Source organism: Erythrolamprus reginae, chromosome 1, assembly GCF_031021105.1.
Source record: "Erythrolamprus reginae isolate rEryReg1 chromosome 1, rEryReg1.hap1, whole genome shotgun sequence".
NCBI classification, from domain to species: Eukaryota; Metazoa; Chordata; class Lepidosauria; order Squamata; family Dipsadidae; genus Erythrolamprus; species Erythrolamprus reginae.
This window is the reverse complement of record NC_091950.1, coordinates 43723296-43867474: the sequence shown is the minus strand read 5'-3', so window position 1 is coordinate 43867474 and position 144179 is coordinate 43723296. Positions and strand designations below refer to the sequence as shown.

The following is a 144179-nucleotide window of genomic DNA, read 5'->3' as shown; positions in this document are numbered from 1 at the left end:
CTTTAATTCTGCATGTTAAATTTAAATTTACCGACAAAGAAATAGAGACTAGTATCTTTTTCAAGCTATTTAGCTCTCCTCAGCTAGCCATACCTTTCTGAAATTCAAACCTAGGCTACGTACATATTGGGTAGATGATTTAACCTCTAAGCCACGAGCTCTCCTCATTTTGTCAGCTATATCAGGAGAGAGATTAAGTGTTTTTTTATTAGGGCTTTAATTCTGCAAATACCGTAATACTTACTTCTACTTATGGTATATTGTGCGGAACTTTCTTTCCAAATACACTGATGTTGAGAACAGAGCAATATGTGAAAAGCTAACAGTTATCTTAACAAGATATTAATATTGCACTTTGTTTTTTAACAACTAGCAAAGATGTGATTTTTTTCTCCTAATAAAAGAGGTAATAAAAGAGGTGATTTCCCTGAGCACCACTTTTTTCAATCATTTCCACCTCCATTTCAAACATTGGCCACATGTGTCGACACTGGACTATAGTAAGAAGGATCCAGAAGTCAATACAAATATTTATGCTCTTAAGGTTAAGTAATTTATGCTCTTAAGGTTTCAACTGCTTATCCTAAGTTGCAATCACACTGACATCTATTAACAATTAAAACAATCAGTGCCAGTTAATGATGATAGCCATGCAAACTAAAAAGATAAACAATCAATTCAATACTGGAACAAAATTTTATATATATATTTTTTACAATAAAAGGTGTGATAATAATTTCTAACCTTCTCCTTTTGGAGATTTAGATTGGACAACAAAAAGTATTCAGGAAGACAATAGTAATCGACTTCCATACTGTTGAAAGAAAAATAGATGTAGTCACTATAAATTAAGTTCATCTGGAAAATATATTTATCTTGACTATGGTAGATTAATTTTATGATTTATGTACTACATGTTTTGAAATGGAACACACTCAAATACTTTGAGAAGACACAAAAATAGTTCTAGCATACATCAAGCAGTAGGAAATTAAAATAAACTAGATTTAACTATGAGCACTATATATGTGTATATATAAACAATTGTTGAGGGATTTGCTCTTTATACCCAGCCATAAATATATAAATACATAAACAGTCCTAGCTTACAGAAGTCAGCCAGCCTGGAACTCTGAAATACAATTATCATATGGGAAAGATTATTTCTTTCAGTGATTCCAAATATGCCATAAAATTAGAGATGAAGAGATGAATCAAATCCAAGCAAACACCAACTATGTATTGTAGAAGAAATATAGATGTATTGTACATAGAAATGTATTGTACATAGAAATATAGAAGACTGACGGCAGAAAAAGACCTCATGATCCATTTTGTCTGCCCTTATACTATTTTCTGTATTTTATCTTAGGATGGATATATGTTTATCCCAGGCATGTTTAAATTCAGTTACTGTGGATTTATCAACCACGTCTGCTGGAAGTTTGTTCCAAGGATCTACTACTCTTTCAGTAAAATAATATTTTCTCATGTTGCTTTTGATCTTTCCCCCAACTAACTTCAGATTGTGTCCCTTTGTTCTTGTGTTCACTTTCCTATTAAAAACATTTCCCTCCTGAACCTTATTTAACCCTTTAACATATTTAAATGTTTCGATCATGTCCCCCCTTTTCCTTCTGTCCTACAGACTATACAGATTGAGTTCATTAAGTCTTTCCTGATAAGTTTTATGCTTAAGACCTTCCACCATTCTTGTAGCCCGTCTTTGGATCCATTCAATTTTGTCAATATCTTTTTGTAGGTGAGGTCTCCAGAACTGAACACAGTATTCCAAATGTGGTCTCACCAGCACTCTACATAAGGGGATCACAATCTCCCTCTTCCTGCTTGTTATAACTCTAGCTATGCATCCAAGCATCCTATTTGCTTTTCCTACCGCCTGACCACACTGCTCACCCATTTTGAGATTGTCAGAAACCCCTAAATCCTTCTCTTCTGAAGATTTGCTAACACAGAACTGCCAATACAATACTCAGATTGAGGATTCTTTTCCCCCAAATGCATTATTTTACATTTGGAAACTTTAAACTGCAGTTTCCATTGCTTTGACCATTTATATAAATACATAAACAGTCCTAGCTTACAGAAGTCAATCAGCCTGGAACTCTGAAATACAATTATCTTATGGGAAAGATTATTTCTTTCAGTGATTCCAAATTTGCCATAAAATTAGAGATGAAGAGATGTATCAAATCCAAGCTAACACCAACTACGTATCTGAACACACCTCATACGGCAGTGCTTCTAACAGATATCATTAGGAAATTCTTAAAATGTGTGGATTTCAACTCCCAGAACACCCCCAGTGTGCTAGCTAGGGAATTCTGGGAATTGAAATTCACTTTTTGTAGAGTTGCCAAGGTTGAGAAACGCTTCTATATAGAAAGGATTTGGGGGAGGCAAAAAACCCTCTTTACTTTCTCTAAAGGTAAAGAGGGTTTTTTTTGCTTGCCTTTATCATAGCAAAGGAAAAGCACTGGTATCATAACAGTAAGTAATTCTACCTTCTACCACATCGTTCCCAGTGACTAGTAAGGGTTGGTCTTCTCTAGGTCCCATCAGCTAAACAGTGTCGGCTGGCGGGTCCGCGGGCGAGGGCCTTCTCTGTGGTTGCCCCGACTTTCTGGAACCAGTTACATCCTGAGATCCGGACTACCCCCACCCTATTGGTCTTCCAGGAAGCAGTAAAGAACTGGCTTTCCCGATCAGCCTCGGCCCATTGATCTTATGGGGGTAACCAGCGAGATTCGGCCATTAATGGTATCCAGGGGTTAACTGTATTGTAAATTGTTTTTAAACTATTTTTAGAGGTTTTTGTACTATTACTTATGTTTTATATTTTTACTGTGAGCCGCCTAGAGTCTCTAGGAAGTTGGGCGGCTTAGAAATTGAATGAATGATTAAATAAATAAATAAATAAATAAATAAATAAATAAATAAATCAATAAACAAACAAACAAACAAACAAATAAATATAAATGAAAACAGCTGCAAACAATAAGCTCTCTAATAGCCAGTTCTGGCTATCCATCGTAAAGATGCCAGGCAACCAAATCAGAACCAGCACACATCCGTGTAAGTGGGAACACCTATAATTTTGTATCTTGCTATGAGAAATCTCTTCACTCGAGGAACCACAAATCAGAACGTCTTCATCCAGTATCAAATAATACTATTAAATGATGCACGTTGAGAATTGGGCAGCAGGAGAAAAAAGGTGTATTGAAAAATGGGAAAATGGGAACAGCAAAAAATGATCTACTGCTCTAATTACAAATTAGTTATAACTTAAGAGCAGTTGGCACACAACATTAACAATTGTTAATGAAGAACCAGAACTTTTTGTCTCCCTTGATCAGGGATCCCCAAACTTGGCAAGTTTAAGGCTTGTGCAGTTCAATTCCCAGAATTCGCCAGCCAGTTGAAGACCAAAAGCCTTAAACTTGCCAAGTTTGAAGACCTCCACCCTTGATTCACGAAGCAATAAAAGAGGAGAATAGGATAGGATAGGATAGAATTTTATTGGCCACATATGATTGGACACACAAGGAATTTGTCTTGGTGCATATGCTCTCAGCGTACATAAAAGAAAAAGATAAATTTGTCAAGAATCATGAGGTACAACACTTAATGATTGTCATAGGGGTCAAGTAAGCCATGAAGAAACAATAAATATTAATAAAAATCTTAGGATACGAGCAACAAGTTACAGTCATACAGTCCTAAGTGGGAGGAAAAAGATGATAGGGATGATGAGAAAAAACTAATAGAAATAGAAATGCAGATTTAGTAAAAAGTCTGACAGTGTTGTTACTTGTTTAGTAGAGTGATGGTTTGATTGCTTATTTGTGCCAGGAACATCATTAAGTTTTGTATCTTGCGATCCTTGATGATTTTATCTTTTGTTTTATGTACAATGAGAGCATAAGCACCAAGACAAATTCCTTGTTAGTCCAATCACACTTGGCCAATAAAATTCTATTCTATCCTATTCTAAAACTAGTAGGTAGAGAAAGGAATGAATGAAAGTCCAATGGAACAGGAAGGGCACCCATAGTTATTATAACAAAGATTAGGAGAAGGGCAGATCTCATGTCAGACAGATATATTTAACAGAAACATTCATTTTCCATCTATAACAGTGGTTCTCAACCTGGGGTTCGGGACCCTTTTGGGGGTCAAATGACCATTACACAGGGGGCACCTAAAACCATGGGAAAATACTAATATTTTTGCAATCCGACCAATCAGGGGTTTACAATGGGGGTGTCCCTCTGACCTTGCTGCCAATCGGCTTAAAGCTCTGTTGGGAGAATTGGGGCTAGACTTATGGTTGTGGGTCACCACATGAGGAACTGTATTAGAAACGTTGAGAACCACTGATCTATAACAACACAAATGGGCATCTGAAAATAAATATTTCCCTCTCACTCCTTTCTGAACCAGGACTTATTCTTCTTCGGAGGCTATTTCTTATGGTACAAAGTAGCCCCTTCCCCAGACTTGGCATGACAAACCAGAGAAAGAGCTCAGATACAATTTTAAGGAAAAAGAGGAATCGGAGACAGTTGTCGGAGGATTGACCAGCTGCAAATACGGAGGCCACAGAATTAAGATGGGACAAAATTAACTTTCTGTGTAAGACCTAAAGAGTTGCAGAAGTTTACAAGTCAGTGCCTCTTGACACAAGAGCTGTCCTAATCAGTAGCAGTGTTCCCTCTAATTTTTTGGGGGGGTGGGCGGAAAAGTATAGTGTCTGAGCGGCAGTCCCTTTGGGACTGGGCGGCACAGAAATAATTAATAAATAAATAAACAAACAAACAAACAAATAAAAAACCCACCCTGTTTTGCCTCAGAGAATTTCAAAATAAAATACTGTACTGTGTGTCTATAACAGTGAGCTCATAAGAGGGCAACTCTATCAATATCAAAATGCCACTTAAATAGTTGAGCTAGTTTCAAACTAGATTTTGATTTTCTTTCTCTCTTCCTTACTCCCATTCTTTTTCTTTCTCTTTTCCTTCCTCTCTTTTTTCTATCTGTTTCTCTCTCTTCCTCTCTTCCTCTCTCTCCTTCCCTCTCACTCTTTCCCTCTCGGCTTCTGGGCAGGTTTGGAAAACTCTGAGTTGATGATGATTTTTAAGTGAGCGATTGCTCACTGCTCAGCTTAGAGGGAACTATGATCAGTAGTACATAAATTTAATTTAATTGACTTCTGTGCTGCCCAATCCCAATGGGACTCAGGGTGGCTTACAACAATAAACAGCACATACAATAAACCAGTGTTTCCCAACCTTGGCAACTTGAAGAGATCTGGGCTTCAACTCCCAGAATTCCCCAGCCAGCGAATAGATAAACAAGTCAAATAATTAGTAATAAGAACAGGAAAACCCATAATAAACTCTAAAGTCGCATATATAAAGAAACAGTTGCAAATTGGCTTCTAACAAGTGTCCTAAGCTATTTTGTCATTGCACTGCTTTGCTTTTAAGCTAAGCAAATTCTGCACCAGATCCAGAAGGAGGGAAGGAGATGAGTTGTGGTTCTCCCACGGCACCCACGTGCTAGTCTCCAAAGCCCCCGAAGGCAGGATAAGAAGCAATGGGTGGAAACTAAACAAGGAGAGAAGCGACCAGAACTAAGGAGAGGGGCGGCATACAAATCTAATTTATTATTATTGTTGTTGTTGTCCTCGGAGAGGGGCGGCATACAATTATTATTATTATTATTATTATTATTATTATTATTATTATTATTATTATTCCACCCATCTTGTGGTCCAGGTGACTTTTTAACCTCCATCAATCTGATTAGAACTGAGATGAATGTGTGACCCTCTAAGGCAGGAGTAGGGAACTGTTCTATGATATGTGGACTTCAACTCCCAGTATTCCTGAACTAACATGATTGGCTCAGAAATTCTGGGAGTTGAAGTCCACAAGTCATAGAAGAGGCAATGTTCCCTGCCTTAGAGGGTCACACATTCATCTCAGTTCTAATTAGATTGATGGAGGTTAAAAAGTCACCTGGACCACAAGATGGGCGGCAAATACATTAGATAGATGATAAGACAGACAGACAGAGCAATGAGTGCAAGAAATGACAGTCAGAACAATTGATCAGTGGAACGTCCTGCCACCAGAAGTTGGGAATGATCCAACACTGGGAATTCTTAAGAAGGCGTTGGATAACCATTTGTCTAAAGCGGTGTAGGGCTTCCTGCCTAAGCAGGGGGTTGGACTAGAAGATCTCCAAGGATCCCTTCCAATTATGTTACTAGTGATTTAGAATCTACTGCTCTCGGGAGCAACATCGCGGCCGGTCGTACCAGAGGCGACATCGGACTACGGCTCCCCCATCCCCTCCAAAGCCCGGCCCCGATTCCCGCTACCTCCCCACAACACACACACACAGGCTCGCACCGTCTAGGGAGACGAACTGCCCGACCGCCGAGGAGCCTCCGCCGCTGTTCTCCACGAACTGCACCTCGGAGACGATGATGTTGTCTTCCAGCACCGAACCGCATCCGGTGCAGACGGCATCGCCCCGGGCTGAGTCCACCTCGATGTCGGAGCCGCCGCAGGCAGCGCACACCCGCCCCCCGGACATCTTGACCGGCGAGGCGGCGGCGGCGGTGTCCGGCAAGCAAGCAAGGCTGGAGCAACTTCCCTGTGCAAGCGGCCCAAGCCGCTCCGCCTGACTCAAGCACACACTGCCGGCGCTTTTCCTCGCGCTGTTCCTCCTCCACGCAGGCCTGGCTCAGCCGCCCATTCGCTGCCGGAGAAGGAGGAGCCGCGGCGCCCAAAACCCGCCCTTTCTCGCGAGGCCTGCCTACCTACGGCAAGCCTCCACTTTCCGCGGCAGTGTATCCCGGTCCGCCCCTTGGGTGGTTTTTGTGGGGATACTACGACGCTGGACGTTGCAATTCACAGGCGTTTCTGCTGCTATTACTTGCTCCTTAAGCCTTTAGAATACCATGTCCCGTCACCCCGCCGCTGGGTGATTTGGCAGCAGGAGGCTGAATTGTGGAGAGGTTCAATTGTGATTTTTGCTTTTGGTGATGGCCGACGAATTTCCTCATTTACAGTAAAATAGAATAGAATAGGCGGACCGGGATACACTGCCGCGGAAAGTGGAGGCTTGCCGTAGGTAGGCAGGCCTCGCGAGAAAGGCCAAATGTAATTGGACACACAAGGAATTTGTCTTTGGTTCATATGCTCTCAGTGTACATAAAATAAAATATACATGTGTCAAGAATCGTGGTACAACACTTAATGATTGTCAAAGGGCAGTGTTTCCCAACCTTGGCCACTTCAAGATATTTGGACTTCAACTCCCAGAATTCCCCAGCCAGCAAATGCTGGCTGGGGAATTCTGGGAATTGAAGTCCAGATATCTTGAAGTGGCCAAGGTTGGGAAACACTGTCATAGGGTCAAATAAGCAAAGAAGAAACAAGCGATATTAGGATACAAGCTACAGTCATACAGTCCTAAATGGAAGGAAATGGGTGATAGGAATGATGAGTAGATCCTAGAGTAGTAGATCCTTTGAACAAACTTCCAGCAGACGTGGTTGGTAAATCCACAGTAACTGAATTTAAACATGACTGGGATAAACATATCCATCCTAAGATAAAATACAGGAAATAATATAAGGGCAGACTAGATGGACCATGAGGTCTTTTTCTGCCGTCAATCTTCTATGTTTCTGTGAGAACAAACTAGTAGAAATACTAGAAGTTATTATTAAATTATTATTATTAATCATTATTATTAGAAGTGCAGATTTAGTAAAAAGTTTGACAGTGTTGAGGGAATTATTTGTTTAGTAGAGTGATGGCGTTCGGGGGGGAAACTGTTCTTGTGTTTAGTTGTCTTGGTGTGTAGTGCTGTGTAGCAACGTTTTGAGGGTAGGAGTTGAAACAGTTTATATCCAGGATGTGAGGGGTCAGTAAATATTTTCCCCGCCCTCTTTTTGACTCGTGCAGTATACAGGTCCTCAATGGAAGGCAGGTTGGCAGCAATTGTTTTTTCTGCAGTTCTGATTCTCCTCTGAAGTCTGTGTCGGTCCTATTGGGTTGCAGCACCAAACCAGACAGTTATAGAGGTGCAGATGACAGACTCAATGATTCCTCTGTAGACTTATTATTACTATAGGGTCAGTTCAGTAAAGCCAGAACACATAACCCTGAGTAGGTAAAAGATCAGGTTCTTTAATCAATGATCACATGAACTTGTATATAGAGAAGACTTAAGATATGGATTCATTCATTCATTCATTCATTAAATTTGTATGCCGATCATTCCCCAGGGGGGTAGTTTACAACATCATCATTCCTTTCCTGAAACATTATTTTTCCATTTTAAATATTCAAACACTTTTATCACCTTTATGTTTCTTGTTCTTAAAGAATAAGAACAATAAGAATGATACGTGGGGTCTTCAAATTGTCTATTTAACAGCAGGAAAACTAACAGCTATGCAGACTAAACCTCTATTCCATACAGAACAACATTGCATATACATATATGCATATAATAATAGCCTACAACTTAAAATTTTTGTATGAGTAGATATTTACACATGAAAATTCTCAATTACTAATATCTAGAATGCTTAGGCAAGTCACTGTTTTCTTAATTTGTATTTCTCTTCTTCTTCCCTTTGAAATACAGACAGCCCTCGTTTAGCAATTGCCTTGTTTAATGACCACTTCTTGTTACAGTGATGATGAAAAAGTAATATGACCAGTCCTCGCATTTGCAACCTTCAAAAGTCTGTAAAGCAAAAGAGATCTGAAATGAGATCATAAGCACACTTATAGTCTCACCTAGCAACCATTTCATTTAACCACTGAATTGCTGGTCGCAATTGTGGTCACTAAATGAGAACCACATATAGGTTGAACAATTCCCATCGAGATTTTAGGATCCTGAGCCATGGTGGCGCAGTGGTTAGAATGCAATATTGCAGTCTAATTCTTCTGCCTACCAGCTACCTGCAGTTTGACTGTTCAAGTCTCACCAGTTCAAGGTTGACTCAGCCTTCCATCCCGTCAAGGTCAGTAAAATGAGGAGCCAGATTCCTGGGGGTCAATATGCTGTAAACTGCTTAAAGAGTGCTGTAAAACACTATGATGTGGTACATAAGTCTAAGTGTTGTAAGTCTATGCTGTAACAATCTGTAAAACTGCTTAGAGCTCTAAAGCACTAAATGCTATTGCTATTATTATAAGATCAAGAACACACTCAGAATAGTTGAAAAATTTTGATAAATGGCAAGTATGGTTTTGCTAATATTTGTTCAACAATTGCAGTTACAGTAGACATAATTCATTTGTTATTAGGGCATTTTTTGTATTTGGCTACAAAATTTTAGCTACAAGGTTGGGAAACACTGTCATAGGGGTCAAATAAGCAAAGAAGAAACAATCAATATTAGGATACAAGCAACAAGTTACAGTCATACAGTCTTAAATGGGAGGAAATGGATGATAGGAATTATGAGTAGATCCTAGATCCTAGAGTAGTAGATCCTTGGAACAAACTTCAAACAGACGTGGTTGGTAAATCCTCAGTAACTGAATTTAAACATGCCTGGGATAAACATATATCCATCCTAAGATAAAATACAGGAAATAGTATAAGGTCAGACTAGATGGACCATGAGGTCTTTTTCTGCCGTCAATATTCTATGTTTCTATGAGAAAAAACTAGTAGAAATACTAGAAGTGCAGACTTAGTAAAAGGTTTGACAGTGTTGAGGGAATTATTTGTTTAGTAGAGTGATGGCATTCAGGGAAAAACTGTTCTTGTGTTTAGTTGTCTTAGTGTGCAGTGCTGTGTAGCGACATTTTGAGGGTAGGAGTTGAAACAGTTTATGTCCAGGATGTGAGGGATCAGTAAATATTTCCCCTGCCCTCTTTTTGACTCGTGCAGTTATACAGGTCCTCAATGGAAGGCAGGTTGGCAGCAATTGTTTTTTCTGCAGTTCTGATTATCCTCTGAAGTCTGTCGGTCTTGTTGGGTTGCAGAACCAAACCAGACAGTTATAGAGATGCAGGTGACAGACTCAATTATTTCTTGTAGAACTATTATTACTATAGGGTCAGTTCAGTAAAGCCAGAACACAGAGCCCTGAGTAGGTAAAAGATCATGTTCTTTAATCAATGATCACATGAACTTGTATACTGTATAGAGAAGACTTAATTACAGCATGAATTACAGAACATAGGCAATATTATTTAACAATATTGTTCAGTCAAATTCCAGATAACCTTTAGATTCTCTGTACCAGAGTCAAATTTTCTATGATTTATGTTAACGCTAACATTTTCTTATTTACTGATAATACACACATGCATGTTTAGGGCCTTTATTGACATTAAAGTTGCCTGTATTAACCCACTTCATACTGTATACCTACACTCAACATAGCGTTTGTATAACGTAATTTGTAAACCTGACCAGTGTAAAAGTATTATTGTACTGTAAACCAAGAACATAAAACACACTACCCTACAGTGCATGATAGCTGATAGCAATACAGAATATTTCTTTAATTTATCCCAAATCAGTTTATTCAGAAATTCATTCAGAAATCCAGTAATTATAGCTGCATAATAGTCATTCTACATTCCCTGACAATATTACATGCTACTTCTAATAAGGCCACTTTCTCAAACAGGAAAATGTAAACATTCTATTTGAGGCCAAGAGTAGTAGGCAGAGAAAAAAAACCACAATTCTCTGACTTTTATTGACTTACTCCTAAGGCAGCAAACACAGGAGCTGGGAAAGAGATAACCCTGAGGATTCTACGTGTGCCTGGCTGGAGAATTCTAGGAGTTGAAGTCCACAAGTCTAAAAGTTGCCAAGTTTGAAGACCTCTCATTTAAAGCATCAAAAATCAATACAGTTATATTCTGGTAATAAATTGCTAACTAACTAAGGAAATTGAATTGTGTCTTCCCTGTCTTCAGCAGCTGCTTGAAGAAAAAAAGCAAGCAATTACTTCTGCATATTCTCAGGAATTAGCTTCCTCATTCTTTTTTTAATCTCACTTAACAGAGTAATAACAGACTTTTTTTCACATTTTCAAATTTGCCCTTAATGTGGGGGACATTTTTGAAGCGTGTGCAAGTGAGAACTCCTTGCAACTGGTAACAAAAAGTGGTCACTCCAGGCTATTAAGATAGCACATGTTCAGTAATGATAGGATGCAAACAGCAGAGGGAGCTACATCCTTACTCTTTATGTTACTCAGCACTTCTGTAAACAAAATCAACTTTTGAACTGTTGATAAATTCATTTAGAATTTAGAAGAGTAAGTAAACGTCAGACATCATCTTGTGCTTCAGAAGCAGATTCTGGGCAGGAGTGGGCTGCTGGGGGTTTGCAGGAGTTTGGTAGAACCTCTAGCTAAGATTTTGTTTGTTTGTTTGTTTGTTTGGTTGGTTGGTTGGTTGGTTGGTTGGTTGGTTGGTTGGTTGGTTGGTTGGTTGGTTGGTTGGTTGGTTGGTTGGTTGGCTGGCTGGCTGGCTGGCTGGCTGGCTGGCTGGCTGGCTGGCTGGCTGGCTGGTTGGTTAGTTAGTTAGTTAGTTAGTCCAATACACAATAATACACAATAAAGGTAATAGAGGACACCATCGAGGAAATAGAATTAGAGAAAGAATAGAACAGAGAATATAGGATAAAATAAATCGATGAGAGAATAGAAGAAAGATATAAGGATAGAAGAGAAGATATATGAGATACAGGAGGGACAATAGGACAGGGGATGGGAGGCACACTAGTGCACTTATGCACGCCCCTTACTAACCTCTTAGTAATCTGGAGAGGTCAACTGTGGACAGTCTAAAGGTGAAATATTGGGGGTTAGGGGGAGATACTACTGAGTCCGGTAATGAGTTCCATGCTTTGACAACTGTATTACTAAAGTCGTATTTTTTACAGTCAAGTTTGGAGCGGTTAATATTGAGCTTGAATCTGTTATGTGCTCTTGTGTTGTGGTGGTTGAAGCTGAAGTAGTCATTGACAGGCAGGACATTGCAGCATTCTGTGCAGTTCAGAGAACTCCCAAATCCCACTCTTGGCTGACCCTGCCCCACACACCACACCCCTCCCAGGATAAGGAAGAGGATATACTGTCAAGAAAACTAGAAGGGAAGGATGATTCGGGCTACTATAAAATATGGGAGAACTTTTATAATTGGTTAAATGAAAGAAAGAAAGGATAAAAGAAAATAAACTATATAGAAAGACAGTTCAAAAGATTAGAATCCAAGTTTGTAGAAAAGTACGCAAATATGTCAATATGCAAAGCAATACGTTAACAAAAACAAGGAGAAAATGCATATATCTCCGATCGAAGTTATGAATGAGAAGAGGATGTAAATATCCCAAATGTATGTTTTATTTATGTTTGGTTTTTTCCTTCTTTTCCGCTGTTTTTTTTCTTTTTTTGTTTTGTTTTTCATTTTGCTAGTATCCATTATGTCTCTACAAATTTATTTAAAGTTTAATGTCATTGTTGTTTTGTGTTTTGTTTTTGTTTTTAAAATTCAATTAAAAAAAGAAATAAGGAAGAGGAAAATTGGGATGGGGTGAATCCTCATTTCCTCTCCCACAACTGCCTTCCCAATGTCCCTTTGAAAACTCCAAAAAGAGTGAGAGAACAGAACTGCAGCTCCAAGCTCCAAGAAATAGCAAAGTTTTTTAAAAGGTAAAGTTTTCTCTTACCCAGGCCAGTCTGACTCTAGAGGGCAGTGCTCATCTTTGTTTCCTACTCTGGAGAGCCATTGTTGTCTGAAGACAGCTGCTCTTCTTTTTTATGTAACAGTCCCAATTTATTTATTTTTTTGAAAGGACATGAATAGGACAATTGTATGATTGGTTAGAAATTGCAACAGAGCGAGCAAGCAGTCAATATTGAGCAGGGTAAGTTTTGCTTGCCATCTTCCATGGTGGGGACGGAGATCTAAATTTTGAAATACAGTGGTACCTCTACTTAAAAACTTAATTCGTTCCATGATCAGGTTCTTAAGTAGAAAAGTTTGTAAGTAGAAGCAATTTTTCCCATAGGAATCAATGTAAAAGCAAATAATGTGTGCAAACCCATTAGGAAAGAAATAAAAGCTCGGAATTTGGGTGGGAGGAGGAGGAGGAAGAAGAGGAGGAGGACAGTCGCTGCCGAAGGAAGAAGGTGAGAAGGGGAATCAAAAAAATCCAAAACTTTAAGGCTTAAAAAGAAAGAGGGACTCTGAGGCAGTGAGGAGCAGCACACGCCTCCCATACACCAGGTAGAAGGCTGCCTCCCATTCACTGTGCCAGAGAGAGAAACCCAGGCAGGTGAGAGGGGGGGACCTCCTGCTCCTTTGACTGAAAGGCGGCTGCTGCTTCTCTCGCTCACTTGCTTTATAGCCGGCACCTTTCCTTCACTGTGATGGTGTCAGTGACTCCTTGGTTTGGCTGAAGCCGAAAGGCTCCTCTGGCAGTCCAGAAAAGCCCAAGATAACCAGGATTAAAAGGAGAATGGCAGGAAACTAGCCAGGCCTTCATGCAGCTCTCAAATTTCCTGGGAAATTTTTCCGGGCTCGGGTTCTCAAGTAGAAAATGATTCTTAAGAAGAGGCAAAAAATCTTGAACACCCGGTGCCAAAAAGGGGTGTGTTGGTGTGCTAGCATGTGTGCACGTGACCACACCCCTTCCCTCTCCCCCTTGTATGTGGGCCCCCCGCATGCTGCTCCTGTGCATGCGCATAATCCTCTCAGTCCCCGCACATGCCCACAGGCCTCACTGAAGCCTGGAACACTGAAAAAAACAGCCAAACCGAACGTTTGTAAAAACGGCCTTCCGGTTTGCCTGTTGTGCTGTTTTCTGTACTCCGGAGGTTCAGGAAAGCTTCCTGAAGCCCTGGAGTGTAAAAAACAGCACAATGGGCAAACCGGAAGTATGTTTTCTACACTTCCAGTTTGCCCATTGATCGGGGGGGGTTGCACTCCGGGGCTTCAGGAGAGCTTCCCTGAAACATCCAGAGGGCGAAACAGCCTTCCCCAATGTCAAAAATCAGCTGGCCAGCATGCAGTTGCACATTGGAGCTGATGTAGGGCAACGTCTCACATGCCCTCCTATAGGGCTGCCACAGGTTCGCCATCACAGTTCTAGAGATACTGTGGATTATAAGGTGTCTAGGACATCATTCTTAGAATTTAGACTGTTCAGTTTTGTGTGATATACATTGGTACCTTTACTTAAGAACTTAATTCATTCCGTGACCAGGTTCTTAAGTAGAGACGTTCTTAAGTAGAAGCAATTTTCCCCATAGGAATCAATGTAAAAGCAAATAATGTGTGCAAACCCATTAGGAAAGAAATAAAAGCTCGGAATTTGGGTGGGAGGAGGAGGAGGAAGAAGAGGAGGAGGACAGTCGCTGCCGAAGGAAGAAGGTGAGGAAAATCAAAAAAATCCAAAACTTTAAGGCTTTAAAAAAAAATAGGGACTCTGAGGCGGCGAGGAGGAGCACACGCCTCCCATACACTGCACCAGAGACAGAAACCCAGAGGGAATGGCAAGAAACTGGCTGGGCCTTCGTGCCACTCTCAAATTTCCTGGGAAATTTTTCTGGGCTCGGGTTCTTAAGTAGAAAATGGTTCTTAAGTAGAGGCAAAAAAATCTTGAACACCCAGTTCTTATCTAGAAAAGTTCTTCAGTAGAGATACCACTGTAAGTAGATTGGAGGAATGTGGAGCAGGGATAGAATTTTATTTAATTGTGGCTCTGGAAAGGGGGGGAAGAGAGAGAAAGCATCTCATATTCATTTAAATCAGGAAGAAAATAATCATAGAAAGGTGTTATTTCTTTAAAAAATGCTAGCCGTAGGACTATGAATCTCAGTATTTCTTTGTGTATAAAAAGTGGATCATCAAACAAACGGCCCCCAGTTCTCATTTACACCGCAAATAACTAGGTTCCAATGATCATACAGTACTTTGGACCAGGGGTGGGTTCCTCTCGGTTCTGACTGGATGGCCTGAACCAGTAGCGACCTACTGCTGATGTCACGATGGCATCAGATCCACTTCGGTCAGTGCCAGTCCATGGGCACAATCTTTTGGGGGGAATTTTTTCCATTTTTTTTTATGTTTGGAAGTTTTTTCCTTTGCTCCTTCCCCCCCCCCCCCCCCAGATTTACTTTATTCCTTCTCACAAAGCACAACTGATCAGCTCCTCAGTTGTGTTTCGGGCTGATTATAACTACTGAGCATGCGCAGAAACAGAATTGCACAAGATTTTGCACACATGTGCAAAATGTCACGATGCAAATTGGTGGTGAGGGTAAGTGGAACTCCCTGCTTTGGACAGATTATGGGAAGACCCAGCTTTGTGGAGAAGGCTCTAATGTTGATAAAGGTCGAAAGGAAGGGATGAAGAGGGCAACTAAGAACATAAGAAGAGCCATGCTGAATCAGGCCAAACCCCATCGAATCCAGCATTCTGTGTCACACAGTGGCCCACCAATTGTCCATGGGGATCTTGAGTAGAAAGAGAAGGCAAGACCCTCCCTTTCCTTTCACTCCCAACAAATGGTACTCAAGGGAATCCTGCCTGCCTCAACCAACATAGAGGCGGCACATGGACATCCGTTTCAATAACCACTGATACACTTGTCATCCAGGAATCTGTCTAATCCTGCCTTGAAGCTATCCAGACTGACAGCTGTCACGACCTCTTCTGGAAGTGAATTCCATAAACCAAATATTTCCCTTTATTTGTCCTCACTTTTTTACCTATGAGCTTTAGGAAGTGCCCCCTTGTCCTAGTATTGTGTGATAGAGAAAATAATTTTTCTCTATGCACCTTTTCTATCCCATGCATGATTTTATACACTTTGATCAAGTCACCCCTTAAACACTGTCTAGCAGTACGATGGAGGGATTCAGTTACAGCGATAATAGATACCCCTTTAGATAACCATAACTTTGACTCTGAATTAGCCTGCTGGGCCACAGCTCGGCTTAGGATGGAACTTTGGTTCCAGTGCTGTGGGCGCCACCATCTTGAATTTTGCTTCTGCACATGCGCAGAATCTTTTTTTATTATTGTTGCTGGGGCGCCTGCACACAGCGCAGCCCTGAACAAACCAGCAGCAAAAGGATCCAGGACCCAGTCCTGATGACCGATTGGCATGAAGAATATATGGTCACTACAAGTCATAATTACTTTTATTAATAAGCTTGTGCTAAGTCAACCCAGCTTGTGTTTAAGGAGGTTTTTTTGCTTAGTCTTAATTTTGTTCACATTAAGAGCAGTTGGTGGTGAAACAAAGTAGGAGGAGAATGAAAGAATAGCAGTGATACACCTGTTCACTAATCCCAAAGCCTCTTCATGTTGAGCTGTATGCAGTCAGCTGTAGTGACAGGTCTCATTGCCAAGCTGTGTGGGTGTTGGCTCTGGGGAAGAGCAACATGGTTTTTCCCCACTTCAGGAACAAAAGGCAAGGAAAGGCCCTTACATTGTTTTATCTGTGTCCCTTCTCACATCTAGCAGTCTCCAAAATTTAAAATCATATGAAATTGACAGATACAGGATGACGCTAGGGTGGGAAGAATCACAGTAGGAGGGGGGCAGATTCTACCATGATTATACAAGCTATCTGGGGTTTTTTGGGGGGATGGGGTGGGTGGGAGGACTGAAACTGACCAGCTGCTGGAAACAAGAGCTCTTATTGGGATGGGGGAGTGCCTGCAAATGACAAATACAGAAAAACCAGCAAATAAACAACTCTGCTATTTAACATCTCTCATTTGTCCCTAGACAACGGAATGAGGAAAAGCAGAAGTTCTGCATCCCAAAATCCTATTCATAATACAGAAGAGGCATTGGCGGGAATCAAATTTTTTAAACTACCAGTTCTGTGGGCACAGCTTGGTGGGCATGGCAGGGGAAGGATACTACAAAAACTCCATTCCCTCCCCACTCCAGGGGAAGGTTACTGCAAAATCCCCATTTCCTCCCAATCAGCTGGAGCTCAGGAGGCAGAGAATAGATGGGGTAGGACCAGTCAGGAGTATTTAGCAGTTCTCTGAACTATTCAAAATTTCCACTACTGTTGTAATCATAGGTTCTTAGGCACTGAACATTGGGATAGAATATTGCTGAAGGGTGATGTTATAGCCTAATGGGTGCTGTATAAACCTTATTCTTCCTCTATGGAAAGGCAGCAAAGTCCAGGCTGAGTAAGCAAGCTGCAGAATCCATGACCACGTGGGAAATAATTAACTTGATATACAGCATGAAGATAACATATAGCTAACTTCCATATAAGGAAGTATATGCTACTACCAGTTCTCCAGAACTCATCAGAACCTTCTGAACTCCATCTCTGAGAAGAGCACATCAAATTCCTGTCCTTCCCCAAATAAAATAGTGGTTCCATGATGTCCTCTGTTTGGAAGCAGGGGTTTCTATGGGGAAGATTTCAAAAAGGTGAAAAGGAGAGCTGCAACTGTGTGATTAATAGTCCACCTTTATATGCATATTGTGCAACACATGAGCAAGGAAAGTGGAGCTTTAAGCATAAAATAGAATAGAATAGAATTCTTTATTGGCCAAGTGTGATTGGACACATAAGGAATTTGTCTTGGGGCAGATGCTCTCAGTGTACATAAAAGAAAATATAGAATTGTCAAGAATCGTGTGGTACAACACTTAATGATTGTCATAGGGGTCAAATAAGCAATGAAAAAATCAATATTAATAAAATCTTAGGATACAAGCAACAAGTTACAATCATACAGTTCTAAGTGGGAGGAAAAAGGTGATAGGAATGATGAGAAAAACCTAGTAGAAATAGAAGTGCAGACTTAGTAAAAAGTTTGACAGTGTTGAGGGAATTATTTGTTTAGTAGAGTGATGGCGTCCGGGAAAAAACTGTCCTTGTGTCTAGTTGTCTTGGTGTGCAGTGCTCTATAGCGACGTTTTGAGGGGAGGAGTTGAAACAGTTTATGTCCAGGATGCGAGGGATCAGTAAATATTTTCCCCACCCTCTTTTTGACTCGTGCAGTATACAGGTCCTCAATGGAAGGCAGGTTGGCAGCAATTGTTTTTTCTGCAAGATAGGCCACCATCTTGACTTTGAGCACAGGCCACCTGCCCTTACACCAACTTGAGCTCCTGGTTAGACATTTGGAGATAACTTTTTATCCATCTATTTATTTACTCACCAATTCTACATCTCACCTAAGCATCTGAATGTTTACACTAAAAAAAATATAATAGGAAAGCATAAATAAGAAATTTCACACAAAATTTAAGCGATTGTGGTTAAAATATTATGAATTAACAAGTTGAAAAGTGCAAAAATCCATGGAGAGGGGCGGCGTATAAATCCAATTAATAAACAAATAAAAGGCTTATAGAACAGGCAGTTGCTAAAAGTAAAGTAGCTGACCAGTGATTGGGGCAGAGTGTGCCTGTGTCTGCCAACATGTTGTCTAATAATAAGTTACTTTTGTGGGTTAACATTAACTTAAGAGGAAAATGATAGTGTAAGCTGATGCACTTAATAGTCTGGGAACGAGACGAAAATATTGCATGCCAGGTTATGATTCTAGACTGTTGAAATGCAAGCAAGGAAAGATCTTAGATTCAATCCTAATCAGGCGTCTGAATCTTCCAGACAGCAAACCATTTTCATAGGGGTGCACCAAAGATTCCACAATCTGGGAGGGTCTGGCAAGCACAGCCCTGCCCTCTGTCACGTATGTGAGTGCAATTGTATCAGTGCATGCCGAAATGGAGTTCTGGTCTTGACCTTATAGAATCCCTTTTGAAGGGTGCAAAAAAGTTTCTCCAGCCAAAATAGGAAAAGCATCAGCAGAGTCTGAAAGTATGAAAGAAAGAATGTCTGGTATATTTATGATAAGTCCCAGAGACCTGCTTGGGTGTTTAAAATTCCAGTTCTGTTCTGAAGATGAATAACAGCAATGATTGGGGAGGAGCTGCCTTGGTCTGCTTTGTAAAAAATTAGCCATTTTGCAAAGTGGTAAAATTATTCCAAACACAGATATTATATACTGTATGTCCCGTCAACTAAACAATGCCGTTTGGCGGGACCCAGGAGAAGAGCCTTCTCTGTGGTGGCCCCGGCCCTCTGGAACCAACTCCCCCCACAGAATTGCCCCCACCCTTCTTGCCTTTTGCAAGCTTCTTAAAACCCACCTCTGTCGTCAGGCATGGGGGAATTAAGATATTCTTTTCCCCTAGGCTTCCACAATTTATGTATGGTACGTTTGTATGTATGACTGGTTTTAAAATAAGGGGTTTTAGCTTCTTTAGTATTGCATTGTTGTTTTTACTACTGTTGTTAGCCACCCCGAGTCTACGGAGAGGGGCGGCATACAAATCCAATAAAATGAAATGAAATTAAATGTATGTGTGTACTTTATAATGTAATGCAGTGATGACGAACCTATGGCACGGGTGCCACAGGTGGCATGTGGAACCATATTCAATTTTCAATTCAATTTATTAGATTTGTATGCCGCCCCTCTCCAAAGACTCGGGGTGGCTCACAACGATAAAAACAATATTATAATGGCACAAATCTAATATTAAAAATAACTAAAAACCCTATCATAATTAAAAATCAAACAGCACATACATACCAAACATAAATTATAATGAGCCTGGGGGAAAGATCTCTCAAATCCCCCATGCCTGGCGGTATAGGTGGGTCTTAAGTAGTTTACGGAAGACAAGGAGGGTTGGAGCAGTTCTAATCTCCGGGGGGAGTTGATTCCAGAGGGCCGGGGCCGCCAGACGACATTGTTTAATCAATGGGACGCGGGGAAGGCCAACTCTGTGGGACCTTATTGGCCGCTGGGATTCGTGCAGTAGCAGGCAGTTCCGGAGGTACTCTGGTCCAATGCCATGTAGGGCTTTAAAGGTCATAACCAACACTTTGAATTGTGACTGGAAATTGATCGGCAGTTTCTGCTGGCACGTGAACCATTGCCCTAGCTCAACTCCAACATGCATGTATGTGCTGGCCAGCTGATTTTTGGTTTGCACAGAGGCTCTGGGAGGGAATTTTTGGGTTCCAGATAGCCCCTAGGCATTTTCAATCTCACCAGGCTCCAGGGAAGCCTTTGGAGGCCAGGGAGGATGAAACATGTGTCTACTAGGCCCGCCAGAAGTTGGGAAACTGGCCTTTTCCAGCCTCCAGAGAGCCTCCAGGGATGGGGGAAACTGTTTTTGCCCTCCCCGGGCATTGAATTGTGGATGTGGGCACTCACACATGCGCAATAGAGCACACCCACACACTTTGGGCACCTGTGGAAAAAAGGGTTTGCCATCACTGATATAATGTATAACATATACATGTAATATATATTTTCCCTCTGGGATCAGTTCCCCCCGGAGATTCGCACTGCCCCTACCCTCCTTGTCTGAAGACTCACTTATGCTGTCAGGCCTGGGGCTACTAGATCTTTGCCCCCTACCCAATGAATGTGTTGAGAAAATGTGGAGTGAATGGAATGATTGTTTTTCTTTATGGGTTTTTCTTTGGGGGGGTGGGGTTGTAGATTTTTAATTGATTACATTATACATTGTATATTGCATATGTTGTGAGCCGCTCTGAGTCCTTAGAGAGGGGTGGCATAGAAATCCAATTAATAAATAAATACGGGCAGTCTTCTCATTTTTTTCTCTAGTGTGCTGTACAAGCAGTGAAGGGCTACCAAAATTTTCACTACCACACTGTGGGCATGGCTTACGCAGGATGCCCTGCATTTTCTTTCCACATCTTTCAATGCTCTGGAGTGGAGCTCCATTTTCGCTACCCCACTGCATTCCCCCCCCCCATCTGGGCAGCAGCCCACCGCTGTGTACAAGCATCAAATATTGAATGGAGGTATTAGTGAAGTTTAAATTTCTGCATTTAATGTCTAAATCCCATATTACTTTATGTCTGGTGTGTTGTGTGTGTGTGTGAGAGAGAGAAATTTAACTGGGTTGGCTGATTCCATATTTTAAACTCTCTATGCACAGTACTGGTAATTAGATTTTAAAATGGCACCGGACCAGATTATCTCCGGGACCGCCTTCTGCCGCACGAATCCCAGTGACCGATTAGGTCCCACAGAGTGGGCCTTCTCCGGGTCCCGTCAACTAAACGATGTCATTTGGCGGGACCCAGAGGAAGAGCCTTCTCTGTGGCAGCCCCGGCCCTCTGGAACCAACTCCCCCCAGAGATCAGAATTGCCCTCACCCTCCTTGCCTTTCGTAAGCTCCTTAAAACCCACCTCTGCCGTCAGGCATGGGGGAACTGAGATATTCTTTCCCCCTAGGCCTCTAGAATTTATACATGGTATGTCTGTATGTATGTCTGGTTTTATAATAAGGATTTTTTAGTTGTTTTAGTATTGGATTGCTACATGCTGTTTTTATCACTGTTGTTAGCCGCCCCGAGTCCACAGAGAGGGGCGGCATACAAATCCAATAATAAATAAATAAATAAACAAACAAATAAATAAATATAAAAAATAAAAATAAATAAAATAAAATCATACATACATACATAGATACATAGATACATAGATACATAGATACATAGATACATACAAAATGCCACTTTTTGGTCTATCAATTCATTCTAAACCAGAACATTGAAGACCAGTGCAAGGCACAAAATATGCAAAGAAGGATGGGCCCATGCTTTTATATTTTTATTGCTTTTATTGTAATATATATTATAATGTTATCAAAAGTTGTTCTTTTCTTTTATGACTCCTGAACAAAGCAGAAGGAGAGTCCTATAATAAGCTTGTGAAAAGAATTTTACTCCTGACTCATTTTCTCCTGTTAGAAAGATGATTCATTCTCAGATGGAACCAGGCCTCAGCAAGTTACATGCTCCTACAAGAATGTTATAAACCCATGTTAGGAGCTAAAACCTCACTTCCCTGGAGATAACATAGCTTTGTCCCTGTGCAAAGCTTTAGTTTAGTTGAAGAACTTTGATAAACAGCCACTCTTGCCTCTCTCTATATATACAACCTCATTTTTATTATAAATTTTAAGCTTCTCTTTTTCCACTTTGGTCCATATTCCAAGCTGCCTTACTGCCTAGTAAACTTTAAATGATTTGGCAGAGGCAAGAAAACTAAATTTTGCCAATTTCCTGATGATTTCAGGAGCAAGTCATGGTTAGCAAATCTTCCACAACTGCTTGCCGTGCATGTTATAAACATCATTTTCTAAGAGGTTGTAGATTAAATGCATTTGTACATATACAATGAGGCGGGCATTATTCTTTATCCCCAAATGTTACTAATAACCTAACTAAGCGAGGATGAGTGTTTCATTCCATAGATTCCATCCTTGACTGACTTTGAACAGATTGCGTGACTGAAACACTTTGCCTAAATTTTGGACTTTCTTACATCTTCCTCAACTATTTCTTCTTGCACCATCTTGTTTGTTCTTCACTCTCTTGCACAATTTTCATTAATGTCAGTCAAGTTATTGATGAACTATAAATGTGCATCATTTTTTTGCTCTGGAATAAACAGGGTTGCTTTCATTTATTTAATATTTTAATCATTGAATTCATTAGGGTAGATTCACTGCTTGAAGGGGCAATATACCAGTGAAGGGCTACCAATTATTTACTACCACACTGTGGGTGTGGCTTATGAAGGATGCCCTGCATTTTCTTTCAACATCTTTCATGCAAATTGGGTGCTTTGGGGTGGAGCTCCATTTTTTGCTACCCCGCTGCGTTTCCCCCACCCCGCTCCCCACCCCCGTCCCGCAGCAGCCCATCCCTGCAATATACCCTCGCCTTCTGCAAGAACTTGAAAAGCCATTTGTGTCAACAGGCCTGGGGACATCAGATGTTAGTCCTTTGGCTGATGAATGTAATATATGCAGTGATGGGCTCCTACAGGAACGGTCAGGAACGCAGTTCCGGTACCAAAATTTGGAGCTCCACTCCAGAGCACCCAATTTGCACTGAAATTTATTTTATTATTTGTTTTGTCCAATACACAATAATACACAATGAGGGTTATAGAGAATATAATGAGGTAGAATGTATTAAAGGGAGAATAGAGGAGAAAATAAAGGAGTAAAATATAACTATGACAGAATAGCAGAAAAAGATATAGGGATAGAAGAGAAGATATATGAGATATGGGAGAGACTATAGGACATGGGATGGTAGGCACTCTGGTGCACTTATATACGCCCCTTACTAAACTCTTAGGAACTTGGTGAGGTCAACCATGGATAGTCTAGGGGTAAAGTGTTGGAGGTTAGGGGATGATACAAAATGCATAAGCCACGCCAACAGTGTGGTAGTAAAAATTTTGGTAGTCCATCACTGAATATATGTTTGATTGTTTGAATGGGAATACCAAAAGTTTTTATTTTACACAATCTATTACTCCAAACGACACTGTTTCCGTAGTTTCTCTGGGCATACAGAGATATAGATCAACATGCGAACCTTTTGAGCCATTCATGTGTAACTTGGATTTCATGCACAATATATCATATCACGCACCTATGTATTTTGGAGTTGTGCTACTTTAATCGCATCTTTAACATTGGGTCTGCAACAAATTTTTGTGTTTGATTTAATCTCTGAGATGAATAATTCTCGATCTCATTGTCCACTGTGTTGATCAAAGATTCTCTACTTATTTTCTTAGGTTCCATAATTAGCAGCTGTAGATCATTGTAGAGCTATGCCATTGGGGGGATGTGCATTAGCTTTGGTATTTCCCATCTGTTGTAGGATAGGTTTTTTGCAGTTAAAGCACAACATATACTATCACTTTTGGTCCTGATTTTTCACCTCCATCTCTGCATTGCCCAGCGGTGCCTTGAGAACCTGTTCAAGGCTAATCATGGTGTAAAAGGCCGAGGAAAATGCCTGGAACTGTTTGGCTGAGTTTGTACAATATACTGAGCTACAAAGTATCCTATTGCATTATATTTAGCAGGTTGTGCAAGCTCAACCTGTATTTTTGGCTTTTAGTTCACTGCATTGTAAAGGCCCAGAAAATTAGGCTGAGTAAATCATGATTACCGTAAGTTAACCATGCTCTTATATGTATGTACACTCCCCATCTCCTGATAGGATCATTTATTTCACACAAAAAGAAGTAATAGGCAAACAGTGGTAGATCATAGAAAGCAGCCAAAATATTTTTTTGCTCTGCTATTTTCTGTAGCAGATGCCAATTGAAAAAAATCATTTCTTGGAGGCATCAGTATTGCTTGCTTATTTTAGTAATTTTTCACCTATGCAGTTTTTTGTAAGGATTCACACATCATCTAGTCCCAATTTCTTAGATCAGCTCTTAAAGGCAAATTAGACAGCTTGAATCCCTGAATCAGATACATTGCCTTCCTTGGTATAAAGCCCTTCCTAGCTCTGGCAAATAATCATCTGTTCCTTTGATATCATAAAGCAAGGAGTCCCGAAGGTACTTTTTTTCAAGACACAATGGGACTTATTTTGTTTTATCTCAAAGACATTTTGCTTCTCATAATTTACAAACTTAGTATACACCGGCATAGTTCCCTCTAAGCTGAGCAGTGAGCAATCGCTCACTTAAAAATCATCATCAACTCAGACTTTTCCAAACCTGCCCAGAAGCCGAGAGGGAAAGAGTGAGAGGGAAGGAGAGAGAGAGGAAGAGAGGAAGAGAGAGAAACAGATAGAAAAAAGAGAGGAAAGAAAAGAGAAAGAAAAAGAATGGGAGTAAGGAAGAGAGAAAGAAAATCAAAATCTAGTTTGAAACTAGCTCAACTATTTAAGTGGCATTTTGATATTGATAGAGTTGCCCTATTATGAGCTCACTGTTATAGACACACAGTACAGTATTTTATTTTGAAATTCTCTGAGGCAAAACAGGGTGGGGTGTTTGTTTGTTTGTTTGTTTGTTTGTTTTATTCATTCATTCATTCATTCATTCATTCATTTATTATTTCTGTGCCGCCCAGTCCCGAAGGGACTGCCGCTCAGACATTATACTTTTCCGCCCACCCCCAAAAAAAATTAGAGGGAACACTGTTAACACAGGTATAGGTTTAAACTGCTTTATTAGTCATAATTAATTGATGAATGAATAGAAATACTTTCAGATATTCAAATTACAAATACTTAAAGTTAGTTTACATTCCCAGCATTTTTTGGGTGAATACTTATAGCAGTTAAACTGGTACAAACCAAACCTGTTTTTATAGTATTTGTCCCCATGAGGATTTTTCATTTACTATTTTGGGCAGCATTGTGACATTTAATAATATTAAACTGGCAATATTTCTCAGGCATAAGTAATGGATAAAATCAAAAGTTAGTTAGAAAGCTACCAAGAGATTTAATATATGATCATTGTATCCCTCATACTAGCATGTACTACTGGGGATTTTCAATATAATCTCCTTCAGTTGTAGGCCGTGAAACCTCCAGAGATTGGTGACTGCCACTGCTTTGAACAGCCCTGCTAGAGCCTGTGGTTATTTCCTGTGACAACACTGAAGAGACACTTCCTTCGAGGTTCTCCCCATTTTCCTTCTCATCCTCTGTGCTTCCAATTGGTAAAAGTGTATGAGGGACAAACTTGTTGCGTTGAGATCCAATAATGCCAATCCTGTTGAAGGAGAAAAGGCAGGAATGTTAAATACACTCAAGATATGCAATCTTAAACTCACTGGAGGAAAGCAACTGTAAATCTTCGGGACCGCCTTCTGCCGCACGAATCCCAGCGACCGGTTAGGTCCCACAGAGTCGGCCTTCTTCGGGTCTCGTCGACTAAACAATGTCGTCTGGCGGGACCCAGGGGAAGAGCCTTCTCTGTAGTGGCTCCAACCCTCTGGAACCAGCTCCCCCCTGAGATTAGGATTGCCCCCACCCTCCTTGCCTTTCGTAAACTCCTTAAAACCCACCTCTGCCATCAGGCATGGGGGAACTAAAACATCTCCCCCTTGCCCATGTTGTTTTGCTGTTTGATTGATTGTGTGCTTGTTTTTTATATATATATTGGGATTGTTTTATGAATTTCTTAACTTAAAATTGTAATTGGATTGGTGGGCATTGGATTTGTCACTATGTACTGTTTTTTGCTATTGTTGAGAGCCGCCCCGAGTCTGCGGAGAGGGGCGGCATATAAATCCAATAAATCTAATCTAATCTAATCTAAATGTAGTGAAGTATATGAAAATAAAGCAAGTTAATTAGGTAGCAGAGAGGCTATAATCTTCTCATCACTCAAATAGGATTGGCAAAACTTCATAAGATCTATTGCATCACAACTGAAAACTGGATTGAATAAATAAAAATATAGCCACTACATACGATGGTGTAGTTGATAAGAACATTAGAATATGACAAGGAAGGTAAATTTGTACTTAGACACAAATTCAGAGATTTAAGCCCATTTACATCTTTTGGAATATCTCACACGAAATGCTACAAAGATAAAAGGAAAAGGGGGATGGGAAAAAACACATAAGTTGTCCTGAGCTTCTTAAAGAAAGGCTGGCATAAAAAATAGTGACATATGGTTGACTTTCCGGCTCTTTCCACACGCTTTTAGGAAAATTCATCAAAATGAGAGATATGTCACAAAAGCCAAGTTGTTCAATAGACTCTGAACATTTCTAGCCAACATATTTTTGATATTGAATATATTTACCTGTTAGTATTTCTCGCAAATGAAGTATCAGCATGAGGTTTGTTACTTTTTTCTTACTTTTCCTACCTCTATCATTTGTTCAAGATGGATTTAAAATGGGGTAAAGATTCTGGGGATTCCAGATAAATAGGAGAAAGGGGTTTTGCAAACTCCCCCTTTTTTTAAGTAACCAAGAACTTATTGGTCTACCATGTTTTAAGCATAAATCTAAAAATGTAACATATAAAAGGAATGCATCTGAAACCTATTTGAAGCTGTTTCATTTGGATGTGCCTATTGGGATTGTCTAGCCCAGTGATGGCGAACCTATGGCGCAGATGCCACAGGTGACACATGGAAACATATCTGCTGACACGCGAGCTGTTGCCCTAGCTCAGCTCCAACGTGCATGTGTGTGCTGGCCAGCTGATTTTTGGTTCGCACAGAGGCTCTGGGAGGGCATTTTTGGGTTCCAGAGAGCCTCCAGGCAGATGGGGGGATGGCATTTTCACTCTCCCCAGGCTCCAGGGAAGCCTTTGGAGGCTATGGAGAACGAAACACGAGTTTACTAGGACCACCAGAAGTTGGGAAACAGGCCTTTTCCAGCCTCCAGAGAGCCTCCAGGGGTGGGGAAAACTGTATGTCACCTGGAAACAAATGACATACTGTAGGTAGCTATATAAATATGCTAAATAAAATTAAATAAACAGGTTGATATTACATAATGTGTGATACTGAAGTTATTTCTTACTTGGTGGGTGACACAATAGAAAACAAGTCTGGTAACTCTTGTGGGATATAAGGTGTGACAGTTTTGCTGGGACGAAGATAATGGTCCTGAAACAGATATTGAGCACTATCTTTAGCCAGAGGCAGCAAAGTACTAAGCACTGGTGATCGCTGATCCATGACACTTCTTATGGCAGGCTGCTTAACATCTGTTCTCCTTTAAGAACAAAAAATAACATCAGGAAAAACTAAGAACAGGAGTTGTCAAAAAAAAAAAAGGTAAATATTTTTTCCTGTAAGATTAATGGAGCCAGGCATAGTAACATTGTCACAGTCAACTAATAAGAGCAAAGCATACTTTTTCTATCCTGGAACAAATTGTCATATATATTTCAACATACTTCAGTGTGAATTTGGAAAAACTGGGTGTGGCAAGCATATAGTAATTAGCAGACATGATATCTCCCTCCAATCCTTGGTGTACTTTTACAACTTTGAAGAAAATATAAGTTAAAGAAATGATATTTAAGCAAATTGGCCTAAAACAAGCACATGTTTTGACAAACAAATAAATAAATGTTTAAAAATAAATAAAATCCAGTCTAAAATATAGAGAGGCAATCTGCAGCCTATTCCACCATTTTGAAATATTTTACTTATGTGAGCAAGTACACATGTATGAAACTCTATCTATCTATCTATCTATCTATCTATCTATCTATCTATCTATCTATCTATCTATCTATCTTGTCATATTACACAATATATAAGTATAAACGTGATTAGAATACTGTACATGAAATGAATACTAATAAAAGGGAATATTAGGACAGGGATGGTAGGCATGCCGGTGCGCTTGTGCACACTCGTTACAGACTTCTTAGGAATGGGGTGAGGTCAACAGTAGCTAGTTTAAGGTTAAAATTTGGGGGGTTTGGGGATGAAGCCACAGTCAGGTAGTGGATTCCTGGCATTGACCACTCTGTTTCTGAAGTTGCTGAAGAACTGGGCGGAAACTCTCCGCCAATGCCAGCTAAACCAGGCTTCCTTGCAAGCCGGAAACCAGCAGGGAGCAGCGGATGAGGGGAGAAGCTTTGTCCCCTGCGTTATTGGCAGCATCTCCGCAACCCCCCCCCCCCCCTTTGTAACTTTGGAGTAGCCCAGGGGCAGCTTGGGGATTTTGGCAGACTCTAGGAAACCCATAGGGAGGTTTGTGGAAGAATTAAAGAAGAAGAAACGCAAAAAGAACCATTTGCAAGTTGCGGAGTCTGTTTGTTTCCCCCGTCTGAGCCTGCCTGTTCTCCCTTCATTGGAGGAAATTAGTTCAGTATTCTTCAGGCCCTGTTGGAAAGTCCATATCAGGGTGGTGTCTTTTTTCTGATAATTCACTTCCCTATAGACTACCCTCTCAAGCCACCTAGGGTTGCAGTTATAATACGAATTTTATCATCTTGTCTTAATTATCCTGCTTTATCATCTGGTTTTAATTTACAGATTGGTTCTATGGGGGGGGGGGGATGCATGTGTATGTGTGTCTGGAAAGAGTGTCAGGATGGATTGGGAGTGACTGAGTTTCAGGGAGAATGAGTGAGCCGGAGGCAAAGAATGGAGCCCCCTCTGCTTAATGTGTAAACAGAAGCAAATAGGGACCCAGATATAACCCTCTGTTTGGGGTGTGGGGAAACCTGACCTGCCCGGAAGGAGGTGGACTATAGATGTGGGGGAGGAGATCTCTAGAGTGTTTGAAAGCCAGAGTAACTGGGAAATATGGCGAGCAAGATGTAGGCCGCTCTCGGGGATCTAGGACTTGCTATTTCAAAGCAATTACTTGTTCCGGCAATAAGGACGGCAAAATGCTCACATTTTTCTGCACTTATTGCATCAACTGATTCGCGCCCAGCTGTTTAGGGTGACTCATTCCCTCCTTAATGTAAGGGGAACAGAGGAGCCACTGCGGGGTAGAGCTGAGGAGTTTGTTCAGTTTCTGACAGATAAAATCACTCAGATTTGGATGGACCTGGACTCTGATCAGGCAATTCTGACCGGAATGACAGGGGTAGGTTTGACTCCTATTATATGGGATGAATTTGAGCCTGTGACTCCTGAGGAAGTAGACAAGGCTGTGGGAGCGATGAGTTCCTCCATTGTTTGTTGGACCCATGCCCCTCCTGGCTGGTTTGGACATGAGGCTGGTTTCAGGCTTTAGTTAACGCGTCCTTTAAAGGAGGCGGTGGTGAGACCCCCTCCTCAAGAAGCTTTCCCTGGATCCAGCAGAATTAAAGAACTTCCGTCGAGTCTCCAACCTTCCCTTTGTGGGAAAGGTTGTAGAGAAAGTGGTGGCACTTCAACTCCTACGGTTATTGGATGAAATGAATTCTCTGGACCCTTGTCAATCTGGCTTCAGACCTGGCTATTGCATGGAAACTGCGTTGGTCACGCTGATGGATGATCTCTGGTGAGCACAAGATGGGGGTCATTCCTTTCAGCGTTTTTTGATACCATTGACCATGGTATCCGTCTGGGATGACTAAGAGAGCTAGGGTTGGGAGGCAGTATGCTGCGGTGGTTTTCCTTCTATCTCTGTGGTCATTCACAGTTGGTGTTGGCAGGAGGATAGAGGTCGACACCCAGACCCCTTGTTTGTGGGGTGCCTCAGGTCTCGGTTCTCTCTCCCTTCCTATTTAATATCTACATGAAACCATTGGGTGAGGTCATCCGACATTTTGGGGTGAGGTATCAGCAATATGCTGATGATACCCAATTGTATATCTCCATCCCAAATCAGTTCAGTAAAGCAGTGGATGTGATGTGCCAGTGCCTAGAAGCTGTGAGGATCTGGATGGGTGTCAACAGGTCAGACTTAACCCAGACAAGACCGAGTGGTTGTGGGTGCTGCCTCCTAAAGACTATATTGACTGTCCATCCTTGGCTCTGGGGGAGAGAGAAATTGTCCCCCTCCAAACAGATTCACAATTTGGGTGTCGTCCTAGACCCACAGCTAAGATTAGACCAACATCCAACAGCTGTGGCTAAGGGGATCTTTGCACAGGTTTGTCTGGTGTAGCAATTGCGACCCTACTTGGATCAGGGGGTTCTCCACAGTCACTAATGCCCTTATCACCTCACGGCTGGATTATTGCAACGTACTCTACATGGGGTTACCCCTGAAGAGCGTTCGGAGACTACAACTGTTCCAGAACGCAGTCGTGCAAGGGCTGTGGGTGCACCTAGGTACACTCACATCACACCAATCCTCCGCGAGCTGCACTGGCTCCCTATTTGTCTATTTTATGATGTTTTTAAATGTATTTTGTATCCTGTTGTAAGCTGCACAGAGTCCTTCGGGAGTTGGGCAGCATAGAAATACAATCAATCAGTAAGTAAGTAAGTAAGTAAGTAAGTAAGTAAGTAAGTAAGTAAGTAAGTAAGTAAGTAAATAAGTCGTATTTTCTGCAATCGAGGTTGGAGAGTTAGGTTCGTATCTATTGTGTGCTTGTGTATTGTTGTGGTTGAAGCTGAAGTAGTCATTGGCAAGACATTGTAGCAGATAATTTTATGAACTATGCTTAGGTCATACCAAAGGCTATTATAAACTTTCCCTATTAAAATTGACAAAATGGTAGGTTCGATCAGAGAGAAAGAAAATGTAAGACTTACTTGCGAAATGCAAATGTGGCTTTCACCAATTGTTTGGTAATATCTGTTTTCATTTGCTTGCTAGATTTGGTTCTTTCTCTTAAAGCAGAATTGAATATGTTTGACCGGAGCAATCTACCAACTTCTTGCTGAATTTCCTTGAGATTTTTCTGTCTGAATGTCACAAAAGCTACGTAGGATGCAAAGTTGTACAAACACTAAAAGAAAACAGGAATATAACTTTTTCTACTTAAAGTCTATTTACAAATAAAAATTACAATTATACTGAATGAACATAGAGAGAATTGCATTTTTAGTCTCTTCAGCTTATAGAAACTAATAAAAAGGAGAGGGGCGGCATACAAATCTAAATAATAATAATAATAATAATTATTATTATTATTATTATTATTATTTTTCAGTTTAGGACATGTTGGTCATAAACAACTTTTGTTTTTCATTGATTTTCTGGTGGACATATTACAGCTCAAAACCTGGTCCATTTGATTTTTCTTCTCCCTTTATAAACACACAAAATTTAGATACAATTTTTTATCTCAGGATAAATGTTAGCCCCTACTTACCTCAAAGAATTCCCTATCTTTCCGAGATGATGATATTTTCTTTCTAAAACAAGGAAAAGAAGTAGCAAAGTATTAAGCATATCAATTTTCTGTAATCATCTTGTACAAGAGTATATTACACAAGTGCTTCTTTTACAAATCTTCAAGACAGCAATTAGAATCAGAATTTCCATCATTAAGCAATGCAGTTGTAAAGCATGATGTCACATGATTGCACTACTTAGCAATGGAAATTTTGGCACTCCTAGCTGCCACCATTAGGTCAATCATTGTCAGTTACTAAGTGAGGGCATCATGCCACCAATTGTGACTTTCTGCTAGCTTCCCCATTGATTTTTCTTGAAGGATGCTGGCAAAGAAGGTAGCAAATGGCAGGATGCTGCAGTGACCAGTTGTTACTATCTCTCATTCAGCACAGTAGTGGATTCCCACCAGTACGGTTAAGGACGCCACAACTGTAGCAAAAATTGAGCTGCATGCGCAACTTTGGATGTCTTGTGGGTGCGCATGGGTGTCCCAGAGTGGTTTTGCTTATGTGCATGCGCAGGAAGCAAACTCTCGTGAGGGGACTCATGCACCTGTGAGATTTCAGCAATTTTTTTGCTTCTGCACATGCACAGAAGCAAAATACCGTAATCACTAAAATCTCATGCACATCTCCCCTCGCGAGATTTTTTTTCCTGTGCATGAGCAGAAGCAAAACCACACTGGGACACCCGTGCGCACCCACAAAACACCCAAAGCTGCATGTACAGCGCACCAGTAGCAGTGATAGCACAATCTCCCCGATTCAGCATCATCATAAGTTCGAAGGATCATTCAAAAGAAGGACTACCTGTAATACGGTATCTACTGCATTGTTACATTTGCAAGTAAGAGAAACTTTTGATAGTCATATGCAAATATAAACATCCCTTTGTTCCCTGTTCAATATGTTCATATCTGGAGTGCACTGAAACAAAGATTTTCCTTGGGGAGAGGAGAGAAATTATTCTAAAATATTGTTTCTCTCTTAATATTTTCATAAATTGTTTCTGTGCTTCACAGACTGTACATTTTCCTTTACCCATCAGACATCTATGGAGGTTCTCAATAATCCAGGTCATGGTTGTCCAAAAGGAGCTGACTAAAAGGCAACTGGACTGTCTTGGGGGTTTTTCCCTTAATAATGTTTCGCTTCTCATCCAAGAGAAGTGAAGAAGCTTCTTGGATGAGAAGTGAAATATTTTCAAGGAAAAAAGTCAGGGAAGTCCAATTGCCTTTTGAACAGCACCTTTGTGTTACCCATCAGACCATTACAAAGATCTCTTACTTCCTCAGGGGATTTATTTCAAGTCACCCTTCCCTTTGAACTTTTCCCTTTCTGTAACTATGTGGTGGGAGTGGATTGGGGTGGGGAAATAATTAAATCCTTGAAATCCATTCTTCAAAGCTAGACTTTCCAGCTGGGTCACTAAACAACCTTACTCATGTAGCTTCTTGCATGGATAGCACTGGGATGGGTTTCTACCTAAAATTAACAGCCGAGTCAGCATGGTTCTTTCGGCCTAATCAAGAAAAGGAAGAACACTCCCCAACCGCAAGCAATGAGGCTGGCTTAATCCAAGGTTGCTGAATGTGCACTTGGGGAATATTTCCAGGTAAAAGGTGCAGCATTCATTTTGTATATTTACACATAACTAACTATACAATGTACGGAGGGGATAGAATGGGATCTGGTTTTAAAAATAAATTGCACTGAATGCTCTGGCAACATGAGACCCTGATTGGATGAGACCCTGATTAGAACAAAATTATTGGGAAGAGAGGTTGCTGAAAGGAACAGGTTCAGTGCCCTTCACTCGCTGACAACGCTCAACGCTATTTCCCATTCAGTTCCCTTCATTATAACCACAAAACCAGTGCAAAGTTTCTCACATCTTGATGTGAGAAAATGTGTTTAATATTGTTGTTTAAAATCCAACTCCTTCATTGTTTCTGACAGCTGAAATTATTCTCTATGAAGCTTTCAACACCACACCTAGTTTGGCTTGGCAAATCTGTGTGGTGCCTCTCACTAATAATCATGCAGATTTCTCATTCTAGACCCGTTCACACACGTAGCACAAACAATAGTGCAGTGAGATCATGAAATCTTAAGGTGACAAAATTAAATAGCACTGCTGCAGTCTCTTATGCTAAATACACATTCACATTCACATAGCCTCCCTGCAGATAAAAACACCACTGAAGAATCCTAGCATGATTTCCTCAGGGTCCCTTAGAGATACAAACTTCATTTCAACTCTCAGAATTCCCCAGAGGGCATTGCCATTGCTAAGAATTCTAAAAATTAAACTCCACATATTTGAGAGAACAGAATGGGGATCCTAACATACTAGGGATGAACCGGGTTAAAATCTTCCTTACTACTGTGATATGATTTTATTGTATCCTACTAAGAGGTGTTTGTTTATCTTTCTATGTCTATTCTTCTCCTAACTACCACCTCTTAAAAATCTGAAATGGAACTGTTCATTCTGCCATCTCATCTTGCAGTTTGTGTCCAGCAAGCAACTTGGACTTCTAAAATGGGTCTTCTAACTCTTATTCTGTCCCTTGGCAATTCAACAAGCCAGGATCAGCAAAGCTGTTGACCATAAATTTCTTACAGCAGTCTAGACATAAGGATAGAAAAGATCCGTACATATTTAGTTAACATATAGATGAGAAATGAGCAACCAGCTATCTAGGTTATGCCCATATCACTCTAAGTATGCCCATATCACTCCAACACTCCGCAGTCTGCATTGGTTGCCGATCAGTTTCCGGTCACAATTCAAAGTGTTGGTTATGACCTATAAAGCCCTTCATGGCACCGGACCAGAATATCTCCGGGACTGCCTTCTGCCGCACGAATCCCAGCGACTGGTTCGGTCCCACAGAGTTGGCCTTCTCCGGGTCCCGTCGACTAAACAATGTCATCTGGCAGGACCCAGGGGAAGAGCCTTCTCTGTGGCAGCTCCGACCCTCTGGAACCAGCTCCCCCCTGAGATTAGGATTGCCCCCACCCTCCTTGCCTTTCACAAACTCCTTAAAACCCACCTCTGCTGTCAGGCATGGGGGAACTGAAACATCTCCCCCTTGCCCATGTTGTTTTGGTGTTAGATTGATTGTAGGCGTGTTTTAATATTCTGGGGTTGTTTTTATGAATTTTTAGCTTAAAATTGTAATTGGATTGGTGGATATTGGATTTGTTATTATGTATTGTTTTTATCTTGTTGTGAGCCGCCCCGAGTTTTCGGAGAGGGGCGGCATATAAATCCAATAAATCTAATCTAATCTAATCTAATCTAGGTTATACACAAACCTGAAAGTCAGACCACAGAGGCTTCTTTAACCATGATTACTAAAAACAACACAGATTATATCACTTCATGTGGGAAACACATGAATACTGCAGTTTTAAAATCTAAAATCAGCAAATCATGGGTAAAATAACTAAGAAAATCCTCAAAATTCCAAAAATGTAGCCATACTCATATGTGTAATGTGATTTTAACCCAATAGGTAGTCCTCACTGTGTAAAAAAATGTAAGGTTGCCCATCCTAGTCTTTAAGAAAAAATAACAGAAGGTGCAGGTAAGAAAATGGGTAGAATTTCTTTTAAATAAAGGAAAAATACTCATGAATGAAGGTCAATTTATTCATGTCCTAGGATAAAAGTAAATTTCTGGTCCTGGTGACCAACCCAAATTCAATCTCACAAGAAAAATACTGCTCAGGACACCTGCGTAATATTTAATTTGCTCAGCTATTCCTATAGTCTGCCCTTGAATCTTACTCTCTTATCATTTTGTCTTGGAGGGTATTTTTGCTGCTTTCCCATGCGGTCCTCTACTGCTTTCTTTGGTCTTTCTGCTAATCATTGGCCTTGCTGACAATATTTGATTTGTGCCCCAGGCTTACAATGGCTCAGAGGGTATCTTGCCTGCCAGACTTCATTACAGAAGGGAAATATATTAGAAAGGAGCTTAGTTCAGGGAATGCTTTCATTTTTATCTTCCTTTAGTAAAAATGAAGCAACTATTAGTACTTTCAAGATTAACCCATCTATAAGTTTTCATGGACAGGAATCAACTTCAAGATAGTCACTAAGGATTATCCTGAGTAATGTGTTATATATATATATGAACCAATCTAGGAGGAGGAAGGAGGGTGAACTATAAATGGTGAAATTTATGAAAAATAATATGTAGAATAGATAGGCAATGATAATTTTCTCATTAATTGTGACCTTTCACAAAATTCTTACTGAAAGATAACTTAGATGTTAGTGGTAATACATATCATGTTATTGTTTAAAATAGCACTTCATGCCTTGAATAATTCAGGTTGGGTTAATTATTCCCCAGATATTCATAAAAGTTAAGGAAACTAATGAAAGAGCCTTTTCCCAGTACCAAGCCCCAATGCTAGTCCACACCCTTGAGCAGGTGGAAAATTGTCCTAACTTGATTTGCTATTTGCAATCTCTCCTCTGTCTTTCCTCCAAGGTAATGATTTCATAAATGCTGAAGCAGCTTTTGAATGGTATGAAGAAAAAGGAGGAGGTTATTTAAGGAAGTCTAAAGTATGCATTTTATTCATGGGTTGGGACCAGGTGAAAGCAATTTTAAGGGGATAAACCCACATTTATGCTGTAAGTAAGTGCAAATGAGGATATAGCTCTAAACACATTGTTGCTGGTAGTATGCAGAATCAGATTCAGTGGGATGGGTGGCCAGGTAAATTTGCTAAAGCTTTTTGTTTAGGATTTTATTTATTTTTGCTAAACAGGTAATCTTCAACTTACAACCACAATTGACCCCCAAATTAATGTTGCTAAGTGAGAAATTTGTTAAGTGAGTTTTGCCCCATTTTATGACTTTTCTTGCCACAATAGTTTAGTTACACAATGGTTAACTGTTAAGTGAATCTGCGTTCCCCATTGACTTTGCTTGTTAGAAGGTTATAAAAAGTAATCACTTGGCCTGGGACACTGCAACTGTCATAAGGGGGGCTCAGTAGTCAGGCATCCAAATGTAAATCACATGACCATGGGGAAGCTGCAGTTGGCAAAAGAATGAAAAATTGTCATAAGTAACTTTTCAGTGCAGTAATGACTTGGAATGGTCACTAAGTGAAATATTGTAAGTCAAAGACTACCTGTAATAGAACTGCAATATTGCGCAAGACCAGTAGATTGGGAAGCAGCACCTAGCCAACTTTGATTAATCTCAAAAAAATCAGTTGAATTGGACCTGTTTAGTACTTCAATGGGAAACCAACAGGAGACGAATATAACAGCAAATCACTCCCATATTCCAGCCAAGAGAATTGTATGGAAATCCATAAAATTATCATAAGTTAAATGTGACTTAAAAGAGACTTTTGTTTTTTCAGTCCAATACATATGAAAGTGTGAACAACCTACACAATTATAACTTTTTTTCCCAAGTGGAAGGCGCTGACTACTGTAAATGTTTTTACAATCTGATAGCAAAATGCTGCTAATAAACATGCCTGCACCTCTTCAGATCATTACAATGCATTTATGATAAATAGGCTTCCTGGAAGTTTCCCTCAGATCCTGACAGAAAAATCAGTGTTAAAGATTTTGGAGCTATATTATGAAACACAAGACAGGAACCAAACTGAAAAGTTAGCCTACTAACTGGAAAGCTCATTACCTACTGATCATCAGAAACTTATATTTCAAAGAATAATGGCAAGGTTAGGCTTCAACTAATTGAAGCCCAATGATTTTAAGAAAATCATTGCTGTATTGGTTGGTCCATTAAAAAACAAATATACCGTATTTTCCGGCGTATAAGACGACTGGGTGTATAAGACGACCCCCTAACTTTTCCAGTTAAAATATAGAATTTGAGATATACTCGCCGTATAAGACTACCTCTCTTCTGATGCACACCAAATAGCAGTTTGCGGCGCTGGTGAGGGAGCTTCGCGCCCAGGAGAGTCTCCCTTACGCAGCCTGGTGCCAGCTTTCTCTTTCCACGGCGGCGGCGGCAGGCTCCGGAGGGAACTCGGGTGGTGGCAAGAAGACGGGATTCCGGGTGCCGAGCGCCACCTGCCCGCCGTTCCAGCGCCTCGGCCTGCTCGCCCGGCCTCTTGCCCGGCGGGGAGAGCAAAGGCGGCGGCGGGAGTAGCGGAGGCGAGGCGGAGAAGAAAGAAGCGGCGGATAGCTGGCGAGGCACTGGCTAGAGGGCTGGACCCCGCCGCTTTGCCGCCGCTCCCGCCACCGGCTTTGCTGGGGTCGAGCGCCACGCCTGGCGGCAGGAACTGCGGGGGGTAGCCGGCGTACGCTCCGGCTAATGAGCCCTTGCGGCAGCTATCCACCGCTTCTTTCTTCTCCGCCTCGCCTCCACTACTCCCGCCGCCACCTTTGCTCTCCCCGCCGGGCAAGAGGCAAAGGCGGCGGCGGGAGTAGCGGAGGCGAGACGGAGAAGAAAGAAGCGGCGGATAGCTGCGGCAAGGGCTCGTTACGCCAGCTACCCCCCGCAGTTCCTGCCGCCGGGCGTGCCGCTCAACCCCAGCAAAGCCGGCGGCGGGAGCAGCGGCAAAGCAGCGGTGTCCAGCCCTCTAGCCGGTGCCTCGCCAGCTATCCGCCGCTTCTTTCTTCTCTGCCTCGCCTCCGCTACTCCCGCCGCCACCTTTGCTCTCCCCACCAGGCAAGAGGCCGGGCGAGCAGGCCAAGGCGCTGGAACGGCGGGCAGGTGGCGCTCGGCACCCGGAATCCCGTCTTCTCGCCACCGCCCGAGCTCCCTCCGGAGCCTGCCGCTGCCGCCGCGCTTCCTCCGCCGGCCGAGGAGTCCTTCTTATACACGCCGGTAGTAATGGGATACTGATCACACATTCTACAGCCTATATGATCAGTATCCGGCGAATTTCCTATACTGTGGAATCAGTATCCGGCGTATAAGACGACCCCCCACTTTGGAAAAGATTTTCAGGGGTTAAAAAGTCATCTTATACGCCGGAAAATACGGTACTCTAGCTGGGTTCTACGTTTACAATTTATCTGAAAATGTCTGATCAAATAACTTTGTTTTAATACTGCAAACTTTTTGGGGGGTGGGGTATGTTTGTTGCTGCTGGATTTGGGGCTATTTGGATTGGGGCTACCACTCAGGAAACAACCTACATTTGTCACCCCAAGAAACTTTTTTTAGACAAAAATGATGCCAAAGTCAAACTGTTGGACTTACGGTCAAATAATAACTTTTAACTTCAGTGATCCTATCGTTAAGTCCATTTGTTTACATATTTACAATTGAAATAAAGATTTAAAGCAGACAAAAAGAGTTATGGGTTTGATTTTGTGAATAATGAATTGGAAATCCTATTGTGTGATAGTCATGAATGTGTTACTGCATGATTCATTGGGCAAGGATTTTTGCACATAATTTTATGTTTCAACAATGGGGAAATATGTGAATGAAAGGTTTAACACTTACATTAAAGTGTAACTTAAAATAAAAAAAATTATAAGATGATGTATTGTTGGTATGTAATATCAGATAGGTTGTCAAGAATATATAAAGGTATTTCAAATGAATGTTGGAAGTGTAAAAGTAAAGAAGGGACCTTATATTACTCATAGTGGACATGTGAAAAAGCAAATAAATATAGGAGTAGGATTCAAATCTTAATACAGAAGATTCTCAAAGTGAATATAACGATAAAACTAGAAACTTTTCTTTGGGGTTTAGTGGAAAAAGACTCAGGAGGAAAATGGAACTTTAATGTTCTATATGTTAATGGCAGCAAGATTACTTTATTCATAAAAATGGAACGACGTTTTGATTCTCATCATGGATCAATGGCTGCAGAGGTTGATGGAGTTAGCAGAGATGGCCAAACTGACTGCTTTAATTAAAGACAAAAATACAACTACTTTTCCTTCTACTTAGAAACTGCTTCTGGACTTTGAGCTCGAGGTGGGAAAAAATGAAACTTTGGCTTTTAGTTTTACCAATTAGATCAGTTTCTTGTTATAGAAATGGCTTGCTTATACTCAGGGGCAGATTCTCATTACCTATGCTACTGGTGCACTGCATGCACAGCTTCTGTTCTCCTGCCTGCGCATGTATCCCCATGTGTTTTTGCTTCTGCACATGCACAGGAAGCAAAATCTCATGAGAGGATGCACATGTGTGTGATAATTCGATGAATTTTTTGCTTCTACACATGCGCAGAAGCAAAAAATCACCAAAATCTCACATCTGTGCATGTCCCCTTGTGAGATTTTGCTTCCTGAGCATGCGCAGAAGCAAAAACATGCTGAGACGCACATACACGCATGCAGAAGAATAGAAGCTGCACACGCATTGCAAGTTTTGTTACTGGTGTGCCATCCTCATCCATACCAGTAGCATCCCAATACTGTTTATACTATTATGTAAAAGTAAAACATGTCTGATGTCATGTTATTCTAGTGCACCAAAAGGAGTTGAAAGTCAATGCTTTTTCTTTCTTTTTCCTCCTTTTCTCACACTTTTCCCTTCCCTTTTCCCTCCCCTACCTTTTCTATTATTTCTTTGTATTTTTCTATCTTATACCATGTCACACCAACACTCCGCAGTCTGCATTGGTTGCCAATCAATTTCCGGTCACAATTCAAAGTGTTGGTTATGACCTATAAAGCCCTTCATGGCATCGGACCAGAATATCTCCGGGACCGCCTTCTGCCACACGAATCCCAGCGACTGATTAGGTCCCACAGAGTGGGCCTTCTCCGGGTCCCGTCAACTAAACAATGTCGTTTGGCGGGCCCCAGGGGAAGAGCCTTCTCTGTGGCGGCCCCGAGTCTCTGGAATCAGCTTCCCCCAGAGATTAGAACTGCCCCTACCCTCCTCGCCTTTCGCAAACTCCTTAAAACCCACCTTTGTCGTCAGGCATGGGGGAACTGAGATATCTCCCCCGGGCCTATACAATTTATGTATGGTATGTTTGTATGTATGTTTGTTTAATAATGGGTTTTTTTAATATTTTATATTGTAAATTATTAGATTTGTTATAAACTGTTTTTATTGTGTTGTGAGCCGCCCCGAGTCTACGGAAAGGGGCAGCATACAAATCTAATTAATAATAATAATTATTATTATTATTATTATTATTATTATTATTATTATTATTAAATAATAAACTACATTTATTTCAACCCACATTGATTGGCTCTGTATACTTCCTAGTAAGGGTTCCAAAAATTGGGACTTCACTTCTTAGTTAACAAAACTGCCTACTGTTATTTTGTCTCTTTCCCATCCTTACTTTCACTCAGAAAACACGATAGTTTACCAGCCTTCAATTCTCAATTACCTATAACCCTTTATGCATAGCGTATATGATTTGACACCACATTTACATCATAATATGACATCACATATAGAACCACAGTATTTCAGAAGGTATATCCAGAGAAACAGTTCAGCATGCAATTACCCATACACATTCATGGACTCTGGTGGTGGAGGTTGATTTATAACCCTGTGCATTGTCTCCCCACTTTCTTTCCACACAAAAAATAGTCATGAAGAAAAAACAGAATAGGTGCATGTCTTCTGATGGGCAGTATGAGAAAGCATCAATTTGGAATCACTCAGATGAAATATTTTCTGGGCCCAACCATTTCCTTACTTTCCACAAGCCATGTGATGCTGATCAGACATTCCCAATCCAAGGATAAGGATACAGTACATTTCAGCGAGGTGCTTTTTGGTCACTGCTAGCTTTATTTGGTTTTCCTTCATTTCTTTTCTTTCTAGGATGCTGGGCTTTCTGTTGACAAATATATATATATAAATTAAAGGATTTTTAAATTTTATTTCTGTTCTGGGGAACATTTTCTTGAAAGTATCTATACAAAGCTGAATATGTATTAATAGATAGGTCTGACAGAATAAGCATAAGGTGAGTTGAGCTACCGATTATCATTTTTGACACCTTTTCTCTTCATCTCTTCCTGATATTTTGTTCTTTCCCTTCACATGACACAGACTGTAGAGGAAGCGTTATATTGCTCTGAACCGATCATTTGCAGACACTTTTTCAAATCAAATAAAGACATAGAGTCAGATGTGGTCTAGGCTGTTCAACCCACATTTAGGGCATTTTCAACCTTCTAATCCCAATTAGAAAATCATTACTATGTACTATTTGCTATTTCCCCAGGTCATAAAGCAATATCACTGGAGCCAATTTGCTGAGAAAAATGTATCTTAGCCTCTTCTCTGACTTCAGCAGGTATTTCAGATTCACAAAGGGCTAGAAACTTGTTTTTCAAGATGAGTTTCTCAGGGTAGAATTAACTAATTTACACTTAGAAAGTCCTTGCTCCCACAAATTGATTACATTTTTACTTTGAGTTAAATCTAAATCTACATCTTTGCTACAGAATTTGGAATCTTTGACACTGAAAAATATGTACAGATCTGTAAAATAGGATAAGGACATTGTATTCTGAGCAGCCTGGTCTCCAAATGCTAGACATTATTTTGATGAAGAAAGCTCTTTGCACAGTCTAGTAAAGATCAAACCGGCAAATCCTCTGAGTGCACAAACCTTAAAGAAAGAGAACACCTTAGTACCAAGAGTTTACCATACAATATTATGTACATACTGTAGTTATGGGAGTCTGCTTAGGAAAACATAAAAGTAAGTTACTCACCCCATAAAAGACTTGGGTTTCATCTCCAGGGTTATTTTCTCCAGATAAAAAGAAATATAGTACAACAAAGCCATGAGGAAATCATCCAACTGCTTACACCTAGAACAAAATTAAAAAGCAACATATTGCGAAAGAGATTTTTACTTGGAACAGGGTACAGTACTAGGATTTGGAAATAATTTTTGCTTTGTCTTAACTAAAGATTGAAATCCAACCTTCAAAGATCTTCCAAAAGTTGGTATCAAATTAAAATTATAAATAAGAGATTTTTAAAATATAAATTTGAATTTGTCTTTTCAATTTATCAGTCATAAGCAGGTAACTATGTATTGGATAGGCCCAGGGATGGGCCATGCCGCATACGTGGAAGCAAAACCCCCAAGAAATCTTGCGTCAGGCTCGTGCGCGCACCAGGTGTGTGCGCACTCCCGGCCTATTCCGGGAGTGCCGGAAATGGTGGCCTGGGTTGAATAAGCCTCCTAGCTGATAGAATAGAGGCAATAATATGCTAGCTTGCAAAATAATATCTAAATTAAATATCCTAGCATGCATATAATAACCTAAATACATTTGGGGATAAAACTGACTGTGTTCCCTTTTCAGCATACTGCCTATTCTCATCACTAGCAGTACTGTATGTCGTAGAATAGAGTGGAGTGGAGTAGAGTAGAGTAGAGTAGAATAGATTAGAATAGAATAGAATAGAATTTTATTGGCCAAGTGTGATTGAACACACAAGAAATTTGTCTTGGTGCACATGCTCTCAGCGTACATAAAAGAAAAAGATACATTTGTCAAGAATCATGTGGTACAACACTTAATGATTGTCATAGGGGTCAAATAAGCAATGAAGAAACAATCAGTATTAATAAAAATCTTAGGATACAAGCAACAATTTACAGTCATACAGTCCTAAGTGTGAGGGAAAGGATGATAGGAATGATGAGAAAAACTAGTAGAATAGAAGTGCAGATCCAGTAAAAAGTCTGACAGTGTTGAGGGAATTATTTGTTTAGTAGAGTGATGGCGTTCGGGGAAAAACTGTTCTTGTGTCTAGTTGTCTTGGTGTGCAGTGCTCTGTAGCGACATTTTGAGGGTAGGATTTGAAACAGTTTATGTCCAGGATGCGAGGGGTCAGTAAATATTTTCCCCGCCCTCTTTTTGACTCGTGCAGTATACAGGTCCTCAATGGAAGGCAGGTTGACAGCAATTGTTTTTTGGCAATGATTGAGGCTAGTATTCTCATTTACTTAAAAAGTTATACAAAATATACCAATGTCATAATGAGCAGCAGCAGGCTACATCTATAGCTCACTTGGTGATGTCCATAACCTATAGATAGCTACAACCCAGAATGCAAGAATAAAATTGTAAAAGGAATAGTGAAATTAAGAGCTCTTGTTTACATTGTGGCAACCATGGCACAAAGATATCCTGTTAACCATTGTTAAATTTATCTGTAGCCTTTGATTAGAAACATAGAAACATAGAAGACTGACGGCAGAAAAAGACCTCATGGTCCATCTAGTCTGCCCTTATACTATTTCCTGTATTTTATCTTACAATGGATATATGTTTATCCCAGGCATGTTTAAATTCAGTTACTGTGGAGTTACCAACCACATCTGCTAGAAGTTTGTTCCAAGGATCTACTACTCTTTCAGTAAAATAATATTTTCTCATGTTGCTTTTGATCTTTCCCCCAACTAACTTCAGATTGTGTCCCCTTGTTCTTGTGTTCACTTTCCTATTAAAAACAGTTCCCTCCTGAACTTTATTTAACCCTTTAAGATATTTAAATGTTTCGATCATGTCCCCTCTTTTCCTTCTGTCCTCCAGACTATACAGATTGAGTTCATTAAGTCTTTCCTGATACGTTTTATGCTTAAGACCTTCCACCATTCTTGTAGCCCGTCTTTGGACCCGTTCAATTTTGTCAATATCTTTTTGTAGGTGAGGTCTCCAGAACCGAACACAGTATTCCAAATGTGGTCTCACCAGCGCTCTATATAAGAGGATCACAATCTCCCTATTCCTGCTTGTTATACCTCTAGCTATACAGATTCATCCTGAGTCCACTGTGGAGGCAGCTTTCATTTGCCTTTTGCTAGTCCAGTGTTAAAGAAGTGCTTTCCCTCTTCTCCCAAAATAATCTTTGACATCTCTGTTGCAATATGGTTGATGATACTATTAAAGTCAGGGATCTATTCATCTCCCATTGGATGTTTTGGGCTTCTGAAGGCAATCACCTTAACTCTGGCTCTGAATACTGCCTTCTGGAGCTGGTCTGCTTTTAGGGATAGGAGAGTCCAATTCTTTGAGAATACACTCTCCCCCCTCCCACCATATCTAAATTCTATGGAACACTCAATACAATCAATTACATAGTAAAGAAAGAAATATTTCTCTATACTTCTTCTGCCACAATTGACAGATCTGACAACAGGTCCCCAGGCTGCCAGGGCAAGAGAAGTTAGGGACAAGCTGACTTTATTATTATTATTATTATTATTTATTAGACTTGTATGCCGCCTCTCTCCGGGGACTTTCCCATCAAGTCAATTATCATGTAGAATTGAAATGTGCAATTTTGTGCCTATTGGAAGAACTGGGTTCCCACTGTCAGCATCTCTTCAGCCAGCCTGAAAGATTGCTCACACCTGCTGTACAGGGGGAGCACACCCCAGAGCTCATTTAAACCTGAATTTAGCATTCTTATGGAAAATATCGATATTTAATAATAGCTTTAAAAATAGCTGATGGGTGCAGTAATTGCAAGAAAGAGGAATCTTCCCATTGTAACTGCCCTATCCCACCATTCTAAAACTGTTTTTAATCATATATTCAGTCCTCTCTGAAACAGCCCTTGTTCAAAAGTAGAATCCAAACACTTAACAGCTGCGAAAAGAGCCATGTAATGAAGTGAACTTTCTTGTTCTACTGTGCCACCCCAATAAGGTCTGTTGACTCATTTCAGAGGATCTGACATGCATGCTGGGTGGATGAATACTTTGGATATTGCCCACTGGTTCATATACAAGTGCTGCATCTGATCAGTGGATAGGTTAGAGCTTCTTAGTAAAATGCCTCCCCCACAGTGTGGATTGGGAGTGCCCAGTAAAACAGAGATAATGACAATTCTCCTGCCTGTATATTTAAAACTTGCTTGTATTTAAGAAGAACTAAAGATAATAATGTCAGTATTCATTGGTCCAGGAGGCAGCAGAAAGGTGAGATGGAAGAAGCCTTTCTTTTACATCACACCACAACTGTCTGAGAGGCCAGTGTTTAGATTTTAAAAAATATTTTGAAACACCTTCAAAGGTCTCTCTCTTGCAGAGAGTTTCCAGTGAGGCAAGGTACAGTTTCCGGGTCCATGCAGATTGCAGTGGCACTAAAGCCAAAAAGCAGTGGCATGTGAAATCCAATCTGCCAGAATTCTCTCTGGAACAAAGAGAGATCTGAAGATTGCTCATATGTGTTCCTCAACAGCTGATCTTTGTGAACACAGAGCAGAAATTGATGCTTCTGCAGACATTTGCCATCAGCTGAGAGTCACGAGTTCCATCATGCTCTGAGCTATAAATGCAGCTTTTCATGGACTTAAGGTTTCATCATATCTCATCTTTTTAATCACTTTGGAATTTATTTTTTGTACAGCTCCTTTGAGATTGATAAACCTTCAGAACTGCAAGTCTACAAGTTGCTGGGTGAGTTTTTCTTCAATCTGTTTCAAAAGAAAGGAAACTAAATCTTATCAGCTTTGTAAGATGTTTTTTGTAACTGGCAATAAAGAGTTTAAAGAGTTCAAATGCTAACTAAGCCTTTGTGAAACTGATTTAAGGAAAGACTCAGAAATTAAATTAGATCTTCTCCTGTGGGGAAAGTCTGTTTTGTTTACATTTTGCAAACAAGACTTTGAAGATCTATTACTAAAGCACATGACAGCAACTTTAAAGGAAATGTTTGATTTGTGAGCATATTAAATGCTTCAGCTTTTCAACTCTCTCCTGGAACTTAAAATTGCTACTGAAGATGAACAAATTCCTTTGAACACAATCAGAATGGTCTTTCAGATGGACTTAAAAATTATAAGAGATCAAAATACAGGATTTGCAAGTGGAACTGGATGAATATTTAAAAATCCAAAAGAACATACAAATAGTGTACTTTAAGGGATGTGGACTATCCTTTTATATTAGAATATGAGATGTACTTGAATTACTTAATAGAAATTATGAATGGGTTTGGATAAATATGATGAGCTTCAGGAGAAAAGTCAAAAAGAATATAAAAAATAGGAGTTAGAATATATCTGTAGGACTTAAGAATGGCTGGGAGGAAAAAGGAAAAAGCTACAAAATTGGTTTATTATATAATAATGAGTTGCTATCTTTGATGATGTTTAATTGCTATCTGAAGTGTTCCTCTTATCAATATTCAATAATGTAATGGATTAGTTTAACATTTATGCTATCCATTTTTGAATATTTAAATAATGTTTAAATTGCGGAGAAGGGTGTGGCCAAGCACTGTGGCAACACGGAGCTCCCTGCACTCTGCTGGGGAACCCTGATATCTGTGTTACCTGGGGACTGGGTTCAATGAGAACCGGGTCAAAACCACCCTGCAGGGGTAGTGAAGAAGGAAGACACCATTGGTGATCTGGGAGGGGACAACAACCTCCCCAGGAGCCGATAAACAGCTCCTGACCGGTGGCACTAGAAAACGGCTTGCTACAAGTTGTCCAAGCCGCAGCAACCACAAACTGATCAATTCGAATTTTTGATGGGAAGTCACCTGGAATGAAAATTAAGAAAAGTGCTGGAGGCATGAGTTGGAGAGCATAAATTAAACTGGTGAGCCACTCTCATTGCTGACAATGAATTTGTTTAAACTTTTCTTCTTTTTGGAAATCCGGCTGGCTGAGAAATGAGCATTAGCCATGGCAACTTCCTTCAGGAGACCCTCCTCCTCCTCCTCATTATTATTATTATTATTATTATTATTATTATTATTATTAATTAGATTTGTATGCCGCCCCTCTCTGCAGACGCGGGGCGGCATACAAATCCTCCTCCCCCTTCTACTCTCATGGCCCCTTGGCCAGTTGTGGCAGGGCTGGGAAAGTGTGCATGCACAGAGAGATACTTAAACGAGTGGCCGGCTGTTCCGTGCGCATCTTTGCTCTGCTTTGGCACTTGTTTTATGGTCCCCTTGTGTGTGTGCACCCTCCCAGCATTGCTACAGCCAGCCAGGGGTCACAAGACGAGGGGGAGGAAGAGGAGGGTCACCAGATCCTTAGTGCAGGAGCAAAGCAGCTCTGTACATGCCTTTGCACCACATTTGCCCCTAAGGCAGCATTCGCCTACTGTTGCTTTAGGTTGGCATTCACATCCTCTGCACTTGGGCTGAAGAACTACAGGGGGGATAGTGGGGGACAGCAAGGTGATGGTCAGAGCCTTAGTACAGGAGTGGAGTGACCCTGTACCTGTCTTCGCACCACATTTGCACGTAAGAAAGTCTTTGCTTCCTGCCGCTTCAGGCTGGAATTTACACCCTCTGCGCTCGAGCTGAAGAACTGTGGGGGAGATGGGGACACAGCAAGGTGATGGCCAGAGCTGTAGTGCAGGAATGAAGCGTCCCTGTACCTGCCTTCATATCACATTTGTGCGTAAGGCAGTCTTAGCTTCCTGCTACTTTAGGCTGCAACTCGCACCCTCCAAAGAGCTGCCAACAGCGTGTGACAACACGGCAAGGCAATGACCAGAGCCTTAGTGCCAGAGAGAAGCCACGTCCTGTTAAGACCCCTTTGCTGTAATTTGGTGCTTGCTTGAGGAGGATCTCCCTGTGCATGAACACCCTCCCTGTCCTGCCATAGTCAGCCAGGAGGTCGTGAGAAGAGAAGGAGGGAGAGGAGGAGGGGGGTCACCCAAAGGGAAGCATCTGTTGCAGCTGGCGCTTGTTCCTGAGCCAGCCCGGATTTCCAAAAACAAGAAATTTCCAAAAACTGGACTCCCAACATCTCTAGGCAGTTTCTTGTCTTGAGATCCTAGGAGCTTCCTGGTTTGCAAAATAACACCTGGAGATGAAAATGGAGATTAACTCCTGAAGACATTTTGAGGGATGTTGGAGAAAGATGAAGAACAAAGCTAAGGAAGAGCCACAGTGATGCAGTCGTTAGAATGCAATACTGCAGGCTATTTCTGCTGACTGCCAGCTGACTTTGGCAGATTGAATTTTCATCATGCTCAAGGTTAAGTCAGTCTTCCATCCTTCCGAGGTGGGTAAAATGAGGACCCAGACTGTTGGGGGCAATATGCTGACTCTGTAAACTGCTTAGAGAGGGCTATAAAAGCACTGTGGAGCAGTATATACTGTAAGTGCTATTGCTAGTGCTAAGCATCACTAAAAGTTTCTTGTCAAAATAAGAGAAACAAAATAATTATTTTTCTACTCTTATCATGCTTATAGGTAGCCAACAACTGGCTCTGTTCAAGATAACCCACTTCTTACTGAGTAAAGAAAGACCAGAGAAATATCTGCAGCACCACTGTGAGCAATGTTCAAGGCATTGGTTGGATAAAATTGCTTACATCCAGTCTGAGATGTACCCTGACAAAGCAAGTCTGTGGCATTGAGAGATAAATTCTGGGTATATTATCTGGGAAATGTTTAATTCTACTGATCCTAAAAAAGTTGAGAGGATCTTTGATGCTATAAATATTGCCATCTGATTATTAAATCTATATGCCTCCTGACTGGTCCAGGCCTTGTGGGAGATTATGTATGGTTGGATCATGCATTGGTGAATTAATTTGCTTTAACTTACAGCTTCTTGATTTGCTCTTAAACGAAAACACACAAGCTTCTAAACATTTAACAGAAATATTCAATATGTACCTCATAACTAGGGAGAAAGAACAAACGTGAATGGATTCATCTTCATGTGCCAGAAATAAAGCAGCATCTGAAAATATTCACGAAAGAAAAGTATAATGAGGCAGTCTGCGTAATCCAACCTTTCCAGAAATTTGGAATCATCGACTAAGGCCCTCTACTTTGCAAGAAGCAGAAATTTGGGAGTACTTACCAAGGCCCTCCATGTTATAAGAAACCCAATTTAATGCTAAGAGTACCATGGACCTGATTTTCTTGCACAGACACTGTTTACCCGCCTTCTTTAAAATCAATAAAAATAATTAAATGGGATGGAAAGCTGCATCCTTTATAGAAAAATCCAGATACATGAACAAAGATGAAAAAAGTCATCTTATTTCATTATTAGAGTAATTTAATTTAATTTAATTTAATTTATTTGACTTCTATGCCACCCAAGGGCGGCTTACAACAGTAAAAAACAATACAATGGTACAATAATAAAAAAGTTGAACAACAATAATAAATAAAACCCCATGATCCTAACAAACCCAATTATAACCCACCCACCCACCCACCAGGCATCTCTGCTGTTAAAGTTCACGGCCCCTAGGCCTGTCAACAAAGCCAGGTTTTAACAGCTTTTCAAAAAGCCAGCAGAGTGGGAGCAGTGCGAACATAGGGGGAGGGAGTTGGTTCTATACACCAGTGTTTCCCAACCTTGGCAACTTGAAGATAATTGGACTTCAACTCCCAGAATTCCCCAGCCAGCAAATGCTGGCTGGGGAATTCTGGGAGTTGAAGTCCAAATATCTTCAAGTTGCCAAGGTTGGGAAACACTGCTATAGACTAATACAGAACGATCTCTGATCTATAGGGAAGAGATTGGTATCCTCTCCAAACATCCCCAAAACCTGTACCTGGGATGAACCTCGTCTCCTCCAGATAGGTCAAATTACTCATATCATCATATCCAGCCACCAGGGCAATTAAAATCTTACAGAAATCTGTCTTATATAATTTCTTTACTACAGTACAGTATATCCAACTCTTCCTTCATAACAACTCAGGACAGCCTACCTACACTGCAAAAATAAGCTCTGAAAAACCATAGCTATGACACTTCACAGCTCCTAAAGATTTGTATGAACTGCAGTAAGTCAGCTCACTAAAATAGTAACATCTTTTTCCCCCAAAAATCACATGGAAGCTTGAAAAAAAAATAATCTGCTTTAATAAATAAAGATTCTGTTTCAATGATTTTCAAAGCATTTCTGAATTATTTTCCAAGGTAAACAGTCCTAGAAATATCTACTACTGCACTCCCAAATCAATAAAAAACCTTTACAAGTAAATTGCAATTTGAACTAGGTTTAAGGCTGAACTTCTATCCTTTGGACCAAGCTAGTTTTATTATAAATGCCTATTTCTGGTACACATAATGAAAAGTACAATTCTTTCTTTAAAAGAAAAAGGAAAAAATCTAATGAATCTAATTTTTTTTTTTTAAATGAAATACATCAATATGGAATATAAAGGCAGTGTTTTCCCTAACATTTTGAAATGTACAATTCTGGAAGAACTGCCATATATGATTTTTTGAGAATTAAAATGAATTTTCATTAAGAAAAATCAGAAAAGTTAAATTAAAATTAAATTAAAAGTTAACAATTCAATTTTACCGATTGCTCACAGTAGAAAAATGACAATGCATTTAAGGAAAGCATTCTCATTAAGGAATGTTCATATTCTATTTATTAATCCCAGGCTTCCCATGAATCTGCTTTATGAAAGCATATGAAATTTTTAAAAAAATGAAACTTAGAAGATACTGAGAGGTCTGTGAATAGGCAGATAAAGCAGAATGTAACACAGACTAGTTTTATCCTCTGGTACTCTTGTGCTCTTTAATCATAATTATTTGCAGGGCTGGCATCTTTCAGTTGAACACCTGTTCTCTACACCTTCGGCACTACACAAAATGGGCAACTATCTTTTTAAACAGAGGATATCATTTCTACAGAAGTAATATAAACAAATAAGAAATATTTCAAACCATTTCAAATATGGCAACAAAATGAGTGGAATCTGGATAGTTTCAAGAAGAAGAAGAAATAAAAATATCCTCAACTTAGGTTCGACTTCTGAGGTGTATATGGTATCCATGGAGTTTTCTTAGCAACTGTAGTACAGTGGTACCTCTACTTAAGAACGCCTCTACTTAAGGACTTTTCTCGATTTTTTTTGCCTCTTCTTAAGAACCATTTTCTACTTATGAACCCGGGCCTAGAAAAGTTTTCCAGGAAATTTGAGAGCATCACGAAGGCCCGGCCAGTTTCCTGCCATTCTCTCTTTAATCCTGGCCATCTCGGGCTTTTCTGGTGTGCCAGAGGAGCCTTTCGGTGGCGCTTAAGGAGGCTTTGGCAGTCCAGAGCGAACAAAGCATTTTCCTTTTTCTGGGTGTTTGCAGAGGGAATAAACCTCTGCCAGTGCCCAGAGAAAAGAAATGCTCCCTTCACTCTGGGCAGTGACTGTCCTCCTTGTCTTCTTCCTCCTCCTCCTCCCACCCAAATCCCAAGCTTTTATTTCTTTCCTAATGGCTTTGTATGCATTATTTGCTTTTACATTGATTCCTATGGGAAAAATTGCTTCTACTTACAAACTTTCCTACTTAAGAACCTGGTCACAGAACGAATTTAGTTCTTAAGTACAGGTACCACTGTATATACTAGTGGTTTGTCATTGCCTTTGTTCAGAATGCTTTTTCAACTTGTTAGTTCAGTTTATGGTCTTGGAATTTCTAAATAGTTTCCATCCAAATTCAAACTGGCTTGGCCTGGTTTGTTTCCAAGATTAATCCAGTTTCCAAGCCCATTCATTCAATGTAAGCATCTTCCCTTACTCACACTTAACATCTTCTAGAGTTATGAGTTCAGACAGTGCTCTCTTGATTGGCCGAGGGAATTTGTCTTCTCCCGAAGAAACAGTCAAGGTAAACAGATTTCGAAAATAATGAGGACCTGATCTACAGTTAAAAAAAATTAACGCTTTGTTGTACCTATTTAAAGGCAAAACACACACAACAGTTCTACATAATTCAGGTACATAAAAAACCTGAGGTAGTATTAGAATAGATTACAAAAGGTGAAGAAAGTCTGAAGTTAGTTTCTCTGTTTCAATTCATAACCTAGATCTATGCAAAACATGCTTATGGTGTGCAATAATGTATGGCCCAATTGTATTTAGTTTAGAATTCTTTGAATCAATGAAAATGGAGTAAAACAAAGTTACTGGTCATTAGCATAAAAAGGAAAGATAGGTAAATCTTGAACCACTAAAAATCATACAAAAATTTTTCCTGCTTCTTTATCTACCCAACAGTGTCTTTTTCTAGATTTAGTTTACTCCAGATGTGGGTAATGTTTTTCAAAATCACATATTGTTTTTCTGCTTTCCTTCAGAGAAGCTTATGCCACCTATTTTGCCTCTTAATCTCCTTTCGCCCCCCCCCCCCTAAAAAATCTGAAGAAATTGCATCTTTGCGTGCATGTAAGAACGAGATAAATGGGTGGATGCTTTTGGATGCTTTCCAAAGGCCAAAACATGGGTTTAAAATATCAGAGGTATTCACTCTAAGGAGCTATGATCAATAATCAACTCAAAGATTGCAATTGTTAGAAGTAGTTTATATACAGTATGTTAAGGCACGTGATCAATAGCAATCCAACATCAAGGTTTTTTCACTTTGTGACTCAATTCAGCAGAATTTCTCTGGCAGTAAAGTGCTAAAGAATACTACAATGGATAACATCCATGTACATACTATTTATATGAAACGGAGATGCTATTGCTCTCCTTTTGAGAAATGGATGCAAGCTAGCTAAGTAGCAAGCTAGCAAATTCATGACTGAGAAGAAACACATACTGCATACAGTATCCCATAACATTGTAATGCCTTAGGCAAAAACTTCAACAGCTTCAGATTCCATCACCCAGCCCTCAAATGATAGAAATATAATAGTTGACCATAATTCTCTTCCCTTTAATAATATACCTAAAGGCAGCCTTTGAATTCACAATCAAAGTTACAAGCAAGTTTTATTTATTAGCTAACATAACATTTTAATCACTATAAATCCACTCAGAGAAAGTCACATAGATCACATAGATCATCGCATATATCAAGATTATTTGTCCAAATTGCATCTGCTACAACTTGGACCAGCTTAAGATACAGAAAGCTGAATTCACCTGCTATCTATTTGAGATATCAGAAATATTTTCCATATATTTCTATGCTAAGCAATAATCATCCCCAAAACTACAATATTCTGCACCAACATCACCAGGAAGTCCTTGTTCAGTATTTGAACCCAGAACCTCTCACATCTTAAATAAGATTCACCCACTGCCAAACCCACAATTCACTGCTAGATAGCCAAACTTTTGTTGCTTTTGAAATATCACCTTTCTAGTGGCTTTGCTCCAAGTTCCTGAAATTGGATAGATTTGCCTTTCTTATTTTTCTCCTTACTATCCTTAGGTTCTTCCTTAAGCTGGGCACTGCAATATAAAAAAGTCAAATAATTATGAACAGAAAATTCATATGAATACAGTAATGCATGCCACTAAAAATGAAATTAGTAGATTGTTTTGCATATTAGTATCTCATATGGATTGGACTGAGAACTCAGAACTCCAAATCAGCATCAGAATCTCTATTGTGGCTAGAGTTAAGAGGAGCAGTAGTGGGTACTAGACAATGAAACTGGATGCTATTATGTATTATGGGGAAATAATTGTTTGACTGATTTAAAATACCCTGTGCCACTACTACTAGTTTTCTTACCAACAGCATGTCTGAGGATAAGTATATAATCCTACCCAAACTGAGCAAATATGAGCCTTGACTTACAATAGTACATACAGTACATTCAATAGATAATACAAGAGTTTATGAGAATAGAAATTCAAATTGGAAAAGGCTGGGTTAAAATATTTCTATTGCTTTCAGCCAGGGGAAAATAATTTATAGAAATATTGATGATTGATACTTCAGAATTGCTCATTGTTGATTTACATTTTCACTGATTTACATTGTTTGTAAATTAGTAGTATAAAACTTGGTAAATTAAAAAGTAAAGGTGAAAGTCAGAGAGGCAACTGAATCCTTACCATGAAAATTCGAGTGTTCTGCTATCTTCTTTCCAGTACCACAAGCCAGGGTTAATTATGGTCAACTGAAAATATTTAAAATAGACCATCGTTTAGAAATCAGTTAAACTCAGTAGGTGACATATTAAATTTGCAGCCAGGTACTCAAATCAATTCAGTTGTTTGCTGTGTAGGCTATTTAATTAATTTATATTCCATCTTCATTATTTATCAGGTATTATTACTTATAAGTTGGTTCAGGAAATCACCTGAAGTGCCAAACTTTATAGGAGCAAGCTACCTATGTGCTAATTAGAGAAAGTCTGTCTGTCTGCACTTCAGGAGGGTATGGATAGCACAGTACAATATTCTTCTGAATTTTATTCAGATTATGCAACTATAATGTCCCCTAATTTAGCTTCCAAAAACAGGGGGGAGGGTATATTTGGAGGACAAACATCTCACTGCCAAATGCTCTTTGAGTTATACAAATTTATACAGTACCAAACAGGTAGGGTTTTCAGTATCTTTAAAATCCTGTTCTGCAAACTATCCGGAATTGGAACAAAGTAGTAATGAGAAAGTAGGTCATTTTATAAAATGTTTTATAAATTTATAAATTCAACTCCTACCCTCAAAACGTCGCTACAGAGCACTGCACACCAAGACAACTAGACACAAGAACAGTTTCTTCCCCAACGCCATCACTCTACTAAACAAATAATTCCCTCAACACTGTCAAACTATTTACTAAGTCTGTACTACTACTACTAGTAGTAGTAGTAGTAGCAGTAGCAGTAGTAGTAGTAGTTCCCCCATCATTATCACCCATTTCCTCCCACTTATGACTGTATGACTGTAACTTGTTGCTTGTATCCTTAAGATTTTTATTAATATTGTTTCCTCATTGCTTATTTGACCTGTATGACAATCATTAAGTGTTGTACCTCATGATTCTTGACAAATGTATCTTTTTCTTTATGTACACTGAGAGCATATGGTGGCTCTGTTAAAAAGTGCTATTGCTAACATGTTGTAAGCTGCCCTGAGTCTAAGGAGAAGGGTGGCATAAAAATCGAATAAAATAAATAAATATGCACCAAGACAAATTCCTTGTGTGTGCAATCACCCTTGGCCAATAAAGAATTCTATTCTATTCTATTCTATTCTGGCTTATTTGGAGGGGGGGGGGGCAAACACCAACCAGCCTGGAGGTAACTCTTAAAATTTCTGTTTAAAGGAAAATTTCAATAGATCTTGTCTCAAAGATGCTTTTTCAAACTAGTTTTTGTTTGCCTTTTGGAAAAACCCCTTTGAGACAACGATCACCTGGATGACTAAGAATCTCCATAATCAATGGGATCTTATGAGAGCTATATATTATAGCTTTGATACAAGGCCCCCTTCGCCAACGAACTCCAACAGACTCCTTTTCAAAAATCCTGGGACAATGAGAGTCCTTTCCCGGAAACCTTTCTCGTCCCAAAGCTTCCTCCAAAGACGTGCGGGTCCGAGCAGCCACGTTCAAAGCCTTGCTTACCGGCAAGTAAACTCCTTTGGGCAGCTCCAAAAACTGTAGCTGGGACATGCTGCGGCCGGGAGTTGTTTACCGGAGTATCCTGGCGACTGCTCGCGCGCACTTCTCTCTCTCTCTCTCTCTCTCTCTCTCTCTCTCTCTCTCTCAGCGCGTGCGAGCCGCCCCCGCTGCCCCCCCTCACTGCCCCCCTTCCGAACCGCTCGGCTCCCCTCGCGCTGCGGAAGAGGAAAACCGCCGGGGCCTTTGGGTGGCATTTTGAAGTGTTTTAAAACGGGGGTGGGGGAGTGTAGGCCGGAGAAGAGAGGTCTCGGAAAGAGTAAGAGGCAGAAAAATAATGACGAAAATGGCGGAGGCTCGTTGCGCTTCCCTTTCAATTACAATTAAATTAAATTAAATTGAGATTAAATTTCAATGTACACGTTTTGATAAATAATGAAATAAAATATAAATAAATAAATAGTGATTTTTCCTTCCCCTTCCCCACGCCCCCCTATATACACACTCGTCTGTAAGAGAGAACTTAATAATAATAATAATAACAATAACAACAACAACAACAATAATAATAGAGTTGGAAGGGACCTTGGCGGTCTTCTAATCCAGCCCCCTGCTTAGGCAGGAAACCCTACACTACTTCAGACAGATGGTTATCCAACATCATCTTAAAAACTTTCAGTGTTGGAGCATTCACAACTTCTGGAGGCAAGCTGTTCCACTGATCAACCGTTCTGACTGTCAGGAAATGTCTCCTTAGTTCTCAGTTATTTCTCTCCTTGTTTAGTTTCCACCCATTGCTTCTTAGTAAGTGACTGAATCATCTCTGCTGTAGATTCTGAACTTCAGGAGTGGCATGTTTTAATTCTGGGAAAGCATGAGGTAACTATAATAATAGTTGGACTCCCAGAATGCCCAGGCAGTTATTCTGACAGCTGAGATCCAATAGTTTGGAAAGCTACTGTTTCAACAGATCCTGCACTATTCAGCAACAAGCTTAATTGAGAAGAGAAAGTATAAAGGACAGTTGGAAAGAACAGGATACACTTGACAGCTGACTTATTTCAAAATAAATTTATCTTTAAGTACTTGTAATTTGTGGATTGTGTTGTATTTTGAAGTGTTGTTTTCACTTTGCCTTCAATGTGTAGGTTTTTCTCTTCCTTTTGTAAACCTTATATAGAAATGTGATGCTCACTGCTTTAGAAATTTAACAAATATAGATTTGATGCCAAATATTATTCTTAGATGTGCCAGGCACATATCAGTATTTACAGAGGATTGTGTAGACTTGAATAGTAGCTATAAGATAAAAAAGCAAGTAGTTGTCTAAAAAGTAATGAACTAAGAAAGAATATGCCTACTGTTATCATATGCTAAAAAAAAAAATACAGGTAAAGGAAGGGAGTGCTGGTGTTGTGCAGCCAGCCACCCAACTTGGGCTTTTTTTAAAATAAAGAAAAATCTGATTCTGACATCCTGGACAGCCTGGAATCAAAATGGACAGGTTAGAAAGCATAGAATTTATTTATTTATCAAATGTATTTATTAAATTGCAGGCATTATTCTGATAACAGAGAGAAATCCCTGACAAGAAGTACAGTACCTTGAGGCCACCAAATTAATTACCCCAACAATATTCCAGGCCCTCAATGAATTTTCATGTTTTTTTAATGTTATTAGGATTTAGTTACAAAATCATACAGATTTATCAAACATATTCTCTTACCAGTTAATGTTAAAGCAGTTGAATAACAAGCATTATTATAAAAATGTATACAATATGTATTTTCTTCATAATCATGAACCTTAAATGTACCTTGCTACACATGCTTAGGGTTAGAAGAAATGCATGTTGCTTCAGTCAGAAGGCAAAATGACTTTAGAGTTTGCCTATTTCTATTCCTAAATTTAAGTCATCTTCTTAAGGTACATCACCATGCAGTATCTGTAAAATTTGCTCAAGCTTTCATTTATTTATTTATTTATTTATTTATTAGATTTGTATGCCGCCCCTCTCCGTAGACTCATTGCTCCTTTATTTTGGTTCTTTGACCTTTCCTGAGAAGAGCACAGTGTTCTTTTGTGCAAATGCTATTGCTATTGCCAAAGATATTCTGGCGGTTTGGCAGCAACAATGCATATTTATTAAGAACAGGCAGAGAAACTGATAGGGAAACAAGTTAAGCCTTTGTAATTGCAATGAAAGCAAAATCCAAATAGAAATGTTCCTTAATCTGCTTCTGTTTGTTAAGGCTACAATATCATGCCAACTCACTAGATCAATAATAAATTGAATTAAAATGTGCTCCCAATTAAATCAATATCCAACTAGATACCTCTTGCACATACTTCCGAAAAGCTACATTTAAGAAAATTGTTGACTTTGAGGCAATATAAATTTGGTATTTAGTAGCCAAGTATAGTTTAACCTGTCAAAATTGAATTCCCTTTTTAAACTAGTCCGACTTGGAGACTACCAATCCTCAATAGAAAACTTCCGTTTTTAAATTTGCTTTATAAATATGGTTGTTTTCAAGTATCCCTGACAATAAATTGCAAAATTTATAAAGTTCAACTCCTAAGAGCAGTTCCACAATAGCATCATCCAAAAAGGTAAGTGGCTTTCTTTCACATGGTGTCTTCATGCTGAGGATAGATGTGTGTTTGGAGTGGTTTTGCTTGGATTTTTGCACTGAGATATGAGGAGTAGAAGGTTTGGAATCTGTCCTAAATAGTACCTACAGATTATTTTATTTATAATTTATACAGCTTTATCTCCTTTTCTAATGCTTCAAACATTTTTGCTATCATTTTCTAACATGTTTCTGGGTTCCTCAGTTGCAACTGAGAAATATATTTCATCGATATTAATATAATACAAACACAAAGAAACAACCTAGCACTAAGAAGAAATTTCCTGTGAAAACAATTAACTTGCCTTCAGAAGTTATAGGATCACTGGAGGCTTTTAAGAAAAGACTGGACAGCCAGTTGTCTGAAATAGTATAGTGCAGTGATGGCGAACCTGTGGCACGGGTGCGACAGGCGGCACACAGAGTCATATCTGGTGATACACGAGCTGTTACCCTAGCTCAGTTCCAATGTGCATGTGTGTGCCGGCCAGCTGATTTTTGGCTCACCCAGAGTCTCTGGGAGGGCATTTTCAGCTTCCAGAGAGTCTCCCCAGGCTCTAGAGAAGCCTCTGGAGCCTGGGGAGGGCAAAAAATGGGCCTACCAGCATAGTTCCCTCTAAGCTGAACAGTGAGCAATGGCTCACTTAAAAATCATCATCAACTCAGAGTTTTTCAAACCTGCCCAGAAGCCGAGAGGGAAAGAGTGAGAGGGAAAGAGTGCCGCCCAGTTCCGAAGGGACTGCCGCTCAGACACTATACTTTTCCGCCCACCCCAAAAAAAATTAGAGGGAACACTGCCTACCAGACCCATCAGAGGTTGGGAAATGGCTTTTTCAGGCCTCCAAAGGGCCTCCAGGAGGGGTGGGAAAGGCCTTTTGCACCGTCCCCAGGCATTGAATTATGGGTATGGGCACTCACAAATTCATGATAGCACACACACACACACACACGCTTTCAGCGTCCGAGGAAAATAAGGTTTGCCATCACTGGTATAGCGTCTCCTGCTTCTGCAGGGAATTGCAGATCCTTTCCAAGTCTGTTATTCTGTTGTCCATTATTAAACTGATTGCCCATTATTAAAATATAGAAAAGTCTAGCAGAATATTAAATATCCAACACATTCTTGCTATGACAGTTTGAAATTGGCAGCTTTTAATTAACAAAATAAAATGGTATGCTATATGGGCATTAAGAATTTAGACTATATATGATATATCATATGTATGTATGTTTATATATACATATACATTACAGAGAGAGATCTTTTTCCCTACTTGTTTTAACACATCACCGCACCCAGATGCTAAAAGATGACCAGTTCCACTTGTCAGCAAAGAAGATACAAAAAGTTATTTTGAATTTCTGGCTTAGCTATAAACCAGCTATTATGAAAATTAAAAGAAATACTGTAATTTTTTGGGGACTATAAGACACACCAGTGTATAAGACACACCAAGATTTTGAAGAGGTAACTAAGAAAATAAAAGGGTTTTGCCCTCCCCCAGCCCCCAGGAGCATTCTGCATACCTCCCAAACCCTCTGGGCATCCATTTTTGTGTGGAGCGGGGCTTCGGGAGGCCCAAAATAGCTGTATTTTGTGTATAAGGTGCACCAACATTTCCACCCTATTTTGAGGGCGGGGCGTGTCTTATAGTACTCCAAAAAATACAGTGCCTGGTTAACGTTAGTTTCAGTAGGGATGTATTAATAAGTGAAACAGAGAAATAATTCTTAAAATTAGCTCTTCTGTTACCTGTGATTTACCTTTCACCAAATAATCACCACTACTATATGTGCTATTCTGTCTAAGATGGACAAGCTTCCATTGTGAAATATAGCCACACTTTGTCTCTTTAACCACATGGTGACTGTCCTTACACCTCTTCATTTGAATTAAATAGATGCCCATGGAGCTATCTCAATTTTGGATAAGAGAAGGTAAGTCCTAACTTCCCAATTACCTCTTGGATGGATTGTGAAGTGTGAGGCTTAGCATCAAGTTGCAGTGAAAATTCAGTGTCTTCAGTGTCGAGTTGATCCTGGCTGTCAATTTCAGAAAAATCCATGTAAATAACATCACTGCATGCCAAAAAGATGTGTTTTTTCCTGCCAAAGCCTGGGTTTCATCTCCCCTACACTCCACAGGTGAACATTTGTAATGCTATTCATTGTTGGATCATAATGATAAACTCATGTTTCACTGCCTGAAACAGTATTTTTTTTGAATAAATTATTTGCCTTGTTCTTCTACCATAATTCCCTGAAAATAAGACCCTGTCTTATATTTTTTTGAACCCTAAAATAAGCAATTGGCCTTATTGCCATGTACTCAAAAGCCTGATTGGGCTTATAATCAGGGAATGTCTTATTTTTTTGCTGGGATAGAGTGACATGACACAATTAAACAGGGTTGTTTAAATTTGGCTTTTAGTATGTCTAATGGATTTTAGATTTTTAATTGGTCCAGTTTAACTTTGATTTCTACTATGTTACGTCTTTATATTTATTTCTATGTTGTAAGCCACCCTGAGTCTTCGGAGAAGGACGGCCTAGAAACTGAAATAATAAATAATAAATAAATAAATTGTTGGAAAATTTCAACTCTTGAACTTTCATCTCTGTTATTCACATGCAAGAAGCCCATCTTGCACAAAATGTCCTGTAGTGAAGACATCAATGACATGATCCGTATGTTTTTGTGAACCCAGTTATAGTTATTGTCAGAAATCAATTTATCTCTTTTAGATAATACAAAAAAAAGAGAAGCAAAACATATAAGTAACATGGAAAACAAATCATAGTCTAACTTAACTTATTTGCTCTAGTAGGCTTTCATCAGGTATAATTTTTTTTACATATTTAAGTGTCCACAATGTACTTAGCAAGAGTTTTTTCTATTTTCTAACCAGTGGTAGAGTAAATTCCAACAATCATAAAATTGTGATTCTTCTTTGCCTTTCATTTCAAGGGTCAATTTAGACATTTCTGCGCATTGAGTTATTTTTTCTAATAGTAACTCGGAAGAATACATTGATCTTGTACTCGCCTATATTTTATTATGTGTTTTTGATGTATTGTGTTTTGTATTGTTTTTTTCTTTCTGTATTATAATTGTAAATAAAACTTTTTTAAAAAATGTTTTTGTGAAAAGGCAAGCTTGAAAGCAGTTTTCTTTTGAGTAGTCCATCAGTTGTTATTAACCACCTCACCAACCTGTTTCATGCAAAATGTCCTTGACACTGGTGATCTACATTATTTTTGATCAAACAAATACGTTCTTATCTGTTTACTTTCATTTATTGGTTAAATGATGCACAGAATTCTCATAGCAGTTTCCATTAACTGAAGTGAAAGAACACATGCTAAGACATTAGTACATCTGTTGTAGACTTGTAAGATTCAACCTTTGTACATATTCAGCTAAACAAAATTATATCTGCCTATCAACAGACATTGGAAAGGGTGGGCTTCAAAAATTTAGCAATGGAATCTCTGCCTGGTTGATGGGTGGATGTGGCCATGGTGGGTGTGGCCCCGGCAGCCTCCTGCACCACAACTGGGTGGGGTATTTATGCCCTCTCCGGGCTCCAAAGGTCTTCCTCACACCTCCAGGAGGGCAAAAACAGCCTTCCCAGCCTCTGGAAGCCCGCTGAGGCTGTTTCTGGCCTTCCCACACTTTGGTAGGCTCATTTTCCACCCTTCCTGAGCCTCCAGGTACACCCTGCATTTACCTGCATCCAAAATGGGCCGTGTGGGGACTCCTAGAAGGGGTGGTGGGTGGGGCGGGGCCAGCCAGTAGTGAGATTTTGGGGTTCTCTGAACTGCACAGAATCTTAGTTAAAGGTTCTCCTGAACCCTTGTGAACCCCCAGCAGTTTACCCCAGGAAATGATAGGAATAGAGGGACCATCTATTTATCTATCTATCTATCTATCTATCTATCTATCTATCTATCTATCTATCTATCTATCTATCTATCTATTAAATTTGTATGCTGCCCCTCTCCGTAGACTCTATATCTTTATATATATGGTTAATAAGATGATGTCAGTTCTGGCTTTCCAGAGAACATTCATTCAGAACTACCTTTATACTGAATTGCACCCTGCTAAATTAATTCCCAGTAAAGCAGCTGCCATTTATTTATTTCTGTGCTGGCTGACTACCTGCCAAATGCTGTCTTCTGTTCTCTAAAAAGCAGTCCCTAGCCTTAGGAATGTAACCTAAGAATTTTCCCTTGCTAAATTCATTCTGAGTTACTGCTCTGTACTTTTCCATTTGATCAAAAAAAATCTGCTATGCCCTTTGCTTTTTGGCTTGGAAGAATATTCTCATAATTTGACTAAGGATGCAAGCCTACGGGTTTACTGTTCTGTGGTCAAATACATAATTTGGAATGTTGACAGGTTATGACAACAAACGAACAAACTCAGAATAGCAACTACAATAGTTAAAACAAAGCTTTGCCTGTTTTTTAAGTATGTCACACATGAAAGCATATTTTATGTTCTCTTCAAATCATTTCTCTCATTACTATCTTGCAATAGATATCCAGAGGTTTTAAATTTAAAGAAGCCAACAGTATAGCATAGCCATTTCACACTATAGAGATATTGCTTTGCACGATTAACAAGACCAGCCCTCTTCAATCCTGCAGGCATGGGAAGGGCTTTACAGAATTTTTGAGTTTAATGGTGAATGACAATTTTGTTTTGTCTCAAAGTCTTTAGCTCAATCATCTCAGAACTTTAGAAATACTGGAATAGCCAGCTGGCCTTTATTATTTTCTTTGTACAAGGTTTGCCATCCATTATTATGTTGCTGGGATTTGTTTTGTGACTAGTCTATCACGAAATAACCTTTAATCATAAACATGCCATTTGAAGACATTGCTGAAATAGACTCTGTTCAAGCAAATTACTCAGCATTGTGTACCTAATTGCAATTTTGACTTTTGAAAACTCCTCCTGTTTGTCATATGCTGAGTACTTTGGGCCTTTCTAATCGTTATTAATCCTTGATCATCACACTTTACATAATTGAAAGTACACATTTTGTAGAGGAAGAACTAAAAATAAAAGTAAATTAATCAAGATTACAAAAAAAAACCACCAATATCACTTTAAATTAGTACTAGAGTTGGAAGGGACCTTGTAGGTCATCTAGTCCAACCCCCAACCCCCAAGCAGGATTTCAGACAATGGCCATCCAACCTTCTCTTGAAAGTCTCAAGTGTTAAGAGCTCTCACAACCTCCACAGGCAAGCTGTTCCACTGGTTGATCACTCTCGCTGTCAGAAAGTTTCTCCTTATTTCCAGGTTCCAATCTTTCTTTGGTTAGTGTCCATCCACTATTCCTTGTCTGGCCTTCCAGTGCCTTGGAAAACTGTCTGATCCCCTCCTCTCTGTGGCAGCCCCTCAGGTATTGGAACACTGATATCATGTCTCCCCTGGTCCTTCTCTTCATCAGACTGGCTATGCCCAGATGAGATTTTATCTCTAATCTAGTTTTATTTCATTATCTCACTGCCTATCATTTTAACTGTTTAAATGCACAGCATTTGCTGTAGAAATTTTATGAGAATTACTCTACAGATAGGATTCTAATATTTGCATAAAACATGTATTCAACCACCCGCAAATGCTTATTATAAGATTATAATACTATTTATTTATTTATTTATTTATTTATTTAAACAGAGTCAAGTGAGGACTCACTGTGCTGTTTACAAAAAGGTTTTCCAAATCTCAACCACAAGATCAAGATAGGAAAGGCACCCAAGAGCAGGATTCTGACTTTCTCAACTATGTGTTATGTATAAAAGAAGAGCACAAATGATTTCCTATTTTAGAAAATGTATATGGCCACTTGTCTTTAACAGCTAATTCTGGGCAGCTAACTAACAATATGTATCAATAAAAAGCCAATAAAAATGGTGCAGAATAATTAAGAATATTCTTTATACTTTATTCATACACCTGAGGAATCAAATCTTCAATCTACCAGAAGCCCAAGAATATCATGAGAATATTCACTCAAGCCTTTTCATATCAAGACAATTTAGAATTGTGCCCAGGTGACTTAACTGGATTTTGAATATAGTGGAAACAGTTTACCTGGTGTCCTGAACATTTCTAGAATCTGATTGACAAATTTGCATGACACGTAGTAATAGCGATCTTAAGATACTGAAACACATCATCCAGTTTATTTGCTTTAGTATGTTTCAGTCTCAGATATTTTATTTCAGTATTCACGAGGTTTTGAGCTGGTCAGAAAAGGTTTTAAAAAACAGTAACATTTAGTGGCATGCAAATATGATCAAGCTGGAGCTAGCAGCAATTTTCAGGCATGCATACAATTAGTTTCCTATTAATAGGGTGGACTCTGATTGCTTTTTGCAAACAGTTTAACAAACCTGTTTATCCAAGAATATGTTACATAGCCTCCTTGCTAGAACTGATCTGATCTATGCATACACACCCTAGCATACAATAGTGCCACTTTGTATAAGAATTCAGTGCAATTGGTTTTTTCCCCCCAAAGGAAACAATCTAGGTAATAAACATATCTGCTCATGAAGTAGAAATAGGAAGTATTGTAAAGAAGTTTGCAAAAGATGGCTATAAGTCAGGTACTTTCTTACTACTAGCAGATTATGGATCAACATTCCTGTGTGATTCTTTGTAGAGAGGAAACAGCTGGCTTATCACAATAAACTGTAATATCTTGAATATGCCACAATTGTCTTATGATTTAGCAAAATATGTTGCTCAAGCCACAGGTCTCTTTTTTCTTGCAGCTCTGCATGGAAGTGAACAGAGTTTTACAAAAAAAAATTATGAAGAAAGAATCCTGCTTATTTAATACACATTAGTGAAAATACACCTTACTAGCTTTGTTGCTCCAAAGATAAGGTAACACATGAGGTTGCTGTGATGGGGGGGGGGGGGGGGGAACCATGCAGAATTGGTTGAATTTTGGAACTCTCTAATGTAAAACACACCCCAAAAGCATTTTAATCTTTGTAATTATAAAACTGCCAATGGTGGCTAAAAGTATAGTAATACCTTGCCATTAATACACATTTGATTTGTTACTGTAAATACACTATGTAGTACACAGGGCAGAGGTGTGCAAATAGCTTGTCAGGGGTATAAATGGCTGTGACTACTAAATACATATTCTGTGACAAGCTTGAAGTTAGCCCTGTGTATCATATATTAGCCAACCCCACATGGCTGTTAGAATTGGGCACTTTTGAACAGTAATAATAAGGCCAGTAATAATTTGTATGGTGGTTTTTAAGAGAATAATTCTTTTTCGATATTATGCTATCGCCTTGGGAGTCTCAATACAATTTAATAAAAACAAGTGAAAATGCCAAATTCTAGCCAAGACAAAGTACTGTATACCTATTGCACCTGAAGAACCAATTTGAAGTAATGGTTAAGGCCCCATGTTACAAACTGGGAGGCCATGAGTTCTAGTACTACCATTGGTATGAAGTCAGCTAGATGATCATGGGCCAGGCACTCTCAAACCAAGGTAATGGCAAGCCACTTCTAAAATCTTGCCAAGAAAACTGAAGGGGACTTGACCCAGCAGTTGCCAAGAATTAACAACTTAAAGGAACACACACACACACACACAAAACCTGCACCTGAAGATTCAAATATGCTGTTCATAGAAAAGGACATTGACCTGCCAAACGTTGCTGATACATGTACAATTTATCCCTGTGTTTCCACTAAAAGAAACTGCATAAACATTATTTGTAAACGGTACAAAAAGAGTGAGGACTTAAACAAACTTGTATTATGTACAAAATTGGGAAACTTTCTCTAAAATGTTCGTTTTGCATCAGTTTAAATTCTCTGTGGAAAACTATTTTGCTACTTCCAAGTAATTTTACAGTATGAGGTCTAGCCCTTAAATTATCTTAACACAGCAATACCTGCTACATATTTATCCTACAGGTTTAAGTGAGACCTTCCTGCATTATTACAGAGGCTCACTGATCTAAATTTCTAAAAATATATTTCTTTTGATTTTTTTTATAAGATAACTAAATTCAAGGAAAGAGATTTTTTTTTGTACATTTAATAGTGTTGAAGATGCTTTTCTCAGTCATGGGCCACTTGAAACAGAAACAAAAACTTGCTTTTATTAATATTTCCTTATTCATATCCATATTAAATGGCAAATCTATAAATTGTTTATAATAGACCTGAATCAGCAAAGCTACAAAAGCTTTTAGCATACATGTTAAAATATATTCTGAAAATGTTGTGCTTTAAATGAACTTTACTATTCTATGTGAATGAATGCATTTTAACCTGGGTACTGAATGGGAGGTGTCAAAATGCACTGAACCAGAAACTCAGCAAGATTTATTTACGGAACAGTCAGCCCACAAAAAAACTATGACTAACACTAACTAAATATAGGCTAGACTTAGCTAATCCTTTTTTTGCCAGTCTAAACATACTATACATCTATAACTAGTTATTAGTTTAATTATTATAGATATTAATTATATAGAGAAAAGAACTGTGCATGTTTCTGTAATATACTCTGCATACATTTATATTGTTCCAAATTATCCACATATGCATGCAAATAAACCTAAGCGATGATTTGAAAAAAGTATTGGAAATGATTTGTGATACCCCAAATATTTTAAGATCTTTATTTATTTTCTCTCTATCATACACTGTCTTTCACTAATCAAATCACTCAGATGCTTTAGGTATTTTAGAAAAAATATTAATTGCCAAGTTTTAAAAGATTGCTTGCATGATCAAGTGTTAAGTTGATTAACCCAAGTTCAGTCACCTATTTTCAATAGAAAATCGATAAGTTAATCATGGAAAGGAGACTTGCAACTCTCCATGAATTCCTAATAGCTCCAAGTAGCTTGTTTGACCAAATGCTGTGGGAGTCATAGCTCAGCATCTAAGGAGTTGAAGTTTCTTATTCAACTTGGGCTATCCTAGCAGAATATTAATAACCTGAATAGATTGTTAAATATGGGTTGACCTCAATAAACAGCATTTTGATTTTCTGATTTGATGATAATCAAAACTATCACACCAAAAGTCTCAATGGACACCAATTGTTAATAGTTCCCAAACTGCAGCCCCGGGCACATTTTCTCATGAATTATATCCAAGCATGCATATATTTTTCAATGGTTTCTTAGGTATATGCAAAATTTAGAATACTTGACTATATTTCAAAGATCTTAATGCCTCAGCTATATACCATGTGTCAGAATTTTCCTGTAAAATGTTATCCATTTAGCTTGTCTTTTATCAAGCCACTCAGATCCACTTTCTAAAGCTCAGCTTAAGTTTTTGTCCTATATAATTGGTAACTATTATGCTGACACTAGCTGTTCAACTGGTTATGGCAGCAAAATTAATTAGCCAAAGTTCTGTATCTTAATGAATCTAGTTAGTCTCTTTTGAAGCTTTTTAAAAAAACTTTAAAGCAAGTGATATTTGGATTATTATAGGATTTAGCAAGCTAGTGCATAATTTTAATTAAAGCAAAGCAAGATTTAATTGCTTCCAATAGACAAAGATGGCACCTGTCAGAATAAATCTGCTAACTAACAAGTTGTATCAGACTGAGCATGGCAATGTAATGCTAAACCCCCCTCTGCCTACCAAATTTTTGCTTGGTAGTAAACTTATCTGTCACTATTATCAAACAGTGCATTCTGAGAACTAATTCAAAGCCCCATGAAAATATTCTACCTTCAATATCTTTTAACGCTATATGATAAAATATTTAACCCATTGACCATTATAGCTCTTACTGTCCAGTAAAAGCAACCTGTATCCTCCTATTAAACACTTACATAGAAAGAAAAACAACTTTGCATGCTTCAAGTAACTTTTATTACCAAAATTTCAAAATAATCTGACCAAAAAGTTGCCAAAAAATAACATAAGGCTTTTTTTAATGTTTAACATTTTCCATTCTTCTGAAATGTTCTTCCCTCAATTGTAATGCTCAAGTAGATATTTACAACAGTGAACATAAAACCAAACATCCACCAACTAGCATAGATATCTTAATACTAAGACAAACATTATCCGCAACAAAATGAGCTGGCAATGCTTTCCAATATAGAGAGCAAGATAATGCCTCCTCCCTTACACACCCACAGTCTCCATGGGGAAAGAGTAGAGCAGATGGCAATTGCTCATACAGTCTAGTCCATGGTAACTTAATCCACTTCTTCAATAGTGGGACCACCACCTGGAGCACCAGCACCTGCAGCTCCTGCACCCTGGTACAATTTGGCAATGATGGGGTTACAAAGCTTCTCTAGCTCCTTCTGCTTGTGCTCAAATTCTTCCTTCTCAGCCATCTGGTTTCGATCGAGCCAGTTGATCACCTCTTGGCACTTTTCAAGCACCCTCTGCTTGTCTTGCTCACTAATCTTGCCTTTCAGCTTGTCATCCTCCACAGTCTGCTTGATGTTGTATGCATAGGATTCCAGGGCATTTTTGGAAACTACTCGTTCCCGGTTAGCCTCATCCTCTGCCTTATAACGCTCTGCTTCTTGCACCATGCGGTCAATGTCATCTTTGCTGAGGCGGCCTTTGTCATTGGTTATTGTAATCTTGTTCTCTTTTCCTGTGCTCTTGTCCACAGCGGTAACATTGAGGATACCATTCGCATCTATGTCAAATGTCACTTCAATTTGGGGCACACCACGAGGTGCAGGTGGAATACCAGTCAGGTCAAACTTGCCCAGCAGATTGTTGTCCTTGGTCATGGCTCTCTCTCCCTCATACACTTGTACCAGCACACTACTCTGGTTGTCTGAATAGGTAGTGAAGGTCTGGGTTTGCTTGGTGGGAATAGTTGTGTTGCGCTTGATTAAGGCTGTCATTACACCACCAGCAGTCTCAATACCCAGAGAAAGTGGCGCTACATCAAGCAGCAGGAGGTCTTGCACATTTTCTGATTTGTCACCCATCAGAATAGCAGCCTGCACAGCAGCACCATATGCCACAGCTTCATCGGGATTTATGCTTTTGTTCAACTCTTTTCCATTAAAGAAGTCTTGGAGCAACTTTTGGATCTTGGGAATACGAGTTGAGCCACCCACCAGAACAATTTCATTAATCTGTCCTTTGTCTAGCTTAGCATCACGAAGAGCCTTCTCTACAGGTTCAAGAGTACCACGGAAGAGATCAGCATTGAGCTCTTCAAAACGAGCACGGGTGATGGAGGTATAGAAATCAATGCCATCAAACAACGAGTCAATCTCAATAGAAGCCTGGGTGGAGGAGCTCAGGGTACGTTTGGCTCTCTCACAAGCTGTGCGGAGCCGTCGAACCGCCCGCTTGTTGGGACCAATGTCACGCTTGTGCTTGCGCTTGAATTCCTCCACAAAGTGACTCACCATGCGATTGTCAAAGTCCTCCCCACCCAAGTGGGTATCTCCAGCGGTAGATTTCACTTCAAAGATGCCATCTTCGATGGTCAAAATGGAAACGTCAAAAGTGCCACCACCCAAGTCAAAGATCAGCACGTTCTTCTCGCCCGCTCTGCTCCCTTTTTTATCCAAGCCATAGGCAATGGCAGCAGCCGTGGGCTCATTAATGATGCGCAATACATTGAGACCCGTAATAGTACCTGCATCTTTGGTGGCTTGGCGCTGGGAGTCATTGAAGTAGGCAGGCACAGTAATTACAGCACTCTGGACTTTCCGACCCAGGTAAGCCTCAGCGATTTCTTTCATTTTGGTCAATACCATCGAGGAAATCTCTTCAGGAAAGAAGGTCTTGACCTCCCCCTTGTACTCGACTTGCACCTTGGGCTTCCCACCTTCGCTCACCACACGGAACGGCCAGTGCTTCATATCGGACTGCACCGTCGGGTCGTCAAATTTGCGGCCGATGAGACGCTTGGCATCAAAAATGGTATTGTTGGGATTCATCGCCACTTGATTCTTGGCTGCATCTCCGATGAGGCGTTCAGTGTCCGTAAAGGCAACATAGCTCGGTGTGGTGCGGTTGCCTTGGTCGTTGGCGATAATCTCCACTTTCCCGTGCTGGAAAACTCCGACGCAGGAATACGTGGTGCCCAAGTCAATGCCGATGGCAGGCGCTTTGGCCGACATGGTTGCAGGAACGCGATCAAGACAGCCCTCTGAAGCGATGGGGATTAAAAGTGAGTTTTCAAGAACCAGCCGTTAGACGCCCGCAACGGACAAAGTTAGCGATCTGCCGTTGCGTTCGCCTCAGCTTCCTTTTATACTCAGAGCGCGCCGGCTTCTGGAATCTGCCAGAAGCCAATTGCCCAATCACGTCACTCTTTGCCGATCTCTGACCAATCCCTTTGGTATGTCTTCGCCCCTTCTTCCGTCACAGTTAGAAATTTCCAGAGGAGGCGCGCTCCGACTAGAAGGATTGATGTCCCCAGCGACCAATAAAGATTCGGGGCGCTCTCCTTGGGCGGTCTCGAGCCGCCTTTTGGGCGGCCGTTACGCCCTTCCCTCAAGTGACTCGAGTGGTTAAACTCGCTTTGTATGTCTTAAGTTACTTTCTGGGTTCAGCTTCTGGCAGCGCCTGGAAGATTCGGGGCGCGCAAGGGAGGAGGGGAGGGGGCGATGCCTTGCCGGCTGGAGCAAGAAGAGACCGTTGAGAAAAAATAATGTTCTCTGAGGGGGGGAAATCAGCTCCCTAAGGGGAAAATGACTGAACTATCGCAAACCATCATCTCTGCGCCAAGCAAACTTGAGCCGTCATATCGAGACCCAGGGCGCCCAGTCGCAACATTGCTTCTGAGCATATGCTGAGTTGGCTTCCCCTCGCGCGCTGTGTTTTTTTGACTGAAAAGTTATGGGTCGTCTTTGACCTCAAACTAATGTATCACAAGCACACATAGGTCTTTTTTTAAAAGCACGTTTCTGTCGATTAGAAAACTATCTGCTACAACGTCCTTCCTGTCAACGACTATTTCAGCTTCAACCACAGCAACACAGGAGCACACAACAGATACAAACTTAAAGTAAAGTTTTCTAAACTCGACTGCAGGAAATACTTTAGTAACCGAGTAGTTGATGCATGGAACTCACTACCAGACTATAGTATCATCACCTGCTGGTCTAGAAGCCAGGAGACAGCTCTTTGTCTCCCAGCCCAACCCTCCAGAGAGTTGTGTAGAGAAAATGGGCAGGGATATTTAGTTATGAATTAATAGGAAACATAAAAAACTTATCAGGAAAGACTTATTGAACTCAATCTGTATAGTCTGGAGGACAGAAGGGAAAGGGGGACATGATCGAAACATTTAAATATGTTGAAGGGTTAAATAAGGTTCAGGAGGGAAGTGCTTTTAAAAGGAAAGTGAACACAAGAACAAGGGGGCACAATCAGGTTAGTTGGGGGAAAGATTAGAAGTAATGTGAGAAAATAATATTTTACTAAAAGAATAGTAGATGCTTGGAACAAACTTCTAGCAGACATGGTTGGTAAATCCACAGTAACTGAATTTAAACATGCCTGGGATAAACATATATCCATCCTAAGATAAAATACAGGAAAATAGTATAAGGGCAGACTAGATGGACCATGAGGTCTTTTTCTGTTGTCAATCTTCTATGTTTCTATTTTTCTAAAATATTATTTAACTATTTTGTTGACCAAACATGTACTTTGAAAAAGTGATTAAAATATAATAGTGGCTATTGGCACACTGTGACGTACCCCCCAAAATTGGGCATCATTTAGAAAATATCTGCATTGGCAAAATATTTATCTTTCAATTGCAAAAAGGGCATACTGCTTGATCTGCATGAATACTACATGAGACATCCTATGTTCTTAGAAAAAACTCAATGTGCGTGAAGGCTAACACCAACCAAAGAATTGGCAGCTATGATTTCACATTGAAGTGTATATAATAATAATACTAGTAATAGATCTCAGGTTTACTGATAATATCTTCAAAAGAAATGATAAGGTTTTTCACACAGGACACAATTAAATGTACTGAATTCCGGATTAAAAAGTGGCTGCTGGCTTAAAACATAAAAGATCACAGAGGAGGAGAAGTAAATCAAAGACAAGGGGATTTTGCATACTGGATGTAAGCCATGATAGCTAAATAAAAGTTGGCTGTTCAGACAGAGTATATTTCTGAACCACATAGAAAGGAGCAGTGCTTTTAAGACCCTGGTGTGGGCTTTCTTCACTTAGAACATTCTAAACTGAGGGTTCTAACTGGCACAAACATATCCTGGTAACCATTTTTATGACATCAACTCATGAATCTGTCTTCATCATAGGCAGCTTAAAGCCATTTTTAGCTGCTGTAGTTTTAAAGTAAAACTACTCCCCTGTTTAACCAACAGAGTTCTAACAGGTTTCATCAACAATGTGGTTGTTGATGGAGTCAAAGACTGAAACTTGTTTAGATCCCATCAATCATTTTAGATTGCTGTGTGAATGTGCCCTTTATTTCAGTTTCTGAGATCTGCTCTCTATTACCATTTTGATTAGGCTAAAAGGAAGAGTGTACATCTGGCATTTCAATGCCTCAGCAAAGATGAAACTCAGAATCTAGATCTATTTAACGACTGTTAAACCCGCAATTAGAAAAAAATGTATGTTCAGAATCCACTTTCTTTTGCAGAAACATAATTTCAAAGTCCCTTAACCATTTTGTACCTGAGTGAAAAACTTTTGGAGTTAATTAAATCTCTCAAGTTAGATAAATAGCCATGTTGGCATGTAGGTTTGATAGGGGAAAGTTTGGTAGGGAAGGTTTGCCTATTTGCCGATGACTCTAAAGTGTGCAATAGGGTTGATATTCCTGGAGGGGCAGACTAGATGGATCATGAGGTCTTTTTCTGCCGTCAGTCTTCTATGTTTCTAGTGTTAAAATATGGTGAAGATATATACTTTTCCTAAAAATAGTATGAAAGCAGTAAGGACCTAAAGTCAATGGAGGATTGAAGCTACACAAGTGTAGGGCAATTTAGAGTTAAGGTAGCAGCACTACAGATAAAGAAATGAGGAAAGAGAGAACAAGCAATCAGAGCAATATAGTAGTAACTTGTACCATGTTAAGAATGTTTTATAGATTATTGTAATAACATGATTGTGAAACATAAATAAAATACCTGCTTTGGAGGTACGTGTTATGAATAAACAAACTGTTGTTTTCTTGCCTTTATACTGCACTCTATACTATATATACCCTATACTTTATATTGCACCCTGTAATCCTCTGGACACTGAAGTCAGTCATTTAAGTATGATTAAATATTATATTAAATGGATAGTCACTTAAATATAAGCCAGCAGTGTGTTGCAACCACCAAAAAAGCCCTTTTGTCACTTGTGGACTTCAATTCCCCAAATTGCCAGTGTCAATAACTCAGAAATTCTGGAAGTTAAAATCCACAAATCAAAAGGGCCACCATTCCCCACTCCTGCCCTAAGAGTGACTTCGCAGCTATACAGATGGTAAACACATTTAATAAATAAAAATTATCAATGTAACCTGGAGCATGCAATGCTGACAAATCATGTAGGAGAGGCAACTTTTGGAAGTAATCTTGTAGGAATCTAGACCCTATCTTGCATATACTGTACAGCTTCTAAGGTGATGACTACATATTTAGAGTTTTTAGAACATTTTGAATACTAAGAGCAAACTCGTTCTTTATGGATTCTTATGTAAATAAATGGCAAAAGAAGAAACTTAAACTTTGCAAAAGTATAACAAATCTTCAGAAAAGAAATTATAAAGGTTGTCTCCCAAAACAACCAGTAAGTATGTAATATCCAGTGACAACATATTGTAATGTTTATTGATCATTTAATTAAAGTCAATACAGTACAGTACTCAGAAGAGGGAGGAAGGAATGAAGTAGTTCTAAACATGAATATTCCAGTGTAACTTTTTATTGCAGTTCTCATTTGCCCAAATTATTTTTTATTTCCACAATTACTTTCCCAGCATTTGTCTTTATGCTTATATATTCTTGAATTATAGGCCGAATAGCACATGACCTTGGGAAATTAATTTGGAAGTCAGGCAGTGGTGGGTTGCTACTGGTGCAGTAGATGACTCCGTACTGGTGGTGGCCACCAGATTGTGCAATTTGCATGTAACTGCTCTGGTCCTGGTCCTTCGGGCATCGCCATCTTTTTTTCTTGAATTGTTGGTCTTTTTTGCTTCCTGCACATGTGCAGAAGAAAAATCTCGCAGGAGGACGGTTGCGTGCACAAGATTTCAATGATTTTTGCTTCCGTGCAACTCAAGCACGCACACGTTTACTTGTGAGGTTTTGGTGTGTTTTTGTTTCCTGCACATGGGGGACATGTGCATGTACACATGCATAGCGCATGCACATGATATTCATGCTGCGCGCACAGCACACCGGTAGCAGCAAGTAACAGAAATGCACCCCTGAAGTCAGGTATGCTAAAGTAAGAGACTGGAATAGTGAAGATTTGGATTTTCGAATATGTCTTAGCGGATGGCAGAACCTAGACATTTCATCTGGATTTATAGTGAAAGTAGAATTGGACCTAGATGGTACTTTGATAGAAGACCACAAGGTATACCAAGCTGCATAACTGGGAAGTGAAAAAACATCCTAAAATAAATTAATGGCAAACTATTTGATATTTGTAGATGTAAAAAGGATGCGGAGACTCTAGAAAGAGTGCAGAGAAGAGCAACAAAGATGATTAGAAGAATGGAGGCTAAAACATATGAAGAATGATTGCAGAAAAGGATATATCTAGCTTAATGAAAAGAAGGACTAGGACAGACATGATAGCAGTCAGGGGTTGCCACAAAGAAGAAGGAGTCAAGCTATTCACCAAAGTACATGAGGGAGAACAAGAAGTAATGGGTGGAAACTAATCAAGAAGTAAAACAACTTAGAACTAAGTAGAAATTTCCTGACAGAACAATCAGTGGAACAGCTTGCCTCCAGAAGTTGTAATGCACTAACACTGGAAGTTTTTAAGATGTTGGATGACCATTTGTCTGAAGTACTGTAGGTAGGGTTTCCTGCTTAAGCAAGGGGTTGGACTAGAAGACCTCCAAGGTCCCTTCCAACTCTGTTATTCTATTCTCTGGTGGTGAATTTCTGCTAAAACCAGAAATGTGGTTAGTTATGTATAGTATGTGCTGGGAATGTGTATTTAAAAAGTAAGCATTAAAATGTCATTCTCTCTGAAAAGGGAGAAAAAGAAAACCTTTGTCTAAGCAGATTCTTTAAAATTGTTTGTTCTTTCAACAAGCGTTTCCATCACACAGAAGAAAGTATTCACATACACATTTTAGACCACAGTTGTCAAACTTGATAGCATCACATGACAAATGATGTATCATCATGTTTTTTCCTTTCTGGAGCCAGGGTGAGTGTGGCCTGCACATGATGCACCTGGCTCGCAGGCCGCTAGTTTGACATCCCTGTTTTAGACCATAGTTAATTGATGTTATTTCAAATGAAAGCATATTATTTTGTTATAAATATAGTCTCCCACTTCATATAGTTAAACCATATGTTCAATGTATTATAAGGAGACCAAAAAAATCATAAAATAGGAAAAGTGTGTTTCCAATTAAATAATTTAATTATTTTAATTAATTTATCATCCTTTCTAATTTAAAATTTCATAAAAGGTGGTTCACAATTCCAAATACATAAAATTAGATTACAGGTATTTGAAATCATCGGAACAAGGGAACGTTATATTTTAGCTCTTTTGGGGAAGAAGTAATAAAATGACCTCACTAATTATTTCCCACATAGCATTTAAAATTCATCTTGTGGTAGGAATTGCATGGATTTTAGTAGTAGTAATTTTTATTAAAGTCCAGAGACTTTAAGTATATATTTTTATATATTTATCAGTCTCTAATTTGTTTAAACTTTTTGTCTATGATGCTAATGTGAAATAAAACTTCCTTGTGTACAATTAACTTTGTTTTCATTTTTGTAAAGCTATTATTAAATTTTTATACTGATCTGATAAAATAACTTCTGCCTGTGAGGGTTCTAAACAATTGATTGGACTTACAAACTTAGCCAGGAGTAACTCCCATTATGTTACTTACTCTACTTTATTTAACTTACTTTAAATAGGTTTGAATAGGATTTCAACATTAGCTTTGGTATTTAAATTAGAATAGCATTTTATACCTCATAGTGGACGTGTTTAGCACATATTTTAGCGCATATGAGGTGGTTTTTTTTTAGTACATATCCTATAGGAGAATAACCAAGGTTGCTTGCATGCTGGATTTATGATATTCAGAATGACAATATACAATTTGTCTCTGAATATCAGATGTTAGACACAGTGAAGGCATGAAATCCTCAGCAATAAGAAAATCCCATATGGATAATTGTATTTATACTAGGTTAAATGAATACTGATATACTGTATATATGCAGCAGAATATATTGAATAGACAGCAGAAACAATTTTTACATTACCATATTTTTTTTACTATAAGATGCACCAAAATTCAAATTAATCTTAAAGAAAAAGGGGAAATTGTAGAAACAGGAATGTAAATGTGAATTCATATTAAGCTTGTTGATCCTGTTGTTACGTTTTTTTCTGTTTGTTTGTGTCTTGTGTTTTCAATAAAAATTTATATATATATATGTATGTCAGCTAGCCACACCCTTCCTTACTGGGATTCGATCTGGCAGCCTCTGCCTTGTAAGGCAGAGTTAGCAGTTGAGCCACCAGACCTTGATCCCTCCAGCTCTGTACCAGGGAGGGGCTATATGTTTTTTTTATGTCGGATCACCCTGGTATATTGAAGGAACGTCACAGCTCCTTTTTGCCTCTAGGCCCAACCCAGGACCATTTCAAGGCAGTTAATTTATTCATAGCCGACAACTATATATAAAGATGCACCAAGATTTGAAAGAGCCAAATAAGGGGATTTTTTTTTTAATATCCTCACTAGACCCAGAAGTATTCTGCAAGCCTCCCACTCTCTTTTGGGGGGGAGGGGAAGGTACATCTTATTCTCTGAAAAATATGGTATTTCAATTTATTCTAACTTGATGGCAGTTATAATATCAGCTTCATTGAACAAACAAGCATCTAGATTTCCCCCCCATGATATATTCTGTGGAGTTTATTTATTTATTTATTTATTAGATTTGTATGCTGCCCCTCTCTGTAGACTCGTTTTATTTTAGTAAGCTCATTGTTCATTATCTGGACCAGGATTGTCCAGATAATACTGCACGAATCCCAGTGGCCGATAAGGTCCCACAGAGTTGGCCTTCTCTGGGTCCCGTCGACCAAACAATGTCGTTTGGCGGGCCCCAGGGGAAGAGCCTTCTCTGTGGCAGCCCCGGCCCTCTGGAATAAACTCCCCCCAGAGATTAGAACGGCCCCCACCCTCCTTGTCTTTCGCAAACTACTCAAGACCCACCTTTGCCACCAGGCATGGGGTAGTTAAGATATTCCTTCCCCTATTACCAGTTATGCATGTTTGGTATTTACAATTAGGGTTTTTAGTTGTTTTATTAAATTGGATTGTTACATGTTGTTTTTACCATTGTTGTTAGCCGCCCTGAGTCTGCGGAGAGGGGTGGCATACACATCCAATAAATAAATAAATAAATAAATAAATGGTCAAATCACATTGTCGTCAGGTGACAGATCATGACTTTCCCCCCTTTTGCTAAAATGGAGGGCGTGGCCAACACATGACGCATTCAGCCCCCAGGCCTTGAGTTTGTCATCCCTGATCTGGATAATTTTTTTTTTCAAATTTTCTTTACTTGGGATTGCAATAGATTATGAATATATTTTATGTAATTCTGTGCCTACTACTCTTTATGTTAATTGTTAAAGATTGATTTTTAATACTTGTGAAATTTAGAAAAAATAAGACTTCAACAAGAATTGCTTTGCTTTTTATGAGCAAGGGTGACATCATGTGGTAGCAATAGGTATTTGGTAAGAATCTAAAAGAAAGAAAACCTGAGTAATACTTTTCTCAACAAATGAATTAAAGTAATTAAAGGATCACATCAGATTAATTTGAGCTTGATCCCTACTGTTAAAGGCATTTTTTTTCAATTTTACAAAAAGAAATATTGATTAGGAATAGTATCTATAAATTTAATGCTTGTGTCATATACTATTTTCCAAGCTACTGCATAAGACAATGTTATATATAATACACGAGGCTTTCTTTATTTTATTTATTAAAGCTAATTGAATTATATGTCATTTTAGATACAAATTTGCTACATACTGATGTACGGAGTATAAATTTGCATAGCTGCCGCTGATTGGCTAATCTAGCAACGGCAGAAATAAACTGACGTCAATGGCTAGTGGGCTTCAGGGAAGACTTTAAAAGCGGCTTCCCTGTAGCCTAATGGAAGTCTGTATTATTTCTAGCTAATAGACAATAAAGGGGCTGAACTATTCCTACCTCTTGACTTTTCATTCCCATGCAAATTACCTTTACAATTTTCCTGAAGAATTTTTGATTGTAACCCAAGAGAAAAAAAATATTTTGAAATAGTTGTATCCACCCATTTTCAGTTTCTTCTTCATTCATACTTTGTTATAATAATAGCCATGATTCCATATTGCTGCAGGCCGACCAGAATGTAGAGGAATTCTACCAAAAAACTAAGTAAAATAAATTCTTTCCAGAATGCTTGCATAAATTTATGAATTCCTCAGAGGAAAAATCAGTGATAGATATCAACTTTTCAGGAAGCTTATTAACCAATATCTTGGTAACCTTGGCACAGGTATTTTATGCCACCAAGGATTTGGTCTGGTGATGGATTGCTCCTGGTTCAGCCCGGTTCTGCAAACCGGAAGCAGCTGTGGGGGGAGGTTCTGTCCACCCGCCCGGGATGCTTCTGTGCATGCACAGAAACATCACACGCACAATGGGTTTTAGAACCCACTGCTGATGTGATCAGCTGTTAAACTAATCAAGTATAAATATAAAGTTTGGGGGGGAAAGTATATGAGTTAGTTGTCATGTTGTCAGAGAAAGTAAGTGTGAATAGAGATCTGTTGTCAAAACAAGGGATAAATAGAAACTGGGCCTCCTGCCCAAAAAGTTGCAGTTGAGAAGTCCATTACAGTTGGGGTGGGTTCTTCCCAGTTTGGACCGGTTCACTCGAACCGTTAGCAACCCACTGGTGATGTCATGATGTCATCACTGAACCGGTTTGGTCAGTGCCGGTCCATGGGCACCACCATGGGTTTTTTTTGTTTTTTTTAAAAATTCTTCTGAGCATGTGCAGAAGCTGAGTTTCCATCACTGTGCATGCAGTCGCCATCTTGTTTTTGGCTTTCTTCTGAGCATGTGCAGAAGCCAAGTTTGTGTCTGTGTGTGTGTGTAAGAGAGAGAGAAAGAGAAAAACAAAAGAAAGGAGGGAAAGGAGGAAGAAAGAGGAGAGAAAGAGGTAGGAGGAAAGTAAAAAAGGAAGGTAAAATCAGAGGAGGGAGGAAGGAAAGTGAAAGGAGGGAAAAGAAGGTAAAACCAGGGGGGAAGGATGGAGAAAGGAGGGGGGAGGGGAAATCCAAAGAGGGGGGAGGAAGGGAGGTAAAATCAATATAATACCTGAGGGGCAGGTTGGGCCCATTTTTTGCCATACACAGGCTCCGGAGATTTTTCTGAAGTCTGTGAAGGGTGAAAAACAACACAACAGGCTTACCAGATAGTCCTAAGGCTTCAGTGAGGTCTGTGCACCTGTGTGTGTGTGTGTGCGGGGGGGGGAGGAGAATGCAAGGGCGTGTTGAGCACTCATGCATGGGGGAGGGCATTGTATTATGTGTCTGGCTGTGCATGCTATGCGCGTGTGCATGCTCTTTTGGCACTCAAGCATAAAAAGGTTCACTATCACTGGTATAGCCTCTTGCTTGAGCAGGTGATTGGACTATGCGACTTTTAAGTTCCCTTTCAACTCTGTGTTTCTATCTTCTAAAGTAACTGCAGTGGCTATTTATTAATCAGTGGGCCTGATGTTTTATTTTTAGTACAGTGGTACCTCTACTTAATTTTATTTATTTAATTGGATTTGTATGCTGCCCCTCTCCGAGAACTTAATTCGTTCCGTGGCCAGGTTCTTAAGTAGAAAGGTTTGTAAGTAGAAGCAATTTTTCCCATAGGAATCAATGTAAAAGCAAATAATGCATGCAAACCCATTAGGAAAGAAATAAAAGCTCGGAATTTGGGTGGGAGGAGGAGGAGGAAGCGGAGGAGCTGCCCAGAGCGAAGGGAGCATTTCTTTTCTCTGGGCGCTGGCAGAGATTTATTCCCTCTCCAAGCGCCCAGAGAAAGGAAAATGCTTTGTTCACTCTGGACTGCCAAAGTCTCCTTAAGCGCCACCAAAAGGCTCCTCTGGCAGCCCAGAAAAGCCTGAGACGGCCGGGATGAAATGGGGAATGGCAGGAAACTGGCCGGGCCTTTGTGCCGCTCTCAAAATTCCTGGGAAATTTTTCCGGGCTCGGGTTCGTAAGTAGAAAATGGTTCTTAAGAAGAGGGGGAAAAAATCACCCGGTTCTTATCTAGAAAAGTTAAGTAGACGCGTTCTTAAGTAGAGGTACCACTGTATATAAATACTGTAACTCTGTAATGCTTTGAGGATATAAAGATGCTTCAAGGAAAATGAGGATTTCTTTAAAATATATTTTTTCTTTATTAAAGTTGCACTTTTTTAGAATTTTCTTGGCCCGCAGTGCCAAGAATTTTCTTGGCCCACACATTATTATTATTATTATTATTATTATTATTATTAATTAGATTTGTATGCCGCCCCTCTCCAGAAACTCCCACTGGCCAGCTGACCTTCAGGTCTCTGACACACATGAACGGTATGCATGCAGGGGACGTGTGTACATGCACAAGGGGTGGGGACATGCATGGGGGGGAACTCATTGCTTTTTGGGGGCTCACGCAGCAATTCACACCCCATTTTGGTTTCCAGGTAGGTGCAGGCGGCCTCCCAAAATGGAGTGCAAAGGTGCCCCCTCCCATGCCATTTTGGGCCTGGAAATGGGCAAGGGGAGGTCATATGTGCATGCACAAGGGGCAGGGCACACATGGGGGATCCTGCACATTGCATTATGGGTGCGGGCACACACGCACTTTCAGCACGCAACAACAAAAAGGTTAGCCATCACTGTACTATACTATTCATTTGGGTAGAGTATTCTGTAAGCTTCCCCATTTAATTGATGAAAGAATCCAAGATCCAGCTTGTACCTCCAGTGTCATTTAGAAAGAGGCATACATATGAACTGTAAACTAACACAATTATTTGAAGGAATATACACTGAATTTGGATGATTTATTTTGAATAAAACTGAAGACTTCCATGACACTGTAATGTAGTTATTACACGTAAACCGTCATGTAGTTTTGTTTAGCAACAATATAGAAAAGATTTGCCATTTCTTTTCCCTTTTGTGCTTTCAAATCTAGCCGACCACCTTGGGATTTCCTAGTGAACTCTCACTAGGATGTAAACCTGCTTAATTTTCTTCAAAATCAATAGCTAGAACGTTTTTGAATAATGAATAAAACTATAAAGAACTGCTTAGTACATTGCAAAAAGTGTAAATGTTTGTCACATATGAGCCAACATAGTACATTCCCGAAGTTCAGTTATATTCATTGATTGCAGACCTATTTCTTTTTAAACTAGTTTCCACACCAGGCACAGCAGCTCGTTTGATGCAATAGCAGCATAACTAGAGCAAACTAGAACAAAAATGTGCAGAAATACTGGAAGCAATGCAATGGTATGAGATTCTTTGGTAGATTGTCACAGGCATTGGCAATGTGACACACAAGTTTTCCAGGTTCCCAACATTCACGTATGCACACCATACATACATACACACCAACCCCTTACATTTGTACTTTGGTTTTGCTTATCTGCCCTTTCTTTTACTTGGAAGGAACATGGAATAATTGCACCAGTCCCGCCAAGGATGGAGCAGGAATGGTTTTTTCCCCTTTTATTTGATTAGAAAAAGGAACGAAAATCCAGATTTATTTTCCTTGTGGCATGACTTTTATTGCTGCCCAGGGAGCTAATTTCTCTCTCTCTTGCAACAAGTGGCCTTGAATGATCATGACACTATCAATCACAGGTAGTGATATCTGGAAATGTTTCTATGTTTCTTTCCAACTCTATCATCCCATATATGCATGTGCCTTGAGTTTATGTATGTCTCTCAAAGCATGATGTAGACTTACATCATTTGGCCCATAAGAGTGCATATTCCTGGAAAAGTGATACGACCAAAAAGGCTTAGCCTCAAACGCCTCTTGGGAATTGTACCTATTGTAGAGACCTTGATTCTAGAATCTTTACTGATGATAAAAATAGGTTGGGTGGAGAAACCCACATCCTGCTCAGTAGACGGATGTGGATGCATTGGTGTTGAAGGAATAGCGGTCAAATGAGAGGAAGGACTGGTATTCTTATAACATAGTTGGGCAGTTAACTAACAAGTGTAGGACTGTTAATCCTTGCAGCCTGAAAAGGAAGCATTTTGGAATTATATGGTTCTTGCCCCGAAAAAAAAATGAAGTATGTTATAAAGATTTTTTAAATGTCCAGGATGTTTCAGGCAGTTGTTTTCATTTTAAGACACACAGCTTATTCCTCAGTAATATAGTCCAGAATTTAGCCTACAGAATAACCACTCTGCTGCTTTCAAATTAAACAACTTAATGCTTCAAAAACTATAAACAATAAGCACTAGGAACTTTAAGCCAATCCAGAGCACTCCATATACAACAAATGCCGAATTACAGTTCTCAATATTTTTAGTATTAGCATATTGGCTAATGTGGAATTGTTCTTCAGCAACATCTGGAATCCCACAAGTTATCCCTAAACCTGGGAGCTCTTAGCATTAAAAAAGTGATGCTACAGAAGAGGGAGGATCCCTATCCCCATGATAAGAGTAATTCAATTATCCTGAGTTTCAAAGTGAATACAGGAATAAAGGCGGGTGCTGTAGAAAAAGGAAAATGCATAGTTGCTTCTCTAAGAAACCAAAGCAGCATCAATACTCCCTTTGTAACATGAAATTTACATAATCATTTTTCAAAGTTGACAAGCGTGCAGATTGACATTTCAATTATTCCTGTCTATCCTCAGTAAACAATTTTAACCAACTTCTAATTCTGGAGTTTCCAGAACTAGAAAGGATTAAGAAATAAGAAAGCCCTCTAAAAATTATACAGGTAAGATAATTCTTTAAGACAAGCATCCTATTTGCTTTTAGATTGTCTGCTTTTCCAAGTCTCCAAAAAAATTGCTTCAAAAGATTGCTGTGTACGACAAACTCGAGCTTCATGGAGAAGGTGCACATTAATCTAGCACCTCAGAATAGTACTTACCAATTAAAAAGATATTCTGTCTTTTGGGAATAAAATAAAATTGCTGTCTACCAGGTAAAGCCAAGTAGGAAAAAAAACATGACATTAAAAAAATGTATTTACATGAGGATAAACATGATTCCAAGTTGTGCATTTTCCCATTAAACTGAATTGATGTATATCTATTTTTGATTTCTAATTCACTTGTGGCCCACCCTTGTGGGTTTGCTTTTGATTTAGGTTCTATTTCAGATGTTTTATAAAGTATCTTATGAGCACATTTATGGGAACTTCAGCTGCAGTGCATCTGTATTTTCAGCTGCAGTACAACTTTAGAGCAGATTACAAACGAAATACAAATATGTAAAATTATTCTGAAGTATGGAACTCATGTGCAGTCCTCATTTCACTTCAAGATACCATTGCGGAAGTAACAAAATGCATTCATTATGCTGGGTACATGAAATACAAATAACAGGATATCAAAGATAACCTTATATTCTTAGAAGCAAAAAAACTTTCCTACAACTCAGTATGTCCACAAATTTCTATATACCTAAATATGGTGAATTCTGTTGTATAGTATCCAGTAATTATTTCTTGGTGTTAAAACTATCCTTGCATATTTTAAAATCTATGTAATTTAAATTGTTTACAAGAAAAAAAGGGATAAAAACACACACAGAAATATAAAAGCAGGCATCCTATTGTTGATGGAATTGAGAAGCTGTTTAATAGAAGTCAGTGGCTAGGGTAATACTACAGCGTGCTTTTAAAACTTGAGGATTTAAAAATAATAGATTGAATACTCTGGCAGGAAAAAAAACCCAGCAAAAAGTTAACATGAGACAAAAATAAAAATGCAATAATGAAACATTAGGTATTGTTTATGCTAGGTACTGTAGTTTAAGACACTATAATGAAGATTAAAAACATACATTTAAAAACCAGCTGATCAATTTTTTTATGCACTAATGTTTGTTTTGCTTTGGTGTTCCATTTGCTTTTGTTCTAGGTCATCAAACAAGCATTATGTGGTCATGTTCGTTTCAAATGCTTAGCATTATAATGAGATCGCATATCTTTTCTCAGATTAAATTTGGCTCCACAAACCCCACATGTGTACAGATGAACATCCATGTGCTGCTCAAGTTGTTCATTATCTGGAAAAATCTGGAAACAGACTTGACAAATCGTCTCTCCAGCTGACAGATGGGATATCATATGCCGGACATGATCATGTTTTCGGAAGTTCCCTTGGTCACAAATGGAGCAGATATACCTGGCCATGCCTTTGTGCATGTCGTTGTGAAGGCGCAGCTGACGCTCTCGTAAAAACTGCTTCCCGCATGTCTGACAAACGAATTGTTTTTCCTTGGTGTGCACCGTATAATGTTCTCGCAAATGACAACGCTGATAAAACCCTTTCCCACAAAGACTACAGAAATGTTTGCGTCGGTGATCCCTTTCGTTCTCTTCTGTAATTGCATTCTTAAACAGATCTTGTTCCAGACAACTGGACATATGTTCAACGACCAAATTCTCTGTTTCAAAACGCAATCCACAGTTAGGACATCGGAAAGGACATGCTGAATCCCTGTACAGTTGTTTTTTGGGGAGTGTGTTCATCTGAAAATGGCTGTCTCCAAATTCATCCAACATTTCTACGTACATCATTTCTTGGTTTTCAGATTGTTCTTCAGGACTCTCTTCCAAGTCAGTTTTCTCCTCCACGTTCTTCAAACCAGTGGTGGTTAAGTCTTGTGGCTCTCCACAAGTCTGTGCATGATCCTGTAACTGACGTCCTTTTACTAATATTTGGCCACATTTTCCACAGGCACATATATTTTCTATGTGTTTGGATAAGTAATGAGAAGACAAATCTTCTTCCGTGATTGTCAGACCGCACAGTTCACAAGATGCATTTTCTGTCACCTCCTTGACTTTATTTGCACTGACTTTATTTGCAAGGACTCGGCTACTTTTAATATATTTCCTAGCCTGCTCACCAATAAGCATGTGGGGTTTTAAAAGAGCCTTTCTAACACTTCTATTTTCACTGACATTTTCCTCAATGTAGTATCTATAAACAGGCTCATCATCATCTAGCTCTTCATTATCAGTGGAATCGTTGTCATTTGTTACTTTAACAATGTTAAACTCCTTCAGGTCATCTGTAGGGTTATCATCTGGTTCCATTTTGACGATAATCCTTTTCCTTTCTGTGGCTCTACTTCGCTCTTCATTTAAAGGCTCTGATGAGGTATCCCTGCTTTTTCCACTTGTTATATTTGATGTTGTGGATGAAGAACTCTCAGCAGATTGGTTTGCACTTGCTTGATATTTCTCCAATTGGGAAACTGATATTTTAGACGTAGAGTCCCTTTCATTGCTGTCCTTCTCAGAACCCAAATACCTGGGGTTCTGATAAGAATGCCTATTAGTGCATGACATGATATGCTCATCTAACAGCCTCTCACAGCTGAAACTGAAGCCACAGCCGTCACAGGTAAAACTTCTTCCAAAGCGCCGTGAATTGGGCACTCTGTCTTTGACACCTGAGAGTTTTGACACAGTGGTCCTTTTGCAACTCTCCAATGGTTGCTCGGAGAAATTGTTTAACTGCAAAGCTTCATCGTCAAGCTCTCTGCTTTGGGAAGTACTCACAGTAGAACTTGGTGGCTCTACACCCCACTTGTTTGCTTCGCTCTTGTTTTTAGTCAGTGTATCTTCATACATCCGAACACCAAATATCATTTTGCTATTTTGAGTGCTGGAAGCAGAAGAAGAGCACTGTAAACCCGAGGAATTTGTATCTTGTATATCTTCCAGACATTCTGGCACATTGTAGAGCTGTAGTGAGTTCATGGCTACTTTAAATTGCTCAAAGTTAGCTGGGGCTGTCATGATTTTCCCTAAATACATAAACTGTAAAATGAGATCAAAGCACTCAGCTGTAATCTTCATGTTGCTGAGGTTCAACTGCGCTGTGCTTTGCTGCTGGCTCATGAAAAACATCCTAAAATAAGAACTGCAAGCCGCCAAGACAGCCTTATGCGCCTGGAAGTAGATATCATCAATTGCAATACAGCAATCACAGAGAAATCCCCATTCTCTTTGGTTATTCAGCTGTTGAAGGACATAATTGCTATGGCTAGTCCTTGCCATCTTGTGCTTAAATCACCACCTGTGCCAACAGAAAGGAAGAAAAGGACAAGTATTAGTTATGTTTAGACAACAGACATAATCAGATTCCATCACACATCATATGACCCTAACTATTTACATTGCCACAAACAAAATTTACATTGCCTCCATTTTGAATTTCAGTCTAGAAGACCTTTAGGAATATGGTTTGGAAAAAGTCTTTGATTTCTCATTCAAAGGAAGATCATTAAGAATTAAATAAGATTGCAATCCTACTATGTTTATGTAGAACCTAGCTACACATTATGTTTCACATTATGATGTTACTGTCAAGAATTCCAAGTAATACACCCATACCAAACAAAACTCTGAGACATGCAGTTTCCTCCAAGAACATGTTTATTGGATATATCATATTGGCACAAGCTGGTGAAAACCAACTCTAAAGGTTTCCGTGGTTCTCCCCTTTCCCAAACAGTCACACGGTTTAGTCAAAGTGCTGTCCAGTTGCTTGGAAACTTCACTCCTCTCTTCAGCCACTTGTGGGAATGTCCTTGATTCACTAGGAAATTATTTTGTTTTGTCTACAAAACCCCAGCTATCTCTATTCCCAGTCCCTATCTTTCATCACCACCACTGTGGCAGCACTGAAGACTCCAAGATGGCCTCAGTAAGGATAGTTTCAGAATTGACAGTTACCTACTTTGGTAATGAAACATCTGCCAGAAAACAACCAAGCTCAGAGAGCATCAAGGACCCCTCATTTCAACCCTGAACTTCAACTATTCTCCTTTATTGGGACTTCACATTATACTGACACCATTTAAAAAATAACCATGCATAGATACACATTTTGCTTCTTGAGAATTTCCTTAAGAAAGCTGGAAGAGATTTCAGAAAATTAGAAATATGCTCTCAGGGTCTCAAATATTTTAAATTATATTCCTTCCTCTGTTTTTTTTCTTTAGCAACTATACTTTCATAGGCATGGGGGAGGGATGCCAAGGAAGATTGGGCAATAAGCAGAGAGATAAGAGAGTCTTATCTAGAAGAAACTGATACTCCAACTTTACCTACAATTTTCTAATGTTTTCTGCCTGTACAGCAAGCCTTCAGATCTATACTAACAAAGTTTAGATTCAAATGTAAGTTAAATATATAGACAGCTCTCATTACAAAATATATGCAGAATAAATTATGCTGTATTAATTACAAAGCAAGAAGACCAAGGGTTCCTGATCATGGAAAGAGCACAAATATATATAACACATTTTGGCCACAGCTACCAGCTGCTCTTGAAGCAAGAGCTGAGAGTCCAAGATGATTCCAGATTGAGCACCAATATTAAATGGAAAAGTATAACTTCATCCAAACTAAAAATGGAAAATTCCCACATCTGTAGGGCCTTAAAATCCATACTCTGATTCAGTAAGATTAAGATGGAGTCAGTTTCCATCTACAAGACGTGCACAACATATCTCAAGGTCAATGGGTAGCATATGAATGATATTGAATCTCAAACCAAAAGATGAACTCATCTAGCAGTTTCATGCAAATTTTACATAGTTGGAGAATGTCAATCCTTGTAGCACACACACTGGAAAGACTGAGGAATAATCTATCCCAATTCTATTACCCCATCAGCATCAACTACAACTGGACATTAAGGAAATGTCCATTGAGAGGTCTGCCTGAGATACATAATGTGATGCCTTCATAATCTCCAAAATAGTCAGGCTTGTGGCCAAAAGAAGGCATGAGTAAATACTGATAACACACCAGTTTCTAACAGTGATAGAGAACTGACTTGTTACAAAATGGGAACTTGATAAATAGCATGGTATAAATTCGAAGTATTTAACAGTCCATGTTAGTTATAATGCACTGAGGTACAGTAAGACATTCTCACAACTCATATAGCTTAATAAAAGAAAAAGCAATATGTCTTCCTGAATAGCTATTGTTATTATCATTATATTTAAAGTTACAGGGCAGGCTTCCCCAGCCTGTTTATTCTCCAAGTGTGTGAACTTCAACTACCAAAATTCTTAGTAATGGAGTATATTGGTAAATGAATTCTTGGAAGAGTTTCACATATTTAGAGGATATCCCATTGAGAAAAGGTTCACTTACAAGTACCATCTGATTCCAGAATTAGGGCAGAATGTTGAAGTAAAACACCACTGATTTCATAATCTTCAAGGTGAATATGAAAAACCTATGATCAGATTTGCCAACAATTTTAAAGAAATCACTGGCAATGAGATAGGAGAAAACTGAGATAAATAAAAAAATCTAAACTGTTGCATGGTGCCTATCTTTTTTCTCCAATGGGTCTAATAGCCGAGTAGAAAAGAGAGAAATATGCATTTTGATGTTGAAAATGTTATAGTGGGAGTAAAGTTTCAAACATCTTAACTTCAATGCCACTGTCTAACTCCAATTCCACTTGCCTTCTGTGTCTGTCTTTATTCTGCAATAAACCATGGTGGCTACAATTACAGATACATCATCGTGTCCTTATTGGTCATTAGCTATCTACTACAACAGTTCAGCTTGAACTGCCTTTTATCCCACAGCACACTACATTTACACAACACAATTTTAATAAAAGGAAATTCATTATCTCTTTAAAATTGCACAGGGGACAAGAGATACTTTGTCCTGCAAAAAGAGACCAGGTAGGATTCAATGAATCACTTAATAAAATACTCTGAACAAGCAACCTACCCTGTTCCTGCAGCTCCGTCTCATCTGATCTGCTCTCTAAACTTTGCTATCATCTTTGTAGGTCTTCTGCACTTCTTCCAGTCTGTCAACATCCTTTTAAGTATGGTCGAGGAAGAGCTGTGATATTTTATCCGAGGCTTCTGTTAATGCATACATACAAAATTTTAAATTAATGGCAAGATAACTGTCTGAAATAGTGGACTTCCAAGAGATTCCCATCTTTCCTATTTCACCTCCTGCATCAATTGCTTAAGCAGCTGCAAGAGTTTCAGTTCATATACTTCTGGTGACATCATAGACTATAGTTTGCCATATAGTTTGATGGTTTTTTTAGAACAGTTGCATATTGTATGGAAAAAATATTTTTCAGTGATTAGATATATAATCTCTGACCACTGTGTGTCAATGGCTGAGGAAGAGCAACAACGGAAACTCAGAAGCTTGTTATCTTCTGAAATGTGCATGATTGTGAATTCTGGATATTTCATAAGGTCCCTATGCTTTGCAGACAATTCTGTAGTTCTCTAAATGAGTGGTCCTGCAGAAGTTAAATTGCAATTCCCAGGATCCCTCATCATTGGCTATACCACCGTATTGGAATTTCAAAGCCCCTAGAGCAGGAGTAGGGAAGTTGGCTCTTCTATGACATGTGGACTTCAACTCCCAGAATTCCTGAGCTAACTTGACTGGCTCAGGAATTCTGGGAGTTAAAGTCCACAAGTCATAGAAGAGCCAATGTTCCCAACCCCTGCCTTAGAGGGTCACACATTCATTTCAGTTCTAATTAGATTGATGGAGGTTAAAAAGTCACCTGGACCACAAGATGGGCAGCAAATACATTTAATAGATAGATAGTGCAATGAGTGCAAGAATGTAAGAAAAACATTTTCTATTAAAAATATATACAACAGATTAATACAGTACTTATATCTAAGAAAACAGCACTGGCAAATCCACTAAAAGATTTAAGATTATACAATGTCTGTAAACAATGTGCTAGAAAACTAAATACTGTACAGATATCTATTTTAGAAATCAGAAATAAAAATAAATAAAAATAAATATATTAATACTAATGAAATTCAAACAGATTGCCACAGCTTTCTAATAAACCAAAGGAGGTCATTTAAACAAGGTCAAAATCATTGAATATTACTGATAAAAAAATCAATGAGTGCTTCACAGTAGCTGCCAATCATTTGATAATGGTGGATCACAATGTTTGTATGTGAGTCCAACTAATTTTAATCACTAACCCATAGGTAAGTTAACTGTGCATTGGTGTATAGGTAAACCAAAGATATCTCCCTTTGCAGATAACTTTTCACTAAACTTGCATCAACTTTTTTCAGTTAGAATGGTGAGAAACTGAATCTAGAATCTTAAACCCATGTAAGTTGCTACTGAATTAAGGTCCCTTCCTAGTCATGTTTTATGGTTATCACATAAACAAGTATTTTCTGAAATCAATGTTTAGATTTCCATAAAAATTCAAATACTGTGCAAACTAAGGGATATACATTTTAAACAACACATTTATCAGCTTTTAAAGATCAGGAAACAAAACTACAGAACTGAAGCACTATTTTATTCTTGCAGGGCATAATTTCACCTTTTTGGAAGCCTGAGTTTTTCTTTCTCCCCATTCTAATACCAAGGCCATCAAACCAGGGAAATCCTTGAGGGATTCCCTCCCACCATGTATCCTCCCTTTCATAATTGAGCTGTTGCATGCTTCCTTCAAGGTTATTATCATCATATTCCTCTACATACAAACTGTTTCAACTCCTACCCTCAAAACATCACTACAGAACACTGCACACCAAGACAACTAGACACAAGAACAGTTTTCCCCCGAACACCATCCCTCTACTAAACAAATAATTCCCTCAACACTGTCAGACTTTTTACTAAGTCTGCACTTCTATTTCTACTAGTTTTTTCTCGTCATTCCTATCATCCTTTCCCTCCCACTTAGGACTGTATGTCTGTAACTTGTTGCTTGTATCCTAAGATTTTTATTAATATTGATTGTTTCTTCACTGCTTATTTGACCCCCTAAGGCAATCATTAAGTGTTGTACCACATGCTTCTTGACAAATCTATGGTATATTTTATTTTATGTACACTGAGAGCATGTGCACCAAGACAAATTCCTTGTATGTCCAATCACACTTGGCCAATAAAGAATTCTATTCTATTCTATTCTATTTGAGCTCTGTACAGGAGTGATGCCTATAGGCAGGGCAATTATGACAAATGTTACTGTTGTTTTTTCTTCATCTTCTTCATCTTTTGAAGACTTGAAATGAATGTTTCTAAGTTATTTCCAGAAAAAAAAAACCTTCATCCAGGATCGAAGATCCAACAACTGGGGATGGGGGGATATTCTCCATGAAATGATGCCAAGATTTCGTTTAAATTGAAAGACAATTTAAAAAATGAAAGCAGCTTCAAAAGAGAAAAAGTACTCAATACAAAGAAATAGATTCATGGATGCCAAGTATATCAGTGGTTATTGAAACGGATGTCCACATGCCGCCTCTCTGTTGGTTGAGGCAGGCAGGATTCCCTTGAGTATCATTTGTTGGGGGTCAAGGGAAAGGGAGGGTTTTGCCTTCTCTTTCTGCTCAAGATCCCCATGGACAATTGGTGGACCACTGTGTGACACAGGATGCTGGACTCAATGGGCTCAGCATGGCTCTTCTTACCGTATGTTATGTTATGTTCTTAGTACAGTACTTAATGCAAAAGTTTAAACTAAGGAAAAAAGTTTTTATCTTAGAGAAAGCACTCAGAAGTAATAGTACTTAATGCAAAAGTTTAATCTTAGAGAAAAAAGTTGTATCTTAGTTGTATCAATAGGAAGTAGTAGTATTACTTGATGCAAAAGTTTAACCCGTTACTATCTATGATACCCATAAAGTTATATGTTTGAGACACTGAGAGGCTGGCAGGCAGCCAGGCAGCGTTCTTTCGATTTTTGCTTATTTATCTATTACTCTATAAAACAGCAACAAAGCGCATATTGGTTTTTTTTTAATACAAATGGCAGCGTTTGAGTCAAGCAAGCGGCGACAGCCAGGCACCCACGTGCTGCAAAGACTCCGCTCCTCTTCCCGACGCCAAGGACAACTTTTGGGCGCTGGAAAGGAAACGTTCCTCCCCGGCTTTGCGCTTCTCCGCTCTTCCCCGGTAAAGGAAGCCGATGGCGGTGGTACGAGGCGCCCGCCAGCCACATGGTGCAATAATCAGGGGAGGAGAAGCCACTCTTGAATCGCAGCTAGGAGTGGCTTCCGCTGGAAAGACCCACCACTAGGCCGGGCGAGCGGGGGGGCTGGCGCCGCCTCCCCCTCCGGTGCTCGGCGCGCCAACAGAAGGCCGAGAACAAGGGGGAAAAAATTCATCCGGCGCTTCGCTTTCCCCAAGGCGGGCGAAAGCAGAGACACATCCTCGGCCATTCTCCGTCACTCCCCCCTTCCCGCCGGGGACCCCCTTCCCGCCACTCCTCCGCGTGGCCTCCGCTCGGCCCGGAGCCGCCGTCGCAGCGCCCAGCTCTCGACTCCCCCCGTTGCCGCGCAACGGAGACCACCTCTTAGGGCCTACCCTGTTCCCCGCGCTTAGCGAGCCCCGCGTCCCCCCCGTCTTACCTGCGCGGCCCAAGCGCTGAGGGGAGGAGGTCTCGGGAGAGCTGCGGCAGAGGAGAAAGGCCTCCTGGGTTGTTCTGCCGGCGCGGCCGCCGCCTCCTCCTCTGCTGCAGCAACAAAGGACTTCCGCCCCCGGCCGCGCCTGCTGCTGCTGCCGCTGCTCTCTCACTGCAGAAGAAACTCAGGGCTTTGCCGCGACCGCACTGAGCCGGACCCCTCCCCCCGGCTGGCGGCCAGCAAGCGGCGCCTGGCCCTGCTCGCTGCGGCTGGCGCGGTCGTGGCCAATGTGCAGGCCCGACGCGGCCCGCCGTCTCTTTCTCCCTGCCCTTTCCTAGGGAGCGCGCGGGGCGAGACTCGGCCGGCTTCGGCAGGAGGCAGCTCGGGGCCATCCCGTGGTCTCCAGGCTCGCATTTCGTGCCGCCGGGACGGGAGGATAGCGTGGCTTTTGGCGCCCGGGATGAGGCTTCTTCGCCTGGAAACCCCAACAGCCAAGCTGAGGGGAAGGAAGAAGCTTGCGTCTTTCCCAGGAAAGGCTATATTATTCATCCTTAGTTAAGAGCAAAGTGACGTTTCCCACGGCACTTAAGTCATCCCACCGTTGATTACAAAACCTATTTTTGAATTATACGAAAATATTGTGTCTGCATATTGAACGATTGGTGAAACTATGGTTCTCTTCATAAATCACGATGGGTTGGGATCGAGCAGAATGGTAGAGTATTAATCTTGTTTAAGTGAAGTTTAACAGATTAAGCAAAACTTTACACTTTTAGTGTATGTGAACTAGGCATATTGATCTTGAATGTATTTCCTTCAGTCTGAAATGCTCAGGAGCCTCTTGTTTTCTCCTTTTCTATAAAAATGTATATTCTCTCAAAGATGTTGCATTTACTGGGAGCGATTTCCTTGATCCCCTGTAATTAATAATAATAGTAATAATAGTAATACAGTGATCCCTCGATTAGCATGGTCTCGATTAGTGCGAAACGCTACAACACGGTTTTTCAAAAAATATTAATTAAAAAATACAGTACTCCACGTTTTTTTTGCTATACCACGGTTTTTCCCACCCGATGACGTCATACGTCATCACCAAGAGTGACTTCTCTGTCTCTTTCTCTTTCTTTCCTGTCATTCTCTGCTTCAATCATTTTCTTATTTCTCTTTTTTTCTCCACTTTTTTCTATCATTTCTCTCTCTCTTTCTCTCCCTGTTGCCGGCGTGGTATATGAGAGAGAGAGAGGCAGAGGTCGGGCGCATTACCGGGAGGTGGAGGCGGCGTGGGGACGCTGGGTGCCGGGGACACCGAGGAGGGGGTGGACGTGGCCTCTCAGCTGCAGAGCCGAACAAGGGCGGAGGCAACGGCGGAGTCCGGCGCTGGGGCCATGCGGGGCCGCTCATCCAGGGGGGCGTGGACTGGCAAGTCGCCCTCCTTTCTCTCTCTTTCTCTCTCTTATACCACACCGGTAACAGGGAGAGAAAGAGAGAGAGCGGAGGGCACCTTGCCGGTCCACGCCCCCCTAGATGAGCGGCTCCGCATGGCCCCAGCGCCGCCCAGGCAAAGGGGAAACCCCAAGATCGCTTGCCGCTTGCCGTATTGCAGCGAAGGAGGCGAAGCAAGGCTCCAAGCTGCAATACGGCAAGCGGCAAGCGATCTTGGGGTTTCCCCTTTGCCTGGGCGGCGGGAAGACCAAGGGAAGGTTCCTTCAGCCGCCCAACACCTGATCCGCTCCGCAGCGCGGCAGCAGCGAGGAGCCGAAGATGGGGTATCCCCTTTGCCTGGGCAACGGGGAAACCCCATCTTCGGCTCCTCGCTGCTTCCGCGCTGCGGAGCAGATCAGCTGTTGGGCGGCCGAAGGAACCTTCCCTTGGTCTTCCCCGCCGCCCACACGCAAACTCCACCATCTGCGCATGTGCGGCCATGAAAAAAAATGGCGCGCATGCACAGATAGTGTTTTTTTACTTCCGCACCACTATAACGTGGAAATCGATTAGCGCGGGAGGTCTTGGAACGTAACCACCGCGCTAATCGAGGGATCACTGTAGTAGTAGTTGGAAGGGACCTTGGAGGTCTTCTAATCCAGCCCCCTTCTTAGGCAGGAACCCTACACTACTTCAGACAGATGGTTATCCAACATCTGCTTAAAAACTTCCAGTGTTGGGGCATTCACAACTTCTGGAGGCAAGCTGCTCCACTGATTAACTGTTCTAAATGTCCTGACATTCAGGAGAAATTTCCTGATTCTCCTTAGTTCTAAGTGACTTCTCTCCTTGTTTAGTTTCCACCCATTGCTTCTTGTTCTTCCCTTAGGTGCTGTAGAAATAGTAATTGTAATGGGCACCTAAAAGGAAGAATAACACAATTATGGCATATAATGTTCTATTTTCCTTATACAGTATATCAAGCTAGGATACGTAGTAATTTCATTTGATTTTATTCTCACAACCACTATGTGAACAAAGCTGGCCTGAGTAACCGATCTCCCTAAATAATTCTATATGCAAATTTACCTTTTACAAAAAAATATTTGCCATAGCCGTAGACAGAACTCTGTAAGTGGGTCTCATGTATACGTATAGTGTGTGATACTTTGCTACTAATGTTGCCCAATGCAGGTTTGAGACACACCAGGAGAGTTTGGTGAATGTACGATTAAGGCATCAAACTAGAATCCAATAGATTGAGAATTCTAGTCCTGCTTTGGGCATGAAGTCATCTGGATGATCTTGGGCCATGACTTTCTCCCAGCCCGAGGAAGGAAGCAATGGCAAACCACTTCTGAAAAACTTTGCCAAGAAAATTTCAGGGAATTGGTTTAGGCTGTTTCAAAAAACTTGGATAAGATTGAACAGATTGTATATGTACCTATTGTGTTTTCCCAAAAATAAGATCCTGTCTTACCGTATATGCATGCATTGCAAATGTTGAAAGAAAGGGAATCTACAAAATCATTTCCACCAAAGGCTTAGTTCCCTCTCTCACCTTTCCTCTAGTCTAGGGATTACCAAGTTTGGAGACTCCCTTTAACACTTGTGGACTTCAACTCCCAAAATTCCTTAGCCATCCAAGTTTTAAATTTGCCACGTTTGGAGACCCTTGCTCTAAGCCACCAAAACTGTCTTTTTCTGAGATTGGGGAAATTTTTGAAGCAGATACCAAATAATTTGGAGGAGGGCTACAGAAAGGAAGACGATACAAAATACTCAAGGTCACGTGAAAGGGATTTTTGGGATTTGGGGGGCATTAGGTTGGGTGTCATTTTTACTTTATGAAATCTGCTTTATTGCTTTACACTAAGTTATCTAGTATTCAATATTTAGGGTTGAACCAAGGTGTACATAAATTATTTCGCATATTGTCCCAGTTCCCATCCGTTTCTTAGTCCAAAATGTATTAACTTATCACAATTCTTTGGGTTCGTATAATATAAATATATGAGGTATTTTTGTACAGTATATTGGACTAAAATACAGTTACCCTAGTTTGTGGTTCACCTTTCCAATTCTTTAAACAGGAGGAAAATTAATGATAAACACATAGTCCCCTCCACTGCTTCGAACAATGCTGCCTGAATGCAATGTGCCACATTTGGTTATTATCAAATAATATCAAAATATGTCTTCTTCCTCTATAATTCTCTCCAAGTTCTCGAAGAGAGGCGGGATACAAATCTAATAAATAATAATAATAATAATAATAATAATAATTATTATTATTATTATTATTATTATCATTAGACATAAATTAGCCATTTCCCCCTTTGCAATCCATTTCTGCAGTCAGACTCAAGTGATAAAATCATTTTTTTCAGGAAGACATGAAACCCTTTTTATAAGATACAGTGATACCTTGTCTTACAAACTTAATTGGTTCCGGGATGAGATTCTTAAGGTGAAAAGTTTGTAAGATGAAACAATGTTTCCCATAGGAATCAATGGAAAAGTGATTAATGTGTGCAAGCCCAAAATTCACCCCTTTTGCCAGCCGAAACACCCATTTTTGCACTACTGGGATTCTCCTTGGGCTCCCCTCCATGGGTAACCCCACCTCTGGACTTCTGTGTTTTTGCGATGCTGCAGGGGAATCCCAGCAGGGAAATCCCAGCATCGCAAAAACGAGCCATTTTCTGGCAACCGAAGTCCGGAGGTGGGGTTTTCCAGCGAAGGGACCATCAGTGAAATCGCAGCATTGCAAAAACACTGAGGTCCTCGAAACCCCACCTCCGGACTTCCGTTGCCAGCGAAGCGCCAGTTTTTTCGATGCTGGGATCCCCCTGCAGCATCACAAAAACACTGAGGTCCGGAGGTGGGGTTTCCCTTGGAGGAGAGCATCAGTGGTATCCCAGCAGCGCAAAACGGGTGCTTCGCTGACAACAGAAGTCCGGAGGCGGGGCATCCCAGCAATGGCGGTGGGTTCGTAAGGTGAAAATTGTTTGTAAGAAGAGGCAAAAAATATTAAACCCCGGGTTTGTATCTCGAAAAGTTTGTATGACGAGGCGTTTGTAAAACGAGGTATCACTGTATTCTCATTTTCAAAACACTTGAGATTATTTTGTCCTCTTAATTTTCTTCAAATGGAATACTGTAATGTAAAACTTGCTATCCCATTAGCAGCTTAAAAGTATTGTAGGCTTCACCAGTTTGAAGTGAGCCAAGCAATAAGAACATAAGAACTTTGCTGGATCAAGCCATAAGCTCATATTTTCAGCATTCTGTATTACAGTGGTTAAATGAATGCAATTGAGACACTCATAAGCTTTGTCTTGATTCTCACCGCATTGAGTTTCTATTATTTAAAATGTTAACAAACTTCCAGCAGACGTGTTTGGTAAACCCACAGTAACTGAATTTAAACATGCCTGGGATAACCATACTGTATATCCATCCTAAGATAAAATACAGGAAATAGTATAAGGGCAGACTAGATGGACCATGAGGTCTTTTTCTGCTGTCAATCTTCTATGCTTCTATGTTTCTTCTGAGCGAGGAAGAAAAACTTAGGTGTCTCCATTCGCCCTATATTGGATGATTTTAAATGTATATTCATGCATGTAGGATCTCATTTCTGCCTCTATGATGTACCTGTCTTCTTACTCTTAACCACTTTGCTTGGGCCAAACCAAGAAACTCATCAAACTCAAGTGTGATGGTGAAGATCTTCACCTTTTTGAAAACACAACATTGCCTGAGTTGTCTATTTGTTTAAAAAAATCTAGTGAGTTATTTACATTATGTAAACCATAGTAGCTTCTTTTCAAAAAGGCTACATCCATGATTTTACTATTAATATTTACCATTACAGTACAGTATTTCCTAGAGCAGATACTATACTAACAAGAATATTTATTATCCTGATTCATTTTTGAATATTGGAATAAAATTAGCTATTTTTCAGTCCTCCAGAACAAATCTCAAAATAAAAAAAAATACATATTTTTCTAAAACAAAAATAGGCAATACTATCTGAACTGGGAGATTGATTTATTTTTGGTTGATAACTTATGATTTTTAATCTTTTGTTACCTCCAATTTCATCCATCACTTTGATCTGATTCTCCACCAAAAAACTCAAACAGATTTGTCCTAAATCTTTAATAATGAGAATAGAAGTGTAGAATTCAAATCAGTTCCCTCTGCTGTATCCTTATCCTCCTGTGCCACTCTGTTAAAACTCCAGCCTTAAGATTAGATGTTTTTAATCAGTTACCTATTCTAAATGACTTGAAAGGTTTTTGTTGTTTGTTAGGAGCTCTTCAAAGTCAAAGACATTTCCTCTCAAATATTTTAATTGCAGACACCAATATCTCTTGGATCATGTGCCAAAGTATAATCCGAGTCAAAATTAATTCCTTTGTTTCAGCCCATAGTTCAATATTGTAATGCTTAAGCTACTTGTGTGTGTTTTGTTTGTCTGTTGTACCTATTTCTTCACTGGTTAAACATATAATTGGAAAATAAGATTCTCTAAATAAGAGTGTACAACATGATGCATTAGGGCTGAACTCCTTTCATGCAACATCTGAAACTCCATCCAAACACAATGATAAAGAAACATTATTTGTGTCATAAGGGTTGGAACATTTGAAAATTGTAATTATTAAAATGGGCTGAAAAGACTTCCCTCTGAAACCAAGGAAGAATTCCTCCCAAGCTTCTTGGTTTGGCCCAAATGTGTGTCACAGTGCATTCTCTGCTATATTCAGTCTCCCCTACCCCCAAGTTAAGTGAGTTTTCTGACCATTGAATAGTTGTTTTTCCTTGTCCAACAATGCCAACAGCTTCAGATTGAGCTGTGCATTTTTAGTGGTTAAGGCACCAGGCTAGAAACTAGAAGGCTGAGTTCCATCTTAGAGATGAAAGCCAGCTGGGTGACTTTGGGCCAGTCACTCAGTTAGTCCATCTCACTTTATAGAATTGTGGGGAAAATAGAGAAAATCGTGTTGGATATGTTCACCACCTTATTTGTGAAAATAATAATAAAGGCATTGAAATAAATAAATAAAAATAAAACACAACATATGATAGCCAGTGTTTCTGTGTTGGCTCTTCCTATGGTTACAGATGTTCTCCAGAAATTTAAGGCTGCATGGCATTTCCAATTGTCATGCGTTAGATTAACCGGTTTTAATGTTACAGTGAGACAAGGTAGCTCTTCTGATGGGAACTGTGTTACTTCACTTCCTTTGAAATGCCATAAGCCAAAAGCTTAGGAAGTAGGGTAGGGGAGCTCTCTTGCTCAGTGTGGACATTGGGGCCTTGGCTTTGTCCTGTGAGCTTTCAAACTGCACTCAATGTGTAGTCCTTAATGAAACTACATCTGTATGAAGGAATTCTTTACCATTTCCCCTTAGAAGGTAACGCTTGGGCAAGGGTCATTTGCCAATTCCGTCACTGAAAATTGGAATATAACAATTGGAAGGGACCTTGAAGGTCTTCCAGTCCAACCTCTGCTCAAGCAAAGAACCCTATGGTGAACTTATGGCACATGCTCAACAGGTGGCACGCAGAGCCATATCGAAGGGCACGTGAGACTTTATTGTGTTTCAGCTCCAATATGCATGTGTGTGCTGGCTAGCTGATTTTCGGCCTTGGGAAAGGCTGTTTCACTCTCCGGATGCTGCAGGGAAACTTCCCTGAAGCTGTTGAGGCAAAAAAAAAAAAAAGCTCAACGGACAACCTGGAAGTTCAGAAAAACACACTTCAGGTTTGCTGTTGAGCTGTTTTTTGCACTCCGGAGGGTTCAGGGAAGCTTCCTGAAGCCCCAGAGTGTAAAAAAACAGCACAGTGGGCAAACCAGAAGTGCATTTTCCAAACTTCTGGTTTGCTTGTTTGGGCATTTCCCCCCCACCTACCTAGGCATCAGAAAGGCCTGTGCACATGCGCGGGGAGCAGTATGGTGGGTGCACGTGTGAGGGGAAGGGATGTGGATGCTAGCACACACACACACACCTTTTAGTACCCAAACCAAAAAAGGTTCACCATCCTTGCCCTACACCATTTCAGACAAATAGTTGTCCAATCTCTTCTTAAAAGCCTCCAGCGTTGGAGCACCCAAACCTTCTGGAGGCAAGTCATTTCCCTGATTTAATTGCTGTGTCAGGAAATTTAAATGTGATCTAAGTATTGCCCATAAGATCATATGCTACAATGTCCTGCCTATCAATGACTACTTGAGTTTCAGCCACAACAACACGAGCACACAACAGATACAAGATTAATATTAACCGCTCTAAATTGGACTGTAACAAATATGACTTTAGTAATCGAGTTGTAAGTGTGGAACTCATTACCGGACTCCTTAGTATCTTCCCCTAACCCCCAACATTTTACCCTTAAACTATCCATGTTTGACCTCTCCAGATTCCTAAGAGGTCAGTAAGGGGCGTGCATAAGTGCACTAACGTGCCTCCTGTCTCGCCCTATTGTCTCTCCTGTATCTTGTATATCGTATCTACTATTCTTCTATCCTTCTCATACTTTTCTTCTATTCTCTTGATATATTTTATTCCTATATTTTCACTTTTACTCTTTCTCTAATATATCTTACTCGAGTATATCCTCTATATCCTTTTGTATTATCGTACATTGGACAAAATAAAAAAAATAAATGAAAATGTTAGCAATAGCACTTTTTTTAACAGAGCCAGTATATTCAACTCCTACCCTCAAAACATCGCTATAGAGCACTGCACACCAAGACAACTAGACACAAGAACGGGTTTTCCCCAAACACTTTCACTGTACTAAACAAATAATTCTCTCAACACTGTCAGATGTTTTACTAAATCTGCACTTCTATTTCTACTAGCGTTTTTCCTTCATCATTCCTATCCTTTTCCTCCTATTTAGGACTGTATGACTGTAACTTGTTGCTTATATCCTAAGATTTTTATTAATATTGATTGTTTCTTCATTGCTTATTTGACCCCTATGACAATCCTTAAGTATTGTACCACATGATTCTTGACAAATGTATATTTTTTATGTACACAAAGCATGTGCACCAAGACAAATTCCTTGTGTGTCCAATCACACTTGGTCAATAAAATTCTATTCTATTCTATTGCCCCCACAATCCAGGTCCTGAGTTACTACCCAGGAGAAGGACCCTTAATCAGCGTAGTGTAATTGAGCCCTTGTTCCTTTTTTCTTTTCAGTCAGCGGTTTACGACTTCCACCTTCTAAATTTCGAAGCTGAGGCTCTTTTCCTTCTGCTTAGGAAAGCCGGGGGGGGGGGGGGAAGTGGGAAGCCGAGGGTCGCGCGCACGCGCAGCAGCGGGAGCGCGCATTTCGTGTGCTCGACACCCTCTCCCTGGTGTACCACCGTCGCCTCCCGCTTTCCTGCGTCAAGGGCGGATGTCGGGGTAAGGAATCCCACCAGGCCGCAGTAGCGGCCGGTTACACCGCCGGCGCTGGATCTCCCCGGGTGCGTTTTGAAGGGTCCGTAAGGAGAGGCGGATGCGCCCGTCTCTTTTGTACAAACGCTCCGCCCCCTCCACCTGCCTTAGCCTTCCACCGGGGAGGCCCGAAGGGGTCTTTTCGGAGCCGGGAGCCGCTTGCGGGCCGCTCACACCCTCGTCTCAAGGAGAAAGAGGAAGCGGACCCTTCACGAGAGGCTGCAAAGCTTGGCCGCCTGTCCGCGCAGACACGTTACTGCCTTTGGCAGCGGCGGCGATGTTTGCAGACCTTGTGGGCGGCCTGGAAAAACCGAGCGGCGTCTTGTTTGGAGGGAGGCGTCGCTTTTCTCCGACTCCCACCCTCGGGGCTTTTTCCCCCCGAGCGAGTGAAGGAGTTCAACCCCCACCATCCCCGCCGCCTTGGCGGCTTTTTAAGAGGCGGCGGCGGCGGCTCCTTGTGGAGGCGTTCGAGTCGAGCCATTTTAAGGGCCACGCAGCTGCCAAACTGCTGGTTACGAGTCGTCCAGTTCTCTTTCTCTCTGCCCCCCCCCCCACCGGTGAAGCTTGTTTTGATTTTATCAGCTGAGGCTTCGCCAAATAAATAAATAAAATACAATAAACTTGGTGTCTTCCAGATTTGGGGGGGGGGAGGCGTTGTCTACGACGCCCCACATCTTCCCTTGCCGGGGAAGGCGGAGGGCGCCATGTTCCACTAGGACCGGAGGGGATAGAAACACTTAGGACCCTTGGAAAAGGCGAAACTCCTCTCTAACCGGCAGTTTTTATGACGAAAATTGGAAAATTGCGTGACTTTTCAGCTTACGTTAATATCTCTGCATTTAAAATTAGAAATTTTTAACAATTGTTTACGTTATTAATTGGATTGTTTTTCTACTGTTTTATTATGTGCTGTGAGCCGCTCCGAGTCCTCGGAGAGGGGCCGGATACAAATCCAATTAAAATAAATAAAAATAAAAAATTTCATTTTTAAAAAAACTTCCTGAGAGAGAGAGAGAGAGAATGAGTCTGTCAAGCGCAAATGAACTTCATTTGGAAAGATCCCTAAAGATTCTTTCAGTAGGAATTAGTGTTTTACCCCGATTATTATGCAATAGTCAGAATACTTTTTAAAAAAGTATTATATATGGGACACATTTTTTATTTTTTAAAAAGAAATTATCTCCGAGAATTGGATAAAAAATTGCAGTACTTTTTATTTTATTTATTTGTCAAACATGTATAGGATAGTAGTAGTTTATATAAACATAAGTAAAAAGTAAAGATAAAAGAGGACAGAAGGACAGGGACTGTAATCACAGTGATGTACTTCTTGTACTGCACTATACGGTTGCTTCTCTTTTAGTTTATAATTTATATTTAGTTTTGTGAAGTTTTATCACTAATTTACTTTTTAAAAAATGTATTAAAGTTTAAAAATGCAAGGACTAAAAACCTAATATAAGTTGAATTACATTTATCTTGCCAAAGATACTGACGATTCAGAGGATGCAAAAATATTGTGTAAACTCATTTGCACTACTTCAGAAAATTGTTGTGACTTAATCTTGACTTTGGCTGGTCATAAGTAAATGTGTCATGTCAACATAGCTTCTGAAGGGTGAAATTTAAATGCTGACCTCATTTTTCAGGTTGAATCTCCCAAATGTTTAGGTGGTAACAAGGGGAGTAGATTTTATTTTCCTCAGTGCCCTCCAGGATGTTTCTTACACTCCAGGCTAAATTGTTTGAGTGCTATCCTGTTTATTCTTATTCAAAAGTATCATCATATTTGTTGAGGTTTAGTCCATGAAATATACTAGGAATTTAATACATTTAATATATACCTTTACCACAATGCAGTACAAAACCTCATAATAATTGCAAGGCAATCCAACTAAGTTATGTTAGAACCCAGTAAACAAATATTAAACAACTGACACAACCATCTATTTAAAACAATGCCCTGCAATAGCACTGAGTTTGTGAATTCTGGGCTCTGGTTTTTAAATTTCCTGCCTATTCTTTCAATATGTTAAATTAGACTAATGATATGATAAAAGTCTTGTTCCCTAGCCTAGACAATTAGAAAGACAGGCTAAATCTTAATAGTGGCCATGAATCTGCAGGTCTTCCAAATATAGAGATGTTCGATCTGTAGCTCTGAAAATAATTTGCAGTCGCTCTAGCTTTAATAGTACCTGAAGGCCATAATCATTAGAGGAAGTACAAGTAGAGTCAGTGTGCCAATTGTTCCTTCCATTGATCAGTACTTATTACATGTCACTGTCAGAAAATTTCTTTTTATTTCTAGATTGAATCTCTCCTTGATTAGTTTCCCTCCATTGTTCCTTGTCTGGCTTTCAGATGCCTTGGAAAATAGCTTGACTATGACTTGACTTTGCCCTGGATGATTGAGACTCTTCATAGACATTTCCTCATTCAGAAGGAAGTACAAAATCAATATCACCCAGTTTACTTCATTGCTTCAGAGAATATAACCCTAACCCTGTCTTTGGCCTCTGAAAGATTGCCTTTCAGACAATCCAAAATAGATCCACCGAAACTCTAACTTGATAAAGACTCCTGAGATATTGTAATTGTATGTGAGATTGTGACAATGACCCCAGGGAAACAATTAGATTAGAGGCAGCTTAGCCTTCAGCAGGAATGTGGATGTGGCAAGCATATTAGAAGGAATACTTTCTAGTTTCTTCAGTACAAATGATGGTGGTGGGGATGGATGGGGGAGAAATTTCAGGCTTGCAAGATTCTATTAATGTAAGTGTATAGTAAAGTAGAATTACTTTATCTGGGCATGCTTCTTCTCTGCACTCACACATGGCTGACATCAGTCTTGTCACTAATTACAGTGGCTCTCCCACCTTCTCCCAAGGTCATTTGCACACCCCATTACAGAGACAAATTAGTACAAGAAGATATTGTGTCCCTCAAAAGACATAGTTGAAATCAATTCTGTTGCTTAGAAGACAACTGTCTTTTTAGGCTGTCAGATTCTGTTTTCTTGCAAGGCGTACCTGATGTAATTTATCATTCATTCATTCATTCATTCATTCGATTTTTTTATTCTGCCCTTCTCCTCAGACTCAGGGCGGCTTACAACATGCTAGCAATAGCACTTTTTAACACAGCCAGCATATTGCCCCCACAATCCGAGTCCTCATTTTACTCACCTCGGAAGGATGGAAGGCCGAGTCAACCTTGAGCGGGTGATGAGATTTGAACCGCTGATCTGCAAATCTACAGTCAGGTTTAGCGGCTGGCAGTCTTCGGAAAGGGGCGGCATACAAATCTAATAAATTATTATTATTATTATTATTACTGCACTCTACCTGCTGCGCCATCTCGGTTCTTATGTGTTTTATAATAGATTGCAGGCCTTCCCGCAGTTGCCTGCACTGAAGTTAGCAATGTTCCTTGAGATAATTTCTTTTGTCTCCTAGAAGCACAATGGATACAGCAAGCCACAGCCTGATCCTCCTGCAACAACTCAACATGCAGCGAGAATTTGGCTTCCTCTGCGACTGCACGGTTGCAATTGGAGATGTCTACTTCAAAGCTCATCGAGCTGTCCTGGCTGCTTTTTCCAACTATTTTAAGATGATATTCATTCATCAGACAAGGTAAGTCAGTGTCCTTTTTTGAAGAACATTTAAGACTCATGTTGACACTTTTATGGGAGGTTTGGAAATTACAGTTCTCACATGATCTTTAGCATTTTATTTGCTGGCCTCTACATATATCATGGAAATTTCTGGTGGGCATGACTTCAAATAATGTATCTGTTTATCCTCTAAATGGTCTGCAAAATAAAGACAGTAAATCAGGAGCTCAGATTAAAAGGATCATTTTAGCAATGGATAAGATGATCTTCATTTTAATTATATTGCTTTAAAGGAGCATTTTTTGAACTTGGCAACTTTAGGATGTGTGACTTAAAATTTTGGGAAATAAAGTCCACATATTTTAAAATTGCCAAGTTTTAAAAATATTGGTTTAAAGGATACATTTATATATCAGAAAACAGATTTACCATGAGAAGATTCTGTTTAATAGCAGGAGAGTTATTGGAGGTCCTTCTGCTGGATGATTCTTCTATCTAATCATAGGGCTGTGTGATTCTGTGGCCATTTATGTTTTGGTTGCAGTGAGAACAGAAGCATATATGTTTGCTTATTGCCTATAAACTGAACTTCATGGGAAATCTTTCACAACCTTAGTGTTCCTACTGGAGAGACGTGAACTTTCCCCTCCTTCTTCTTTAGCTGAAAATAGGGATGTTATCTTTGATTTTATCTGGGAGGAAACTGAGCAAAAAGGACAAGGAGGCTGTGGGAGAAGTTGGGCAAGAAGTTGTAAGTTTTAAGAAATGTAAGCTTCCTCCTAGTTATCAGTGTACTAGGTGTGAATCTTCCTCCCTCTCTTTTCTTTCTTATTTTCTTCACAATCACAAATATCCTTTATGGGTGCTAAACTTTATGAGTTGGGGTGTCTGGCTTTTGAGACAAGATGAAAAAGTTCCTGAGCTTTCCTTTCTCATCTCTGTTATGTTCAAAGGACAGCATTGCTATCACTCCTAAGAGCAGCAAGTCACCACCCTTGAGTGGGGAAAACACTTCTATTAGCTTTATTCCTGAGAGCTGTTAAGAGCAATGTGGGAATGAGGAGCAGTTTTCAAAGGAACACACTTCCCTTATGGTTGCCACCAGAAAGAGGTCAGAATGGTGGCCACAGTCTCCAGATGACACTGTTGTTGTTTTTTTATATTTTTATTAAGTAAACATTAAAACATTGGACACAGTACAATCTTCTTGGCTTTGTCATTTCCATAAATATTTTAACATAATAACCGATACATTTCCCATTCATTATACATTACAACTTTGATATTATAAACACAACCCATTTCTTATTTGAATATTTTATATACATATTGTCTAATTTCAGTTTTATAGATCCTTAATATTTTCTGTTCTGGCTCCTTTTCATCATTTTCAACTATTGATATGTTTTATTCCAATTTTTGTAATATTCTGTCTCACTTTTGTTTTTAAGTTCCTGTATCAGTCTGTCCATTTCTGTGCAAGCCATTATTTTCTTTATTGTCTCTTTTTCAGAGGGGATATCTCTGTTTTTCCAATTTTACACATACACCAATCTTGCTGCTGTTATAACATGCAGCATTAATATCCTTTATGACATTTCTATTTTGTAATTCCTAGTAGAAATAATTCTGGCTTCAAATCTATTTTTTGGTCTAACATCTCCATCCAAATTTTTATTTGAAGCCAAAATTCCTTGGCTTTCGAACACAACCAACACATATGGTAAAAGGATCCTAGCGCTAAATTACATTTCCAACATTATGGTGATACATTCTTAGTCATTTTTGCTAATCTTGTCGGCAGGAGGTGCCACCTATAAAACATTTTTTATAGATTTTCTTTGTATGCAGTGGCTAATGTTAATTTCCTGTTTGTTTCCCATAGTTCTTGCCATTTGTCCAGTTCAATATTGGAACCAAATTTTTTGACCCATACTATCATGGTTTCCTTCACTTGCTCTTCCATCATTTTATATTCTAATAGGTTTCTAATCTGTTTCTAATAAAATTTTGTCTAGTGCCATTAATTATTTTTAAGGCCCCATTTTTTTCTATCTTCCATGTAGTGCAATTGTATTTGTAAATATGCCCACCACTCCAATTCTATTACTTATTCTTGTAGTTTTATTCTATTTTTTAAACTCCCCTCTTTCATTTAATATATCTTTGTATGTAACTGTTTTCCTCAGTATGATAAAATTTGGATGTACCAATACCTCTAATGTAGAGAGCCAGGCCGGGATTTCCATGTAATTCTTTTGTTTAACTTTTAACCAAACCTCAAGGAGAGCTTGTCTGACATGATGCCTGTGAAAGTTCTGGTGAGCCTTGTGTCTACTAACTCATAAAATGCATGTCATCCTATTTGCCTTAATAACCTCCTATTCTTTAAGCTTATCCACTCTCACCCAAGTTAGTACGACAGCTTGATAGTATTCTTCCAATTAGGCAAGCCAAATCCTCTTCTTTCCTTAGATTCTTGTAGTAATTTTAATTTGATTCCCTTGCCAAATAAATTTAGATACAATTTTATTCAAATTTCCAAAATAATCCTTCTCTAGTCTTATGGGTATATTTTGAAAAAGGAAAAGTACTTTTGGTAAAAGATTCATTTTTATTGATGCAATTCTCCCCATGAGAGAGTTGCATATCTAAGTCTACCTTGATTTGATCATTTAATTTGTTGTAATTGTCTTCTTTAATTGTTATACATCTTGTCGTAAGCTGTACTCCTAAATATTTCACTTTTTTCAAAATCTGGATATTTATTCTTTCAGTCAAATCATCTTTCTGTATTTTAGACTTTTTTTTAAAGTTTTTTCCTTATTTATCCTCAATCCAGTTACTTCCCCATAATCTTCGAGTACTTTCATAAGCCTCAAACAAGATTGTAATGGGTCTTCTATGATAAATACAAGATCGTTTGCAAAGACTTACAATTTATAGTCTTTTGATTTCCAATCCTTTAATTTGTTTGTCCTTTTGAATTATTCTCGTTAACATCTCTAAAGTTAATATGAACAATAATGGTGATAACAGGCACTCTTGCCTTGTTCCTTTCTGAATTTTGAAACTTTGTTTTACTTCTCCATTAACTATGACTCTAGCCTTTTGTTTGGAGTATACTGTATTACCTTGAACACATTGATAAAGTTTTTGCCAAATTCCATATATCCTAGCTGTCTTAATATGAAATTCCAATTAATGTTATCAAAGACCTTTTATGCATCTAGAAACATCAATACTGTTTGTCCAGATGACACTATTCTTGTAATCTCAAGCCAGGAGGAAAGCATAATAACCATTTGTATGTACGTTAGCCTAGAGCAGGGTTAGGCAAAGTTGGCTCCTCTATGACTTCTGGACTTCAACTCCCAGAATTCCTGAGCCAATCATGCTGTCAGAAATTCTGGGAGTTGAAGTCCACATGTCATAGAAGAGCCAACTTTGCCTACCCTGGCCTAGAGTATCTGCCAGTTTTTCTTCTTAGATATGTAATGACATTTTAATATATTTTCACGACCGATACTTTTCCTAATATTTTTTACATTTTATGCACCTATATATGACTGTTACTTTGGAATTCTATTTTACGCGTTTACAGAAGGGCCTCCGAATCCCTGAAATTGTATATCTTAATTAACATATTGGTTCTTAAGGCTCCTTTGAGACATACTGAATATACAGTACTTGTCTTTGTCCTTATATAAACAGAGTTTTAACCATGATGTTCTTACTTAACTCTCACTTTTGTTTCAAGCAGTGAATGCATAAAGATTCAGCCCACTGACATCCAACCTGACATATTCAGCTACTTGCTTCATATAATGTACACTGGCAAAGGGCCTAAACAGATGGTCAATCATGCGCGACTAGAAGAAGGCATCCGTTTCCTGCATGCTGACTATCTTTCCCGCATGGCAATCGAAATGAACCAGATGCTTTCTCCAGAGGTTGTGCAGTCTTCAAACCTTTATGGGATTCAGATCTCAACCACACATAAGGCTATGAAGGAGAATCTCCAAGCTAAGGAAAATGTAACCAATATTGGTAGTAGAGCCACTAATCAGGGAGATCACCCTCAGCTCCAGCTATCACTGGCAATTGGGCTGGATGACGGGTCTTTGGACCAGCAGGTTTCCCATCCTTCTACCAAAGCAGCTGGGAAGCCACCAGAGGAGGCTGCAAAAACCCCTGTGACTATAAAGCAAGAGAAGACTGACGCAGAGCCAATTGTGTCTCAGAGTCACACATCGTCCTCCCCAAATCTCAGGGGTCCATCCTTCTCCAAAGAAAACCTCAAAGTTCATTTATGCCAGTATTGCGGGGAGCATTTTGAATCCAGGAACAATTTATGTGAACACCTGTTCACTCACGTGTCAGGATCCTTGCCCTTCAGGGTGCCGACCTCCATCCTGGAAAGCAGTAACCTTAGCCAGCTGCAGCCTCTCAGTGAAAACGGTGAAGCTACTGAAAGCCACCGACTCGGTTCCTTCCTTCAGAAAGAAAACGAGCACTACTCAGAATATCCCAGCCACCCCAACCTGGAGGCCCTGCCAATTGGCCAGCTGTCACTGGTGTCCAAGGACGCAGAACCTGTGGAATTAAACTGTAACTTTTCTTTTTCACGGAAAAGAAAGATCAGCTGCACTGTTTGTGGTCACAAATTCCTCCGGAAAAACCAGCTCCTTGAACACATGTATACGCACAAAGGTAAACACTTTAAATTTGCCCGATACCAGCGGGTTGGCAACACGGCAGCTGTCAAGTTTCAGCCATATGGTGACAACTGGATCCCAAGTATGGTGAAAAGTGGCACTCTCTCACAAGCTCAGGTAGAGTCACAAAACGCCTTGGATACCGACCTCTCTCAAGAGAGCATTGATACCATACTTGTGGAATAGTTTTTTTTTCCTTTTCCATTCTCTCTGACCTGCAAGTTTGTAGCCTGTGCATTCATGCATTCAGCCCTATTGTATGAATACTACTTCATACCCTATTGTATGAAAGAGTTTTTTATTCTTCTAAAATACAATATGGCGGACACCCTGTGTATGTTCCTCGTTGGTGGGTCAGCTGTTTTCCAAAATATCCCAGTAATGTATGCCATGAGGAATGCATTTGGAAAAAGCATAAGATGTAGCCAGGCCTTTGTACATATTTTTGTACTTAAAATATGTAAAATATTTTGTACATAAAATATTGCTGAGAAATACAATCAGAGCCACTGAAAGAATGGACATTTCACATGCAGAAACTTTAGGTTCAGACTGATTGCTGGAATTTAAAAGACCACGGAATGCTATTCTCTGTCAACATAAAACCGCTTAGGGTTGTGGTACATTTTTTGCTCAGTCCACTGTTGCGGAAGATGGGATAGTCCCAGATAACTTTAGTAGTATCCATATAATGCCGGCATGTCACCTGTAAAACTTTCCACGATACACCAGGTTGGGAGGGGCAACAAAGGGAAATTGCAGTATTCATAAAAGAAAAAGTTTATTGTAAATCATATTTAATTTAAATATGTTTTAAATTAATATTCTGGTTAATGTTCTTCAGTTTAAAGAAGGGATATAATGTGTTGCTGATTAGTTCACTAGTTATGATGAAATTAGATTTAAGTACTGTAAAACAAAATTTCTGTTCATTTGCACTATTTCCTGTCCTGGGCTAGAAATTGTTACTCATTGAAATATAATTTTAATAAAATGACTTTTTTTATGAGCATGTGTGAGGTTGATTCAAGGCACAGCATTTAAGATACCTTTTGGACATCTCTTTTTTTTATTAACACAGCAAAGCAAAGGAAATTTTCAGTGTTTTATAGCAGCAGCTTAGCCAGACAAACTAGATTGCTTTTCTGTCCTATTTCCATCTTACTGATTAAGTAGCCACGAGCTACTTAAAGCAAAGCAATATCAACAAATGTATATAATTCTAAACGTTTCTAATTAATATGATCAAGTGCTTTCTACTTCTGATAAAGTTGACCTGTGGGTCAAAATTATTTGCTAAATATGAGCGCTCTTATATCTACATCGATATTTATCAGACACAGCAACTTAACTTGTGAGGACTTCCATCTCCCAGAATTTCCCCAACCAATTTGCGTTAAATTGTTGATATTAGGAGGTACTAGTTTACATTCTGTTTTTATTTCTTACATAGAAATAAAATGGTTGATGGCAGGAGGATGGTATAGAAGTCAAACAAACAAACAAATAATTAGCATTGTCTCAAAATTACAAAACGGTCTCATTTATTTCGACCATGTCATGTGGGAGAATTCACTGGCAAAAGCAATTATTCTCGGAAGAGTTAGAGGTAAAAGGAAACCACGCCACCAAAGAATGTATGTGAATCAAATGGTTCATACTAGAAAATGTTCCAATACTTACCCTCATGTCTGCTGAGTATATACTAGAGTGTGGATGTTCCGTTTTCTTTCTGGTACAATGCAATTTAATTGATACTTAATGCTTTATGTTTATTGGTTAAGGTGATAACCATAGAGTGGGTTATGATATTAACTGAAGGTATCTTGTTTTCTAAAGCATTATAGCATACACCAATTGATTCTGGTAACCTGTTTTAAACTCATTATTAAATATCAAGGAAAGAAACTGTATTGGATCATTCTTTGTCAAGTGGACCAGGTGAAATTGAAGCCTTATTTGAAAAGAATGACAAAAACAACATATATGATAGAAAAAAAGTGTTCCTTCTGATGAAATAAAAATGAAGATGATTGAAGGTGATGAAACAGAGTTCTCTGTTTCCTCGCCTTCAATCATTTTCATTTTTATTTCATTAGAAGGAACTTTTTTTTCTCTATCATATATGTTGTATTTGTGATGGTTTCTTTTCAAATAAGGCTGCAAAAATCAGTCAAGTGGACACCTGGTCCATTTGACAAAGAATGATCCTATTGCAGATTGTCATGTTACTTTTCTATAACAGCTTGCACTTGATCTTTGTATAACTGGTTTCTAAAGCACCTTCTGCAGAATTAAAAGTTAGTTTGACTGAAGACTCTGACAGAAATGAAAGTGGAGAATTGGCAATGTATAGATTTGATAATCACTCAACAACATAACTAGTGATAGAGTTCATACTATATACAACATTTCTAAGTTCTGTTCCTTAACTCTCCAGCTAAAAGGTTTAGTAAAAAGTAGTAGGAGAGACCGGTAGAATCACTGGCAAGGGAAAGTTCTGATATACAGTGTTCCCCCGGGTATTGCGATCCCGATCATTGCGAAACGGCTATATGGCGATTTTTCAACCCGGAAGTAAACAACACCATCTGCGCATGCGTGCCATTTTCTTTCTATGGCCACGCATGCGTAGATGGTGGAGTTTGCCGGGCAGATCAGCTGCTGGGCGGCTTCCCTGGGTCTTCCCCCTCTTGCCGGGGTTTCCCCTTTGCGTGGGCGGCGGGGAAACCCCAGCGCCGCTTCCCAGCTGAGTGGCGCGAGCAACGGCGTGGGCGGGCGAAGGGCGGGCGGTGGGCGCTCGGACAAGCGGCGGCCGCACCAGCAGCAGCGAGGAGCCAAACATCCGTGTTTCCCCTTTCTGTGGGCAGCGGGTTTCTTCGGCTCCTCGCTGGTCCCCAATTCCGCCAACATCAGGCTCTCCACACGCCCTTTCGCCGTAACACGAGAGCCTTCCGAAAACTCTTTCCGAGCGCCTCAGAGCAGCACCCCCACCCCTCTTTGATTCCCTCAACCCGCCCGGCCCCTCGCTCCCCTTTTCCACACGCGCCACCCAAGAAACGGTTCATCCCGTCTGGGCTTCCCCCCCTCCTCTTGCTCGCTCGCGCTCTCGTTTCCTCTTCCCGCCGCCGCATTCAGAGCCCGAGAGGGGGAAAGAGAAGAATGGAGAGAGCCGCGCGCCGGAGACTGCCCCCGCTCCCGCCTCAACAGCAGCCACGGGAGGGGAGTTGCTGCAGCTGCCCCCAGACTTTCCACCAAGCCCAATACCGCCAGCCCACATGCCCGCCTCTCCCCGCGGCTGAGGAGGAGCGAGAGGAGCAGCAAAGTCCCACGCAAGTGCATCTTCTCCAGGCGGGGGCAAGAGCGGCGGGGCGAGTCCGCAGGAAAAAAGCCGCGGGCGACCGAGCGGATCCTGCCGTTTGGGGCACTCGGCGGGCAGGGGCATGAAGGATCTCTCCGCCGGCCTCGGGAGCGCGTGGGAGGGTGGCGAGCCTAGGAAGACGAGGCGACGCCGGCCGCTGTCGAGGTAGAGGAGGAAGCGGATTGGCGCTCCGTCCCGCCAGGGTTCCTCTCCATGAGGGCGTCCGCCGAGCTGCCCGAGCTGCCCGTCTTCAATTCACCATCTCACCCGGGCTCCCGATCCTGCTGGGCGGCGGGGAGACTCGGCGGGGAGCGCGCGCGTCCGGGACCCAGAGCGCCCTTGTGGCCGCCCATTCATGCCGCTCCGTCGCTCGCCATGCTGGCTTCCCCTCAGGAGACGCGCCTGAGTGGCCTTTTTGCTGTTCCTCTCTGTTCCTCTCAAGAGTTCTTGCGGGGGAAAAGCCGCTAGCCGGCTTTCAGAGCTCCTCCGGCGTCACCCGGCTTCTGGTAGAAGCCTTCTCTCTTTTTTTTCGTGCGCTTGGCGAGGAAAAGCAGCAAGAAAAAAAAGAGAGAAGGCTTCTACCAGAAGCCGGGTGACGCCGGAGGAGCTCTGAAAGCCGGCTAGCGGCTTTTCCCCCGCAAGAACTCCTGAGAGGAACAGCAAAAAGGCCACTCAGGCGCGTCTCCTGAGGGGAAGCCAGCGACGGAGCGGCATGAATGGGCGGCCACAAGGGCGCTCTGGGTCCCGGACGCGCGCGCTCCCCGCCGAGTCTCCCTGCCGCCCAGCAGGATCGGGAGCCCGGGTGAGACGGTGAATTGAAGACGGGCAGCTCGGCGGACGCCCTCATGGAGAGGAACCCTGGCGGGGCGGAGCGCCGATCCGCTTCCTCCTCTACCTCGACGGCAGCCGGCGTCGCCTCGTCTTCCTAGGCTCGCCACCCTCCCACGCGCTCCCGAGGCCAGCGGGGAGATCCTTCATGCCCCTGCCCGTCGAGTGCCGCAAACGGCAGGATCCGCTCGGTCGCCCGCGGCTTTTTTCCTGCGGACTCACCCCGCCGCTCTTGCCCCCGCCTGGAGAAGATGCACTTGCGCGGGACTTTGTTGCTCCTCTCGCTCCTCCTCAGCGGCGGCGGCACGAGCGGCGGCGGCACGAGCGGCGGCCGGACGAGTGGCGGCAGCACGAGCAGCGGCGGCACGAGCGGTGGCCGGACAAGCGGCGGCGGCACCAGCGGCGGCCGGACAAGCGGCGGGCGGGCAGGCGGCTCCTCAGCTGTTGGGCGGGGGTCTTCCCAGGTGCGGAAGTAAAAAACATCTGCACATGCGCCATGGGAAAAAAAGGGCGCACATGCGTAGATGGTGTTTTTACTTCCGCACCACTATATTGCGAAAAACCGATCATTGCGAGGGGTCCTGGAACGGAACCCTCGCAATGATCGGGGGATCACTGTATACAGTTAGTCCTTAAGTTACAAGCACTTGGTTTTTGTCACACTGTTATTGTCATTCTATTTAGTGATCATTCAGAATTACAACAGGGCTGAACAAGGGGGACTTATGACTGGTCCTTAGAATTCTGGCTGTTATAGCATCCCTGTAGTCCCATGACTGGATTACCAGCATTTGGTGCTCAGCTTGTAGTTACAGTGTTTCAGCTAGCCACAATCCTGTGAATTCCAATGTTTGTTTGTTTGATTGATTGATAGATTGATTTCTATGCCGCCCTTTTCCTCAGACTCAGGGTGACTCACAACAGAAAACTGTGTTCCCTCGATTTTTGCGGGTTCAAACTTCGTGAAAAGTCTGTACCATGGTTTTTCAAAAATATTAATTAAAAAATACTTTGCGGTTTTTCCCCCCTATACCATGGCTTTTCCGGCCCGATGACGTCATATGTCATTGTCAAACTTTCATCTGCCTTTAATAAATATTTTTAAAAATAAACTTTAATAAATAAACATGGTAATAATCTAAAGGGTTGCTAAGGGAATGGGAAATTGTAATTTAGGGGTTTAAAGTGTTACGGGAAGGCTTGTGATACTGTTCATAGCCAAAAATAGTGTATTTACTTCCGCATCTCTACTTCGTGGAAATTCGACTTTCGCAGGCAGTCTTGGAACGCATCCCCCGTGAAAATCAAGGGAACACTGTACATACAAAACATTATAGAAATCTTAAGTCTAAAAACATTCTAAAAGTCCAATTTCTCCAATCAGTCACTTACACTCACTCAATCAAACATATCGTTTATTTATTTAATTAATTTGACTTTTATGCCACCCAATCCTGAAGGACTCATTCTTTGGCCAGGGCTAGATGTTTGACTTAATGGCCCCAGAGATGGGTCTTTAGAGTTTTGCAGAAGGTGGGAAAGGTGGGGGCAGTACAAATCTCCGGGGGGAAGTTGATTCCAGAGGGCCGGGGCTGCTACAGAGGAGGCTCTTGCCTTAGGTCCCGCCAGGCAACATTGTCTAGCAGATGGCACCTGGAGAAGGCCAACTCTGTGTGACCTGACCGGCCGCTGGGATACATAAGGCAGAAGATGATCAAATAAGTAGTCTGGTCCGATGCCATGTAGGATTTCATAATCAAAGGCAATGGGGAAACTAGCAGAAAGTCATAAGTCACTCCTTCTGCTTTTTCGCCCACCTGCACACTGGAGAGCCTACCCAGAGCACCCCTCTGCAGCATTCACACACACGCTGAGCTGCTTCTTCAAATCTGGGACTCCTGCCTCTACCTGCCTAACCCATGTGGTTACATCATCTGGAAGTACTGAGATTTCTGTCGCTAAGTGATACGGTTATATGATGTGCGTTATGGCTGCACCACTTAGCAATGGAAATTCCAATTGTCATGGTAATCCAAGGACTAGCTGTATTAGTCTGCTTGTATTTCCTGCAGTGAGCAGGGGCATGGATGATCATCAGAAATCTTTTTGTTAAAGAACATGGTATTAGTAATTTTCTCCATGTGTACTTTTTAAGATTTTTATATATATTTTTTCATTGATTGATTGATTGATTTGATTTCTATGCCACTATTCTCCTCAGAACCAGGGCGGCTCACTACAAAAATACAAGTGGGTAGAAAATCTAAAATACATTGGTAAAATCCCAATTTATTAAAACCAATCACTCACGTTCACCCTATAATACAATAATTCCATTCCTTTGGCCAGGGGCTAGATGTTGAATTTAATAGCCCCAAGCCTGTCAACAGAGATGGGTCTTTAAGGACTTAGGAAAAGCATTAGTTTGTATATGCAAAAGAGTGATATCTTTGCAAAGCAATATATAATTTTTTAAATGTAAAATTGCAGTTGATTGCAGAAATAGTATCCATTGGAGAGAATTAAGCCTTTTTAGGATGGAATATTGTGTTTGCTCCACTGGCTTAGAAGGAAGGCAGAGGTGCTGGGAGCATACATCAGATTCCAGTTATCCTTCTCTGGTTACAGCTGCAAATACTGTGACTTTGCATCTTGCCTTCAGTTTCATTTCAGCACAAACTTTTTTTCAGAATGATAGGACTTTATTGGCCATTAGGTGGCAGCCAAGTGCTAATAGAGAGCTGTGCTATGGAAAAAATAGTTCTTGCCAGTTTTAAACATTTAATTTGTCTAATACATAAGGTAGAGGTATGTGAAGATATAACAGTATTTATATACATGACACCAGTGAAGAGATAACATTAGAAAAACATTAGAAATATTCACATGCATGATGCTAGTAATATATATATATATGTAGATTGTTCTGAGTTCGGGTTTTGCCCTGTGTAATGTTTTGCATGTCTATGCGACGTTTCGGTAAAATCACATTTACCATCATCAGGCTGGAGTTCCAATCTCTGTGTTTTTGCAAATGAATATTAGCAACTGACATTCCTTCTTAGCATGTAGTGTGGGGGTGGAAACAGGAGAAGACCTCCTCCCTTGTCCAGCACATTAAAAGAACAGGGCACGAAATTGACTTTGAAAAAACTAAATTACTCCACAAAACAGAGAATTTATATAAAAGAATCTCTCTAGAAGCTATTGAAATTGAAAAAAGATCTTTTTGTTTAAATAAACGGGATGATACCTCACGTCTGCCAGAGATTTGGAAACCAGCCTTAAACAAAATAAAAACTTCATTATAATCAATATGTCAATCCTTTAATTATTATGATTTTAGAATTTTATATTTGGAAATCAGACTTAAACAAAACACTTCATAATCTTCATACCATTCCTTCTATAACCATGATTACACCAACCAATCAGATCACGGAAGCATAGTCACCCAATCTATTTGCTACATTCAAAGCAAATCTCCACCCCCACACTACATGCTAAGAAGGAATGTCAGTTGCTAATATTCATTTGCAAAAACACAGAGATTGGAACTCCAGCCTGATGATGGTAAATGTGATTTTACCGAAACGTCGCATAGACATGCAAAACATTACACAGGGCAAAACCCGAACTCAGAACAATCTACATACATATACCCGTGAAAATTTACGAAAACAAATATATATATATATATATATATATATATATATGTCACATGTTTTTGCTGAATTTGAAAATTAAGGGAGACTAGGATAGATCTATTTTGGCCTTATTCTGGCCTCATCAGCTAGCCATACCCTCACTGGGCCTTGTAAGATTAACAAGAATTAACCTCTAGACTACAGTATCCAATTCCTTTAGCTGTGTACCAGGGAAGGGTTACATATTTTTTGTGTCGACCCTGATATATTGAAGGAACGTCACAACTCCTTTTTTGCCTCTCAGCCCAACCCAGGGCCAACACACACACACACACACACACACCCCTTGCTGACCTCTTAGGAAACTCTATCAATTATGTTTCCCTCCTCCTTGTCCTCTATTGCAGTGTTTCCCAACCTTAGCAATTTGAAGATATTTGGACTTCAACTCCCAGAATTCCCCAGCCAGCAAATGCTGGCTGGGGAATTCTGGGAGTTGAAGTCCAGATAACTTCAAGTTGCTTAGGTTGGGAAACACTGCTCTATTGAATCAGCTGCTTTCACTAAAATTTAACCTTTCTGTGTTATTTTTCACCATAGTAAATGTTGACATTTATAAAGAAACAATTCTCTGTGTTTGAGCCTACAGGCAGTCCTTGATTAACAATAGTAATTGGGAGCAGAATTTCCCTCACTAAACAATGCAGTTGTAAAACACTGCATCATATGACAGCAATCCCAATAGTCTCCACTGCCATTGTTATAAGCAAGGTTTGTAGGTTATTAATTTTGCAAAATCTCTGCCAGCTTCCAACAACCAAAGTCAGTGAGGAAGACAGCGGGAAGTTCAAAGCCTAAAGCCGACAGGTAAGTGGTTGCTGCAGGGTGCTGGAGGGCATACAAAGAACATGTGCAGTGTAAACATGCCAGGGCTTGGGGTGGCTGCTACAGGGTGCACAAGGGGTGGATCTGGGGTGGGTATAGTTGCTGCTGATCGAAGATACCCGAGTGATCTGTGACCTATGCCAGTTTCCCAATTGACTTTGTAGGGAAGATCGCAAATGGAGGTCACAACACTACGGGACACTGCAACTGTCATAAGTGGCAGCTGGTTGCCCAGTGCCCAGCCTGTGATCACATACAGGGGTGAAATCCAGCAGGTTCTGACAGATTCTGGAAAACTGGTAGCGGAAATTTTGAGTAGTTCAGAAAACCGGCAGATAGCACCTTTGGCTGGCCCCAGAGTGGAATGGGAATGGAGATTTTGCAGTATTCTTCCCCTGCTAAACCCACCAAGCCACGCTCACCAAGCCAAGCCAAACCACACCCACCAAGCCACACCCACAGAACCGGTAGTAAAAAAATTTGGATTTCACCACTGATCACATACCAAGGAATGCTTGGACAACTGCAACTTTAAGGACTGATTGTAGCTACCACTCATTCAGTGATTGTTACTACCATTCATTCAGCTCAGCTAAGAGCCAGGATGTCACAGTGGTTAGAGTGTAGCACTGCAAGCTACTTCAGCTAACTGCTAGCTGTAGTTCAGCAATTCAAATCTCACCACCGGCTCAAGGTTGACCCATCCTTCCAAGAGGAGTAAAATGAGGACCAGATTGTTGGGGCAATATGCTGATTCTGTAAACCGCTTAGAGAGGGCTGTAAAATCACTATGAAGCAGTATATAAGTCTAAATGCTAATGCTAAATGCTAGCTCAGTCCTACCTTCCAAAAGAAACCTACATTCCCTACTAGCACTGATGATGTTACCTAATTAGAGTAACAACACATATACAAGAAAAAAGCCAAGCTCAGACAGCACTGAAAAAGTTGTGAAACAGGATTACCTGTACGTATCACTACAGCTTAGGTCTTGATAACTCCATGGATACCTCCATGCAGCTCCTGATATTACTCCAGATCTTCCGAATGCTGCTAACATCTCCAAAGAAGCACACAAATGAAAGACTCTCTTCTGCATACTTCTTCAACACAATGGCCTCCAGATGTGTTTATTTATTTATTTATTCATTTGTCCAATACATAAATACATAGGAAGAAAATAGACACGTGATAATATAAAAGAGGGTGAAAATGAACGTAGAGGAGAGGATATATGAAAGGAAGAGAATATATAAGATAGGTGAAAGAAAGGAAAGACAATTGGACGGGACGAAAGGCACACCAGTGCACTTATGTACGCCCCTTACTGGCCTCTTAGGAACCTGGAGAGGTCAATCCTGGAGAGTCTAAGGGAGAAGTGTTGGGGGTTCGTCTACAGTTTGTGGGTGCTGGTGGCTAAGGATTCCAAGAGCTGTCATTCCAACCTACTTCAAAGGTATACTAAACCAAGCATCAATGATCCGTGTTAAGTCTAAGATTAGACTTAATTAAGATTATTTGATTTTGAAAGCTCGTTTTCTTCACCTAGCTCTTGCCTTCCTTCTCACTTGCAACTTTATATTAACTATTTTGCAAAACTGCCTGCAGAGCTGCTTTGGTTCCCCTCCCCCCCTAGAGTGCTCTTTGTGCTACCACAATACAGCTGAAAGGTGGGTGAATTGTTCCACATTGTCATTGCTCAGTTCATTTTCAGGAATGATTCTTTAGTATGATTTAACACACAGCTTGAACACCTTTTTATCTTTAAATAAGAAAACCAGTGAAAATATTGAAATGCCTGTGTGTGTGTGTGTGTGTGTGTGTGTGTATGTATGTGTGTGTGTTTGTTTGTTTGAATTTGTATGCTGCCCAACTCCCGAAGGACTCCCGGCGGCTCACAACAAATAAAATAAAATACATAATGTAATATTAAAACCCTTAAAAACAATTTAAAACCAACAATTTAAAACAGTTAAAACAATTATAAACCATACATATCATTAATGGTGTACCATCAGATCATCGGCCCCAAGCCTTCCGGAAAAGCCAGGTCTTTACAGCTTTTCAGAAGGCCAGGAGGTTGGAGGTAGTGTGGATCTCAGGAGGCAGCTGGTTCCAAAAAGTCGGGGCAACCACAGAGAAGGCCCTCCCACACGGGCCCGCCAGCCGATACTGTTTAGCTGACGGGACCTGGAGAAGACTGACTGTGGGCCTTATCTGCCGCTGGTAGCTATGTGGTAGAAGTACCACATAGCTTCCAGTCATGTACCGTGACATTTGAAACAATTTGAATGGAGAAACAAATGACTGCCTGTAAAAGATACAAACTCCAAAAGGGCAATTTCCCCATGTGTTCTGTAACTTTTAGATTGCACCTTTTCTAAATGTGTAGTTATGTAATTTTTAAAAACCCAAACATGTAGAAATGTAGCAAGCAGCAAAATGGCTAGATTCAAACCAGAGCAAACATATTCCTTTCAAATAGCTGCACTTTTATGTGCAGTCATAAAAATTAAGAGGTACTTTGGGCATGTATTAAACTTTTATTCATTAATGTTGTGCTGCGTGTTGGTAAATTAGCTTAACTTCATATCTTCCATTGCACTGATTTCCATTACTGTTATCCTTGTCATTCGTATGGTAGTAATTATTACAGATAAATTGTTACTACAAGCAAATACAGTACATCCGTTTTTAAATAGAGTGAGAGTGATCATACTGAGACTGCAAACATCTAGGCAACCAATAAATGGCAGTAAAAAACAAACAAAAAACCTCCAATTTCCGTCACAATTTTGGTAACCCAGATTTGGTAATTCTCCAAATAAAGGGTTTTTTTTAATTTTCTTTGCATCAAAATCATAATAACATCACATATACTTTCTAAACAAATCGAGCATGTATTCTCTTTTAAATACATTAAAATAATAATCTAATTTACATTCAAATTCTAATTTATAATATTCAGTCTGTTTCATACTTTCCTCTTTCCACTCCCTTCTTTCTATCTCAGGTGGCTACTCCACCTCTAATACCTACTTTCTTACTACTTCACTCCCATCTCCCTCTATCTTCTTCTTCCTCCTTTCCTCTCCACCTCCTTCTAATCTCTCTCCTTTCTCTCCTTCAGTGCTACTTTCTCCTACAACTTCTAAATCCTTCCCTGAGTGGATAATTCTACTTCAATTACATATCAGACTAAAAAGCTACTCTAAATTTTAACTTAATCATTGTTTTAACTTGTGTGAAATAAAATTTCACCCAAACATTATAGAATTCTGAGTCCTCCTTTTCTTTAATTTTCATTGTCAAACTATTCATTTCCGCACAGTCCATTATCTTCTTCAGCACTTCTTTCTAGGAAGGTATTCTGTTCAATTCCAATTTTGTGCATACACTATTCTGCCAGCTGTTACTACATGCACAGCTAAATACATTTCTTCTTTATTAAAGTTTTCTAGCAATATACCCAGTAAAAATATTTCTGGCTTTAAATCAATACTTTGTTTTAAAATCTTTTCAATCCATATTTTAATCTGCATCCAATATTTTTGGCTTCCATGCAAGTCCACCACATATGATAAAAAGAGCCAGGTATGTGGTTACATTTCCAACACTTGATCAATTTGTTCTTAAACATTTTTTCTATTCTCTCTGGAGAAATATGCCATCTGTAGAACATCTTATACATATATTTTTTTATTTATTTATTGCATTTGTATGCCGCCCCTCTCCGTAGACTCGGGGCGCTAACAACAATGATAAAAACAGCATGTTACAATCCAATCCAATACTAAAATAACTAAAAAACCCTTATTATAAAAACCAAACATACATACATACAGACAGACATACCATGCGTAAATTGTAAAGGCCTAGGGGGAAAGAATATCTCAGTTCCCCCATGCCTGACGGCAGAGGTGGGTTTTAAGAAGTTTACGAAAGGCGAGGAGGGTGGGGGCAATTCTAATCTCTGGGGGGAGTTGGTTCCAAAGGGCCGGGGCCGCCACAGAGAAGGCTCTTCCCCTGGGTCCCGCCAAACGACATTGTTTAGTTGACGGGACCTGGAGAAGGCCCACTCTGTGGGACCTAACTGGTTGCTGGGATTCGTGCAGCAGAAGGTGGTCCCTGAGATAATCTGGTCCGGTGCCATGAAGGGCTTTATAGGTCATAACCAACATTTTCTTTAAATGCTGTTGCCATTGTCATTTTGTAATTCCTTTCCCATAGTTGTTACCACGTATTCGTATCAATTGTATGTCCTATATGCCACCTCCATTTTATCATTGTCTCTTTAACTTGTTCAAATTCTAATTCAATAGTCAAAAACTAGTTATACAGTTTCTCTATCATCTTTTCATCTGTTCCTGTTAATATTTGATCTGATTCTGTTTTTTTCCAGATTAATTCCTTCTGCTTTATTATCCTTTTCAAATGTTGCTTGTAGCTGCATCCACAAATACCAATTCATTTTTATGCCTTGGTTTTCCAGTTCTGTTGCGGATTTCAAAATGAAATGGGACAGAGGGAATTTTAATAGCCAGGTGGTAGCTGCTTAGATTTCTCCAGTGCATCCTAAAACAATGTTGAACCATTTCTTACAGATTGCAAAACAAGAATAATGGTGGGTGAAGGTTAAATAAACATAATTTACATTTCCCACTTTCTGTGTTTTAAAATCTATATCCCATTTACTCCTATACAGTATTGCAGCTGTAGGCAATTTATTACATTTAACGATCAGCAACATTTTAAAATCCATTAAAATTGAGCAGCTTAAAAACAGCAGAGTACAGGACTGGATAAGGTTTTTAATTTGCTTCTAACCTGTAACAAGGATGGATTCAGCTTCAGGCCCAGATACAAAGAACATGCTACTGTGTCTCTGGGGAGACCCCAAAAAAGATTTCCAAGGGCAAACTGGGAATAAATTAAGCCATGGAATTGGTAATCTCATTGTGCTAGTTAGAGAAATACAACTCGAATAATGTTCCCCTAATGTTGCTGAGCTTCTCCCTTGACTCAAATGATACCATATATTAAATGATACCATATATGTGCACTTTATTCCTGCACATTTCTATTTTTGGTTTGCAAATTGCAGCAGGGGTGGGAGAGTGGGTGGGAGGCGGAATTGGTTACTTCATTTTAATCGAATGAGCTCCATTGAATTAAGGTTGAAAATAAATGACTACTGCACAAACCCTGTCAAGTTTCCAGGTAGCATCCAAACTAAATCAGAATCCAAGTCAAAGTACTCCCCAAAGTTCCAATTTATTGCCAGAGCCATCCTGGTACCTGTTGTGGTTAGCTCTGGTCCAGCTCCTGCCCCAAGGAATGTGGAGGTGGATGTGGGGAAAACATCCACATGTCACAGGTCTGTTTTGCTCACGACAGTCAGCTAGTGAATTATCCGATGACGAAGGAAGTGTGGGTGGGATGGAAGAGGGGGGCTTGGCTGACAGCCCAGGAGGAGTTCAATCTTCCTTATCTTCGCTGGATTCAGATGAGGAATGTATGACAGACCCACACATGTGTAGACCTATGCTTAGGAGAGAACAACTTAGACATATTACAGGAGATAAGAGAGGCCACCTGTGGTTGGGTGGGGCTCCAGTAATTAGAGCTGCTGATAAAATAGCAGCGTGCTGGCTTAGCCATTGTGGAAGATTATCTGATCGTAGTTCCTCAAGACCGTGCCTTGCTGTATTCAAGACTTTGTTTGAATTCCCGGACTCTGGACTATAATTCATTTTGAGTGTTTATCCCCGTGTGGACAACAGTAGCTGTGAGTCAATTCCCAGTTACTGGGTTAGTAATTGGAGTTATTACTAGACTTCGTTCTTGGATTGTCTTTAAAGTGTGCCTTGTTTCTACAAGAAATCCCTTTGAAGTTTAAAAGGGAGTTTTTTCTTCTCTTCTGTTGATAAAGAACATTTACTTGTGTTCTATTGTGTGTGTGTGTCTGCTTGGATTAATTAATCTGTAATTAAGGGTGGGTGGCACACGCCGGCAGAACAGTACCTGCACTGAGAAACCTGAATCTGAGTTTCCCACCCAGTTGAAAGTTCACATCCTTTGCCCCCCCACCCACAAACGTGTCACATTGCCTACTCAGATTGTGCCAGCATGGCAAGCCCTCCTTCCACTTCCGCCCAGGTGGGTGGGCATAAGATGGCCTTGAACCACTTGAAAGAATGCTTTGTGGCTGTATCTGTTTCCTCATGAAAACCACCCCTCTCAAGTTCCATAAAAATCAGGCCTTCTATAGATAGTGTGTGCCAAGCCGTTAATTTATCACCAACCTCTGTACCAGCTTGACACACCACTCCTATCTCTTTATGTTACAACCATGCCCCCTGTTTGTTTTCCATCCTAGTAGCTTATTTATAGTACGTTCACACAAAAGCCAAATTATATAGTTTATGAAATGTGTTCTTTACTGCTAGCTGGGCAAAACTGTGCTTTTTTAATTTATCCTTTCTGTTCTGGTAAGCTTGTATTTTTGCTGAAGCGATTGGAAAAAGCATCGCAAATCAGTGACCATTAATTACTAAAACACCAATAATGTTGCTGTTGCATAGATAAATGAAGACAAATACATCTTGCAGCCATTTGCTGATTGGAAAAAAACTTCAACATGCATAGATTGGTTGTTTTTTTTAAAAATGACTGTTCGTTTCGGGGAATCTTTTAATGTGCTCTGAGCACTGCTGAACATAGCTTAAATTGTCCTCCTCCTGCTAGCTAGTGGCATTCAGCTGCTTTGCTGTTTTAGACTCAGACTCAATGCAATATAAAAAGCTGCTGCTTTGTTCAACTACCTGGCCTCACTTATGTTGTGGTTAGCTCTGGCCCAGCTCCTGCCCCAAGGACTGTGGATGTGGGGGAGACATCCACATGCTGCAGGCCTGTTTTGCCCCTCCGGTGGAATCTGCTGATGAAGGCTCCTCTGACCAAGAAGACATGAGTGACAGGGAGGAGGAGAGTGGCAGACAGCTCAGAAGGAGATCAATTATCTAGCTCCTGCTTGGATTCAGAACAAGAATTAATGATACAGCCACGCATGCAGAGAGCGATGCATAGGCAACAACAACTGAGAGATTATTATCAAAGAAAATGAGGCCACCTGTGGTTGGGTGGGGCTGTGGTAATTAGTGAGGCTGCTATAAATAGCAGTCTGTGGGTTTGGCCATTGTGGAGGATTATCTGATCGTTGTGTTTCATGACTGCTTTACTGACTTTGACCTTTTGTGTGCTGATTTTTCCCCGCTTTGAAACTAAACCAGAGCAAAGTTTGTGTCACTTTGTGAAAGAAGAAGGACTGTGAATTGCCTCACAACTGCAAGCTAAGTATCACAGAACTGATAACGGACTTGTACAAATTACCAGTTTGTTTGGAGACGAGTGCTCTTTGCTATACCAAAAGAGGGCTTGGTTTAAGTGAATTTTCATTATAAAGAACATTGTTTTGAATTTTCAAACGTGTGTGTGTCTGAAATTTGTACCTGTGAATTTTTGTGAGGAGTCTACCAGAGAGCCCGACAGAACAACTTAATTTTTGTGTGAAGCAGTATTGGGATTTTGATCTATGTTTTTATACAGTGCTTCTCTATAACATAACTAAATGGCAGAGTAAGAGATGAAGGAATCTATCGATTACTGGGATTACCGTGCTTGATTGGCCAGCAAACTCGCCTGGCGCATTGGCAAGAGATAGATGAGAGATCTGAGACTGAACAATGAAGAAGAGCTGAAGACCACTATTGAAGCATCCTGGTCTTCCATAACACCTCAGCAGTGTCACAGCCTGATAGCTTCCATGCCATGCCGCATTGAGGCAGTAATTTCTGTAAAAAGGGGCCCAAACCAAGTTCTGAGTACATAGGCATGCTTATACTTTTCAGAGGTCTGATATTGTTCTATGTACAACCATTGTTTTATTGCTCGCATGTAATATTCTAATTTTCTGAGATGGTAGGTTTGGAGTTTTCATGAGCTGTACCCCATAATCATCACAATTATGACAAACCATGTAATGAGTCTCTCTCATATACGACGTTTCACTTTTTAAGTTGCATTACTGAAGTTGCATTACTGAAATAAATGAACTTTTGCACAATATTCTTTTGCACAATATAAAGACGTTTGCCCGGGTCCGCCTGGTGCACCAGTTGCAGCCCTAACTGGACCGGGAGTCAATGCTCATGGTCACTCATGCCCTCATCACCTCGAGGTTCAACTACTGCAATGCTCTCTACATGGGGCTACCCTTGAAGAGTGTTCGGAAACTTCAGCTCGTCCAAAATGCAGCCGCATGAGCAGTCTTGGGCCTTCCAAGAAATGCCCATATCTCACCATCACTCCACAGACTGCATTGGCTACCAATCTGTTTCCGGACACAATTCAAAGTGTTGGTTATGACCTATAAAGCCCTACATGGCATAGGACCAGATTATCTCTGAGACCGCCTTCTGCCGCATGAATCCCAGCAACCGGTGAGGTCCCACAGAATTGGTCTCCTTAGGGTCCCGTCGACCAAACAATGTCAGCTGGCGGGACCTAGGGGAAGAGCCTTCTCTGTGGGGGCCCTGGCCCTCTGGAATCAGCTCCCCCCAGAGATTTGTACTGCCCCCACCCTCCTTGCCTTCCGAAAAAGTTTAAAAACTCATCTTTGCCGCCAGGCCTGGGGTTCCTTAGACCTTCCCCCCTGACTGATGAATGCTTAGTTTGACTGTTGAATGAATGATATTGATAGTTTTTAATTAGAATTTTAATTGTTTTTAAGGTATAATTGGATTGTTATTATTGTTTCCTGTTTTTCTGTACATGCTGTGAGCCGCCCCGAGTCCTCGGAGAGGGGTGGCATATAAATCCAATTAAATAAATAAATAAATTCTAATTTTTCAAGTTTTACTTGTATGTCCAAAGATAGACTTTGGGAGGATTTTCCATTTATTTATAAATGGTGAAATGAACCATGACAAAAATGAGTGTGGATTATCCAAAGTGATTGGAGCTCTTGAAATGTATCCACAAATGTGGGAGATTAACTATCTAAGCTTGCTTGTACATTCACTTGGGAATGTTACTTCACATGTCCTTGTACGTCATTGCAGACTATCTCTGCAGATTTGGAGACTATTAAGCTGTCTCCTTAGAATAAAGGAACCAACCCATATTTCGACACCAAAGTAGTGAAGGGCACTGAGGTATTTTCTTAGTGTAATTCTGCCAACATATAAATAAGCTAAATAAAAAGAACACTTCCCCTCTCAATTCCACTGCCATTATATACAAAAAGGATTACAGACGTATCAAAGCAAGCTACTCTGTTTTGGGCTGCCCGTGCTAATTATGCACAGGGATTGTTTCCAATTGCTGTGGAAAATCCTGAGACCTTTTGATGTGCATAGATGGATTCATCATGTAAACTATTTTTGTTCATCTCTCTCTCTCTCCCTCCTTATTTTTATTTGTCTTTTGCTCCATTTTACCAATTAGCTGATTTTGATCCCTGCTTTGATCTTAATAAACAATATCAAACCATATTTTTGCTAGATGCACTGAGAAGTCCATGTGTTTGTTGCAATCTAGAGACAGGAATTTACAGTGAGTGTGCAGAATGCAAACCAAACTGGAAATTACCCACAGGAATTTTCCAACAGTTTTAATAGGAAACAAAATGCACAACCTTGCATTTATGGTGCATATTCCTATCACACTACAAACAACTTTAGGGTCAGGACAAGAATAGCTGTAGCCTTTTCCAGCTTCATGTGCAGTAGAACTGCCATATTCGTGACATAGTCATCCAATCATTAATAGATGCCAGCAAAGAATTAAGAGTTTCCTGTATTTCTTCGATTTATTACGTTGGTTTCTGTAGCCACCCTCTCAAAACTGGCATGGTCATCTAGTGGCTGCAATATAATACAGTAGTCCTAAAAACTGATGAGTTGTGCCTCATATGGCTATACACAAAACACAAATATTTTTTTGTGGACCTACAGCCAGTTCATTGCTAAGGCTTTTGTAATTTGTGAACCCAGCATTTCTTCTCAAGTATCCCTCTGCTTTTTCAATGGAATAGGGCCCAGGGTGTAGAGTAGGCTATAAGTACAGAGCAGGCTATAAGCCACAGTAAACTTCCCCTGAAAGCCAGTTGTTTGTCTCATATGGCTCATGTGTGGATTTGTGTGTGTGCACATATGCCTTGAAGTCAATATTGACTCTTGGCGAACAGCATGGACTAAACCCAGTAATTACCATGGCAAGATTTTAGAAATGGTTTGCTATTGCCTTTTTCCTAGGGTTGAGAAGGATTGATTGGTCCAATTTCACCATGTTGGCTTTGTACCTAAGGTGATACTAGAGTTCATCTCCCAGTGTCTAGCCCAGTGATGGCGAACTTATGGCACGGGTGCCACAGGTGGCATGTGGAGTCATATCTGCTGGCACATGAGCCATTGCCCTAGCTCAGCTCCAATGTGCATGCAAAACTCGCACAGAGGCTCAGGGGGGAGGGGTGTTTTGGGCTTCCAGAGAGCCTCCAGGGGGATGGAGGAGTGTTGTAATCATAGGTTCTTAGGCACTGAACTTTGGGATAGAATATTGCTGAAGGGTGATGTTTTAGCCTAATGGGTGCTGTATAAACCTTATTCTTCCTCTATGGAAAGGCAGCGAAGTCCAGGCTGAGTAAGCAAGCTGCAGAATCCATGACCACGTGGAAAATAATTAACTTGATATACAGCATGAAGATAACGTATAACTAACTTCCATATAAGGAAATATATGCCTTACTCTCATTCCTTTGCTAATCACCAGTAAACACACAATCCAGGAAAAGGCAATGAATGGAGCTTCCATTAATTATCTATAGGGAAGTCACGAGGAGGTTGCCTTATACAGCGCATGAGTGAATGGTAGTTGGAGGATGGCTTAATGTATGTGGCGTTCGCGGATTGGTTATTCTGTACCACATGTCAGGAAAAGTGAAATACAATAAAAGGAGCGATCTCAATACAATCGAGGTCGTCTCATTGAGAAAATTTTCTCCGTTGCTTCATTTTGATGTGGCAATTATGGCACCCTGTGCCTTCCTAGAGGTCGGCCCACTGGGGAAGGGCAGTTTCCCTTCAGAGGAGGGAGTTTTTACCTTCCCTGGGCTCCAGGGAAGCCTTTGGAGCCTGGAAAAGGCAAAACATGAGACTACTGGGCCCACCAGAAGTTGTGAAACAGGCAATTTCTGGCCTCCAGAGGGCCTCCAGGGGTCAGGGAAAGCTGTTCTCTCCCTCCCCAGGTATTGAATTATGGGCGTGGCCACTCACACATGCGCGATAGTGTACACCTACACTCTTTTGGCACCCGAGGAAAAAAAGGGTTCACCATCACTGGTCTAGCCTGATGCCATAACTGTACACCAAACTGTCTGTCTCATCCATCTTCAGACACTCCTAATTCCTCAGAGATCTCAATAGAGACTTTACCTTCCCTTCCTGATGATACTTCATTCAATGTGTTTGGGTCCTTGGGTCATTGATTCAACATGTGACATGTACAGAAATCAAGTTTCATGTATAGCCCACTCAGTAAGATCTAGATACTTTTTATTTTTAAGATTTGTATTTAAAAAACAACAACTGCAAACAGGTACTTTTACAAAGTATGTTGATGTGGGAATGATGGGAATGCTATGAGTTATCTGTCATGGGATGTCACCAAGTTCCTTTCTTGAAAATCTTCCAGTATCTGTTAAAGAATTAATTGGGCACTCGAAAAAGCTTTCATTGGTTGATTAAATGCAGTCAAGCCAGTGTCAACGCTTAATATCCATATAGATAGAATTCCTTGGATGATGTGGAGAATTTGGAGGATCAACATCTAATGGCCTTCCCTACTACCGTAATTTTGCTTAGAAAGCTGGAGTTTTGTTTCTGCTTTTTCTTTATTGTTGACAACTTTCACAGTTCTCTGTTCTTTCATTCATTGCATTTTATAAACAGGGCCTGATATTTCTTAATTTATATTCATGGAATTTGGCTGCACTGAATTTTCTTTGCATGATAAAGTGGGAATTAAGTTTCTGAATGCCTATTTAATTCAGTGTACTCCAAATATCTCCCAATGCACACCAGAGGATACAAAACCCTTTTGTAATCTGGAATGGATTTTTGCTAAAACAGTTTTCCTTATAAATTCTCAGCTTAGTTTAGAAAGGCTGATGAGGTGCCTCAGTTGTAAACTGAAGAAAAATGCAAACCCACTAGAATCTCTTCTTTCTCTTCTACCCTTTTATTCACTTAAATTCTTTGCTCTTCATTCTTTTCCATTCAGAGAAATGTTTCAGACTTCATGCAACGTTACCAATCTCTACCATTCAAAAAGGCATGTACAGTATGTCTGTAAAGGCTGTCATGCAAGTCTGAAAAAAATGTATCTACGGTACTTAAAGAATTGTATTACAGTGTTCCCTCACTTTTCGTGGGGGATGCGTTCCGAGACCGCCCACGAAAGTTGAATTTCCACGAAGTAAAGATGTGGAAGTAAATACACTATTTTTGGCTATGAACAGTATCCCAAGCCTTCCCTTAACACTTTAAACCCCTAAATTGCGATTTCCCATTCCCTTAGCAACCATTTAGATTATTACTCACCATGTTTATTTATTAAAGTTTATTTTTTAAAAATTATTAAAGGTGGATGAATGTTTGGCGATGACATATGACATCATCAGGCAGGAAAAACCGTGGTATAGGGAAAAAAACCACGAAGTATTTTTTAATTAATATTTTTGAAAAACCGTGGTATAGGCTTTTCGCGAAGTTCGAACCCGCGAAAATCGAGGGAACACTGTATTCATTCCATTAACTAAAGGATCAGTTTCCTTCTTCAAGCTGTTGAAGAAGATTGAATAAAGGGACTCCTAATGGATCACAGAGATGTGGTGTTTTTATAAGATCCTGAAGACTTTCAAATTATTTCAAAATGTGTACAACCTTAGTGGGGAAAGCATTCCTTCGCTGGAGCTCTGAACAAATCACTCACCTTCTTCCATCACTCTGTCCATCTTCCATCCTTACATGAAACTAGGGCAAGAACTATTTTAAGGCTTTTGTAGTCCTGAGTTTCTCCAACAGTGGTAGATGGGAAGAGACTCACTGACCCCATTTGGGAAATATCTCATGATTGAGACAGAGAGTAAAGGAGGACAGAGTAGCCAGCTCTCTAGTTGACTGTCCTGAAGCAAAGGGAATTGAACAACTCAGCTGAATGTTCCCTAGGGTCTGGAATTAGAGCAGCCTCTGAAAGATTTAGCATAGCGTGTTCTCTCCCCCACCTCTCTCCTGTCTTATTTAGATTGGATTTAGGGGAAGTAGTTCACACTGCAATACCTACCCACTGTTTCAGCCCCAATTAGCTCTTATTATTTGAATTAAAAGTATTTCAGAATTTGTGCACAATGGAAAACACTTTTAATAGCAAGGATTAAATCCATCATTGTTTTAAAATTATATTAATAAAATCATTGTGGACAGTAGTGTCCTTTATGCAGTGATGGGCTACCAAAATTTTTACTACCACACTGTGGGTGTGGCTTATGCATTTTGTTTCAACATCTTTCAGTGCAAATTCGGTTCTCTGGGGTGGAGCCCCAAATTTTGCTACCGGAACTGCGTTCCTGACCGTTCTCGTAGGAGCCCATCACTGCCTTTATGTCTTAAAACTTACCATAACAAATGTCTCTGAATACAGTTTGTAAATTTCTCTGAAGAAATGTTTGCTTCTTTGATAAACGGATTGGTAGGACTTCAGAAACATCAAAGTCATCTTCAGTAGAAACGGGTAGCTTTTATATGGAAATATATGCTTTGCTCAATCTCATTTCTGTTTTGGATGGTGCCACCAATTCCTTTTCTTTTCCTCAGTTCTTTTTGGGGAACCTTTAACAGTTTGATTTAGAGTCATTTGTTTAATAAGTTGAATTTCTCTTACCCTGATTTTTCCAACCTACTGACCTCCAGATGTGGAACACCAATTCCCATCATTTCAGTTAAAAATTAAGAAAGGCCAAACTTATCTGAAAGGCAGTGCATAAAAAAAACCCTGCTCAATCATTGACAATAATACTTGAATAACTTGGTATTTGCAAATGAAATAAATAAATTGAGAAGAAAGGAAAGGGAGAGAACAGGCATCTTTCCTAGATCTACTATAGAGAGTAAACCAGTAAGACATGATGTCACCATGCAGCAAAGGACCCTCCCACCTTGTTTTTACAATACAATATACATCCATTATACCAACATGCAAAATTAAGTTAATCACAGATATTGCAAATATCTCAGGAATTAAGACCCTCCCTAATCTCTCATGCTAAGTTTAAATACTTCAGGACATCTGGAACATTTCCTTGCAGCCTTAATACTGAACTGGCCATGAAGGATGGATCAAGCAATGGGCAAAGAAAATCCAAATGGTACTTTCGTTCCTAGGACAAGCCAATTTGTTCAAATGCTTCCATTTGCTTCCCCTTGCCTGATACAGCAGCAGGCCTGCCTGTAATTTACAAAGAGGTTCCCGCGATCATAAAACACTGTTTTGTTTGTTTTGCTCCAAAGCCATTTCATTGACCAGCTGCTCAACAGATGACTGGATGGCTGTCTTCACAAGCGATGCAGCTGTTTCAATCAACATCATTTCATATTGCTCTGAAGTCCAGTGTTCCTGGCTGTTGGTGCCAAAGGAAGATGCGACCTGCTGGGAGGATGATGCTTGGTCTTCCTTCACGTGGTTGCACCCTGCCGTAGAAGCTTTGTTTTTGCCAGTTTTTTTCTTCCCTTTTTGCTTGATGGCTTGAGGAAAAGCAAACATTTCACAGGCAGGGGCTGATTCTTCTTCCTCATCCTGATCATCTTCAGCTTCAGTGATCATGATTACAATGCCAGCCCCAGGAAGGGTAAACTGGTTTTCTTCACTTTTCTCTCCCTCATCAAAACAAACCAGTATGTCTGAAGCCTCGTCTTCCATTACAGATGGGCTGCAATGCAACATCACTTCAATGGAATGACCTTCCTTAGCAGCAGCATCCTCGCTTTTGGCCACAACGTCAACACAGCCTGCCCCAAATGGCTGTGACTTGGTCTCTTTGGTTCCCTCTCTTCCTATAAGTTGTTCGCTTTCAGGCAGCTCCTGAGGAATGGGAGGACTGATGTCAACGTTAAAACTGAACTTCTGATTTTCCAATTCTTCAAAGTTTCCATAGAGGGTCCCATGATGTAACTGAAATATCTGCTTCTCTTCTTCAGTTACAAGAGCAGTTTCAGAATGGATTATTTCTGACGGAACTCCATTGTCAATATAACAATTGGGATCAGGAAACGTGTTCTCTCTATTGGCATTTTCCATATTTGTCATGGCTCCACTGTTGCTTTCTCCTTCCTGAAGACCTCTGCTGGGAGATTGCTTTGTATCAAGTGGAACTTCCATAGCCACAATCTCTGGCTCTTTGTTACTTTTATTATTCAGGATGCTTGCGGTATCATTTCCTTTTTTCTCGCAATCATGCTGTTCTATCATTTCAGAGTGGCTGGTCCTTTTTTTATTTCGGGAGAGTCTTAGGCAGGGAATTTTAGAACCAGAACCGGCATGCTGCTTAGAAAATCGTGTCCTGCCAGAATCTCCTATGTCCACATCTAGATGTACATGAGAACAAGCCTGTGTTTGTTTCTTCAGAGAGGATTTGGATCTTCTCCTTAATGTTACTAGTCGTTTGAAAGCCACCCAGGCACCTCCTGAAGTCCAAAATGGATTTGAAACCTCCGTTTCATTGTGCCCCATGTCAGAAGGCTGGTTAGCAGGCCTTAAGCCAAGTGAATTGGGTTCATGGTTCTCATCCTTGTCTTCTTCCTTCTCGCAAGACTTTTTCCTTTTCTTAAAACAAAAGATAGAAGAGATAGAAGCTTTTTTGGCTGGACCGTCAGGGACAATAATTGGATCAGTTGTATTTGACGATTCCAATTGTTGCTCAGTGTCCATCTGAATTCCTTTTGTGGAATGTTCCATATTTTGGGCTTCCATTCTAACTTCAGAAAAATAGGTTCCTTTGTTAATGTTTCATTGGAAAGACACAATTGAGGCTGATCTACAATAAAAGAATATCACTTGTAGACCAATTGAACAGTTAAGGTTTCTTTTTGGCAATTGTATTTTGGAGATGTATTTTGGAAACCATTTATTTGGAAGCACAATTCCCAATAGATATTAGAGAAATAAAATGACTACGAATCCTGTTCAGATGTATGTCAATAAGTTATTAATAAAGTCAATTTATTATAATTAAAAATTGACTTCAAGGTGTTAGCTAAAAAAAACAAAGGGTTTTTTTTTAACAGTTAACTCGTAACAGTACTCTTCTCTTTACTCTTCCTGAAGGAATTGCACGTGTATTTAATAGTCTTTTGATGTGGTGATGATAGCCCTTCAGGAGTTCAAAATTTTAAATGTTTTAAATAGGTTGAAAATCAACACGCAAAGTGCCTCTTATTCCATTAGTGAGGGACACAAGAGACAACAGCCATTTGCAAATCTACATATGGCTTCCCAGTCAAAGATTTAGTTTGGAAACACATTCAAAGCACAGCAGTGGAAAAAGCTTTTTTGCTGATCAATTACTGGATGAAATTTCCCCAGGATCTTGCACATATGTTTTTGTTTTTTTTACTGCCTTTCAATCCATTTTCCAGCTAGTGCTTCTTTGGTTGTAAATGTGACCATTTTCTTCCACAGTGGGATGGCATTGCAGGCATCTGCAGAAGGGGAGGGAAAGGAAAAGGGGGGAAAATGAATAGCAGCATGCTAAATTCACCCACACAAACAAATCCACCAAAAAAATTAAGCTATTTTGCTAAGGAAGTGTTTACAATCTTGCCTAAATGGCTTCTCACTCTGCATGATATCCACAAAGTAGGCGCCTCTATATAGGAATGTAAGTAAGTGGAATACAGAAAGATCCTGAATTTGAATTACCTTCAAATTGATAAAGTAAAGCTTCCAGATGTGCAAACAAGAAGAGAAAACGGTTGTCGCACCGTCACCAGCTTATGAACTTTAAAAGGGGTAAATAATGTGTCTTAGAATTTATATGTTGCTGAAATTGCCTCCAGATTCATTCAGGCAGATCTAAGCAATACGAACAATGATAAGGGATAATGAGGCTAGCCGTCCAACAAAACTGTTTTATTGATTTCTTTGTACAAGTAGTCTTTAACTTACGACCACTGTGGAGCCCAAAATTTATGTTGCTAAGTGAGAAATTTGAAAGTGATTTTAGTCCTGTTTTATGACTTTTCTAGATTCATTTGTAAAGTGAATCACTGCCGTTGTTAAATTAGCAATACAGTGGTACCTCTACCTACAAGCGCCTCTACTTACGAACTTTTCTAGATAAGAATTGGGTGTCCAAGATTTTTGTGCCTCTTCTCAAGAACCATTTTCCACTTACAAACCCGAGCCTCCGAAACTGTAACCAGAAAAGGCAGGGAGAAGCCTCTGTAGGGCCTCTCTAGGAATCTCCTGGGAGGAAACAGGGCTGGAAAAGGCAGGGAGAAGCCTCCATGGGGCCTCTCTAGGAATCTCCTGGGAGGAAACAGGGCCTCCACTCTCCCTGTGGTTTCTCCAATCACATGCATTTTTTGCTTTTACATTGATTCCTATGGGAAAAAGTGCTTCTTCTTACAAACTTTTCTACTTAAGAACCTGGTCACGGAATGAATTAAGTTCCTAAGTAGAGCTACCACTGTATTGCTGTTAAGGGAATCTAACTTTCCCATTGACTTTGCTTGTCAGAAGGTCACAAAAGCGGATCACATGACCCAGGGACATTCAAAGCATCCTAAATATGAGCCAGTTGTCAAGCATCTGATTGTAAATCATCTGACGATGGAAATGCTGCAATGGTTATAAGTGTGAAAAATGGTCTTAAGTCACTTTTCCAGTCCCATAATAACTTTGAACAGTCATGAATTGAATTTCATGTTAAGCCCAGGACAACCTGTATGGTAATGTATTATTAAATGTATATATGAGGGTTATCCAGAAAGTAAGGTTACAAGCATAAAACGTATCAGGAAAGACTTAATGAACTCAATCTGTATAGTCTGGAGGACAGAAGGAAAAGGGGGGACATGTTCGAAACATTTAAATATGTCAAAGGGTTAAATAAGATTCAGGAGGGAAGTGTTTTTAACAAGTGAACACAAGAACAAGGGGACACAATCTGAAGTTAGTTGGGGGAAAGATCAAAAGCAACATGAGAAAATATTATTTTACTGAAAGAGTAGTAGATCCTTGGAATAAACTTCCAGCAGACGTGGTTGGCAAATCCACAGTAACTGAATTTAAAAATGCCTGGGATAAACATATATCCATCCTAAGATAAAAATACAGGAAATAGTATAATGGCAGACTAGATGGACTATGAGGTCTTTTTCTGTCGTCAGACTTCTATGTTTCTAAGGCACGTAGCTCTCCGGGGGAATGTTCGCGTGGGAAGTTGGTATTACTATCGTGTAGCAGGAAGCCAGCGGAAGAGAACAAGCAGTGCCAGTGGTCAGTAGATCATTGACTGGTGTTGTGGTGAAGGTTAGAGATGAGTGTCCTCATTCCATTTCCCTCCAAGGGTGAAGTGTGTGCTGTAATATGCTACCTGAATGCTACGGAGAGGGGTGGCATACAAATCCAATTAATAATAATAATAATAATAATAATAATAATAATAATAATAATAATAATAATAATAATAATGGCATGAATTCTGTTGCGATGGGTGCTGAAGATTTTTCTCACCAATTTTTGCATTTTTCGGCTGAAGGAAAATGGGTATGGTGCCACTGCATTGATTGACGTTTGCTCTCTGGAGCATGGCGATAAGCCCACGTTTCATCTCCTGTCACTATACAGTTGAGAAAAGCCTCGCCTTCAGTCTTGAAATGGTCAAGAAATTCTTGGGCGGCATCGACTCTTGATTTTGTGTGCTTCAGTTAGTTGTGTGCTTCAGTTAGTATCTACAACACTCCGTGGCCTGCATTGGCTGCCGATCAGTTTCCGGTCACAATTCAAAATGTTGGTCATGACCTTTAAAGCCCTACATGGCATTGGACCAGAGTACCTCCGGAACCGCCTGCTACTGCACGAATCCCAGCGGCCGATAAGGTCCCACAAAGTTGGCCTTCTCCGGGTCCCGTCAACTAAACAATGTCGTCTGGCGGGCCCCAGGGGAAGAACCTTCTCTGTGGCGGCCCCGGCCCTCTGGAATCAACTCCCCCCAGAGATTAGCACTGCTCCCATCCTCCTTGTCTTCCGTAAACTACTTAAGACCCACCTATACCGCCAGGCATGGGGGATTTGAGACACCTTTCCCCCAGGCTTATTATAATTTATGTTTGGTATGTATGTGCTGTTTGGTTTTTAATTATGATAGGGTTTTTAGTTTTTTTTAATATTAGATTTGTGCCAGTATAATATTGTTTTTATCGTTGTTGTGAGCCGCCCCAGTCTTCGGAGAGGGGCGGCATACAAATCTAATAAATTATTATTATTAATTATTATCTTGGGCACCCATTGCAGCAGCATTCATGCCCTTAGCATTCAGGTAGTGTATTACAGTGTGCACTTCATGCATGCAGGGGGAAGGAAGGAGTGTGGTCACATGCACACATGCTAGCACACACACACACCCTTTTGGCACATGAACCAAATAAGGTTTGCCAGTCTTCGGAGAGGGGCGGCATACAAATCTAATAAATTGAATTGAATTGAATCACTGCTGTAGCAGATACAAAAGAGCATAGAAGGCTCTAATTTCTAAGAATATTCATTATATACCAAATTGTATTTAAACTGCCTTTCTGGTTTATTACGGGACTAACCAAGGTATGGCAAGCCAACAGTTTCATAGGGTACTTCCCTAAAATCTCTTTATACCAAAACATTTTGACCCAATCTTCAATATAGAGGGTGCTACACTTTAGAAAAGACAATACTAATTCTAGAAGGGAAGCTTATTTATAGGCTCGGTTGCCTTTCCATAGCAACTGCAGCATGAATCATTAAGCCCTGAAATACGCCCATTCAGTGCGTCTTTAAGCAGCACCTTTGCCTGAAACTCTTCATCCAGAGCTATGAAGAGTCCCAAGATTCAGTGGGAGGATAAATATCTGGCATTTAAAAAGGTCCTGGATTCAATCCTCAGCAGTCTGAGGTGCATGTGTTAGAAATGTAAAACGATTCCTGTCAAGAATCTGAATTTTCTGCTTTCAAGGAATCCATGGAGAGATGGATGCTCCTAGGGATGAACTCAGGACAGTATTTATAATTCTCCCCAAATACACTGCTAATCTAATTTTAAAATGTAGACAAGAGATTAAAGATCCCCCTCCCCTTTATAAACAAAAATGTCCCACAGGTTGACAAAAAGCGGGATTCTGTTTTCACACTTTTTCTCCCTTGTGCATCTCATGGAAACTCAATGAGATCATTTATTAAAGTTTGTTGCAAAAATCAAAACCAGAAGCACACACAAATGACTAATTCAGCTGGATACATAAACTTCCTTATAAACATAGCAATACATATACAGATACATATATATTTGTTTTCGTAGATTTTCACAGGTAGAGGTATGAAGGTCTTGGCATATTTGGGTTTCTTCCCATGTAGGATTTAGAGATTTCTGGTGACTTTTCAATGAGGTCCCACTTGTCATCTTCAGGCTGGTGGCAGAACCTAGAACAAGGACAGAAGCACCAGCCTGAAGATGACGAGTGGGACCTTGTCGAAACGTCACAAGGAATCTCTAAATCCTACACGGGAAGAAACCCAAATATGCCAAGACCTTCATACATATACACATACATACATACATACATACATACATACATACATACATACATATTTACAATACAACAAGTAGAATTCTTCTTCAATCAGTTACAGGCACCAGAGAGCAGTTAGTTTCATTTCAGCAGAGTTCAGAATGGAAGAGTACAGAGTGGAGACTGGAGCCATACCCAGCCTTAAGTTTCAATTTCAATTCTCTGACAAACTCAGAAATGTTTACTTCTCATTGGCTGACTTAGTTTCTATGCCTATTCATTGGCTAACCTTGATACCACTGGCTCTCCCAGTCATGAATATTCTAACATCATTCAATACCAATATCACAGGATAAGTTAAGGAATACTTCCCCCACAAAAGCAAATACAGTGGTATCTCTACTTATGAACTTAATTCGTTCCGTGACCAGGCTCTTAAGTGGAAAAGTTTGTAAGAAGAAGCAATTTTTCCCATAGGAATCAATGTAAAAGCAAATAGTGCATGCGATTGGGGAAACCACAGGGAGGGTAGAGGCCCTGTTTCCTCCCAGGAGATTCCTAGAAAGGCCCCACAGAGGCTTCTCCCTGCCTTTTCCGGTTACAGTTTCGGAGACTCAGGTTTGTAAGTAGAAAATGGTTCTTGAGAAGAGGCAAAAAAATCTGGAACACCTGGTTCTTATCTAGAAAAGTTTGTAAGTAGAGGCGTTCATAGGTAGAGGTACCATTGTACAATTTTGCCATTAAAGCCAAAAATCCTAGTTCCAAGTCACTAAGATGGTGTAATCACCCACACATCTTTAACTTCCTTCTGAAATCTAGAAGAATTGCTGCCAGAACTGCTGATAACTATTGGCTAAAATGAATGACTAAAATAGCTTTCATAAAATTATTATTTAAAATAGCTTTCATTGGTAAGGACCACGTCCAGGACCAATATTATAGCAAAAGTCACAGCTGGCTTTTAAACAGATGAAAACCTAAATTGCCAAACAGTCTTGTATTTCCAACAGCATTTGCTGCTATTATATGATATATTTAAAAATATGTCAAGGCAATTATAGCAATTATAAAACACATTGTAAAATAAATGTATTTGTCAATTGGTATATATCTTCTAATTATCTATCTGTCCATCCATCCATCCAACCTTCCATCCACCATGTTGCTCAGGTAACATCAGGCGACTCTCTAGTTCAGCGATGGTATACAGTACGTGCAAAGCATGCAGAAGGGCCCAGGTGTGAGTTCAGATCCTCCATTACAAACCTCTGGAGTACTGTCTGTACTCATTTTGAAAGAGACTACTACCGAAGACCAAGAAGAACCAGATAGGATTTGATTATTAGATCTGGGCTTGGTGGGTGAATTGGTAGCATCTTTATCTGTGGGCCATGACAGCTAAGATAGCTGGAAACTGTATTTTAGCCTCATTTGTGCCCAAAAGGTCTGATTATAAGACCTTCACACAAGGGCTTTCACACCTGCTGTCCAGACAAGATCTGGCCGGACTACCTTTGTGATGACCTGGGACAAGGCACAAAGGTCACACAGCCAGCTGAGAGTTCAAATTCCCCCTTAATCAGGCTGGGGTTGCACTTACCAACCGCTAACGGTATGCTCTCTGGGATTGTTACGGGGACACAGGCGCCCGGCGTGCACCTCCCCACCCTGCGGCATGATATTTGGCTTCTGCGCCTGCGCAGTAAAGTAAAATCTCACATGAGGACACTCTCGTGTATGAGATTTCACCTATTTTGCGCAGAAGCAAAACCTGCTGAAAATCGGCAAAATCTCGTGTGCAAGAGCATCCTCATGTGAAATTTCGCTTGCTGCGCATGCACAGACACCAAATCTCGCATGGGCGTGCACACATTAGGGATGCAAAGATAAATGTGCATCTCCATTTCCGCTACCGGAGCCCCGATCGCAGCCGTACCGGCTGCAACCCATTACTGCCTTTAATGCTCCAAATTTCCCCTCAAATGCTCCCAGAGCAAAATGCACATGCACTCACAAGGCAGCCTCTGTCATGTTAAATATACGATGGATAATTACTAAGGAAATGGCACTATTGGTTAAAAACAATGCGATGGGAGAATTTAGAGAAATAAAACAAGCAGCGATAGAAAGTGCTCAGGCGGTAATAGTCTTGGGTTGGAAGGATGCGACAAAATGGACAATGCAAAATTGGTACCAGTACATGGTGGATCATATTCAATTCTGGTATCGGACCAGAATACCTCCGGGACCGCCTTCTGCCGCACGAATCCCAGCGACCAATTAGGTCCCACAGAGTTGGCCTTCTCCAGGTCCTGTCAACTAAACAATGCCATCTGGTGAGACTCAGGGGAAGAGCTTTCTCCGGCCCTCTGGAATTAACTCCCCCCGGAGAGCAGGACTGCCCCCACTGTCCTTGCCTTTTGTAAACTTTTGAAAACCCACCTATGTCGCCAGGCATGGGGAAATTAGCACACCCCTTAGCTATTGAGGTTTATGCATGGTTTGTTTGGTTTGTATGATTGTTTTTTATAGGGGTTTTTCAACTGTTTTTAAATATTGGATTTAGAAACATAGAAACATAGAAACATAGAAGTCTGACGGCAGAAAAAGACCTCATGGTCCATCTAGTCTGCCCTTATACTATTTTCTGTATTTTATCTTAGGATGGATCTATGTTTATCCCAGGCATGTTTAAATTCAGTTACTGTGGATTTATCTACCACGTCTGCTGGAAGTTTGTTCCAAGGATCTACTACTCTTTCAGTAAAATAATATTTTCTCATGTTGCTTTTGATCTTTCCCCCAACTAACTTCAGATTGTGTCCCCTTGTTCTTGTGTTCACTTTCCTATTAAAAACACTTCCCTCCTGAACCTTATTTAACCCTTTAATATATTTAAATGTTTCTATCATGTCCCCCCTTTTCCTTCTGTCCTCCAGACTATACGGATTGAGTTCATTAAGTCTTTCCTGATACGTTTTATGCTTAAGACCTTCCACCATTCTTGTAGCCCGTCTTTGGACCCGTTCAATTTTGTCAATATCTTTTTGTAGGTGAGGTCTCCAGAACTGAACACAGTATTCCAAATGTGGTCTCACCAGCATTCTATATAGCGGGATCATAATCTCCCTCTTCCTGCTTGTTATACCTCTAGCTATGCAGCCAAGCATCCTACTTGCTTTCCCTACCGCCTGACTGCACTGTTCACCCATTTTGAGACTGTCAGAAATCACTACCCCTAAATCCTTTTCTTTTGAAGTATTTGCTAACACAGAACTGTCAATACAATACTCAGATTGAGGATTCCTTTTCCCCAAGTGCATTATTTTACATTTGGAAACATTAAACTGCAGTTTCCATTGCTTTGACCATTTATCTTGTAAAGCTAAATCATTTACCATATTACAGACGCCTCCAGGAATATCAACCCTATTGCACACTTTAGAGTCATCGGCAAATAGGCAAACTTTCCCTACCAAACCTTCCCCTATGTCACTCACAAACATATTAAAAAGAATAGGACCCAGAACAGACCCTTGTGGCACACCGCTTGTAACCTGACTCTGCTCAGAATACTCGCCATTAACAATAACTCTCTGATGTCTATGCTTCAGCCAGCTGCAAATCCATTGAACTATCCAGGGATTAAGTCCAATCTTCACTAATTTATCTATCAGCTCTTTATGTGGAACCGTATCAAAGGCTTTGCTGAAGTCCAGGTAGGCAATATCCACGGCACCACCTTCATCCAACACCTTTGTGACATAGTCAAAGAAATCAATGAGATTAGTCTGACATGATTTGCCTTCAGTAAAGCCATGCTGATTTGGGTCCAATAAGTTATTGT

At 40.2% G+C, this 144179-nt stretch overlaps 6 protein-coding genes across 10 annotated transcripts in view; 1 reads left to right on the top strand and 5 right to left on the bottom strand.

Annotated features, from left to right (window-relative positions):
* The window catches only part of BRF1 (BRF1 general transcription factor IIIB subunit), a 319000-nt gene extending 312208 nt beyond the window's left edge, over positions 1 to 6792 (bottom strand). Inside the window, exon 1 of the mRNA XM_070751063.1 lies at positions 6444 to 6792. Within this exon, the coding sequence (XP_070607164.1) occupies positions 6444 to 6630 (187 nt within the window). The 5' untranslated portion in view covers positions 6631 to 6792. The remainder of the gene's footprint in view (positions 1 to 6443) is intronic.
* An 18333-nt stretch (positions 6793 to 25125) lies between these two features.
* Positions 25126 to 56064, bottom strand: PPP1R36 (protein phosphatase 1 regulatory subunit 36). The gene is made up of 11 exons (XM_070750912.1): positions 55948 to 56064; positions 54429 to 54493; positions 53721 to 53816; positions 52160 to 52278; positions 49278 to 49344; positions 42375 to 42473; positions 41345 to 41485; positions 31664 to 31706; positions 31101 to 31297; positions 27466 to 27660; positions 25126 to 25691 (listed from the first exon to the last, which is right to left on the bottom strand). The coding sequence occupies exons 1-11, from the start codon at positions 55993 to 55995 to the stop codon at positions 25457 to 25459; spliced, it is 1305 nt and encodes a 434-aa protein (XP_070607013.1). The 5' UTR covers positions 55996 to 56064; the 3' UTR covers positions 25126 to 25456.
* Positions 56065 to 68458: 12394 nt separating this feature from the next.
* HSPA2 (heat shock protein family A (Hsp70) member 2) lies at positions 68459 to 70855 on the bottom strand. Its single transcript, XM_070750841.1, has one exon. The coding sequence runs from the start codon at positions 70719 to 70721 to the stop codon at positions 68814 to 68816; it is 1908 nt and encodes a 635-aa protein (XP_070606942.1). The 5' UTR covers positions 70722 to 70855; the 3' UTR covers positions 68459 to 68813.
* A 13829-nt stretch (positions 70856 to 84684) lies between these two features.
* On the bottom strand, positions 84685 to 94061 carry ZBTB1 (zinc finger and BTB domain containing 1). The gene is made up of 3 exons (XM_070750852.1): positions 93505 to 94061; positions 89855 to 89994; positions 84685 to 87164 (listed from the first exon to the last, which is right to left on the bottom strand). Exon 3 carries the CDS (start codon positions 87143 to 87145, stop codon positions 85016 to 85018), a length of 2130 nt encoding a protein of 709 aa, XP_070606953.1. The 5' UTR covers positions 87146 to 87164; positions 89855 to 89994; positions 93505 to 94061; the 3' UTR covers positions 84685 to 85015.
* On the top strand, positions 93937 to 111747 carry ZBTB25 (zinc finger and BTB domain containing 25). Of its 5 annotated transcripts, none has more exons than XM_070750890.1 (3): positions 93937 to 94213; positions 105860 to 106039; positions 109781 to 111747. In XM_070750890.1, exons 2-3 carry the CDS (start codon positions 105867 to 105869, stop codon positions 110922 to 110924), a joined length of 1317 nt encoding a protein of 438 aa, XP_070606991.1. In that variant the 5' UTR covers positions 93937 to 94213; positions 105860 to 105866; the 3' UTR covers positions 110925 to 111747. The 5 variants fall into 5 exon arrangements, with proteins under 5 accessions (XP_070606991.1, XP_070606963.1, XP_070607000.1 ...); XM_070750862.1 differs by lacking the exon at positions 93937 to 94213 and adding an exon at positions 102187 to 102365; XM_070750899.1 differs by lacking the exon at positions 93937 to 94213 and adding an exon at positions 102229 to 102427 and having other exon boundaries at positions 109784 to 111747.
* A 21176-nt stretch (positions 111748 to 132923) lies between these two features.
* Positions 132924 to 136237, bottom strand: AKAP5 (A-kinase anchoring protein 5). The gene has a single exon (XM_070751125.1). The coding sequence runs from the start codon at positions 135537 to 135539 to the stop codon at positions 134046 to 134048; it is 1494 nt and encodes a 497-aa protein (XP_070607226.1). The 5' UTR covers positions 135540 to 136237; the 3' UTR covers positions 132924 to 134045.
* Positions 136238 to 144179: the final 7942 nt, after the last annotated feature.

Excerpts from the sequence above, each read along its gene's own strand:
- AKAP5 (XM_070751125.1), bottom strand. The coding sequence starts at position 135,539 with ATGGAAGCCCAAAATATGGAACATTCCACAAAAGGAATTCAGATGGAC.
- HSPA2 (XM_070750841.1), bottom strand. The coding sequence starts at position 70,721 with ATGTCGGCCAAAGCGCCTGCCATCGGCATTGACTTGGGCACCACGTAT.
- ZBTB25 (XM_070750862.1), top strand. Across the intron at positions 106,040-109,780 it reads ATATTCATTCATCAGACAAG|CAGTGAATGCATAAAGATTC; the intron begins GTAAGTCAGTGT and ends TTTTGTTTCAAG.
- ZBTB1 (XM_070750852.1), bottom strand. The coding sequence starts at position 87,145 with ATGGCAAGGACTAGCCATAGCAATTATGTCCTTCAACAGCTGAATAAC.
- PPP1R36 (XM_070750912.1), bottom strand. The coding sequence starts at position 55,995 with ATGTCCCAGCTACAGTTTTTGGAGCTGCCCAAAGGAGTTTACTTGCCG. Across the intron at positions 54,494-55,947 it reads CCAAAGGAGTTTACTTGCCG|TTGACCATAATTAACCCTGG; the intron begins GTAAGCAAGGCT and ends AAATATTTTCAG. Across the intron at positions 49,345-52,159 it reads AACTCTAGAAGATGTTAAGT|ATGCTGCTTTATTTCTGGCA; the intron begins GTGAGTAAGGGA and ends GAATATTTTCAG.